Source organism: Emys orbicularis, chromosome 14 (assembly GCF_028017835.1).
Source record: "Emys orbicularis isolate rEmyOrb1 chromosome 14, rEmyOrb1.hap1, whole genome shotgun sequence".
NCBI lineage: Eukaryota > Metazoa > Chordata > Testudines > Emydidae > Emys > Emys orbicularis.
Window position 1 is genome coordinate 7,506,383 of NC_088696.1, and position 144,179 is coordinate 7,650,561.

At 43.9% G+C, this 144,179-nt stretch overlaps 4 protein-coding genes across 4 annotated transcripts; 3 read left to right on the forward strand and 1 right to left on the reverse strand.

Annotated features, from left to right (window-relative positions):
* Positions 1-62,946: 62,946 nt before the first annotated feature.
* On the forward strand, positions 62,947-67,266 carry FOXF1 (forkhead box F1). Its single transcript, XM_065416682.1, has 2 exons — positions 62,947-63,982; positions 67,106-67,266. Exons 1-2 carry the CDS (start codon positions 62,947-62,949, stop codon positions 67,264-67,266), a joined length of 1,197 nt encoding a protein of 398 aa, XP_065272754.1.
* Positions 67,267-86,726: 19,460 nt separating this feature from the next.
* Positions 86,727-106,696, reverse strand: MTHFSD (methenyltetrahydrofolate synthetase domain containing). Its single transcript, XM_065416721.1, has 8 exons — positions 106,613-106,696; positions 105,884-105,987; positions 104,069-104,182; positions 103,168-103,281; positions 99,329-99,419; positions 98,521-98,633; positions 97,674-97,799; positions 86,727-87,254 (listed from the first exon to the last, which is right to left on the reverse strand). Exons 1-8 carry the CDS (start codon positions 106,638-106,640, stop codon positions 86,727-86,729), a joined length of 1,218 nt encoding a protein of 405 aa, XP_065272793.1. The 5' UTR covers positions 106,641-106,696.
* A 9,173-nt stretch (positions 106,697-115,869) lies between these two features.
* On the forward strand, positions 115,870-117,276 carry FOXC2 (forkhead box C2). Its single transcript, XM_065416644.1, has one exon. The coding sequence runs from the start codon at positions 115,870-115,872 to the stop codon at positions 117,274-117,276; it is 1,407 nt and encodes a 468-aa protein (XP_065272716.1).
* Positions 117,277-127,316: 10,040 nt separating this feature from the next.
* On the forward strand, positions 127,317-128,570 carry FOXL1 (forkhead box L1). The gene has a single exon (XM_065416757.1). It carries the CDS (start codon positions 127,317-127,319, stop codon positions 128,568-128,570), a length of 1,254 nt encoding a protein of 417 aa, XP_065272829.1.
* The last annotated feature ends 15,609 nt before the right edge of the window (positions 128,571-144,179 follow it).

A 144,179-nucleotide genomic window follows, 5' to 3' on the forward strand; every position in this document is an offset into this window, starting at 1 on the left:
CTCACCCACCGGGCAACTTCTTGGCCTGCTTCTGTTTTTTAAAAAGGCTCACTGAGCTTGCGGTCCTTGAAGGGATTAGAGTAGAAATTTCCAAGAAAAATAATTAAGCTCTTACAGTAAAAGCTGAGCTCTACGTGAAGAGTCAAAGAGGGATTTTAAATTCAACACTGAAAGAAGATAGAGTTATAGAGTTTAGGGCCACATGGGTCCGGCAGATCATCTAGTCTGAAATCCTGAATGTCACAGGCCACCCGGCACCACCCACTAAGCCCAACGACCCAAGTATGACAGCCCAGTGGAGACGTAACGGTTGCATGCCACATGCAAAGAAAGGTAGGGACTGAGGTGCACCAGTGCTCACAAAGGCAGTGATCAAAATCTGATCTTGCAGCCCTCTCTGCTATGGGCTTGATCCAACTGTCGTTCAAATCAATGGGAATTTTTCCACTGAGTTGGATGAGGCCCTACATTGATAGCTGTCTTGAAATGAATGGGAATCCTTCTTCAAATAAGGACGACCCTTTTATTGAAGGTTTGGAGGACTGGGCCTGAGCACAAGAAGTTTAAAAACCAACCTATTTTCCCCCAAGCATCTCCCCATCCAGCTGTCTCCAGGCCAATTAATGGAACACAAGAGCAAGCTAGAACACCAGCTGCAGGTCCCTGAAGTTCACGCGTGTTTTGGTGTATGTTGAACAATGCTCCCATTTGGTGCTTTTGTATTGGGTTCAAATTGTGTTTTTCTTTTTGTAGCAAAAGGGCATCAGCAGGTGCTCAGCACCATGCCAGCCTGGGCCCTTGCTGAGCCCAGCTAAACTGCAGAATCTCTCCAAGGGTTAAGACAAAAGGAGACGGGACACCACGAATGATGGAAAATCAGTGAGCGCTGATGGTTTTTTTTTAAAAAGCGTGATGAAGAAGAGTCACAACAGGACTTGCCTAGCAACCAGTATCCGGGGCACAGTGTCTGAAGCTGAACGGAATAGAGTAGGCTTGCTCATTTTGCTGGGAAAGCTGTCAAATTATTCTTGGTGAGATGGCGCTGCACTGAACGCCTCCAATGTGTTTAACGACCTAATATGTTAGGGTCAGATTCTGCCCTCAAACACACGGACATAATCTCATTGTCTTCAATGGAAATGTAGATCTCAGGCCTTAATTCTTTAGGGTGTGATTTTCAAAAGCACACAGCATTGACCTAATTTGACTCCCAGTCAAGCCAGTTTGTACCACTGGCTTCAATGGGAGTTGAGCGAGACCAATTCTGAGTGCTTCTGAAGATCCAACGCCAGGGCCCTGATCCTGCAAACCTGCACTCGCATGTTTAACATTACTACCGTGAATAGTTCCACTGAGTAAGTATTTGCAGGATTGGGGTTTCAGACTACTTTTTTTTTGGTCAAAAATGTGTGCACTTATTTTTGTAAGTTCAAATTGGGACACCATGAAAACATAAAAGCTCAGAATTCAAAGGTTTCCTGTTATAAATTATCTTTTATCCCTCAGGCACAGGAGGGGAAAATATAGCCAAGATTAGATTTAAAAGATTTTTTTTATGTACAGAAACCTAAAAATAATCTGTCTGTGGGACGTACAGTTATAAGGTATTAATTGCAGATCATGTTGTTTCAGAATGCATTTATTATTATAGAATATTTTTTTCTTTTAAAATATATATTCTTCAACCTGTGGAGATCCTGAGTTTACTAGGGATGCTATGTCTGAAATCGAGGATGATCAAGACTCACTGAAAAATTGAGATATATACATTACTTTTAAAAAAATCACCTACCAAACAATTCTTAGTAGTTTAAAGAACTACATGCATGGTATGGATCAATAAGGGATACAAGGACTTTCCGTGTGTGTGTGTGTGTGAATTTAATTGAACATTACATTTTTATATCCTGAATGGTATTTTACCTGAGAAGTTTTATTTTATTACAGTGCATTCCTCTTTGGGAGATGTGTGGAGAGAACACTAATATGTATTGTCACATTGGCTTGTGCGCATGTGAATTTCATAGTAGGTTACTAGTTTGTCCCAGGAGGTTGTCTTCAAGTCTTTCACCTTCTCGGTCCGTTCAGTATTTATGGGGCGGTTCTTCCCTTTAATCCCTTCCCTCCTAATTGTTTTGCTCTGTGGTGGGTTTGTGGCGTGGATAACTGGGTGAAAGGAACTCTGTGCTAGTAACTTAAGCTCAGAATTCAGAGTTGAGATACCTTGGTTTTAGCCCTGGCTCTGCCAAAGACGTGCTGGCTTTGGGCAAGTGGCTTCACCTCCATTTCCCCATCTGTAAAATGAAGGTAATAATACCTGCAACATCCTAGTGAAAGAAGGAAGTAAAGATGAATCAGTAATATTTGTAAAGCACTTTGAACATGTGAAGTACTCAACAGTGTTATATTCGAAAAAAAAATACATGTGGCGGGTGGGAGGTGTATTGATAGATGCCAATAACATTGGAAGATTAAGTGAGAGAATGGAGAGAGGCTTTTTCCGACCAATGTTCTTCAGTAGCTTTCTTCAGAAATATTCCATACAAAAATTACCTTAGAACACCTTAATACCTAAGGGATTGACCTAACTACTTCTCCAGCGTCAAGGGGCATGAGAGAACCACAGAAAACATCTCTGTGACATTGGTCCTATTGAATGTCATGTGCTACTCACGCAGGAGGACTGGAATTGCAGGTAATTATGATCGCTTCCTGGGTCTTAGGAAAAAATGCAAACAAGAAAGCTGGCAGTTAGCTAGAGTGGACAGTCTTCCCTTCTTGGGCCTTGGAATTCAGTGACTGGATCATCCCTCATCACCTATACAGAATATTGAAAGAGAAGTTAGAGGCTCATATAGCTGCATCCAGAAGGGTAGTTGGAGATATCACATGCTCTGAACGTATGGGAGTGTCTTGAACTCTTAGATAACGCCTGGGACCTCTGCACAGGTATTCCACTCATCGGAGAAAATAATAGTCTTTTCTCTGAGGCTGGAAGTGCAGTCCAGTAATTTTAGATTATGGCCAAAACTTACTGGTTGAACCTTAATTTAGCCTTTCCATAATGAACCTTGTAGTGGATATTTATTAAGGGAAGAAAACAAAGGCACTATCTTGACAATGAGCAATACCAAATCTCTTCAAAATGCATTATACCTGCATCAGCCATTACTGGACCTTTTGGGTGAGCTTCCAGTTAATACCAAGAGGGAATGTAAAATACCCGTTATCTATCTGAGAATACACCTTGGTGTGAAAACGTTTAATCAATGCATGAAGAAAGGAGAAGTGTTTCCATTTATTAAAGCCATTTCACAGAGCAACAGTAAAATCCACACAATATCAGAGCCCCAATGCTTTATTATTTAGGAAGGGAGATGTATCACTCCATGGCAAAGAGGATACGGTGCTCGATAGCATTCTACAGGTGGTTCGTGTCAAAAACATTCTTGAACTTGTAAGGTTAGTGATTTCCTGCCATTTTGGGATGAACATTCTTCCAGGCAGCTTGACTGTACTGCCATGCCTTATAAGACATGTTGAGATAGCAAGAGGAAAAAAGAGATTAGCTGTGCAAACTACCAGAAGGAGGATATAATTGGAGGAGATATTTGTGCACTATAAAGTTTGTATAACATAAAAGGTCTAAAACAGTTGAGCTCCCACAAAGAGTAGATGTTGAGAACAACTGCTGAACCTTTTGAACTACATGAGAGGCACTGTGGCTTGTAGCTAGGGGCCCAGATTAGGCCACAAGAGGACTCCGGGTTCTATATCTGGCTTGGTCATTGATCTGCTGTGTGACCATGGGCAAGTTGCTTTGCCTTTGTTTCCACTCTTACCCCTAGTCTAGAGTGTAAGTACTTTGAGGAAGAGACTGTCTCTCACAATGTGTCTTTAGCCTAAAGGCTCTCTAGGGGCTACTATAAAAGTAGTACTACTGATAACTTTTAAAGAGTCAACCTGGCTCACAGGATGGTGGCTAGATCTGGTCACTCATTGCAGTAGAGATTGAAATCCTACTCCAGCATTGACTGTAATAAGGAATTGTCTCACAAGGTGTTGCAAGAAGTAGTATCTGAGAGCCTTCCATTTCCCATATTTATCATTTAGCACAGGTTGCCGATTAACAACCTCCTACTCCTTAATCATCATGACAGACCTCAGGTCTGATATTCTTCTCCACCTAGCATGCAAGGGTTCTGTGCATCTAAGAGAGCAGAAGATGAGTGTAGAGATGCACGATATGGAAGTAAGATGATCCGGATGCCTTTGGCTGACATTTTCAAAGCCATCTAAGGTATTAGAAGACAATTCTCATTAAAATCCCTTAGGGGTTTTTGAATATACTTAGGGTACGTCTATACTTACCTCCGGGTCCGGCGATAAGCAATCGATCTTTTGGGATCGATTTATCGCGTCTTGTCTAGACGCGATAAATCGATCCCGGATCGATCCCGGAAGTGCTCGCCGTCAACGCCGGTACTCCTGCTCCGCGAGAGGAGTACGCGGAGTCGACGGGGAGCCTGCCTGCCGCGTGTGGACCCGCGGTAAGTTCGAACTAACATACTTCGACTTCAGCTACGTTATTCACATAGCTGAAGTTGCGTATCTTAGTTCGAAGTGGGGGGTTAGTGTGGACCAGCCCTTAGCCTTAGTGTCTATATAGACTTGAGAGGTGATGCCATATAGAGATGACATTGGAGTCATTGCTTAGGGACATTATCATAGTCCGAGTTTTATCTGCAGTATGATTGTTGCCAAGTGATTTTTTTTAATGGAGTTGAGCCCCATCATGTTGGGTCTCCATGGAGAATTGCACCCTTAGACTTTTTTGGACAACCCCCAAAACATTTTCTGTACAATCATGTTTCTGTTTTGCTTCCAAATTTTATATAACTGTAGTTCATATAAACTAATCTTTCTCTTCAGTCTGGAGCCGTTCATGCCTAGCAATTACATAAAGATCAAGAAAAACACACACATGGGATCAAATCCTGCTCTTCTTTACACCAAAGCAAACCTGAAGCTAATTGAATTTCAGCAGAATTGGGCCCACCTAAAAGTAACATGGGTGCAGAGAGTTTTCTGTAAATTTATTCGGTCAAATTCTCTGCAAGTGTAAATGGATGCAGTTACCCCAGAAGAATGTTTGTCACCTCAGTTTTTTTCTCAAGTTCATATATGTTTAAGGAATAATAGCTTGAAATAATTTTATGAAGTTCTTTTACAGTGAACATATAGAAAATATTAAGTTGTTCTATACCAGTTTTGGTTGGAATTAATTATATTTTTGATACTAACTGTAAAAAAACCTCTACTTGGCAGAATTCATTACTGTAACTTTATTTTACTGTAATGCATGCAGTGGTAATGCTGTTAAAAGGTACTCCCACTGAGTTATTATGTGATCACATATGTTACTGACAGTGGCCAGAGCAAACCATTCAGTATAACTATTAACAATCATGAATAATGACAATATCAGACTAACACTCTGATATGTGAATATCAGAATATGCAACGTGTAAACTCAGTCTTATCACCGTAAAAAATTCAGGCTTCACACACACGCATATGGTTTCATAATGTACCCTGGATTGCAAAGAACAAATGGAATTTAGGAATGATTTGGTTTACAGTTCCCTTAAGTAACATTATCTTGTTAAAGACATTAACCTCAGGCCTTTACTGTTATATATTTGCTTTTATTGTTTTCATCCTGGGGAGCAACCTGTAGGAGAGACACTCAACAGGAAAAGAGGGTTCAAAGGTCATCAAAACATTGATTTTCAAGATGGCTGAACCGCTGTCTTGGGAGCACTGTGCAATTATGAAAAACAGACATCTCTGTTTAACCTTCCTTTTTTATTCAAAATCTGTGTGTGCCCTTTAAGTGCTAATAACTGGTTTTGGATTTAGCTCAGAATGGTAGATTGTGATAAATATGTTCCAATACTTTCTGCTACGTAAAATTTAACTAGTTGAAATATGTTCTCCTGTGCGCCATATAAAACTGCTAGCTAGCAGATGGAGTGAAAAGGATTCAAAGATATCCTTCTGAAAAGTTGCTTCCTCTACCCCTAGATTAAAATGTGCTACTTGTGATTTTAAAATGAATTTGTGCTTTGCTAAAAAATAATTCTGTTTACCCTTGGGGCTTTTACACAAGGTTCATTTGCTGTGGGTTCATGGGTGAGAGATGTCCAAATTTACAAATCGTGAAATAAATATTAGGAATAACATTTCTATTTAAATTACTTGACAAGTCTTTTTTTAAACCACATGGAAAGTTTCTGCACACGCTCACCAGAATCCATTTTCTTTCTTTCTTTCTTAAAATCACTATCGGTAGAAGTCTTCCTTTTATATGATAAGGTCTTTGGGGCTCTTTGATATGTGTTGGTATAGGGTCTAGCAAAACTGGGCCTTGATCCCTGATTGGTGCCCTTACCTGCTACTGCAATACATGTAAATAATAATAAAAATAATAATTGACTTAGGTCCTTGGGCTGGCTTCCTCTCAGTGGGGCTCAGATGATCTTCTGGACTCTGCTAGGTTCCTTGCATTTAGCACCTCCTTGACCTGAGTAAGAAATAAGTAGTGGTACTCTCTCCCAAGTGCTAACTACCCATGGTACCAAAGGTTACATCTATACTGCAATAAAAGACCCATGGCTGTCCTGGGTCAGCTAGGTCGAGCTGCAGGGGCTAAAAATTGCTGTGTGGACATTCAGGTTTGGGCTGGATCTGAGACCCTCCCCCTTACAGGGTTTCAGAGTCCAGGCTCCAGCCCAAACCCGAGCATCTACACTACAATTTATAGCTCTGGGGGCTCAAGTCAATAGACCCAGATTATGAGACTCGGTGCTGTGGGGTTTTTTTTTAGTGCTGTGTAGCTGTATCTAAAGTGAGCTGTCGCTTATAACAGGTTGTGCTGATCTTCAGAATACAATTGTCCCTTGCCTATCTTACTTGGATGCTTGGACCATCAATGAAATAGTTAACAATGTGGAATTTAAATTATCGTTTGAATTAACACTTTGAACTTCCCCACTCAGTAGAGCAGGGGTCGGCAACCTTTCAGAAGTGGTGTGCCGAGTCTTCATTTATTCACTCTAATTTAAGGTTTCGCATGCAGTAATACATGTTAACGTTTTTAGAAGGTCTCTTTCTATAAGTCTATAATATATAACTAGACTATTGTTGTATGTAAAGTAAATAAGGTTTTTAAAATGTTTAAGAAGCTTCATTTAAAATTAAATTAAAATGCAGATCTTATCAGTTTAGTGTGATCCTTGCCCTTGCTGAGTTTTCCAGTGCCTGGCACATATTTAGATACTTTAAGCTGCACGCAGGCTTCTGAGTGATCAGTTGTTAACCGGCTCCGAGAGGGACAGAGGACAGATTTCATGTGTGAAAATACCTGTTCACACAGGTATGTGGATCCAAATGCTGAAAGCATTGGCAACGCAATTTTCTTCAGACAGTTAAATTTCACTGGCAGGGACGTCCAGCAGGTCAGAATAGAGGGCCCATGATCTCTCTCGGTAGCTTCAAGTGCGCTCCGCGGATCTCCATACTTTGATGCCCACAATTCTGAGCTTTTTAACTGAATGAGCTGCATTTCGAAATCTTCAACACCCATCCACGGAAATACTGACAAATCCAAGTCGCTTTTGTTAAACTTTTCAGGTTTAATTAGAAAAGCAAGCATTGGGCCAAATCGCTGGAAATCTTGAAATCTGTCAGAAAATTCTGATTCCTGTTCTTGCATGTACATTCTAATCTCAACGTCAAACGCAGTGCGCTGTTCCACGTGGCGTGATAGTGATTGAAGCAGCAAATCAGGACTTAAAAATATCCCAGCACAGTGGCACTGGAACAATTTTTAAGGTGGGGGTGCTGAGGCCTGGGGTCAGCTGCAGAGCCCCGGGCCGGCGGCTGGGACCCCAGGCCGGCAGCAGAGCCCCCTGGACCTGTGGCCGGGACCTGGGGCTGGCAGCGGGCTGTGTGGGGCCGGCAGATGGAACCCCGGCTGGCAAGGGGCCGGTGGCAGGTACCCCAGGCCAGCAGTGGAGCCCCCGGGACCGGTGGCCAGGACCCGGGCAGTGTGAGTGCCACTGAAAATCAGCTCGTGTGCCACCTTTGGCACGCATGCCATAGGTTGCCTACCCCTGCAGTAGAGCAAACTTCTTTGAGTCATTGCTTCAGTCTCTCTGCAGACTTCACTGCACTACTTACAGTTGGTTCATATTTTGAAGCCCCCCCCCCCACACACACACACAACCATAAGGGCTAGACACTTACTTCCTATTTTATTTTTTAAAGTAAGTTTGGATTCTGGAGCAAATGATAGCATCTCAGAAGACGTGGTGTTATATCATACCACTCTGTGTTGCCCCAATTTGAGCCCAAGATGAAAATTAGGAGGAAACTCAGTAAGGTTTTCCTCTAAGTTTCCTGGTCACTCTATCACCCTCCAAAGCATTTTGGTGTGGCCCAAGACCTATTTATTATTTTGCGTTTGCATGGATGGCGTGGGATGAGAATTTAAACCTTCTTTACCAATGGAGTCTGGACACTGGAGTTCTTTATTCCCTAAAATATTATAGCCACTTTTTATAAATTGCAATATGTTTATAACACATCTTGTAGTAATTGATTAGGAAAGGATTCATTTGTGTCAATTACATATTAATTATGAATGGAGGGGGTGGTTCCCAAAGGTACAAAGGGGACTTAGGCATTAAGGCAGTGTGGCCTACTGGATGGAGCCCAGGATGGGGACTCAGGAGATCTGGGTTCTATACCTGGCCTAGCCACTGGACTGCTGGTTGACCTTGGGCAAGTCACTTCCCTCCCTGTGCCTCAGTTTCTCCATCTGTAAAATGGAGATGATGACATTGATTTCCTTTGTAGGGCGCTGTGAGACTATTGATGAAAAAGCACTATATAAGAGCTAGGTGTTATTATCTAACTGCCATTTATGCCTCACTCAAAGTACTTAAAAGATGCTACCTTCAAAAATGTTGAATTGAAATTAGTCAGTGAATGATAGAGGGTAATAATTCATATTAAGAGACAGGAAACTTACTGTGTTAACTATGCATATGAATGCCTAGGAAACCTCGCGTTTGAGTGCTGGAGAGCAAAGTTCTCAGAAAACCTTTCTTCTCATCGTTGTCCAGCACATTTATGTAACTTTCTCCAGTGTATTTTATGAAGCTGTGGGACTAGGTTCTTGATTCTGATTGGTAGAAAACTGATCATTTAAATTCCAGGAAATGCCTGATTTTTTCCCCATTACAGCTGGTTTCTAATTAGAGAGGGATCCAGCTGCTCAGACAAGCTGTGGAATTATGAAATGTTTAAAAATTACTGGAAAAAAACAATTAACAGTTATAATAACATTATCGGCAGACACTCAAAACTTCTAGGACCCGAGCCTGCAAACACTTACTGCTCGGATTAGTCCTCACTGCCACGAACACTCTCGTTGAAGTTACAAATGACAAGAAAACAGCTTGTTCCTTAACTGTTTTGAGGTCAGCCTAAAGTCATTATTCCCATTGACTTCAATGACCAAGAACTGTCTGGCTGGATCTTCAGCTGGTATACATCAATGGAGCTCTATTAACTTCAGTGGAGCTACGACAGAGTACAGAGCCTGAGGATCTGACTAGTTGACTTCAATGGAACCAGGAAGATTTATACGATATGATTCTGTAAACCGTTCAACGGGACCGTTTGTGTAATGATTTACAGAACTGAGCCATCAGCCCTTAATGCTTGAGCTGACCATTTTGGGGACACAATTGTGGAAACACTCCAGGGGCGTAGAGTTTACTACAATGAGTAGCCCCACTGAAGTCGATGAAACACAGCTAACCGTATCAAGCCCAACCCAACCCAAGAGCGGTGAACACACTGCTCGCTGCTCACGTGCAGCAGGCAGCATGGAAGAATGTTACCTTATTCATTTGACAAAAAATTAATGATCCTGTATGGTTCGAAACAATTAAAAGTTTGTACTTCCCTCTGGGGTTCATACAAATCTGGGACTGATTTGCATCAAACTGAAAAAGTTGATTTAAACACTCACAGTAGGCTCTAATTAGTAGCAAATTAGTATGTTTAGCCAACTTTGCATTCTTTTCAAAGCTCTGGAATATGGCACATAAATGCTTACATACTCAAGGGCCAGGCCTTTGAGGTCCTGGGCATGCTTAGTTCCTACTGTCTTGATAAAGGGGTATTTAAGGATATTTGCAATAATACAATTCAAGTATTAAAACATAAGACTCCAACGTAGTGAAAAAGCTCCCATGTTATTTGGAGAGTCTAGACATCTGAGGATGTGTTAGAACTGGAAACAGCTGGTGGAGATTAGATTTCTGTGCCAGCATGTAGACAAGAAGCAGCCAAAGAACTCAGGAGACAACCTTTATTGTGTGCGTGCAGAACTGAGAGGTGTCAGGTGTGGAATGCTTCTGAGCCAAACCAGGGATGCTTGGGTGGGTCATGAAAGGGAAGGAGACACATGGATATCACAGCCAAATGTTAATACTAAGGCCTGGTCTACACTGGGGGGTGGGGGGGGGTCGATGTAAGATACGCAACTTCAGCTACGGGAATAGCGTAGCTGAAGTCGACGTATCTTATTTCGACTTACCTCCCGTCCTCACGGCGCGGGATCGATGGCCGCGGCTCCCCCGTCGACTCCACTTCCGCCGCTCACCCTGGTGGAGTTCCGGAATCGACGGGAGCATGTTTGGGGATCGATATATCGCGTCTAGACGAGACGCGATATATCGATCCCCGATAGATAGATCGCTACCCGCCGATCCGGTGGGTAGTCTGGACATACCCTAAGAGTGTTAGATCTTAGTTGCAGGGAGGGCCAATCCAACAACTTGGATCCGACTTCCCTTATCCAGATCCAAATTCATGGGCTTGATTCTGTTCTCACTTGTACCAGTGTCAATCAGGAATAACTCCCTTAATGTCCGTGGAATTTACACTTTTGTAAAACCAGAGTGAGTGATCATGTATCTCCGTAATGGATTGATCCAAACATCACTGAACTTGGTGTTTTGACATCCAGATCCAAACTATATTACTGTCCATGACCCCAAGGAACTATTCCAGCAGGCAGGGATTCCTGGGGTGCAGTGAGGCCCTGTCATGCCACGTTTCTCTTGAGAACTTCCTGTAGCATGGGGCCAAGCGGTGGGTAGCAAAGAACTGCTCTGCTGACACCCTGCCACTGAAATAGGAGAATCCTTGAGGGAGGTGGGAAAACTGACTTTCCAGCTGCTTTTGCTGTGCAAGAATAGCACAAAGCTGGCTGAGTAGTGCCAAGAATCAGGCACCTGGTATTTAGATTTGGCCCATTCTAAAGAGGTTTGAGCTGAGAACTGGCATCCAAACCTGGATGTGAATCTGGGCTCAGATCTGGTGATTTTGGTTCAGGCCTCTCTATACTTCTGGTATGAGACAAATGATTGAGTACTAAGCTGTGGGGGTGTATTTGTAGTGAATATGTGTGGCTCTGGATAGGAAGATGAGTCACTATGGAGAGGTGGCACCTAACAATTACTGGAACTCTATGAAGTAGTTGAAAATGTTTCCAAACGATGAGTGGCCAAAGGCTTGTTCAAGGATTTAAAGGCGAAAAGTTAAATTTCAAGAAAACGAGAAGAGTCCAGCAGCTCTACCCCTTCAGAAAGACAGACACAATGACCTGGCACAGATAAAGGTACAGAAATGGAGCAGCTATGGACTTCAATATCCTTCTTGTGTAGTACATTTGACACCAACCGGGAGAACAACATGCAAATAACTGTTGTTGATTGGAGAGCAAACAAATTCAGATAGATGCTGTACCTCCAACCTCAGGGATTTTAAAGGCCTATGAATTCATAGTTGAAATTGACAGTTTCCTACCCACAATGTTCCAAACTGCAGCTGGGAATGCCCCCGTGTGTTCGTCGCTTTTGAGGATTTCAGGCTGGTATCGCCATGAAAAGACAAACATGTTCTGGATGAGGCTTGGCAAGAGTACACTGTGCTTTGCAAATCCTATATCCCCAGGAGTTTGCACATCATATTCCCTTGCAAGAGGGAAGGTCAGCAGCCAATCAGAATCCCCATCAGAGTCTGTCTCTGTTTGCAGAGGGGGGGGGGGCATTCTTCCGTTGGCAGGAGTTGGATCTAATAGCTCTTTTCCATCTCTCATTTCTATGATTTACATAGGTTGAGCATATTACCAATGTTATCCTTGTAAATGATTATATTTACAGAGCGAAACCCCAGGTATCTTTCATATGACTGTTTCTACAACGTATTATAGGTAGATAATGTGTACAGCAGCCATTGTGGCATAATGTGGAATTTGTTATAGGCAATTGGTAGCCTGAGGTACAATATCTGACCACAGTACTTAATGTTGACACTGATTTTATGTATGTGTTTCTATATGTTGAGATCCTGCTGCGTCAGGGCTTTAGAGGACTGATTTTCAGAGTTTTTTCAGCAACACGTGCGCCTACTAAGGCCAAAGGGTTATGAAAATCCACCCATAAATCTGCTCTAGGGCCAAGTCGCAAAGATGGGATTGCAATGAAGTTACAACTAAAAAAGAACATCTTTCTCCAGAGCAGATTTCCCCCCCCCACACACTTTGGATTTCCAAACTTGGAACATAGGTTAAAATATGGAACATGACATTACGCACAGCCTGTCAACGCAGCCTTACAGAACCCAGGACAGTTAGCCAAAGCAAACTGGCCTCTCTAATTACAGGTGAAAAAATATTTGTAACAAGCCTTTAAAAAGAATTAAAATTACACATGCATCAGAAGACAAGGTTTTCCTTTGTGTGCTATCAGCAGTGCTTCCAGTTTGCACAGGCCCTGTGATGTCAATGTGTCAGCTGGGATAATGTATTTTTATTCTCGGGCATCATATAAATAAGTATCTTGTACCTTACCAGAGTCTGTCTCGGTCTCCGTAAAGGAGGCGCACAATAAACAGAAACATGAGCTATAAAAATTATAGGGCCAGATCCTCAGCTGGGGTGAATGGCATATGTTATTGATTTCAGTGGAGCTATTCTGATTGACCTGAGCTGTGAATCGGGTCCATACTGTGCTGGAACAGATATTCTTTTTTTCAAGGATAATAAAGTTGAAAGAATCATAATATTCAAAAATATTTCTTTCAAGTCGGTGCAAGCTCCGAAAATCACATCAGAGCTCCTGGAAAAACAAGCTTCTGGAGAACTAGGAGGAAATGCAGGCTCCTTGCCTGTTTCATTCTGAAAAGTCTGCACTTGCTTTTTATACCATCTGTGACGAAGTGGGGGATCTTCTTGTTTTTTCCCTGTTTTTCCAATGGTTTGCATGCAGAGGGAGTGGGACTCAGTTTCCCTGGGTGTTACTGGTTTAATGAGGTGAGGGGAGAGGGAGTTAGTTGTTACAGAGGACCGGAGAGGGAACTTGGGACCCCAACCAATGGCCTGGAGAATGGACACCCCAGCGACTGGTGACTCGGCGACCTGGTGACCCGGAGGCCCAGCTCAGGAGTCACAGCCGGTTCTGGCCAGTGGGAGGACAATGGGCTGCGAAGAGAGGACCCTGGTGACCTAACGAGCCGGTTCCAGCCAGAGGAGGACAGAAGAGAGGAGAGGAGGCTCAGGCGACCCTGTTTACCTGGAGAGAAGATAAGGGACAGAGGCGGGGTTTGGGGCCAGTGATACCAGATGCCCAGCTGGGAAGCAGGGGGTCTCGGGACTGGAGAGGGGGAGCAGGCAGCGCCCACCTGGATGCAGGGGAGACTTGGATGTGCTGTGCTGAGAGAGGCCAGGCCTGAGGCCCTGAGAGTTTCCTGTGCTGTGTTCAACGCTCAATAAACCCTCCTGTTTTACGCTGGCTGAGAGTCACTCCAGTCTAGAGAACAGGGTTGCATCATCCCCTTTGGGGGGGGTGGAGGCCCCGGGGGGCCAGAGCGAGTGAACTCCCTGAGGTGGCCCACGGCGAGAAACAGGTGTGCTAAGGCTCAGAGAGGTGCGGCTCCAGGAGGTGGAGGGGTTTAACCCCGAGAAAGAGTGGACTCCCGGGAGAAGGGCTGTCGCACTGAAAGGGGCACCCCCCATGGACCACATGGGGCCAAGAGTGTCAGCGGGCTTGGGCTATGGAGCTCTTTAATTGTGGTGCAGATGTTCAGGCTTGGGCTGGAGCCCGAGCTGTGGGAGCCTGCAAGGGACAGATACTGGATCCTAAATGTCCCTACTGAGGATTTCCCTTGTATAGGTGAATCCTCTAGTACAGTGTTTCCCAAACTTGGGATGCCGCTTGTGTAGGGAAAGCCCTTGGCGGGCCAGGCTGGTTTGTTTACCTGCCACATCCGCAGGTCCAGCTGATCGCGGCTCCCACTGGCCGTGGTTCACTGCTCCAGGCCAATGGGAGCTGCTGGAAGCGGCAAACAGTACATCCCTCAGCCCGTGCCACTTCCCGCAGCTCCCATTGGCCTGGAGCAGCGAACCGCGGCCAGTGGGAGCCACGGTCAGCTGGACCTGTGGACGCGGCAGGTAAACAAACCGGCCCGGCCTGCCAGGGGCTTTCCCTACACAAGTGGCATCCCAAGTTTGGGAAACAGTGCTCTAGTAGGATAATACTAGCATAGCCTTCCACCACTCTGTTTCACAGCTTAGGCCAGGGGTCGGCAACGTTTGGCACACGGCTCGCCAGGGTAAGCACCCTAGCGGGCCGGGCCAGTTTATTTACCTGCTGACGCGGCAGGTTTGGCCGATCGCGGCCCCCACTGGCATCCCTCGCCCGCACCGCTTCTCGCCGCCCCCATTGGCCCGGGATGGCGAACCGCGGCCAGTGGGGGCCGCGATCGGCCGAACCTGCCGCATCAGCAGGTAAATAAAGTGGCCCGGCCCGCCAGGGTGCTTACCCTGGCGAGCCGCGTGCCAAACGTTGCCGACCCCTGGCCTAGGCATTCATCAGCTGCCAGAACTGCCTCTTGTCACCTGTTGTAGCCAGGCATAACCTAGAGTAGCCCTTAGGCTGCACCAACCTCCTGTTGGCCCCAGGATCAAGAGAGTAGTGAAGGTGGCTCATGTATCTAGTGAAGCTCAGCTGAATCAAGGGACTGGGTCCCAAGATTTGTCAGTCTCCAAACGTGGGTCTAGGATCAAAACCCTGGGACCTTCCACACAAGGACCTGTAAGAACGGTATCCAGGGACCATTTATTGTTACTGGGGGAATGAATTGTTTTGTTAAATGCTTTTTGACCAGAACTTGCAATTTGAGATGTCAGTGGAAAGGCAGCATCTTTGACAGTTAATGATTATTCCTGGAAAACCCCGACACAGCAATCTTTCATCCCCTGGAGAATGCAGTGCCCACCCAGCTAGCCCTATTGTTGAGTGATTTTGGCACTACCAAGTTAAAAACTAATAGCACTGGCAAGAATCAGGCTTCTGCAGACAGTGTGTTTTAATACAGAACTATATGTAATGCACTTCAGTTCAGTTCTGCTGTTATATGGCTGGGCTACACCCAGTAGATTCCCAAGATCCAAGAAGATGTGGAGGACCTTCCAAAAGCCCCCTGTGTGGAAACCTTCTGTCTCTGCACTGACTCTGGGAACTCCCTAAAAACTCCTTCTGGCTCCCTGGTCTGTGAATGTCCCTGGACTTCCCACTCTCATGAATGGGGCTCTGCAGGAAAGGTAATAGAATTGCAAGCTTTCCTGCAAGCAGGAGGGATAATACTCATTTCACTGCCAACACATGGATCTTGTATCCCACGGGGTCTCAAAAAAAGGGGATGGTGTTGAAGAGATGGCTGAATTCCCCCTTCCATGCAGTCAACAGGCAGATTGTTTGTCCCAAAGGTCCCTGTGGACATGGATTGATAAGAATGATTGGGTCCAGCTTGTAAGTGATTTGGGGCAATCTTTTTGTTTTGTGTTTGTACAGCACCTAGCACAATGGAGTCCTGGTACGTAACTGGGGCTCCTAGGCACGATGGCAATACAAATAAATAATGAAGATACACATTAGAGCTGGGTGGGAAATTATTTGACAGCATTTTTCTGATGGAAAATGTCAGTAAATTTTTTCCATTTTCCAGCCAGACCTAGTACCCATGCTGTAAACGAGAGCTGGTCAGAAAATGGGGGAAGGGAGGTAGGGATGTTTTCCTGTGGATGTTTTTGACAATTTTAAAAAAATAACTTTCATCAAAATATTTTGCACAAAGCTTTAATTTTTGTATTTAAAAAAAGTTAAACTCTTTAGCCTCAAAAGTTTGGGTTTTCAGATTTTGGGGTTTTCCATGACAAGTTGTAGTTTTTGCAGGAAGCAAACAAGAAGATTAATTTCAACAAAGAATTTTCGACCAGAACTACTGCAAACCTTAACTTAAACCTCCTCTGATCCTTTGTATCCTGCACTTGGCTTTGCATATTGGATCCTCTTTCTCTTGCTGTTTACACCAGAAAGCATCTTTAATTTTTTTTTGAAAGCTCTGATTCTCAAAAATGCTAAGTGTGCAAAAGGCTCCTAGTGAAATGTAAAGGGATCTCTGGGTTCCCTGCACTTCTAAAAGCCAAGATGTTAATAATTAATCAAATGTTTAATCAAATTTTATTAAGCAAGTGCATAATTAGTCTGTGGAACAAGATATCACGGAGGCCAAACAGCTTATGGGATTCAAAAATGGATCGTACATTTCTATGGATAATGAGAACATGAGATTATTTTACAAAAACAAATCCAAGCCACTAAAGTTTGGAAGGAATATAAACCCTCATGTTTCAGGGCATAATCCAAATTCCAGCTGAGGAGTCAGGAAGAAATACCTCTATGATAGGTTATTACATAATTGGCCACTCCAGGATGTCTGGTACCTTCCTCTGAGGCATCTGGCATTGGCCACTCTTGGAGCCAGAATACTGGAGTAGTAGGACAACTGGTCAGATTCAGGAGGGCAAATTGGTATAGAATAGAATTCCTGTGCTATTGGTTGAAGATAAAAACAACAAGGAGTTCGGTGGCACCTTAAAGACTAAGGGATTTATTTGGGCATAAGCTTTCGTGGGTAAAAAACCTCACTTCTTCAGATGCATGGAGTGAAAATTACAGATGCAGGCATTATATAATGACTGTATAGTTGAGGATAGGCAACTCATTGGCCTGATCATCAGTCCATCAGGCAAAAATAGGTGTTTTGCTAATGCTTTACCTATCAGCATCTCCCCTGATCAAGCTGTGCCATCTACTTCAACTTGAACTTGACCATGAGTCAACAAAAGGTCTTGATTTTTTTTTCTTTAAAAGCCAGTTTCCTTCAACAGGTGTTTGCTGTGTCTGAGGTTACTTTGTTTATATAACCCTTGTTCCATTTGGAAGGATGAAAAATATCACTCCATTTTATTGTAAACAGACTTAGGTTCTATTAAACACTAAAAGGAAAGGTTACAGGATTAGTCATACTCTCTCCCATTCCCTCATTTTTTTAAAAAAATGCATAGGGGCCAACAAATATTCTTTCCTCGGATGTAATTTGAGGGGCGGGGGAAGAGAAAGATGATCTTAAGGCTGCTAAAAGAGGGGGTAAAACCTCCATTTTAACTATAGTGGTGAGCCGGGTGATGTCTACAAAGAGCTGTTTGCAATGTGTGGGGTCCTTGCGTGCTGGCTATCAGTTTTCAAATATGAGCTTGGAATCCTGTCCAGGTTTTATCTACTGTTCATTGCCAACAATTTCCATTTTGATTTTTTTTTTAAACTTTCTTGACAAACAGCCATGAGTGGAAGCTTGATCATGGAAAGACAATCTTTTATAATGACAGAAGCAGAGCCAGGAATCCATGTCAAAGGGCCAAGATGCTTTAAAAAAAGGACAGGGCTGAGATGCACGCGGGGGATGGAGAGGGAGGGATTGTAGCAGGGCCGGGCCTAGATACAACAAGGGTGGGCAACAGGTGAGCTGTTATTAATAGGAGAGCAAGACATATAGTAAGTGATGCTACACTCAGTGCAAGATACTAACCTTCTTTTCCATTAGTCTCCCTCTCACAGAGCTTGCATGTGTCCTGCCTTCCCCCGCCTGCCCCCCCCCTTAACTCAACCTTGCTTAAGCCCCACTCCTAGCATTTCAAGCTGGCATGTTGTAAACTAAGTGAAGTGTATAAATGGGCTCCCTTCAAAGTGTGTGCCTCAGTCCTAGCAATGGGGCATAGCAACTGACAAGGCCCCTAACATAATGCATCTGTGCAAAAGCAGCGTTATGAATCATTTGCTGGTTTAAACTGAGCTATTAAGAATCCAGAGTCAGAGCAAATTCCATCATTGCTCTGGGAGTAGGGAAAGCAGGTGTTTTTTTCCATAAACTGTCCTTAGCACTAAAGTTAACTGCAATAAATTGAACAGAGGAGGAGAACAGCAGATGTTAGTACAGGAATCCATGTGCTGTGTCTGAAAAATTAAGCTAAATATAGATTTTTTTTTAATTAAAAACAAAATAAAAAACAATCACCTTTTTCCTTTCTGGGGTAACAATTTTATCCCTTGTTTTTAGTTCCAAGATATGCACTTTTCATCCTTCATTAAAGAATTATTAATGGCTTTCCTCTGCCCAAGCAAATTAAAGCTGACAGCTCATGGTTCACTCATGCATCTTGTCAGCGTAGGTCTTATCTGCTATGTACGCTCCACTCACAGCCAGGCCTGCGTGTAGGTTTTTGCTGCTTAGCCTTCTTTGCCAAGGACGGTGTGAAGGGAGTCTTCTGAGTGTATGTTACTGGAGATTATTCACAGGCTTCTCTAATAAATAATTCCTCCCAACGTAACCCACAATCAGGACACACAGGAAACTGATTTTCTCTAATTGTTTGTGTGCTTCCCTAAAAACCCGTTAGATCTTTAAGGATTTTTTAATTACCAGCTCCTAAATGCAGGATGGGTAAATGTCAAACCTGGACTTTGCCAAATGCAGCTTAATAATAATAATTCTTGAGTGTAAATTGTTTAAAATTAGAGGAGAATGGAGTCTAATGCTTCAATTTCTTGAACAGTATCAACAGTTCCCTTATAGTTGCTTATTAAGGCTTCAGAGGGAGATTAATTTGCAAGAGTTTGAGGCTCAAGTTAGCTGAAACAATACCTCTGGGGTATCAGGAGTGTTTCAGAAAATTGTTTGTGGGAGGTACACAACTGCCTGAGTGTACTAAGGGACAGACAACCTGCATCCATTGAAGACAAATGAAGGATCAGCCCATGATCTCTTGTTGTTGATGTTAGATATTTGCATCCCAGCAAAGAGCCCATCTGATTGCGTGCTTGTACGCCTACCAGCTCCCTGAAAGGTCACCTTTCCCAATGCACAACAACATCCTCATTTCCCACAACCGCCATGGACCGCCCTCTGATTTCTCCTAACCTCAGACCTGGAAAGCCTTTCCAACTGATTATTCTGCCAGTAATAGATACCACCCAGGAGATAGTGTGCTCACACACACACACGCTCACACACACTTCTGTTGCAGCTGTTACCAGGCTCGTGCAAGGAGAGCTGGGGGGAGGGTCATGACAGGCTGTTTGTGGATTTGTGGGGGAATGGGGGGGGGCTTCCTTCCCCCACCCCCCAAATCAATACAAGGAAAAAATGAGTGAGAAATTGACTAGACTGCATTGATAGCTGACTTTTAAGGAGGAAAAAAAACAAATGTACCTAGATGTCTTTATCTCTAATTCCCTCAGCCTCTAGTATTTTCATTTTTTCCCCTACACATGTAAAAAGCCACAATAGAAAAGTTCACCCCTGGATTCTGTTGCTTTACAGTGTTAGCGTCAGCAGAATATGAACTAAAATTGCCCATACGTGTGGAGAAGAAGGGGCAAAGTGGGAGGAGATATTTCTAAGACAGACACGAACACACACACTACAGTAGTCTAATACACCTCAATCTAGAGGGAGAGGTAATGAACATTTTTTCTTTCTTCCCTCTCTTCTTTTCCTGACCTGGAGAAAACTTGTAGACTTGAAAAGCTGAAGCTGCCAGACCTAGTCATCCATTTCCATCCCTTCTCCCTCCCCCAGTTTACCTAACAGACTGTATAAACACAGGAAACGTGGTTATTTTCCAGATATTGATGTACAACTGTTTTGTAAGCTATGTTCCCTCGAAAAAGACAAGGTTTAAGGGAGAAGGAACCAAATTCCATGACTTAACAGGCTCAGGATCAGGTCTTGTACCAGTGGTGGTGCCATTCTGAAAGTCTAGAGATGAGATATTGAAAAAATTGTTTATTATTTTGCTTCTGATTAAAAAAAACAATCTCTGTGCGGGTGGGAGGAGGTTGTCACCGATCGTCTCATATTCTATCTTTCAATATCTTATCAGATACTGAAAACTTTTCCAAGTCAGGTGTTTCCATGGGGCCTTTTTGTTGTTTTCTTCAATTACATGACAAGAGAAGAAAATAGGTTGGGAGATAAGAATAGTTTCATGTTCAGAGCCAGCACTGCCTGACTGGTTGTATGTTTGCTAACCTCGGAGGAGAAATATTGTATTGGCCTTCCTAGCTAAGTCAACACCATTTTAAAAAGATGGTAGAGTTAAGGTTTTGTTTGGAGATCAGAGCTGTGCCAGTCTTTATGTTGCAAAGCTGAATTGTTCTTAACTGTAAATAGGGCTTCTAGGCGTTTTTTTGGGGGGGGGGGGTGGATGGGATTCACTTAATTTTGGAAGATTTATTTTTAGCAATTTTAAAGCTTTATGTAGATGTCCAAAAACTGGTGGGGTTGGAGGATCTCTCTTTTTATATACTATAATGAGTATACTCTTTGTGAAAGTGCACAAGGGAACGTTACATAGTACTGTTTCAAACACCACTGTGGTAAAGCACACTAGGGAAGCTTTACTGCACACCAGAAGGGTTTATAGGAACCAGATAAGGCACAACACCTTAATGCGCTTTAGAAATCACATCCTGGAGTCTGAATGAGTGCTCCATGTAGACAAGCCCTTGGCTACAAGTAACCACTCCCGGTGTTTATTGGATAAACACCAATTTCATTTTTATGGGGTTTAAAACCAAATATCAGAAGCCCTAACTATCAATCAGAGGTTCTCAACATTATCCATGCCCAGCCCCCATGATATATCAGGAAAAAAGTTCTGGGAACTCTTCCTTCTATAATTTCAGAATCCCCCTCCTATCTAGCTATAAAGAAAACCAAGATGGTCACCACCCCAGGCTGGAAAACCATGTCCTCAGAGTCCTGAAAAGTCTAAAATTGTGGAGTTGATGTTGAAGGTGGCTCTTTGTATGGGCCTGGTCCAACTTCCATTGAAGTCCATGGGAGTGTTTCCATTGTCTTCAATTGGAGATATGGATACTACATAAACTCGGTAACTGGCCAGATCCCTACTCAGGCAAAACTCCCATTGAAGTCTAATGAGGACTGTAATTTAGGGCCCCACACACCTGTTTCCTTGTTACTATATAAAAATAAAATAAGAACTTTGGGTCCTGAGCATCTCCCAGTCTATTTAAATCAGCCTGCTTCTGAGAGCCTCTACCTGGTCCTCAGTCCACAAAGCTGGCATTGCTGCCTTCATTAGAGGGTTTGTGTTTTTCTTTGCAAGCATATAGGTTTGCTAGTGTGTCCACTGTTGCAAGTAATGCGAATAGGCCTTTGCAATTGTAGAGCCTCAGAGGATCTCAAACGTGCTTAACCAACGTGTATGAATTTAGCTCAAAATAGCTCTCTTAACTCTCCATTTTATAGGTGGGGAAACTGAGGCACGGAAAGGTTAGTTCACAAAGCAAGTCTAATTCCGATTTCCCTAATCCCAGTCCTGTGCTTTAACCACAAGATCATGCTTCCCGGCATTTAACGGTTTGCGACGCAAAATCCTTCACGAGTAACTTTCTTCACTGAGCATTATTTGCAATTGACTGAAAAGGTGGATAGGCAGAGATACATTTTAATGGCTCTATCGTTATGCAGATGGCACGTTGTCAAGCAACCAAACCAAATCCTGCCAAGAGCCACATCTAGGCACAGTATTATTTATGTTGCGTGTTAACTTGCTTTCTGTCCTGCTTTTAGATCAGTTTCTGCGAGCAAGCTTTGGATGAAATCCAGGCTTTTCCCCGATCTGATTATTTGCAACTCAGATGAGAGCCAATCACATTATTATTAAACACAAATAACACTCATGCAATGCTGCATGACAGTTTCTAGAAGACTGAAGTCACTGGAGATTGTAACCGTCGGTTATTTCGGGTTATCAGAGGTACATTTCTGTGGATGCGCCTCTGATCTGAACTGCTTCGACGTTAAGTCGCGAAGCTTCAAAATTAAAAGTCACTCCTCCTCCTGCATTGCAGCAACTATTCTGATTTAAATCCTGCACCAAACTTTGCTCCACAGATTCGCTCTCCTTCCTGCTAGTCCAGCTACTCGCTTCAGTTCCAGTTTGTAGGATACTCCAAAACTCTCTCGATGGAGAATGTTTCCGGTTCCGAACTGGGAAGGCGGATAGGCAGCCTGGGAAGATACATTTGAAATGGGTTAACACTGCAACTGAGTTTGATTCTTGGTCAGATTCTGCTGGAATTAGCAAGGGGCGTATTAATGTGGGCTCCCTAAGACACGTGTGTTCTTATTGCTTTCAGGAGACATTCAATCATAGGAAACCGACTACTCCACTCAATCGTCCAACTCACTGGGCTCAGGAAAAAACCTGGGGGTAAATTGAAGCCATTAGTAGCCTCAACGTGATGACAGGGCAATAAATTACTAATTAACCTTTCAGAACAGGTCAACACCTTGGGGATGAGTGTGAAAACATGAAGTAGTCGCCTGACAAAGCCCTTAGAAAACCAGCCCCTTCGCTCGAGTAAGGGGTCGCCTATAACCCTTGGAGAGGTCCCAGAAACAATGCGCTCCCCACTAGGGTGACCAGATAGCAACTGTGAAAAAACGGGACAGGGGGTGGGAGGTAATAGGTGCCTATATAAGAAAAAGTCCTAAAAAACGGGACTGTCGCTTTAAAAGCGGGACATCTGGGCACCCTACTCCCCACCCCTAAGTCACCCTGTAGCTTTATTAAAAGGTGGTGGGTTACCACTCCGGGAAGTTTTAAAAACCCAATCCTTGTGCAACTGTTCATGAGTGATGCGCCCTTGTGTTCGGCTTCTAACATCTAAACTGTATTGTTAGATTTATCTCTTCACCTACATGTGGGTTATTGCCGATTACATACTCTATGTATCCTGTGACTTTTAAACACTAACTTTATATTTGTGGCTAATCTAAGCACTGTACTCCGCTGCACAGACACGCTTTCCCCAACCTCTGTATTATATCTTTTTTTTTTTTTTTAAACATTAGCTTTGATCACTTTTTGAATTCTCTCCCGGCTTCCCAATACGGCAGGCTAAAGCGCATGACCAAAACCACGCTTTGTTTGCCTTGCGCGTTGTTGGTACTTCGGTAAGTTTATAAAGCGACTTAATTTGTATTGGCAGGATGGCAATAAAGGCCAATATTGTTAGGGTTGGACTTCTCCCAGCCCTCGGTGGTGGCCAGCTAAAAACACTGCTGGGTCTCTGTCTTGCTACGTCTTTCTCTGTGTCTGATCGGAGAGAGACCGCGGCGAACTCTGGGGTTGGATTCCCCTGGCAGTCCCCAAGGAGCAGGGAGCGCTGCTGGGTTTTTCCAACCCACTACGCATCCGCGGAGCAGCTTTATGGAAGCACCACCTCTCCAAAGACGCCTCAGAAATCTGTCCTGCGAGTTAAGAGGCGGGTCGGGTCGGGTCTCTCTTCTTCCTGGGCAGCCGAACGAGATGCCTAGGTTTCCAGGCTGGTTGCATCTATCTCATTGTGCTTCCCACTTAAACTAAGCTGGCAGCGATTTGGGACTAATGTCAATCCCAGGTAGTAGGGTGGGGTGATGCTGTAGCCTCCCGTCATCCAGGGTTGCTTTTTTAACTCTGGCTTTTGAGGTGGCTTCCAAAGCTTTTTCGGTGACCCATGGCAAGCCTGGGCTGAGCTGTAGCCGTGATTTGCAGTGGGCTCCAGTCACCCAGAAGCAAAATCTTGGTGGCATGCACTAAATGCGTTTTTTTTTTTTCTCTCTCTCTCTCTCATTGGGGCGCGTGTAGAGCAGCTTTCTCATCCTGCAGTGACTTCCAAACTTAATGCAAAGGACTGCAAAGACCACAGGGGCACCCAGTTTAGTTTGCGGCTTCCTACAGACAACAGCTAATAATTAACGCACCGAGGGCCCTGACTCGCTTGATGCTGATGGAGTCAGTTGCCCGCGCAGGGGTTTCATCACAACAATGTTTGCAGTAATTAACGCTCTGCTATTCCGGCCTGATTAGGGCAATCCGCCTCATTAGGAGAGACAATCCGATATTTAAAAAGAATCGCAGCTTTTAAAAAAATAATCTCTGTAACCTAACGTGAGCCCAATCCCCAGACTTTGTAGCGTGTGGAAGAAGGGGGAAAATGCAACTGCGACCACCCATGAAGTTCACAGCGAGTTTAGAAACGTGACACGTCTCATTTTCAGGGAACAGCTTCCCGTGGGCTCTATTTTATTGATCATTTCCACAGCATGCGCCTTGCATTTGCTGCAGATCTCTCTGGCGAATGTTGTATATTTCTTGAATTGATTCCATAGGGCCAGAGGTATGGTCAAAAGCAATCCATGTGAGAAGGAAAACTACACGGGATTACAACTTGAGGTGTAGGCTTTTCTCAGGCAGATTTGTTCGGAATTACATTGATCAGACGCATGCAAAAAAAAAAAAAAAAAAACCCTGGAAACTAAAAACAAGCACTTTGCTCTCGTGTATATATTTGCTGCCTCTGTTACGGCAAAAGCTGCTATATGCTCAGTACCGAGAAGACGACTACAACCAATATTACAAGAAGCGGTGCTTCCTGTTAAGTTTGTACATCCCAGAACCGGACAACAACAAAAAATTGTACCATCAAGAGCTGGGGGGGGGGGGGGGGGGATAGGTTCCTGGTGTTTGGGGATGTATTTGCAATTGGCATTCCTCAATATATTGCTGGTGATCAAGCAGGAGGCTTTGCCAATAGTATCGGCATCAAAGGCTTTTCAATTTTAATGGTGTATGACATTTCTGAGACCAGATAGGGCTCAGCAAATCATATTTTAATAGCCCTACCTTTAAAAATGGGCTGGCTTGGCGTGTACCCCGTCATATTTTAATTTCTCAGCTCTGATGAGCATAATTCCAAGCAGGTATTCAGTTTCTACATTTATAAATCTTGCTCCCAGATGTTAAATGCCACAGGACTAGAGAGAACAACTACACAAATATAATATTTAATACCAAATGTCAGCTAGGGTGTTCCACTCAATTTCCTGGAAAGATTTTTAAACTCTTCTTATTTAGGTTGAATGCCCAATCAATTCCATATACAAGTCCTAGCCCAGTTGCTATACAATTCCACATAACTAAGTTCTCTAATTTCTGAAATGCAAATGTAGAGCAGATGTAGGTGGTAGCGAGGGAGGGAAGGTTTCTTCATTTTTTAGCAGCACTAGTTATTAGTGTGCTCCCAATGGCGGGGGGGGGGGGGGGGAGGCTAGAGAGCAAACCCATTGACTACTAGAGGGAGCTTGTACATTTGGGACTTGATCCAAAGTCCATTGAAGTTAGTGGGAGTCTGTCCACTGATTTCAATGGACTTTGGCCCTGGCCCTTATCGGATGGATGCATAGGCTGGCTTTTCAATAGCAAATCATATATATATGTAACCTTGTGCCTCTATCAGGGCTGGTAAAGGCATAAACAACCCAGAAGCTGGTTAACTTCCAGAAACTCTTACAGTAACTCAAGAGGCTGATGAATTGGATGAATCAGAGGAAACAGTTTTTCACCTGTAGCCCATCAGTTGGAATAACTCAGCTCAGGTTAGTACTGACCAAACCTGGTGGCCAGTTAATAGCTGTTTGGTGGCTATATGAGATGAGTAGGTGGCCCCACTCCAGTTTGCAGTGAACCAGAGTTTATAGCGTTAATCAAAACACACCATCATGCAAATTAGACCACTGCCTATCATGTCTCATTGTTTGCTGGTATTCCCCATACACCTGTCTGTATCCGTCCGTTGTCTCTTGTCTTATACTTGGGTTGTACACTCTTTGGGGTAGGGACCATCTAATTCAAACCAATGGGCAAATATATAGTTGACTTTGTATAGAAACATTGTAGCAAAGTGCCAAAGAATTCAAGAACTTGACAGTGTGAAAATCCACCTAGTCCTAGATCTACAAGTGTTATAATTATTATTCTTATGCTATATTACATCTATTTCTGTTCCAGCTTCATTGAGCCTTACACAACCACAATATATTTCCATATTTCACTAGGGAAGGAACAGATTTACCCCTTATTATTCCATAAAGACACTACTCAATCATTCAGGGTATGCCTTACTCCTGGGGCAATTCTGCGCCAAAAAAATAAAAATGCTGCACCAAAAAATTAAAAATGCTGCGCACAGTGTTTTAAAATTCTGCATATTTTATTTGTCAGAATAACACTATATAATCATGCCAGTTTCAATTATTTTGGTAATTTATTCAAAGTACTGTCAGCAAGTATGTCTGTAATAATACAGACACACACACAAATTCCCCCAGGAGTAGAGAGTTAAAGAAACCCCTATGACAGCCTAGTTCCTGTTTCTCTGCTCCCCCCAGAGCCCAGCCGGGGAGCCAGAAACACACATCGCCTCCCCTCCAGAGCCCAGCTATGCCCCCCACCCTGCAGCCCAGACACTCACATCCCTTCTCCCCAGAGCCCAGCTGCAGGCTTCCCCCTGGCCCAGACACTTACAACCCCTGCCCTCCTAGAACCCAGGGATCCAGAGGGAGAAACAGTCTGATGCTGGGTCCTGGGCTTGCATGGAGTTTCCTGTACACCACCTCCTTCCTTCACGGGGTGATGGGAACTGCAACTGTGGGAACCCTCCAGTTCCTTCCCCCTCCCCCTGGCCTGTCTTCTGTTTGTGAGCTGGGCTCTGCCGGGTCCAACGGCCCCTAGTGGTGGCCAACAGCACTGCAGCCCATTTCTGTGTGGTGGAGGAAGGGAATTGTTCATTTCTGCAAAATTCTGCATTGTGCAGTGGCGCAAAATTCCCCCCAGGAGTAATGCCTACAATGCAAGGGAAAGTATGTAGTGTGGGTAGCTACATCTAGCTAACATGGAAGTGTAGATGTGTCAGCACAGACTTCAGCATGCACTATCAGCCTGAGTACACACCCAGGCTCCTCAGCAGGCTTGTACTCAAGATGCTAGCCCATAATTAAAGCTAGCATGGGTATACCTATCTGTGCTACAATCACACCTTCGTTTGCAGCATAGACATACCCTAAGTGTGCCATAAGACCTCATTTAGTTTTCAAATGTTAATTGTGGAGGGGAAAAAACTACCCTGAAATGTCTTTCTTTCTACAAAACTTGTTCTAAATTTCAGATCAAAGAAAATATTTTAAACGTTTCAAAAGTAAGAATTAGCATTTACAAAAATAAGTTTTTTGTGGAACATGTGTTTTGTGGAACATGTACTTGCTTTGGTTGATTTCTTTATGGCTTTGGGGATCTGATCCCTTTGCTCTGATCATTTTTCTCATAGGGCTGGAATAAGGCAATCTGAAGCTCTAGGTATGCTGTAAACTAACACACAGCACAACACCCCAGGACTCTGCTCCTGTCCCTTGGCCCCTTCTCCCATTCAGAATGGTATCAAGCAGCTCCTCTCCCTTCCCAGAGATGCATGGGGCTAGCCCCCTTCTCTCAGCCCTCAGCCCCCACCCAGAGGTGACAGCATGGCCTATCTCCTGTGGGGAGTTTAAGGGGCAGTATCAAGGGTCAGTGTTCTTTTTCCCCATGGAGAGGTAGAGGAGGCAGTGTGATGTCACTGCCAGTATTTTCCCCAGCAGCTGAGGCACATCAACTCAGATGGGCCCACCAGTCTTCTCCTCTTGCCATACCCAGAGTCCTCTTATGAGTGTGATCCTGACAGGGGCCCTCAGAGCTGTGGGTCTGAGAGATAATACCCCTGTGGATAGGCATAGTAGAATTCCATTTTTATTTGTTATGATTTTGATGGGTAATAGCAATGTTTATTTTTAAGCATTATTTTATATGTTTATCCATTTCAGTGTTCACAGTTGCAGGAAATTATGGGAGAAAGGGTCAGACAATTATTTAATGACAGTACACATGGCGATTCAAAAAAGTTAAAGCTTCATAAACCATTCAGACACACACTCTCAACATCACAAGTCCAGATATACAAAGTCAATGTCTTTAAATCAACCAACCGTAGATGTTTTTACTGTTAATTCCTAGTCCGTTTGTAACAAGCCTAATTTAAAAGTCTAAATCACTGGATTTAGACTCTAATGAATAAGTCCTGAAGCAGCGTTTTTCTTACTTTGCCTATCTGTACATTTTTATTATCATCAATGGAAATATTTGTTGTCAGTTGTGGGAGTTCGGTGACATCGACGTTTACCAATTAAAAATCTAATTCTTCCAAGCCTACCTATGGAGATTCCCGGTACAGTTTATAGCTCTCAAACTATTGTTCTAGCAGACTCAGGAAGAAAGTCTTGCATAAGTTACTCCTGATGCATATTTTCAAGCTTTTCTTTGCAACCGAGAGGGCTAGAAAATTACTTACAAGCTGAGTTTCTGATGTACTCTCCAGGAACTGGGGCCTTAGACACTGTCCCATTGTGCATATACCATAATCCAGCTTCATATGTTGTGTATATTGTGTTCTTCTCTTCCACACTTTCTGTGTTGTCTATTTAAATTGCGAGCTGTTCAGGGCAGCGATTGTCTCTTACTCTGGCTAGGTCTACACTGCAGCGGGGGTCCGACCTAAGATACGCAACTTCAGCTACGTGAATACCGTAGCTGAAGTTGCGTATTTTAGGTCGGCTTACCTGGCGGTGAGGACGCGGGAAAGTCGACCGCTGCCGCGCTGCCGCCGACTCCGCTGCCGCCTCCTGCCGAGGTGGATTTCCGGAGTCGACGGCAGAGCGATCAGGGATCGATTTTACCGCGGCTTCACTAGACGCGGTAAGTCGATCCCCGAAAAACCGATTGCTACCCGCCGGATCGGCGGTAGTGAAGACAAAGCCTAAGTGTTTGTACAGCACCTAGCACAGTGAGGCTTTGATTCCAATGGAAGCCTGTCAATGCTATCGTTATGCAAACAATATTCAATAATAGTTGGCCAGGAGGTGGACTGGATAATCTAATAGACTTTTTTCACTCCTAATGTCCGTTATTTTAGAGTTGCTTTTTTTGCTTGTTTGCAGTCAGATATTGCACTGGTACTTCTTGAAGGTGCATTCAGTCCTAAAGGGATATGTATATTATCTTCTAATGCAAGTATTCATAAACCTACCCCCCCATCTTCATGCATTATAAAGGACCTAAGTTTAACTTACTTATTATCTGAGACGGGGGGAATATATGCCTTTATATTGAGTCTCAGTATTGTTACTCACAAACTTTTTTTCAAAAAACCTCTTTTTTTTTTCAATGGAAAACCTACTTTTGTATTCTGCCACATGAAAGTAGTTTTGCCTTCATTAGTGGCTGCGCTGATTACAAAGACTAGAAGATCTTTAAATTGGTTGGGTTTTGTGTATTTCTTTCAAAGAAAACCATCAAAATAGCATTTGTGACTCATTATGATTATAACAGTAATGTTATCATACTTGTCTTATTACTTTTCTCATTTTGATCAAAACTCTGTATGCCAGGCATACCTTTAACTTCTAGGGTCTCTGTGCAATCCTCTTTTGAGACATACAGAGAATACTATATGGTATAAAGATTGCAGATGCTGAGAAGTAACTGAGCTTAGACTCACTTAAAGAATACAGGACACATTCCCAGCTAGTGTAAATCAATTATCGCTCCAATAAAGTCAAAGGAAGTGTGCCAGTTTACACCAGCCATAGATCTGGCCCAATATGCCAAACTCCAGTGGAGTTACACCAAGGATGGATGTGGCCCAAAGGGCATTATCAATAACTTAGAGCTGGATTCTACTCTCAATGAAGTTAATAGCAAAACTGCCAAAGGCGTCACTGGGAGAAGTGTCAGACCCTTAGCAACTCTGGAATCCTTGTCCAGCACATAGTGTGACATCCGTGACATAAGATACTTAGGAATTCTTTTCAGAAGGGTTCAGTTTGAGGGTTTTTTCTCCTACTACGGAAACTTAGCAACCGTTTTTCTCCTTATTTTTGCTTTAAAGGAAGTTTATGGTAACTTTCTTCACTATTTTCCTATAAATAGGCTAGATAGTGTCCAGAATTACAGAACTTCCAGCTCCCACAGAGTTAAGAATCATTTATATTGGCGTTCTTGTAACTGAAAAACGTCACAACTCACATTTGTTTCATATTCACAATAAAAAGAAAATGGGTGTGTGTGTGACTTCACTGGGACCAAGATTTTTCCCCAGAAGTTTAGAGTTTTGTAAGTGCCTACAAAGTGGATATGTTTCCTGGAGGGCCACTGCATGGAATTAATACACTTGTAACTTACAGTCATCTCTTGCTAAAAATTGTCCTCCACAAGACACTAAAGCCCTGATATTCTTCAGAGGTGCTGACTTTAACTGCAGCTTCAAGTGGTCAGGATTTCTGCAAATCCAGCCCAAACTGTAGTTTCAGGTAGAGCAATTGGATGAAATGACTGCATATGCCTTCACTTCACTTGGGATCATTATACCCTGGTTGCGTGCATTACCATGCCTAACTATTCCAGATTTGTGTTCTTCCACAACGTTCCATTATGTCATTGTGCTCAGGCTCTTTAAAAAAGGGACGGGAATCTCTCTGCAGCAGGATATAAAGTAACTAGTAATAAATAATGCCACAATAGCCCTGGGCAAAGGATGACCTAAGCATTAAAAAGCTTTTTTGGACAGATGAATTCCATTGAAAATTGTCGGTTTAGAGATTTGGTTTGGTGCCACTGCAGGGAGCAATCCATCCCACACAGCTGTGGTGGAGACCTAGTCCCAAAGGAATGAGACCAACCCTTCATTTCAGATAAGTGTCATTTGTTCTTCACAGAAGGCTTGATCCTGAGCAGCGCTGAATCTCTCCAGCAGTCATTGAAATCAAATGGAGTTGCAGGTTGCCAGTGCCTCTTAGGATCAGGAACAGAGGCTCAGATCTTAGAGGTATTTAAGCACCTAATTCCCATTGACATCAATGGAAATTAGGCACCGACATACCTTTGAGGATCTGGGCCAGACCTTATCACAGGCTCTGTGCTGGTCTGTGTGATTGACTCAACACATTAGTGTCTTTACAAGTTCTTTAAACTTTTCATACGTTTTAAGAACCATCCAGCCCTTTCTGAAAGAATGGGAAGGAAGGACAGTTCTGTGGTTACATCCCCAGGGGCTTGAGGAGCAGGAGATCTTGTTTTTAGTCTCAGCTGTAACACTTCTCTATGTGCCTCAGCTTCTCTCTCTGTAAAATAGGGATGATATTTACCTACAAATACAATTGTTGTATTCACCTACAGGTCCCAGCTGAGAACACGGTACTATTGAGTTAAGCATTGTACAAACACATAGTGAAAAATAGACCCTTCCCTCAAAAGCTTATAAACTAGACAAGAGAGAGATGAGAAGTGACCTCCCTAAGGTCACCGACAGGGACTAGAGGCAGGTCTCCTAAGTCCCAGTCCAGATTCTCTCCCTGCTACAAATCAATGCGAACTGGATGGAGGGTGTTATACAAGTATAAAGTCTTCATAGTCTTTTGTAAACGATTGAGGATATACTAAGCGATTTTGTACTTGTCCTTATTCAGATTCCCCACTGTGATTCCTATTCAGCTCCTGCCTTGAAACTTACTCTCTTTCTGACTTCTTTGTGTGGGTGGGGTGGAGGAATGTCTACCAACCAACCAACCGACACTTCCCTTCTCTACCACTGTTTTCACTTATTAAAACTTTTTTTAAAAAAAAGTCTTGTTGCTGATTCTGTCCTTTTGATGATTATATTGATTTTAATTGTCATGTGTTTCCTTGTATTAAGTTTCTGATATTCAAGGAAATCCAGGCTGGATAACAAGTGACATGTGGGCACAATCAGTCTCAGACAATTTAGTTTTACCACCGTGTGTAAACACTGTGCTGAAATTGTCACTCTGATTTAGGAGGTGTCAAATTTTTCTGCAGGTCTTTCCCTCTCCCCACTTTTTTTTTTTTTTCATTTTTCCTTCCTTTCTTTCAGCCCTCAGCCCTCTCAGTTGTGAGCTGCTTTCACAAAGGACTTCACCAGCTAAGCAACACGCACATTCGGTTTGCCCAAAGTCTTTGCGCTAACCTCCAGATGCATTCTTGGATGCTGTTAGAAGTATAGGCAGTTGCAAAACTCAGATCTTTTTTTCTTCTCGCTCTTGCCTGGAATTGGGAACCATTTTGTGCACCAAAAATAGAAGTATCAGTAAGCGGCTCAAAGGGACTTAATCCCCTAGATGCAGATGAAATCAATTAAAAAATTTGGAACTGGCAGCCTCTTATATTTTAATTGCACAGTGCGGTGATATTCTGCCGAAAGCAATTACATTGTAGATCTTCCCACACACAGACAGCCCCAGTTGTGCTCCATGAAGACTAGTGGTTAAGTGTATCAGGAATCACGTCTGCGTTTCAAAAATCCGTTTTCATTCCGGCTTTGAAATAAAGTTTCAGCATTTTTGGACAGAAGGGGGGTTGTGGGATTTATTTATTTTTTTGGACTAGCACAATGAAAATGCCCATGTGCCCGGAGGATAATATTGGTTTCATTCCTATTAATTAATCCATTGCTTTTGCTGCAAGGACGCTCTTCTGCCTCTTTGACTATTTTTGAACAGGCAACTGTCGGAAAAGATACCCCTGCTCAGCATCAAATGAACGATTCCACTCAAAAGAAAAATATTTCCTCAGGTTGAACAGGCCTTGAAGCCCAGTCTTCCAAATTGTGGTTGAAGTGCTCAGATCCAGTTCATGCTAGTGATATCCCTTGCCCTCCCTTCAAAATTAGCCCATATGAATGGACCCTTTTGTAGCAGAGAAAGAAACAGACAGGGATCACAATGATCTCTTTCTAGCCAGGCCTTCTGTAGCTACTAGTGAGTCAACAAGCCTGCCTGCTCCTGTAGGAGAAGGAAAACAGCAATTTCTTAGTGGTTTCCTTGGCATGTTGGAAATTGCAGCAACTCTCCTGTTACTCTCCTGTTGGACTTCTGGCCTGCTTCCTACCATTAGCCGCCTTCCATCCAATACTGGTGTTAAAGTTCATGAATAATAGCATTTCATAGCAAAGAGCTAGGACCCATGTATGTGAGCAGAGTTAATACCAATAGGATTCATTGTCAGCCTCCAGGTAGGGGAGAGTACACTTGCCCTCCCCCTCCAAAACCTTCCAAGGCAGCAAACTGAGAGAAGAGGGGATGATTACTTAGTACCACCATTAGCATGACCCCAGTCATTCATGTTTCTCATGCGTGCTTCACGAGCAATATCGTAACACTCAGTGTAAAGTTATTCTTCTTTCCTGTTATTCTAAAACTAAGTACTTTGCACATTTGGGAAGTATTATTAAATAATAGTCTGACTGATGGTCTGCGGTTGGAGTTAATTTCTTCCCATTTTCAGAGCATCTAGTTACACTTTCCTCAATCGTAACTGTCATAATTGCTTAGCACGTGTCAATGTCAATTGTAACAAAACATTCAGCTCATCCCTCAAGAGTGAAGATCTGACACAAGAGGCTGCACCCAACACGTCTTTGAAACAGACTTGTAAACTGCATTTATATTTCTCTTTGGGTATTCCCCTAGGGATAAGAAACAAAGGGCTGGTGATGTGAAGCTGCATACCCCCATTTAAGCTGCCCCAGTTCACATCAGCTGAAGAGCTGGCCACACATTCTAAGGGCTGGTCGACATGAGAGCCTTGGAGCCTTGTCGATATAATGAAAATGGTGCAAACTCCTGTGTGGACACTCTTATTTCCGTTTAGGAGCACTTAGGACAGTGGTCTGCTGGTCTGCCACTTGTTCAGGGAAAGCCCCTGGCGGGCTGGGCCGATTTGTTTACCTGCTGCGTCCGCAGGTTCGGCCGATCACGGCTCACATCGGCTGCAGTTCGCCGCTCCAGGCCAATGGGGGCTGCGGGAAGTGGCGGCCAGCACATCCCTTGGCCTGCGCCGCTTCCTGCAGCCCCCATTGGCCTGGAGCGGTGAACCGCGGCCAGTGGGAGCCGCGATCGGCCAAACCTGCAGACGCGGCAGGTAAACAAACTGGCCCGGCCTGCCAGGGGCTTTCCCTGAACAAGCGATGGACCGGCTTTGAGAACCACTGACTTAGGAGACCTGGGTACTATTTCTGGCTCTGCCACCGGCTTGCTGGGTGACCTTGGGCAAGTCACTTTGCTGCTCTCTCCCTCAGTTTTCCCATCTGTAAAATGGGGGTGATGATACTGACCTCCTCTGTAAAGCACTTTGAGAGCTACAGATGAAAAGTGCTAGTCAGAGTTAGGTGTTAGTTTGATTTAACTTAAACCTGTTCCTAGTCAACTTAAATTAAACCAAAAAATGGCACTCTTCTACCAGCATAAGAGTGGCCATATGAGGGTTTCACCATATTACATTTGCACTGTAAATTATACCACTGCAACTATTTCATACAGATATGCCTTTTGTCAGATAGAATGCATCCTTTGGAAGAATATTTCTACGTATTTCCTCCAGGCATTTTTATTAAAATAACACACTATGCAGTTGATTTTTTTTTAAAGTAGATTTAATTTTTAAGGGAGTTTTACTGTTGGTGAAGAGTGTCAGGTGGGAAGACTGAAGGCCTGGAGTAATTTGTAGAGCTACTAGTGGCAATGCTCCAGGGAAAAATATGGACAAATTGAAGACAGTCCCACGGAAAGCAACAAACATGAAAAAAAGGTTTAGAAATCCTAACCTATGAGGAAAGATGGAAAAATCTGGGCATGTTTTAGTCTTGAGAGAGACTGGGGAGGGACCTGATAAGTCTTCAAATATGTTAAGGACTAAATATGTTATAAAGAGGACTGTGATCAATTTTTCTCCATGTCCACTGAAGGTAGAACAAGAAGTTATGGGCTTAATCTACAGCAAGGAAGATTTAGGTTAGATATTAGGGGAAATGTCCTAATTATAATGGTAGTTAAGATCTGGAATAGGCTTCCAAGAGAGGTTGTGGAATCCCCATTATTGGAGGTATTTTAGGAACAGGCTGGACAAACACCTGTTGGGATGGTCTAGGTCACCTTGGTCTTGCCTCAGGATGGGGGGCTGGACTTGATAACTGCTCCAGGTCCCTTCCAGCCCTACACTTCTATAATTCTATGCAAACTTCCTTGCCTGTGTGTCCACCACTCTATGCTAGAAGAGCCCATAGGAATGCCAGGATAACTCCAGCTTCATACCCCTTCAGTCACTGGTCTCTCTATTGGGACTTACAACTAGGCTGACAATTGCCATAGTCATTCTTGTGGTGTCGACTTCTTTCCACTGGGAACTGGAATGAGACACACCCACTCAACTCATTTCACACAGGTCACCAACAATATTCATATATTCAGTGACTTTTGGTCACTGCTGACTTGGGCCAGTCAGAACAGGGAGCTAGTGCTTATAAGGTCTGTGTCCCACTATCAGACCACACAGGGCCCCCATTTTTTGTTGGGAAAGATCCAGAAGAATTGACTAGCTGGCCTTCTAGAAATCCCTTCTGGCTCAAGGGAATGTGTTTTTGCTTTATTTTGGCTTGGTGTGTTTGTGTGCTAGAATTTGATATTTTAGGCTGATGCTCTTGTTTGTGAGGTGATGGGCACATTTTCATTTGAATGGTGGACTGCAGAAGTAGACATGGTATCATCCAAGACTTTGTGAGCTAAGATTGTGATTTATTTTTCTTTCCTGGGATTTGTGACTGCATCAGGTGGAGAGAGGAAACGAAGGTTTGTTCTTTCTAAAGATTTATTTCAATACATCTGCAACAAGTCAAGGAGAGAACAGAGTAGAAAGACTTTTGGGTTTGGGCCTGAAACAAAGCACAGTTCCTTGAGATAAACAAATGGGAAAAAAGGAATTATCAAAGAAAGAGCTAGCCACAGACCATATTATGAACTGTACTTTAATCAGGTGGGTAACTTTGGTAACTTAAACCAAACTGAAGTCAGATCAACCTCTGCTGAGTAAAAGTCCTAAAGACCTGCAGAATATCAGTGCACCTAGGGCCAAAAATCTTCCAAAAGTCATCATCCATCTTCCAGATCTCTAATATGTGGCACTACTTTTCAGCCTTGATATGGAAGATATACCCAAGGTGTAGATCTTCAAAGGTGATGATCTTCAAATTAGAACCCCAGTCTTATTCCTTGGTTCTATTCCTAACTCTGCCACTGACTTTTTTTTAGCCATGGGAAAGTTATTTAATACATCTGCCCCTTAGTTTATCCATCTATATAAAGAGCTAATGACATTTACATACCTGTAATTGATGTTCATAAAAGGCCTTGAGATGCGTGAATGAAAAAAAACTATGTAAATGAAAAGCATAATTATATACATGCATGAGACCATCTCTCAGTCCCTTTCTCCCCATTCACCATGAGTGCAACATTTCAGGTATATAACTCGAGGCCATTTTTTGTTTTAAATGTGGCCTTTAATGTCTGCACCTCAGTTTTCTCATTTATAAACTGATTATGCTAATTCTCACCTAACCCGTTAATGGTCATGGCAACAAATTTGAAAAATCTCCGAGACATGGAATTTGATTAAATCATGGAGTTTATTTCCACAGGCACTGAAAGGAAAAAGTAGTTAAGCATTCAGTACAACAAGATTAAACTAACAAAGAGCAAATGCCAGAGTACATACAAGAGGTCTATTAGGAGCCTAGCAGAAATAAATATTGAATTGTTTCTTTATCACTCCTGCATATTGTTTTGCAAAAACTCAGTCTAGCAGTTTCTCCAGACAACTGAGAACAGGGAGGATGTCAGTGCATATAGGTGACCCCAGGCCCTCCATACTCACAGATCTCTGAGAAGAAAAATGGTTGCAACTTAGCATTACAATTAGTGAGGCTCATCTCATTATCAGCCTGATACAATCAATATACACTAGGAGTTAGGAAGAGAAACGTACAACATTTTGTTATACAGATATTCCAACAGAAGTGTAGTGGATTAAGGGGCAACCATCCCACTCCCACTAGTGAGGGGATGACCCATTATTTGTGATCTGTCCTCGTTGATGAGAATGCATTAAAAAGGCTGGGTTGGTCTGCCCAGCAATCAAAAGAGGCCTAGTTAGTACTCCAGAATCCCCACAAGTCCACCCTAAATGTGCACCACTGAGGTGATGAGATTGCTATCCCTACCAGTAGCTCAAGCCCAGTATAAACTACTGAAACCAGGAGAGCCACACTGAGGTAAAACTGGAGTCATGCAATGGTAAATGAAACTGACACTTGTGTCCCACAGTTACACAGAGAAAATAGGGAAACCTATATATGTAGTTCAGCTACCGTTTGACAACCACCATTGGCTGAAGCTAAAAGTTGTGCATTTTGAATATTCTTTGGGCAGCGTATCATACGATCATTCTCTCTCTATTACTATACTGTAGAAGATCTTCAGAGAAAGATTATATACAAAGCATGCTTGCAAATTCAAAGCCCCATGCACGAAAATTCCTCAGAGTAGGTCAAGATGGCTGGCCAAAAACCTGTAAAGAAGAGAGGGGAAAAAACTGTTTGTGGCAGAATTACGAAAGTACAAGAAGAGAAAAGGGCAGCTTGTTTCAATGTCTTTCTGTCTGGGATTGTGTTAACTTTTCCTTCCCTAATGCACAGCAGAGCTGAAACTGAGTTTAGTGGAGGATGACCATTAATGCTTCACATTCAGTGAGTGGGGACAATTACAGATGTTTTTGCTAAAATGTGACATGAAACCATTGCTGGCTTTCTGTTTTTATGGAGACAATTTGTTTTATCCTTTTTTTATATTATGCATCACTGAAATGAATAACTAAATCACAGCAAACCCTGTGTAACTATATTACCTCATGCAATAATCAAGTAGCTAACAAGAACCATAGCTAAATGAACTTAAAGTAATGACATAAGCATGGCTCCATGCAACCGATATTAGCGCGCTGAATATTTCTTGAGCTATGTAAGGCAAGAAATTGTCTTAAGCTAAAGTTTTCAAACTTGGGTGCCTAACTTAAGACACCAAAAGTAACATTTTCAAATGACTTAGAAGCCTGCCCCATTTTCAAAAGTGACGGAGGGCCAGAATTTTAAAGGTATTTAGGCACCTAAAGACGTACATAGGCAACTGGTGGGATTTTCAGAAGTGCAATGGGAATGCCCTTAAAAATCTGGCCCGTAGGCACTTTTGAACCTAAGTCCCATTGACTTTCACTTCTAAAAATGGAGCAGGTTCCTAAGTCACATTTGCTTTTGAAAATTTTACACCTAAATCCATATTTAGGTATTGTCTCCCATTCATTTCATTAGCCGTGGTGGGTGCCCAGCACCTCTAAATGATGGCCTGATTTTCAGATGCCTAAATCTGGATGTAGGTGCCTTATTTTAGAACTCACAAACTAGGGGGTAAGGAGGAGGGAATTGCCGATAGGGCCTAATCTAATGTTCATTGAAATCAAAGGAAAGATTCCTAGTGACTTCAGGTGGGCATTCGATCAGGGTCTTGATGCATTTAGCGGAGAAGAACACCTGTAGAAGGGCAACACATCATCTTCAGCAGGAAGGCTCATTCTTGCAAATAGAATTCCACTGGTACAATTGTTCATGGGAAGTGAATAAATAATAATGCCTAGCTTTTATATAGTGCTTTTCATCAATAGACCTCAAAGGAGGTCTGCATCATTTATCCCCATTTTAGGGATGGGAAACTGAGGCACAGAGCAGCGAAGTGTCTTGCCCCAGGTCATCCAGCAGACCAGTGGCAGAGACATGAATAGAATTCAAGTCTGAGTCCCAGTCTAGTGGTCTGTCTAGCAGGCAACACTGCCGATCACAAAGGCCGCTGGAATTAACTTGTGGGTTTCATTCAAAATTTTGTAAATGTTTTTTGCAGTATTCCCCCTTATCCACAATATGACCTAAACCTGCATTCACTGAAGACAAGAGACGTTTTGCATTGTCTTTTGCAAGTGCAAGATCTGGTCTTTAAGCCCTGTGAAAATAAAGGAAAACTAGGTGTGGGGGAAAAAAAGACTTGACAAATATACTGAGGTGGTAATAATAATTCAGGATGCCTATAGAAAGTGCTTCAGTAGGTCTTCATCTCTGCTCTTTTTTTCTTAAATTTTATACTAATTTCAACAACATCTTAAGAACTAAGATTTGAATCAGTATATTTAGCATGAGCCTAAGTTTAGACCTCATCATCCTTATTAGTACGTATTGTTTATATTGTGGCTGTGGTTTTGAGACCTAATGGTGCAGGGAACATAAAAACCTAGTAAATGACAGCCCCTGCTCCAACCAGTTTAGAATACTCTACAGTGAGGTACCAAAAATTTCAACATGCTTTTCAAACATTCATTCATTAAGCCTTTCAACACACTTGCAAGGTAGATATTAATACTTCACTTTACAGATGAGGAAATTTCATGGACTCGCAGGGACCGTGAAGTGTTTTGTCCCAGAGCCAGAGCAAAGAATGGAAATGAGAATGCCTGACTCCCAGTTCTATAGTCTTGCTATTGAAGTACACTTGTAAAATGCACATTGACAATGCACTGCAGATAATTAGTGCCATGGGGTAATCAAAAATGGACCCTAGTGAGGGACTCTTTGTAGCTTGACCATATGGAATATATTCATAATACAGTGAAGAAATTGTTCGAGAGCAATTAATTGTTGCCCCAGAAAATATTGCCCCAGTTCCAGGGGTGCTGGAACAGCTTTTATAATGGGGGGGGGCTGAGAGCCATTGAACCAAACTGTAAACGCTGCAGATAATGGAAACCTCTTCAAGCCAGGGGGTGCGGCAGCACCCCTAGGTCCAGCACCTATGCCCAGTGCTGCTGCTGAGATCAATGAGAACATAATTTATCAGCCACATAAGTGCTGGGAGACTGCCCCGGAGGCTATTACAACTTGTGGAATAATAATAATAAAAACATTTTCCAAACAGCTGTAATGTAGGTGTAGATACAGGGTCTGTCACTGCAACCCATTATATGCAGGCATTGAGATCATGTTCATTGATCTCTGATGCCGATATTTCTTGAACAAGGCATGTTATTTGGCCCTTCCATGCCAGTTAAAACAAACATTTCTCAGAGAAACTTCACATCAAATTATTTTTGACTGACTCTCAGTGCGCCCAGTTTCCATGCTATAATGAAAATGGTTTGTATGGGTTCATGCATTGGACTGTAACTGTTCATTGCATGGGGAATAGTTTTCAGCAATCCACATTCTAACAGAACTCGAGCCAGCTCAGTAAGACAAGTGACACCAAGAAATACACCATGATCTTATATTCGGAGAGAGCGCATTGTACAGCTTTATACCTATGCCCACTCTGTACTCAACTTCCTTTCCTTCCGAGAAAGATATTTTTCCTCCCATATTAAAAGACTTCAATATAATTAGTATACAGAGCTCCTCTGGCAATTGTAATACCCAGATTGCTTCCCTGAAATCCCTGTGTAGAAGCAGCCACAGCTGTCTCCACGGGACTTCTGCCCCACCCCCCATCACCCTCAGGCCTTATGCAAGTTTCTCTGCAGGTTCAGGGTTCAGTCCTGGGGCAACGAAAGGGGGTGGGTGGGTGGGCTGGGAACAGGACAGGGACACTCAGATCATCTCCTTCACAGCATCACCGGATAAGATAATACAGCCCCAGGCCTGGATTTACGCCAGGGAAACCGAGTGCAGAATTTGGCCATAAAATTCTGCATGTTCCCTGAAAGAGCAGTCAGTAAAATTTTGTGGAATAAAAACCTTTCCATCTGTCAATGGTTCCCTTTAAAAAATAAATATATATAACCACCACTCTGCTCTGGACCACAAACTATCACTTGCAGTCTCCAACCCAAACTCAGTGAATTTAAAAGCCCTAGCTAGTTTGTTTCTACTTTAGTTAACCTTGGGCCAAATCCTACTGGTTTTGCAATAGTCTCATTGACCTCAGTAGGATTACTTGGCTAAGTAAGACAGAGATTTGGTTCCCCTGTAGGCATCAATACAGTACTTCTAACTTTGTATCCCATTAATGTCATGGCTTGCAGTAAGCATGGCTTGTGTTCCCACCCCAGGTGCCTGTGGTGCAGAAAAAGTAATATAGCCGGGGGGCTGTACTATCTCTCCACGGAGAATTCAGCTGGGCCATTGGGTGAGGGGATGATGTGTCTTCCCACTACCCTGTCCTGCCCACTCCTCACCCAGCCTAGTCCTTCCACATGACCCACAGAGTCATACTGTGAATGACAGCCCTAGGCTGCACTTACTGTGCTGGCCACATCCTGGTACCACAGCCTACACGTCTGATCACCCATCCAGTGAAGGAAGAGGTGATCCATGCGAGGAGGCTTTCCGGCCCTCTCCCCGGCTGCCACGTCCCCTCTGATGTACAGATCTCTGGAACATAACAGAGGCCTAAAGTTAAGAAATGTTGTAGATATGTGGCCACGTCTGCACTACAAAATTATGTCGACCTAACTGACGCCGGCATACAGCCACCATTATCAAACCACTTGTGTGTGTGCAGGTGGCTCCTTGTGCTGGCGGTGCGCGTCCTCACCGGAAGCACTTGTATCGGTTGTATTGTCAGCGTGGGGCATTGTGCAATGGCTCCTGAAAGTCAGTAACAGTCGACGCAGCGTCTGCTCTGGCACTGCAGTGACCTCATTACATTGACCGTGACGCCACGCTGCTCAGGGAGGGGACGTTACTAACTCCGCCTAGAGAGGCACTTATGTCGGTGGGAGCCAAATTTAAGTGATGACGTTTCCACAACTAGGTCGATGCAAAGCCGCTTCCCTCGACCTCACCGTGTCGTAGAGACCAATATTTGCTGCACGAATGTGGTGGCTATGTGGTTGTGTTGTGAAGAAAGCTGAGGAGCAGGAACAACTCAACCACATTTGTCATAACAAAGACAGATGTTTACAGAAACACCGCCACACTTGCCATAAAGATAGAGCCACAGTTAACCTTTGTGATTCGCCATAGAAGACCCTGCACTTGCTCCCACTGAAATCCAGAGTAAAGTGCCCACTGACTTCAATCTTCTTAGAAAGATGTGCAACATGCCTCAGGTGGCACGTAACCAGGATTCACCACTGAATTTGGTCTGTTGGTGGATCATTAGCTTCCTTGGCCCCGGGCCGGGTACTAACAGGGAGTGTGACAATGCGGATCCATACCTCCCACTGACTTCAATGAGGGCTAGGATCTAGGGGTCGTCTTATGTGTCCATTTACACAAGCAGGTCAGACTGTTACTCTGTGGCACTAGCACAGCTATATATCTTGGAGTCGGTCTATGGCCTAACAGCATAATCTAGGAAGCTCTTTAAGAACATTGTTTAGGTGAGTGCTAATTAATAGTTTGAGAGAAAGAAAAATCCAGATTAGTTTGGATTAGTATAGAGGCATGATTCCATATTTGAGGTTGCATTGAGACTTGCATTTAAACTAGGATTTAATTTCTTGAGTATACATTAAAACTTCACTGAGCACAAAAACGGAATTGACAGAGTTCTGAATACCTTGTCCTATATTTTATTCTTCAAGCCCTGCTCTGGAGAAAAAATGCACAGTTCCCATAATAAATAAATAATTCAGCCATTTTCCTTCATTTTGTCAACACAATGAGGGCAAGCCCCCCCCCCCCTTAAAACCTATCTTAGAAAAATCATTTAAATAAATCAGATAACAAAATAGAAAACATACCATTTAATCAACAGTGTGCAATTATGGGATCTCCCTCAGACACAACAATGGAGCCATTGTATCCACCCATCAGAGCAGTCAGCAAATTGTGGTAGTACAAGGCTGTAATGAATTAAAGGCTTTTCTGCAGCAGATAGGATTGCTGTTTGTTACTAAAAAAAGCACGTCCTCTGAAATCCTCTCCAGTCTGCTGCATGCTAAATTCATGTTAGTGTTTCTAGCACAGAGTAAAAACTTAAAAACCAGAACCAGGGGGATGAGGCTGGGGAAATTGCCAGACTGGAGTGACTTAATGTTATGCTGATTTTTCTCATTTTGCATGCTAGTGATTTTCTGCAAGTGATTGATAGGAGTGCTTATTGGTAGATTGCTTGCACCTCCCTCTGAAGCATTGGGACTGGCTGCTGTTAGAGAGGATACTGGAGTAGATGGGCTGGGCTGATCCAGTATGACAATTCCTATGTGGCTGTGATAATGACTGTAGTAACCATTTTGATTCTCTCAGTAAACACACATACATTTATGCTGACAAAATAATTGCTCTCCAGGCAGCATGGCTTAGAGGAGCGGGTACTGAACTGGGAGTCAAGAGAGCTAATTTCTATTCCCATCTCTGCCAATGACCTGCTGCATGATTGGTCAAATCACCCGGGCCTGGATCCTCAAAGGTATTTAGGCAACTAGCATCCATTGATTTCAATGGCAAGTTATGAGTCTACAGACCTTTGCGGATCTGGGCCTTAGTCTCTCTTTGCCTTGATTTTTCCCTACAACCTATTGTCCGACTGGTCTATTTTGAATCCTAACATATCATTTGGAAAGTAAACGTATATTATTTAGAGAGAATTATATTACAATATTGCAGTTAGTGTTGCGATAAATCTTTTGATAGGCCTAAGTAATCCAGAGCAATTATTTTGTTACAATTTGTAGAAATGCTGGGCTGGAAAGGTCCTCAAATCATCTAGTCCAGCCCCCTGCACTGAGCAAGTAAACGTAGACCATCCCTGATGGGTGTCTGTCCAACCTGTTCTTCAAAACCTCTAATGATGGGGATTCCACAACCTCCCTTGGAAGCCTATTCCAGAGTTTACCTATCCTGATATCTAACCAGAGTTTTTTTCCTGATATCTAACCTAAATCTTCCTTGCTGCAGATTAATCCAGTTACTTCTTGTCCTAACTTCAGGGAACATGGAGAACAACTGATCACTGTCCTCTTTATTACAGCCCTTAATATATTTGAAGACTGTTACCAGGTCCCCTTGCTCCCAGTCTTCTTTTCTCAAGACTAAAAGCACGCCCAGTTTTGTCATCTTTTCTCAGCGGTTATGACAAAACAGATGCATTGCTTGGGTTTTAAAATGCCAGTAATTGTTTTAATTGCGAACAGTTACCTTGAATCATTGAAATTGACTTTGGCCCTCATCCAGTAGCCATTGGAGTAAACAGGAGATTGTCCATTGACTTAACTGGGAGCAAGCTCAGGACGACAGTACATCAGGATGCCGAGAATTGCGTAGTAACTTTTCTCCTCTCTCCCCCGTTCCCGCCACACACCCACAGCATGTGTCACATTGAAACTAGACGCACCTGCTAGTGAAGTTGTGTGGGGGCAGAGATTATACACGGTTATAAATCCCCAGCCTATCAACAGCCTTTGGTAAACATTTGGACAATCCTTCCTACCTGTCTTTCGTCCAAATATTTGCACCGTGCAGGGCTGCGAGTCGTTTCCTGACATGGCCTCAGACTGCAGGTCGAATCCAGAACAGGTGGATTAATCGTCTTATTTTATAAAATAATTGCTTGGAAAATAGTCGCTCCGTCTACCCACAGGAAATTCAGGTGAAGACGTGAACTTGCCGCTAGGGATTGTATTTTATTGGATGCGTGGATTTGGGCTTTTCGGATCTGATCCAAAGCTCTAAGAGTGAATGATCCAAAACCTTAGAAAACGTGCCTGGAAACATTCCCCCGTGACTCCCCTGTCTCTTAGCGATCCCGTAGAGAGACCACTTTAAAAGATGCTGTTCCCTTGTCGCTGAGCAAAGGATCCGAGAAATGCAGCGCCAACCTCGTCTTTTAAAAACGAGCAGCTGTCCTGGATGCTAAAGCCAAACGTGTCAAATTAATCCTCACAAACTGAGGCATTTTCCAGATAAGTTGCAACAGGAGGTTGCTACGAGGTAAAGTGTTTAAAAAGTACGTGTGAACCGTTTAACGTAAGCAAAGGTTGCCAAGGCGAAATAAAACAATCGGTTTGTTGCAAGAGTAAAGCGCTCTGGATTCAGTTTTCGTAGTTAATAGGGCTGCCTACATGTAAAAACCAGTGTTTAAGATTACTGTGCTAAATCCCAGAGCTGGCAAGATTGCATCCTACAAACACAATAATTTTAATCCTCGAGTCCATACAACCAGTATTTTATGGCTAAATATACACTATAATAAGACGGTGGAATTTCTGATAGCGTAGCGAAGAAAATATTTGACCTTAAGTTTAATTGTGGGATAAAATTGCTTCGGGTACAATGTGTTCTCCCTAGCTCAGGCTTTGGTCGGGATCTTTTACTTGAACTTGGCTATAAAATCCACGCAGGGTAAAGGGAACATAACTTTAGGCTGTATGATCTTCGGGGCAGAAACTGCTTCAGTTAGGAGTATTGTCCAAACGCTGTCGGCACCAAGTAAGCACATAAGGTCAGAACAAATAACAACAGCCTGTGGAATCAGCCACTGGTATTTGGAATTTGAGCATCAGCAAACTAGATATCCATTTAAAATGGAACCCAGACCATTCTTAGGAAATTGACCAGGTAGGGGTCACCAGTTAGTGCGCCTAAGTATTGCGCGTTTTATTTAAAGCCTTGTTTACTATGGGCTGTAGCTCAGCTAGGCAATATATAGGCATCGATCCCTTATACAAAAAGAGAGAGATCCTTGCAAAAAGAGAAGGCTGTGATGAAGCTCTGTGTTGCCAAATTTGTGAAAGCAGCATGTAAATTGCAGGCAGGTAATCCCCCATTGTTTCTCAAACATTTCCTCCCTGAGCCATGACTTCCTTTCAGGAGAACCAAAGCATCCCCTGCACAGACTAAACAATAACTTGAAAGTTTTCTTTAAAAAAAAAAACACACACCGTTCAAGAGGAGAAAGTCATTGTCCCCATCTAAGCGAGCTGATTGGGGAGGGGAGAGGCAAGGATGTGGCAGAAGCATAAAGCACCTGTTGAAGGCTATTTACGGATTAGCCAAGTGTTGACAGACAAATTGGCAAGATTAATAAGAGCAATCAAGGCTGTGTGGGCTAGAGTTGTTGGCTGACATTAATGTGACATCACTTTCATCTGCTTTTGCCTCACGTTGCACAGCGGGTATACAGAATCACTAGTGCTGCTGGAAGCTGGAACTAGAATGCAGTATGGTCAGATACTGGTGCTAGGAAGGGTGTGTGTGTGGGGGGGGGTCACTTATTAGATCTCAATATGTCTGCTTAGCGCTTTTATTATTAACAGGAAACCTCCCAGCCCAATTGTACTGCGCACACGGTTAAACACACTTTGAAATAAACCCGCTCAGGAAAACCAGAAGAGGATTGAAACACTACAAGTTTAAAGGAGAATTCGTTCTCCGATCCTTTAACTCTTTCTAGATGCCGGCGGAATGGTGGTTTGGGGTTTAACTGATACATTCTTGATTTACGTGGAGGAATTATTACTCCGACGTAACTGGAGAAATTGCAGGTTTCACGAGAAAATACTTCTCCGTTTTTTTAAATAGCAAAACTAAAAGGAAGTCAGGTAAAGTCACTTGAAAACGTGGGCTAAGTCAGCCGAGGTGATTCAGGTTTGGGGGAAATTAGGCCCATGTGTCTATAATGTATTTTTGGCTGATTTCTGCATCTTTCAAAACAGGCGATCTTGTATTGGTTTCTCTATCCTTAAAAAGAAAAATCTTAATACATTAGGCATAGTCTATATTTATAACGTATTGCTCAGGCACTAAACCTTAGCGCGATATGCCTGAAAGAACGGGCTGGACCAGGTATAGATCACACAAATGAAGCATCCAGCGAGGAGCACCGTTGGCACCAAGTGAAGTTAGAAACCCCCTTTAGGGTAAACTCTTAAGGAATACAAGATAACAGCTAAAAACGCCGTTGTCATGATTGGGTCTAACTCCTTGGGCTTTTAACAAGTTCACTACCTCAAGAAGGCATCGCTTTCATCTCTGCCACCAAACCCAATGCAGAAGTTCTACAAGCAACTTTAATTCGGGTTTCTTGCATGCGGAGGTTATTGTTTAGATGTTTTTGTTTTTCCTTGTTCTGTTACATTCTGGCCTGCGAACGTTTCACTCTCATTCCTGAACTTTTGGTAATATCCTCTTCAAACGGGACTTGTTTACACTTCGTTTTTCCTTTGTAGTTTAGTCCATGAGGAAACACAACCGTAATAAAACATATGACTCTAAAACTGCTCTGACCCAGCCCTGCTTTCCTTTAACAATGTCCTCTTGTCGAGAACTTTTTACGCACAAAAGGAAAGTAGGAAACCAGCGAAGGAGACACATACCTATATGGAAAAGGCTGACGTAATTTGTGGGCATTGAATTAATTTTTTACCTAAAGATGAGGACAGGGGAAGTTTGTAAAAATCCTATTTATTAAAAGTAATCTGCCCGCAAGAGATTCCATCAAATGCATTGGTTCGAGCGCATGTACCAGTATCCCAAAGAAACATTCGAATTCGGTGCAGTCCCTGTGATCCTAAATGTTTAGGGATGGTGATTGATTGAAAAGTCCGCTAGACTCGACAGCCTGATCCTGCAGTTAGGGTAAAAACCCCTTCTGGGGTCAGTGGGAGCTGTGTCTGGCTAAGGACCTCAGAATCGGGCCCTTTGCCTGCCATTGTGATTTAAAGGGAGTGGGCAAACGATTTGGCCATCGAAGTTGGGGAAATCATGGGGTATGCGAGGCCACTGATTTTTGAGCAGATGATAATCTTTGGGAGGGTCTGCTTGAAATAGTCCTGGAAAGATCTTGTATTTATCAACCGCATGGCTTCTACAGTTATTACTATTTCAGGTGTGATCATCAAAGACCACGTGCCAATATGTGTTAGCCATGATCATGGAAAACTGGGAACTCTGTAGGGGGAGCCTCTTGAGGAGTGTTTAAATGCCCGATCCTGCCCTGCCTACTCCACGGGACGAAGCAGAATCGGGCCCTTTGATACTGTACCAAACATGCTGCAAACCTGAGTGCTTTTCATACATCTTTCGTGTGCACTTTCAGTTATTTTCCAAATCCAATCCCAGCACCAAAGCAAGTCTGTCCTTGTCTCGACTGTGTCTTTCTTAGGAGCTGATGGAAAACATATTATACAGCTTGGAGCAAGACAAAAGCAGCAATAACCACACACAGAAAATCTCCCCAAATAATGCAAATGTGTTTCTGCGAAAACTACAACAATCATATTTGCTCACAGAAACTGATTACTTATACAATTTACCAATCCAGCAGCAAAATTCAGGGCATTCAGTGGTCTGTTTGTAATCTCATCCTTTTTTATTAACATAAACACTACTCAACAAAAATATACATGGCCACCTACTAAGCCAGTAAAGTGAATGTAGAGACCATCTCATTGCTTTCAGCGAGCATATTAGCTTGCCTTTAGTGTGTGAATGAATATGTGTGTACATGTCTCTCTCTTTCTCAATACTTCTGACTTATATAGATTTACAAGTATTTTAAAATATATAGAGACATTCAATCAATGTCTCTATATACTAAAATACGTACATTATATAGATAGATAGATATACCCCACAATTGATCCCCCACCTCCAAAAATCTATTTTGGTGTTTTTTACTTTTCTCAAGGAAAAAAAATATATATCCATTGACATTCACACACAGCCACACTATCCCTATACAACAAAACTTTGGTAGGTTAATTAAAAAAAAATCTTTGTTCTCAGTCTCTTTCCGTTCTTGTCCCTCAACTTCAGACAATATCTAAGGTTCTGGGTTCAACACTGTATGCAGAATTCAAGCTCTTGGTGACAGTTCCTTTGGGTTAGGTAGGTTGCTCTGCTTTTACTACTGGCTCTGGGGAGAGAAACAGAGAAGGAACAACTGAAACTGCTCCTTCTGAAGTGAGGTGATCGGTATTTATTTGGTTGTTTTACATACGGGGGCTTTTTTTTTTTTGCTCGCTCTCGGTCTCTTTTCTCCTTCCCCCTTTACAGTTTCGGAGGGAAATTTACCTGTGCCCCTACGTGTTTCATCTATCTACCTGCACACGCTATTATTCATCGGAACTTGGAAATACTGTTGTTTTCTTCAAACAGATGAATCAAACACTTTACAGTTGCAAGGTGACCTTGGAGAACATTCCAGAGAAATGGCTTCTTTCAATTAAGTGAAATCTGTGCAAATCAAACACATGGCTTCTCTTACAGCTTTGCAGTCTGGAACGCTTTCCCTCTGTTATAACCCTCCTTTCTGACACTAATTTCACAACACACGTATATTTGTTTTAATCAAAGCACTTGATACTGCTTTAACATCCATCAGGGGAGTTTAATGCCTCTGTGAATATGACACAATCTCTCCCCAGATGCCATCGCTATATAGACAACGGCTTGGATGCGGTTTAAGTGCTTAGCATTTTACCCTCCTGTTGGTTTTGCAATAAATACATACAGAAGTGTCTGCTGCAATTTGCCTTCTTGTGATTTCTGTTCTCACTATGGGGCAGTTCTGAGCAACTATTTCTCGCTCAAGGCTGTTCAGAATCAGCCCTTTTCGTCGCGCGGAACAGGGCTCGGTTCTGCTCTGACTCGCGCGCTTCAATAGAGTGCGCTGGTTCCTCCACCGCGTAATATAACGTTGTAGCCTTAAACAAGACTCCAAAGCGAAGAGGCAAATAGCAGCGGCCGGGAGCCGGGTGCTGATTCTGATTTACATCCATGATCTGTCCATCTCTGATGGCTGGGGGGAGCTCTGTTCGGTAGAGACCAGGAACCCAGGCCGCCTTGCAATCACTTTCTGCCTTATCTCTCAGACTGGCGTTGGAAGTTTCAGAATGATTGGGGCGGTTGGGAGTAGATAGGTAAAGAGGAGGGATCTCGCCCTCCATGGTCGCTCGAAATACAAGCTGCAGACTATGGGATAGAAAAGAAGGCGGCACTCGTTTGAGCCTCGGCGGAGAAAAAGCTCTCTCAATGCTCGGGGTGATTTTAAACCCGGTGAATCGAGGTGATATAACCTCCCTGCACACAGATAATATAGTCGCTTTAACAACTGTGTCTGGAAACGAATGCGACAATTGAGAGCTACATTCATAAACCTTCCGCTCGGAGATGCCTAAAATCATTTTAAAACAACTCCCAGCAGATATTTTAGGACAACAATTTCATCCAGGACCTCCCTGCTCAAAGGATACATTTCCTGATCGTCGACGATGCTTTAAATTAATGATTTGTAACATTCAAATAATATCACTCTCCGGGGGGGCGGGGGGGGGAATGTTCAGGATTTTTGTTTTTAACCGTAGAATACCCAGAATGTCAGAAAAATAAACAGTGTAAAACACGGTTAATGTATCATTCATTCAGTGTTCTTATTCCTTTAAGATATAAATCCCGTTGTTTAAGGCAGTGCTGTCTGAGACAGACAAAACAATACAACTAAACTTCTGTCGCGATCTCTCTTTGATTTGCCGATTTTAATTGGATTAGCTGCAAACTGATATTTTTGAGGCATATTTTAAGAACTGGAGATGCAGTTGATGTGGAGATTAGCTGTCAGGACCTGAGTGTTTTGCCCTCCAACCACTGAGATATTTTAAAAATTAACGTGTGACTAAGGAGAAAGCAATAGAATGTAAGGGTTGGTATTTTGCATTTTCAATAAATTTCTACAAAGTTGCCTGGCGCGGACGGAGGAACACACGAAATATAAACGTAGAATGGGAAAACGTAATCTATCAGACCCTATAATTAGATGGACTCATGGAGAAAACAACTGCTTTATTGCAGAGCACAAGTCACTCCAGAAACAAATACCAGTCTTTTGCAGAGACTCGTGTATCTGCTTTCCTATATTTCATGTTTCCATTTGAATTAAGCCCAATCAAATCCTTTGAGGATTTTTTTTTCTGGAGTGTAATTTCTTAGAGTGTTCTTTTGTGTTAATCAAAAACAATGCATATATACTTAGCCTGAAACCGATTCTTAAAAGGAGATTAACCGTTTCAATGATTATTTTTATAGGAAATGAGCGATATGATTGTCCAAACTGTTGTATTTCTAACAAGCACTGCCGCTCTAGTTCGATACAGACTGAGGTTATGTGCTTATAATATACTTGTGTTTGTTAGTATAGTGGGGACTCCATAACATTAATTATAATTATAATTAAACGCTAAAACTATTATAATTAAATGCTAAAACTGTGGTGAAAAACGCCACCAGACCAATCGTTTAAAGCAGGAAGCTTTCGCCCATTCAGATTAAATGAAGAACGACAAATGGGAATCAATTCTTGACCTAAAAGAAAAAGTTAAAGGTTTAAAAAAAGGCCAGTTTGAAGATAATTTCTGCGTTAAGGCACTGGGATAGATTCCACCAAAAACAATTGCTTAGCCTTAAAGGAGGGGGAGAAGAGAAAATTGTATTTTCCTGCCTAGGGAGGATATGTCAAAATTCGTTTTGCATCGTTTACACAGCAGATAGGCGTCCAGAGCTTTCCTCCTCTGCCTTAATTTCTGTATATAGTTTAAATTTGAGATTTATTATGGAAACAAGAAGGTAAAAATCACGTCTCCTCAGACGTTAATTGGCGGTATAATCTATAATCGGTGAACCTAACTATCGGTGGGTGCGGAGTAATATTATCCAACTCTGTGTATGGACCTACGCCCACTATACATACACTGGTGACATCCTGGCTCAACTGAAATCAATGGGAGTTTTGCCATGGATTTGAATGGGGCCCTGGTTTCACTCACTGTCAGAGAGAGACTAGGTTGAGGGAGAGGGCCCAATCCTGCATCCCAGGGGGAAGCAGACCTCTCACTAAACTCAACAGAAATTCTGCCTAGCTGAGCTTTGCAGGATCAGCATCAGGTGGAAGCTAATTCTAATATTGAAAAGTATTTCTACCTGCATTTCTGATTACAGTTATTAAAGGGGGCGGGGTTAAATGGAGTCTTGACAAAGTGACCATTTACTGATCCTTCCAAACATATCCAACTTTACTGTAGCAAAAGAATAGTGAATAATCCCTAGTGCTTTAAATTACCCCAGCTCTGCACAGCTAACTAACTAGTTTATCCTAGGGAGAGGGTTTGCCATTCCCATTTTGCAGACGGAGAAAGTGTGGGCATCATAGTGGCGTTCAGGATGGGGTCCAGAGAGAGGTTTATTATGTGCTTTGCCCCTAACCCTCTGGCCTATTTAAAGGAATCTTTAAAACAAGGTGTTATTCTGGTGTCCTTTCGCCAATGGACACAGTAAGGCAGGGGGGAAAGAACATGCTTTGAAGGAGAAACGAAGTGTGAGGGGATCCAGCCCACACCACGGATGTCAATGATTCTCTTACTCAGAGGGCTAACCTTTACCCCGCCTCCTAATCCGGTTGGCACCAAAGGGAGCAGAATCTGGCCTCTGGATTGCCACTGATACGTATGTGGATACACGGTCTCAGCACCCAGCCCTGCAACTCCTCACTGAAAGGAATAGCAGATGGAGTACAGGCTATTCCCCCTGTGCGGGGATTTGCAACACAGGACCCTGCCATCCTTGTCTATGATCTTCATTTTCTATTGTTCTATTTATTTCTTCATATTCTAATCACTGGCAATGCCACCACGTCAAAGAGGCATCGTTTTAGCACGGCACTCGATGATAAATGTTCCTTATATGATGAATATTTACATACGCTTTCCCCGCAATTAGTGTGACATTACCAGGGCTGGATCAGTTGGAAAATTGAGGCTTAAGCCTTCACAAATCAGACTGCAAAAGAATTGCAGAACCTCCTTATTGCCACCAGACAATAAAGATGCATGCATGTCGCTATCTAAGCGGTTATCATTCTGCCTAGAGAGCTGGAGAACTATGGACAGTTTGCTAGAGAGCTGCCTGGAGCTGTGTTTAGCACCTACAAGGCGAGAGGGGAGGGGGAGAATCCGTTAGTTCTCTGGAAGTTAAATCATGGATTAATTTATAGGAGCCTTCTCTTAGCAGGTGGCTAAGTCACCCGGATGCCTTGCTTGCTGATAATTGTGTACAGTGGGAATTTCAGATGGAGATCTTTCCTTAAGGCAGTTATAAACAATGTGCATCTGTATTAGCCTGGTTTATAGAAAAGGACATTGAGGGTAAAGTTTGCACTGAAATGTATTTTGATTGATCATTTTGTCGAAAATCTCCTCCTGCTTTTACTCCATAGATATGTGAGCCCAAAAGCTCACTATACATAGCAGATCTATAGCATGCATTTGTTTACATGTGCGTTTGGGAGTGGCTTTTTTTGAAATGCCATAATCCTCTATTGATGACTGCTACCTATAGTTCATACAAAGGCTTCCTATCTGAAGATATTCTTTGGTTTCGTAGTGGATGAAGTATGTCCGAACTCTTCGGTTATCTCTTGGGATTTGTCTTAAAATGTTGGTATTTGTGCGAGATTAATTTATTACAGTTCAATACACGCTACTATCCTTAGCTAGTCAAGAGAGGTGATTGTATCCGCTTATTGAAGAGGTATAATTCTGTATCAACCCACGCACATCTTTGGGTTAAGGATACTAAACTCTTTCTACATTACACTCTAGTTGGTAACCGCCGGAAGGGGAAGTGGAGGATGGAATATTTGTTTGTAGGCTTTGAATTCTAGTATGGAAAGGGGTTTAAATAAGATTTCAGGGGAGTTTGTCTCATTCCATTCCGCACGGAAATGTTGTCAGCCAAGGGACACAACTGACACTTTTTTGGTATTAACAAACCTCTTGGCTAGAAATAGTTTCTGTCAGCCTGTGAGTGTGGAGTGAAAGGGGCTTTCTGCTGTGTTCCAGGTAACTGGAGAGCTTTGATTGGACACAATGCGTGGAAAGGTTCTTTGGCTGTTGTTGGAGGGACCAGACTGGACTTCCCCATCCATATTAGCAGCTGAGAGAGTTCAACGTTTGCTGTAATGTATTCCCCAAAAGAGTCCCCGCGGCTTCCTTCTAAAAGTCCAGGGACCCCAAGTCGTTCGCTAGGAACATCTCTTCCCTAGGATGCCAGGCTTCGGAGGAGATTCATCGACATTCATGGGACATATGGACCCAACATCCTGCTTCTAACGTAGCTCTAGTCTCTTCCACTGACCTCTCTGACTCTACACAAGAGGAGGGCGCTTGGCTCAAAAGCCTGTTAGAAAGCTCTAACGAAAGGATTGCAGGCGGGATAAGGTTTCACAATAATGCACGGATTGTGCCTGCCAAATAGTCGATACTCACCCCACCTCTGCCGGAGAAACAGTTAATGAAGTCCCTATTGTCTTGCATGTAATGGTGCCGCCTTGTTCTAAACATGTACATTCGGGTATGTTCTCTAGGTATGGACAATCAGCACACAGTTGATCTCATAAGATGATTTGGTGATTTATATTTCTACTTGGAACCAACGCCTCAACTATCAGAAACTCGGATCTATTTTTCGGCTCATATAACTCCTTATCTTCTTTAACTTTTCAAAGTCATATTGATATTTCCGTATGATTGTACCAACACATTGTGCTTCTGGACAACAATACGTAACTTATTGAGAGAACTAATTTGGATATTAATCAGTTAGGCATTAAAAAATTAGGAAGACTCTTAATGTCAAAGAGAGCAATTAGAGTACATGTAAATTAACTTCTGTAACCTATTTGGTTATTTTATATTTTTTGCATCCCATTGTGCTATTTATTTAGTAGAAAAACTAATACGCTCACTTGTCCCTTATATAGAATGGAAATATACTGTATTAATTCTTTTCACTCTGCATATTAGAAAAGCTTTTCCTCCCTTCGCTTAACTGTGAATAAATATAAAACAGTATTTTCTTTTCGGTCCCAAACTCTAACTATAGAGCAGGACTTTTTAAACCACAAAATGGTGTAAGCTTTGCAAAGGGGGAAACAAAAGTTTCTTGCAACATCACAACAATTAAAACTATTTCCCTTGTCCACAAACAACAAATACAGCTATTTCCCCAAGTCACCTAAAATCAAAATCCTCTGTCTTTGATGCATGTTGTCGTTTACTTTTGCGCCATTCCAACCACCTGAAATTTGGATTAGGGCATTTCAAATGCATTTTGATTATAAAGGCAAAAATTGAAAATAAATTCAAGCATAATTCGGGGGCGGGAAGATACAGTTTATAAAACCTTGTTCTCAAAGGATTAAAGTTGTTCATGCTACAAGAATAATTGTCCTTCTAACGACTCTGTTGCTGTTTTATCTTCATTCAGCAAACCAGTTTAGTTCCTTCAGAATTATTTTCCTTCGGCGCACATAGGAAAGTAAAAGAGATTACTTATCTGAAACATTCGTGGTACCTAAACATTTCTCCTGGACAACAAGTTACTCAGAGCAAGACTATTGTATGGTTAATAACACTCGTTGGGGTTAGAAACGCGTCTTGCCTTAGAAATAAGCTTATTGGTGTGCTACGTTGATCTATATACCCATTTATTTTTCCCAAAGGATACTTTAACCCTATTTTTTGTCAACGTATTCCTCTCTCTTTAAATAATACTGCACTTTTCATGCAGCAGCTTATTCTGAAAATAGCGTCAAAAATCCTAGGAAATAATGAATGTATTGAAGGGATTCTTGGGTTGGTTCAATAGCGGATTTGCTGACATGGCCCAGAGCGGCGTCACCTTGCAAGAGGTGAAACAGGCAAGATCCTGCTCTCTGGTTTAACTAAAGGAAAGCCCAGCCTGAGCAGAAAATGATCGCGGGAAGGGAGGGTTATCAAACAAAACAAGCTGGGGACTGGTGAGATAACAGACAAGAGTCAAGACAGGCTCACTGGGAACTAAAGGATTGCAAGATCCGACCTAAAATAGCTTTCCTCCAAATACCTGACCATAAGAATACCCTGTCCACGACTGTCGCAGGAATCAGACGTTTGGGTTCAGTTTAATCTCCTTTTCTATATAAGAGTATTTACAGCTCTTTGTTTTTTCTTGCATCCAACTACCTGATACACCCGCAAAGGCATCGAAGCGATAAAGCCCCTTTCACTCCAGAATCAGAGGCTACTGCCCCAGTCTGGACAAAGCTTCTTTTGAATCTAACGATGGTTAGGCCAGATCTACCGAAAGTACAGTGTATGGAGGCTAGGGGAGACTAACACGTTTTTATCAGAAAGCAACAGCTTCTGTCTCAAGGCAGGGCCCGATCCCGACCGCACTGAATTTCAGTGAGGGCAGAATTGCCTGGGAGAATGTCACCTAAAGGTGAAATCCTGCTGCTCTCCTTTACTTCAGTGGGGCTAAGATTTCCCGTTGGGTGCGGGGATTGGCTCTGGGCTTTGCAACAAGTTGAGGCTTTTTTTTTTTTTTTTTTTTTTTTTGCCCATATATAGCGAAGCAACCTTAGCCACTTCGCAGTTTAGCAATTCAGTAACATCTTGGCAGGCTGCGGAGTTCGCCTTCTGAATCTCTCTCTCTCTCCCTCCCCTCTCTATTTATGCCGTGGTAGGCTACGCAAATCTGAGTTCCAGCGAGAAAATGCTCAAAGGAAAGCATTCTAGTTACCCACCCGTAAGCGAAGCTATAAATACACGGAGACATTTTAAAGATCTCCTCTGTGGGAAGCGATTGTGTCTTGGAGCTAAATAGTAACGTTTGAAGGTTAATATCTCTGGAACTGGTTTCTGTTTGAGGGACTGTTCCTGCCAGCAAACTCCCCAAAAATCTTGCGCTAAAGAGGGCTGTAAATTCCTGCGCTGTGATGTTGTCAAATATTTCATTGAAGAACGTCATGGAAACTGTGTGCTTTGGGGCAACCTCGGGACCAGGCAGCTAAAAAGCACAATCCTTTTTTCTGACCAAGGCTTGAACTTCTTCCTAGCATACAGCTGCCAGGAGGCCTTAAGTGCTGCATTTATGCTCCAATAGACCCAACAGCAGCTGGATTCGACAATTGAGTAGCGGTAATTTGTGCAAAGTCGCCCCAAAACTCGGGGTCCAGCTTCACGCTCCCCTAAACCCCTATGGATTTCACTCAGTCCCAACTCGGAACCTACGCTTGTGAGATCCCACTGATGTGTGTGTAGATATAGGATAATATCCTACTGAGGCCGTCTACTTTTGTTCATGAAAACCATATTTATACATTCATAACATATAGATTCATAGATTCTAGGACTGGAAGGGACCTCGAGAGGTCATCGAGTCCAGTCCCCTGCCCGCATGGCAGGACCAAATACTGTCAGGGCGCAGATGTATACACCCGTGTGTGCAGACCTATATATGCATAGGTATATGTTGTGTGATAGGAAACACACATTCTAGATGAATGAATAAAAAGATCAATTATGGAGTCAAAGATTCCGATCAGGGCTGATTTGAAACCAATAAGAGTTATGGGAGGGATGAAAGTAGGCCCTGATTTTGGGGTGACTTTCCACAAGCAGAAATGGACCAGGGAATGGCTTATGTATGCCTAGGTGCAGGGATGCTGCATTGTGTGGCTAGTTATATCCTGGCTGCACTCTCATGGCATGGACCTGCATCTGAATCCTGTTCCGCCCAATAGCCTGCTACCCTCTGCCTTTAACCTCTTGTGGCCAAGACTGGGTTGCTAAAGCTGGCTCTCTTGCCTTGCTGGTCTCCAGGGAAATCAGCGGCGCTCCGGGAAAGCTTGTCTTTTCCGCCACATATTTCCTGCATGAACTCACTTACGGTGCTTTTAGCGATGGTGGGTTTTTGTTTTGTTTTGTTTTTTTTCCCTACCCGGAGAAGCTACAACGCGGATGGTGCGTGAGACCCAAAACTGCGCCGGTACGAACGTTAATAATAGCAACAGACAGCGGATGCGAGAACTGCCCTGAGGCTCTGCATTCCCCCCAGCCTTGTCCAGACCTTTGCTGGTTAATCTGCTTTGCACACGTGCAGTTGGGCTCTTAAAGGTGGGATGGGAAGCAAGCGTCTCCCGGGCTTTTCTCCCTGGAGGAGCCTCTTCTGGACAGCTTATTATAGAGAGGAGATGCCAAGGAGCTGCCCGAAACGCCCCCCCAAATAGTGCCCCCTCCTGTCAACACCTTTTAGGCTGGAATATTTACAAATTAACAAAATGCCCTCCTCCCTCCGTCTGTAACCCGCTGGTTGAATCAGCCCCCATCGCTCCCTCCCCTCCTACCTTATGTAAACGTTTAGGCATCAGTTTGCACTGGGCTAAAGCACGGAGTTTGGGCGATCGCCTCCAGAAAGCGAAGTAGGGGGGCGGGCTTCTCCAACTGAAGTCCCTGGTGTTAATGAAAAGCAGGGGCAGTGGAGAGGGGGGCGCACGCGTGCCTCTGCCCTCTCCATGGGTGGTCTGCGCTCGGATAAACACATGGGCCTCTTAGCAAAGCAGCACCCAACTGCACAGTCTTCTTACAACAATACTACCTATATACATTTCCATACTCGGATTACAGGCTGGCTTGTTGCAGAGTCTAGTTCACTTAAGCAATTAGCTAGTAAAAATACCTTCAGTGCAGGAAAAGGAAGAAAGCTCAGATTTGTCTATTTTTACACAAAGCACTGCAGATTAAAAAAAAAGGAGAAAAAATGTCTTTTGGAAATTAATTTGAAAACAGAGGGTTATTTTTAAAAAAAAAGGAAACATTACAGGCCCACTGGGCTGATTTTTAGCCCAACCGTCTGATGTGAAATCTGCATCAAAGTAGCAACATATTTTAAAAAACAATAATTGCTCCAAATTATATTTTCCCCATCTAGTTTATTTTGCTGACGGGGCCACAGATGTGGAGGGGGGATCTTATATTTTATTTTGTTTGTTTTATACAGGGAAATATCTATCTACATGAATCACCAGCCTGACATTTTTCTAGAGCAGGAATTTAAGACATATCCTATTTGCCCTTTAAGAATCCGGTCTTGACCATATTTTGAATAATTTTGACGTTTTATAACCAACAAACCACTGAAGATAACAAGTTACCTAACAACATGGTCCTCTCAGTCTATAATAAGAGTGACACTGAGGGTTAATTTATTGTAAAATAAAATCCCTGTGCTATATACAATAAATCATGTCTTGGCCTTTATTCCCAAAATCTGTTATTTACTAAATACACGGGTTAGTTTACTACATAAAACGATGTAATATTTCTTCCTTTCCCACAGCTAGGCCTATGAAATACGGAGTAGATTATATGGGGTTTTTTTTTTAAGTTTACCAGATAAATACGTCGGAAAAAAATCTTCACACTCCCAAAAGTCACTGGGGGAAACAAAGAAAACAATTAAGCAAAAGATTGTTTTATTTTTTAGAAAATCGTTTCGTTAAGACCACTGAAACAAGCGTCATGTTTGCTCCAGCTGATTGTTGTTGTTTTTTTCCTGATACAATAGTGGAGATACTTCCTCATGTAAATTACCACCAACATTTTAACTTGAACTGCAATGCAAGCTGTAAAGCCAGAATTTTATTTTTAATCTGTCCTTATCAGCACCCCAGAAACAATTGCAAAAGATCTTAATACCTTGCATCCCTTGTTTAGAATTCTGGAATTGACATATATAATCTGGGTTCTGAATTGTTTAATTTCCAAATTCATTCTTTATATTTCTTTCAAGCAAAGTGGGGGGAGGGAGGGAGGGAGAGGGAGGAAAGTATCTACAATGCGATTTCATATTTTAAAGAAATCAAGACAAATAATAATTTGAGCTATAACATAATAGCTGCAATGGAGAAAAATAGGTTAGACATGCTCACAAGAAAATTAAAGGCTGATTTAAGAAGGTTATTTTGCCTTATAAATTTGGGATCTGTAAACAGAGAAAGCATATGCTCACTTACTAAAGAAGAGCTGGGGAAATGTCTGATTTTTTTTTTAACTAAGCAACAACACACGATACACTCACTATTTGTTATCCCCGTTTGCTCTATGCTTTTTCTGGCATAGAATGGTATTTTAAACCATGTGTCTTCCTGCTTTGAGATGGAGATGTGGGACGGGATTTTCTGCGCTGGGGGATGGTCCCTCCTCCGTATAATATCAATTTATGAGAACATTTCACCGTATTTCTATAGCCGGGGGAGTGGGGAGAAGGCCATATAGAAACAGAGAGCCCCCTGACACATTGCAGTTATATGTGGATTATCCTGCAACCCAGGCCCTGAATCCAGGCTATTTACTAGAGAGCTTTCTTTCTCGCTCGCAGCTTAGGCCATTTGACGGGCTGTGAAATACCAAACAGAAAATCATTCTCTGCAGTGGATACGTGACATCGATGCTTCACTTTTCTGTATTGTTAGCATGTTTAAGGGCCAGTTACACACAACTCTATACCGAGGCACACTAACAGATCTGAACTGAGCTGCAAAAGTCCCGAAATGCGCTTGTTTCCCGTGGAAACACACGTTCTGCTCCCCCTTGCAAACGCTGGAGATTGCTTCTGAGTGTTGCAAGGGGAAAAGAAGAAGAAGAAGAAAAAAAAAATCCTGATGTGAAATCCCTGTTGGTGGTATCACAGATGTGTCAGGCGCCCTAGAGGCTAGTAACGACTGGCTGCAAATAACGTTAACAGGGATTTTGGAAACCCGATCAGTATCTATCTTTCTTTTAAAAGGTATTAAATTATCATAAAACCCTTAAAAGCGAATCTGGGCAGAAGGGGGAATTAAAGCAGGAAGGAGAGAAGGCGGAGGGGGTTTCAGCCTTTCACTCGGTTAAGATACTTTGCAGAGCCGAGAGCAGGCAGCAGCAGCACAAACTCAGTTGGATTTTTTTCGTACTATCTGGCCTTTGCTCCCCCCCCCCCATCTTGACAAGAAAGAAAACGGCAACAGCCAGCACATCTGCTCAGTTTCTAGCGATGAACTGTGAAAGCCAACCCCCCCCCCCCCCGCCCTCCGCACAAGCCCCTCTCACAGCTTAATTGTGCAAAAGTTACCACGCGCGCCTGGTAAGAAGGTGACAAAAGTTTAAAGTGACTTACCTTGATTAGTGAGTGACAGCTTTACTGATGAAAAGATGGTCAGACTTTTTGGGGGTGGGGGTCTGAGGAAGGCTTTGCCCTCCTTTTCCTCCCCGCCCCCCCATGTGGTGTGTGTGTGTGTGTGTGTGTGTGTGAGAGAGAGAGAGAGAGAGAGAGAGAGAGAGAGAGAGACATTACTTCTGAGGATCAAAGTCTGGACATAGCTGAAAAAATCAACACATATTTATATCACAACAACAACAACAAACAACAACAAAAGTCTAACCCGGCAGCAAATCAGGCGACGGGCGCTATTTTATATGGCGCAGCAAGGGGCTCTATGCGAACTACCAGGGACTTTTCTTTCTGATTTCTTTTTATTAAAGAACCCCTGAGAAGATGTTTACATTTCGCTGTATAAACATCCTGCCCATGTTCCTGTCTATCTTCAAAAGAAATAAGAAACTGGGTTTTTAAGTGGGCGAGCTTCACTCCTGCTACATTTCAAATTAGATTCGCACTCGAGGGCGAGCCGCATTTCCCCTTTTTCATAGTTGTGTACAAACAGCCCTCGTGGCTTTCAGAGCCAGCAAACAGCTGTTTTTCTCGGGCTGTACGCGAGTCGCCCGGGAACTTTAACCTGCTGCTACTTGGATTTTTGTCTCTTTTAAATCCTGCAGGCGCGTTGACTCTTCCTCCCCCCCCCCCCGCCCCGCTCCGTTGCGATCTCTATTATGATTTAAGAATAGAGACGGTAAGAGCAAAGATCTCAGAAAACTGCCTCGTTTAGAGCAACTTTGTCTTCACCATCCTCAACTGGGCTTTGGAAAGATGGGGCTGACAATCAGAGAAGTCCAGGAGAAAATTTTAGTGACTTAAAAATGTTGCTACCTGCGAGGCAAAATAAAGACAATAAAACGCCCTCTCTCCCGGCCCCCCCTCTCCCAAATCACCCCCACAGACCGCCTCGGGGGGGCCGTATTGAAAAGGGATTGACGCCCAATACGAGAAGGAGCCGCCTGTGAGTCAGTTGCAAAGCAGTTGGCCGGAGTGTAAAGGTCCCTTTAAGTGCCCACCAGAGCTGAGCTTGAGCGAAGGGGTGGGGGTGGGGGGAGAAAAGGGGAGGTGGGGGAGTTGGTTGGGGCGGGGAACTCCTCTTGCTTCTTACGTCTGACTGTCAAGATCCGACAGACGCCGCTGACACGAGATAAAGTTAAAGGCGATCGGCTCGGCTGGGGGCAGAACCAGCCCGACTGAGATGAAAAGCAACTCCCAGCAGCAGCAGCCGAGCTGAGAGCCAGGAGGCGGCGTTGGGGGAGACCAGCCTCTTGCAAAACAACGTAGGGGAAAAAAAAAAAAAAACAATTCCAGGGGGCTTCTCTGCTCCGCACCCGAACCCGGACAGCGGCCCCGTCCCTTCGCCTCTGGCTCAGCCTTGCCGCGGGGCTCGGATTTAGGGGCAGGGTGGAGGGGTCACTTGCGTTTGTTTATTCAAAGGGGGTGCAGGCTCCTGGTGGAAAGACCCCCTGCACCTAGAGAGGGGGGGCAAATAACAACCCCCAGCAGCGCGGCCGGGGCAGGGGGGGGGAGGGCCGAGCAGAGGGGGGCCGGAGCTGGTTTGGGGACGCCGCTGTCGATGACTGCAGAGGTGCAGCAGGCTCCTTCCTCTCAGCCCCCTCCTCCCGCGGCGCACGGCGGCTGCAGCCTCATGTCCTCCGCGCTGGAGAAGCAGCAGCAGCAGCAGGGCTCGGCCATGGAGTCCGCCTCCTCCGCCGCCAGCAGCACCCCCGCGGGCGGCGGCAAAGCCAAGAAGAGCAACGCCGGGATCCGGCGGCCGGAGAAGCCCCCTTACTCCTACATCGCCCTGATCGTCATGGCCATCCAGAGCTCGCCGTCCAAGCGCCTGACGCTGAGCGAGATCTACCAGTTCCTGCAGAGCCGCTTTCCCTTCTTCCGCGGCTCCTACCAGGGCTGGAAGAACTCCGTGCGCCACAACCTCTCGCTCAACGAGTGCTTCATCAAGCTGCCCAAGGGGCTGGGCCGCCCGGGCAAGGGCCACTACTGGACCATCGACCCGGCCAGCGAGTTCATGTTCGAGGAAGGCTCCTTCCGCAGGAGGCCCCGCGGCTTCAGGAGGAAATGCCAAGCTCTCAAGCCCATGTACAGCATGATGAACAGCCTGGGCTTCAACCACCTCTCCCCGGAGAGCTACAGCTTCCAGGGCACGGCCGGGGGCCTCTCCTGCGGCCCCAACAGCCTCGGCCTGGATGGGGGCCTGGGCATGATGAACGGGCACTTGCCCAGCAACGTGGACAGCATGGGCCTGGGGGGACACTCCGTGCCCCACCTGCCTGCCAACGGCGGGCACTCCTACATGGGCAGCTGCACCGGCTCCTCCGGGGGCGACTACCCGCACCACGAGAGCTCCGTGCCGGCCTCCCCGCTGCTGGCCAGCGGCGGGGTGATGGAGCCCCACTCGGTCTACTCCAGCTCGGCCTCGCCGTGGGCCCCTTCGGCCTCGGCCGCCTTGAACAGCGGGGCGCCCTACATCAAGCAGCAGTCCTTGTCCCCCTGCAACCCCGCGGCCAACCCGCTCTCCTCCGGCCTCTCCACGCACTCCCTGGACCAGTCCTACCTGCACCAGAACAGCCACAACGCCGCAGAGCTGCAAGGTAACAGGGGAGGTGGGGGGCCGGTGCCCGGCGGCCTGGGGAAAGCGGGGGCCTTCCCAGGTGTACTGCTGAGGAGCAGGCCATAGAGCATGCATGCAACGTAGGCGCAACATCCATGCAAGTGATCTCACGCGAGCCATGCAATAGATCCATGCAAGTGACCGTACGAACACTTCCTGCAAGTGTTTGTATGCTCAGGCATCACACACACACATACACTTACATGGATGGACATGCACGCGCGCACACTTAAACATATACACACGCATATAGAGGCGCGGGGCCCCGGCCTCTGCCTCTTTTCTCCCACGGCTGTTGTGCAAGTTTTGTGACACCATTTTCGCGTCCTTTAGGAAAAGATTTTAAATCTGTCATGTCTAAATGTGAAAAATAGGCAGATAAATACAAGTGTGTGTGTGATATTTTAGTTATCTATCTTTCTGATTTCAAATTCCATTGAGGAATTCAGGCCCCAAATCTGATATCACTCCTCCCACCTTTTTCGGTGCACTCTGGTTTACATTGGATTCCTCCAATTTGGGGTTATTTCTCTGCAGTCTCTTCGCAGCCTATATAACAAACAAGAGTAATTGCTGCCTTGGTACATTAACGATCGCTTCCTACCTCTGCAAAGCAGATCGGTAGAGCTGACGAGCTATATATACACCTAAGCACTCACATTAGAGCCGTGAAATGCCGTCGATTTTGCAAACAGAGTTAAAGCTGCAGTAGTTTAGGGGGGAATTTGGCTAGGGACAGGAGGATGTCCCGATAGATGACCCCAAAGTAAAGTAATCTAGAGTTCTGTATCCCGCGCCTTAGGTTAGACTCTTCCCAGCCAGGGATCATGTTTTTTTCCTTGCCAGGGTGAATTAAACCAACGCACCTACTCCCCTTGTGCTGGGGAGACCAGCTATTATTTGCAGGGAGGGAAATATCCCGCGAGGTGCGATTTCACCTGGGGAGGGGGGTGCGGTTTCTAGGAGCCAGGAGATGTTGTGGCCAGGGGCTGAGCCACTCCCGGACAGGGCTTGATTCAAGGAAACACGCCAGTGGCGAGGCGAGGGTTTAGGAAGGCAGCGGCCGGCGGGAGCGGCAAGCTCCGGGAAGAGGTTATCTCGGGCCCAGCAGCCTGCGGCTCTTCTGGGGATTCCCATTGCCTGCGGTGGGGACCGTCCCACGCTGCGCTGTTTGCACCATCCCATTGCAGGGGATCTAGGGTGAAATCCCGGCTCCATTGCAGGCCGGGGGGGTTTGTCCAGAGGCCAGGATTTCGGGATTTCACCTCTGTCATGCATGGCGTTGAAACCAGTTCCGCCGGGCTGTTTTTCCAGGCATGTTTTTCTGCGCGGAGGTTGGTGCTTTCGTGTCCCCTGTGCACTTTCGTCCTAGGCCCTGTGCTATTGAGAAGGGAGCGGGGGTGACTGTGGGACCCGAAGAGGAGGAAATGTTCCGATATATTTTCACCCGATCTGAATTAATCGATTAGATCGGGCACTAAAAGCGTCGAACCAAAAATGAATCCAGATCTCTGGATCTACTCTGACCTCAGTGGCAATTCTGTTCGATCGGGTCCTTGTATCGATACGCTGTAGACACGATGAACTGGATTAGTGGCCCGCTCGATCATATTTTCTGTTGGAGTAGCAGGGCTCGCAGTAAGAATAGAAACGAAGTGATCGCAAAGCAGGAAAGTTTTAGAACTGCCACACAGAGTTGCTGTTTTTCAATAGGGCTAAACCCAGGGTTTCTCCGTGGCCTGACTTTTGTGTTGAAACCTGACAATTAACTTCAGCAGCCTTTTAAAAAAATCGCTGCCTCTTTCCCTCTATTTCGCTCGCCATTTTAATCGAGTGCTATTTGAGGGAACTGTATTTTTAACACATCTCCTGGGGGGCCCATCTGGGCTGTGAAATGCGGGCCTGCTGGAGAAACGTACAGTCCGGCGTGTAAACGGAGTCCCATAAAATAAGGGTGAACCGGAATAGCGGCCATGGAACAGCAAGAGTGAACACTGCGGTGTCGCCCTTGGCAGATCTCTTTTCCCACCTATCCGATGGCAGGTGGAACGCTCAGCCCCTCATGTAAACATACTGTTAAGGGAACTAAACTGCAGAGCCTGGAGTAATCCAGATTAATAATTTCAGATCAACTGCGAAAATATAATTGGAATAGACCGGATGAATCATTTCAGATTAGCTGCAAAATTCTATGGGACTAGTCCGGATTAATTATTCGAAATTAACTGCAAACTATCATTTATTCCGAATCGGAGAGACACACTACGGGGTTTTTAATACAAGATTTTAAACACCAAGCGTGTAACAATGGCAGCAACATGGGAGCACTTGGGTTTGGTTTACAAAGATCGGTTAGATAGAAGGAAACGTTTCAGAGTTGATTGATTTTGTGCTGGAAACCATGAATAATTCGGAAGGCTCTAGGCACCCTTGCGCTTACTAGTAGTATTATTCTTGTTCCCACTGCCGTGGGTTGCTTTAATATAGCATTGCTTTGCTTTGGGTGTCACTGGGGAAAATCTCTTGGAGGTTTCACTTTGATTTCGATGGGAGTTCTGCTTTAAAACCCCAGGCTCTCTGGGCTCCTTCCATTTGACCCCCACGTTTGCTAACTCTTCTTCTTTTCGTTGTCAGAGCTCAAGGGTAGGGGGCGCAGGGAGGGGTAAGCAGTCAAAGCCCGGTAGGTCCCGTTGACTCCCACGGAAGGAGCATCAGGCCCTCAATCTGTACATCAAGGACGCAGAATGTAAACACACATCTTCGAAATGCTTCTGCTTCCTTAGCCAGCCAGGAAATATACCGCCCCATCCTGCAATTCGCATTCGGGCAAAACTCCCATTAAAGTCAATGGGAATTTCCTCTGAGTAAGGACTGCCATGACAGCACCTGTTTGTGCGCAACAAAAACCCCTGGGATGATAAAGCAGAACTGGCGTGTTCCTTTCCGTGCAGTGAAAACCCTCCTCCCAAATGCCCCCCGGCCAGCACGGGGTGATGGTAGGGAACCCCCAAGCGTCTTCATTTGATTTAGGCCTCTCTATAGGATTACTGATCTAGCCACTAGCTAAAGCGTCATTTTAATTCTGATCCCCGATTTCTTCCAGGAATCCCTCGGTATCATTCCCAGTCTCCAAGCATGTGTGACAGGAAAGAATTTGTCTTCTCTTTCAACGCGATGGCCTCTTCCTCGATGCATTCAGCAGGGAGTGGATCTTACTATCATCAGCAAGTGACATACCAAGACATCAAGCCGTGTGTTATGTGATAACAGGCAAATAAGCCAACTTTTGGGGACCCCCCCAATCACGACACAAAGGAAACTTTCTATGTGGAAGGGACCTCCCAAAAGACCCTCTGTGCTAAAGGGACATCCAAATAACTAGACTGATTTTACTCTGGAGGTATATAAGCCATCCGCAGAAGCCTGGCGTTTGGGAACATTTTGAAATGAATTAACACTAAGCTAAAGAAGCAGGGATGCACGTGCCTTTTTGGAAAGGGTAAAGTGAACACGGGGTGCTGTCTCTTTCCTTCGTGTGTAGCATCGCTCGGGGGCTGTGAGCTGAGTTTCCAAGAATCACGTGTCTGTTTCATTGCTAATACGAGCTCTTATTTTTTATTGATGGGGTGGGAAAAAAATCCAAAATTGTATTTTTTTTTAAAAAAAAACATGAGTGTTAAAAAAAAAAGAAAAGAAAGGAAAAAAAAAAACCATCCGGAAAATATGGGATGAAAGCGATCGCGAAGGGTTTGCTTGGACCAGAACTCTAGGCGCGATGAGCTTTAAAAGGAGAATGGAAATCTTTTGGAAATGGTCTGGTTGAGATGTGTAACTGAAGGGTTAAAGGAATTGCTTGGAATCTTCTTCAGAACACAGATGGGATTTCTGGCCAAGGGTTCTTCCAATCCCTCACTGTCTTAAAAAAAGAAAAGAAAAGAAAAGGGAAAATAATTCCTCTATGTGCCTGTGTTATTCCCTATCAGCTCTTTACTGGTGTGTGTGGGGCTTTCCTGCACCATCCAAGTCTATGGGTGTGGGGCTATTAACTTCCCTGAGAGCAGAAAAGAACTCCACATACCCTCTTTTCATGTGATTGTGCATTTGTAGCCTATTCTCCAAATTCTGCAGTATATTTTGTGGTCTCCCTCTCCCTGTTGGGTTAGGGAATGTGTGAATCAGCGCTATACACTAAGGACTAAACATTGGCTCACGAGGAAGTGCGGGGGTTTGGCGTCTCAATAAGGGCAACAAAACGACAAACCCCCTCCCATTGGCTTTATCCTAGTCTCCATTCTAGCCCCTGCTTTAGAGACGTACTTTTTTTTTTTTTTTTTTTTTTTTGCCTGCAACCCCGCATTAGGTAAAATCTCCCAAAGGGAGTTATTTGCCTGCCTCAGACTGCAGGATCAGACCCTATGCAGAGAGAATAAGGCACTTTGAGAAAAAAATAGCCAGGCTCATCCTGTTATTTATTCTACATTTTTGTTGTTGCTAATACTCGAGACACCAGTAGCCTCAGTTGATCAGTATTAAAGTGGTGTAACTTTGTTGGCAATATTTGCCATATAGATTTTTTTTTTTAGCTAGCCATTGTACATTTTTTAAAATGTCTGATCTGCGTGTAAAGACAATCCGCCCCGTGTTTTATATAAATATATATATAATGAAGGATTATTTCCTCCTCCCGTCCCCCCCCCTTTTTTTGTCCCGCCTTTGTACAGTTCGGTGACACCTATTTTAATTTTCTTCTGCACTGTATTAAATGGTAATTATGATTTTTTTGCCCCCTTTGTGTGTTTGTCCTTTAAAAAAAAAACCGAACCAAAAATAAAACATGTATGTTATTTGTACATGGTCTTCACAATTGTATGAACAGCAAATAAAATAGCATGCGGTGTAATACATGGTAAGAGTGTGCGACACCTCTATGGGGGACATAGGGCCCCCGATCCAAAGTCTGTGGGAATCTTTCCATTGGCAGCATTAGGCTTTGGATCAGCCCATAGAGGGCCCAACTGTGCATTATTTGGTTCCCAACTCCCTTTGCGGTGCCAATGGGATGGTAGGGTGAGCAAGGAAGGCATAATAGGACCCTATATTTACAACGAGATCTTCCCCCTCTCCAAACGGCCATAGCACGTATCCCTGCAGTCCAGGATAATTTACTTGAATATCTTCACTTTTTTTTTTAACAATGTCATATTTCAGTGCAAACTTGAAAGGAGCTGCTATTGTTCTTGGCTTCTGCTTCCAAGAAATCCTTTATCCCAGTCTAAATTCAATCCCCTTGTTTTAAAGAAATCTTTAAAATAATAATAGTAATAATGTTAAAAATACCCGGAGGCGATTTTTGCAAGGAGAATATGATTTTTGACAGTTTTTTGGGGGGTCGAAGGAATTTCGTGCTGATGAAGATAAATATAATTCAAGTCTTCCTTTCTCTTTTCTTCCTACCCATTATACAGTGGGATTTTTATCTGCCAACACTGCAGTCTGCTTTTCCTATTATAAGGAACTAATATGGTGTGTTTTTAAAACGTATGTTGGGATTAGCTGAAGCTAATGGAGGAGCGAAATAGCCAGATATATTTCAGGGACAGCGGTGTCCTAAATCAAATGTTCTGTTTTTCTTGCTTAGGACCAGATCCACAGCCAACTGATTTAATGGGGTTGGGATCAAGCCCTTAATGAATGACTTGAAATTAACTAGCTTTACTTTGATGACACTTCTTTTCCTCTTTGGGCTGATCTCTGGACTGGACCCACCGCAGCTTCATTCGCTCCTGAAACTGGTTCTTTTCAAACTTGACATTTTGGACGTGGGGGGTAATTTATTTGGGGCTCGGTTACATAGAAATTACCGATAAACTCGACGAGCGCAATTGATGGCACAAGCTGCTGTCTCTAAAGAGAAGGCAGACTGGTTAAAGCCAGGGACTCAGTCTCTTTTTGGTAATTCGGGGTGAAGCCAATAAAGCGACATTCACTTCACCTGAAGGGGCTTTTATTTCGGAGTAAAGACCAAATAAACCCCCTTTCTCTCCCCTCCCCCGCATTAGAAACAATAGAATGAAATGCGAAAAGAAATAGTGGAGAAATAAAGAGAAAAATCAGATCAATGGGCAGAGAAAACGCCTTAAAAAACAAAATACTCAGCCCTCCTCTCCGCCATAACCACCCCCCCAAAACAAAACTTACCCTCAAACCCAGCAATAGCAAAACAAACAGCAAAAACAGCCACTACTCAGGAAAATTGCAGGTTTATTGCCCGAAGGAATAAACACTAAACAGCAGTAAAAGGACAGATCTTCTGCGTTGCAACCGCGCTATCAAAAGTCTGTTTGCTTTGCATCCCCACCTCCCTGTTTCTTTTCCTATCTGCTTTGGGGTGCATGGCTCGTTATGACGTCTCATTAACGTTTGCATTGTTCTTTCCTCCTGCTGCTAGTGAGACTTTCAGGCATTTTTATAAACTGTAAATTACCAGGTATTTTATGGACTGTTTTTTTTAAGACACTAACAGAATTAAAAGACCCCCTCCCTCTCTTAAATCAGCTTTGCTAAAAGCACCAAGCGCCCCACATGCCTTGGCTACGTGATTTCGAAAACAACCTAAAGAATTGTCTGCAAGAGGCCAGATTTTTCAGTTTCAGGAAAGCTCTGGGTGGGACCGGACGGGCATCTGAGGGCTGAAGCAGAAGGCGGCTAGCAGTTAGAAAGGAACGGTGCTGCCGCTTTTCTCCGCTCCTTAGCCAGGGAATGTAGGTGTTTGCAGGACAATTCGGAGCTAAATAAAAGTGGTTTACGTTTTGCTTCTCAATTCCCCAAGAAACCGGTCTTATCTACCGCTGTATAGCGCACATAGGTCGCTAGATCTGATCTATCTAGCTGATAGTGATGTTATCAATCCAATTATACAGAGAATCGGGCCAATCTTACGATCTCGAAAGATTTTGCTACAATAACTTGCTACCCACTCTCCAAAGCCCCCCCCGAAGGAAGGCTTTGCTGTGAGGCGCCCGATGCTGGGCAGGGTCAGTGGGAAGGAATTTGACCCACACCAGCCTTCACGTTCCCAGCGTATCCGCTTGGCCTTGCGGTTGGGGACCTTTCTGACTGCACCATCCCTCCCATAGGCAGGGACACTGCGGCAGGCTGAGCCTGTTACCTTCGGAGCTGGAGCTGTTGTCTTTAAAGCCAACCCTCCCCCCGGGGGACCAGGGCCGGAGCCTGCCACCTGAAGGATCTGGTTGAAGGGACAAAGCAGCCCAGTGTCTGAGATCCACCCTAACTGGGCTGCATGTGCGGCTGTGCTGGGGGGAGGAGGAATCTAGCTGAATCTAACACGAGTTTACCAATCTTAATCGTGACTAATGGCTCATATTAAACACCAGGGCTCAGTGGAGAATAACACCAAGGGCTGTGATCTCTTCCTGATCTACTTACAACCCCACACAGCGTTACGGAAGCCAGAAATTGTATCGCTAGCTAGAGATAGGCATGCACCTATGTATAGGACGCGGGTAGTACTCGCTAAATAGCGAGAGAGCACGGGAAAGGTATTGCGGCAATAGATATAGACAGCCATTATCCATAGGTAAATAGCCATATAGGTAGATTAGCAGTATATAGACACCTACATTTCTACTTCTGTATAAATATACATACCTATATGGCGCTGTAATTCATTTCTCTCTGTCTCTCGCTCTTTGTAGGTATAAATATAGTATATAAATTAGATATAGTTAATATACTGCTTATGCAGAAACTAGAAGTATATACATGTATTTTGATATGGACCTGTCAATTAATCTGTGGATAGATAGATAAATAGATGAGAGAGAGAGAGAGAGAAAGTGTGTGTGTGAGAGAGAGTGTTTCTGCATTAGAGGTATATGTATTATTATCTTCAACTTTCTGCATTAAAGAGAGAGAGAATGCAGAAAGTAGAGGCTATAATACATATACCTCAAATGCAGAAAGTAGAGGTGTATAGCACAGTCTAAACAGGCAGGCAGCACTCTGTCTCATACACCTAGAGCCAGGGAGGGGGAAAAAACAACCCCCTGGAGGCTGCTATATCTCTGGGCCAGGCCTTTCTCTTGTGTGAGTTCCTCCCGTCATAGTAAAAGCTTGTCTTGATAATAACTATGCCCTTTCTGAAACCTGTCTTTATGGGACTTATTTGAACTCAGCTGATCATGTGTGCACACACACACATACACACGATTGTGATGTTATCAATCCAATTATAAGTGGAATAAGTGTACACACACACACACACACACACTTAATCCACAGGTCTACATGCAGGCATAGCTCTAATATCTGCATACCTTAAATCTCTCTAGTCTGTTTTTTTACTGCTGCTAAAATCCACAAAGATTCATAAGAAATCTCAGCCCTAAATAGATACAGCTATTTATCCATGGCATTTCACTGAGTAGCCCTGCTAGAACTGGGCCATGTAACATAGAATCCAGGGTCAGGGATTTTGCTTCCGAAGCAAATATCTTTACTAGGTGCGTCCGAGATAAAGGTCCTGAGGTTAGAAGTTCAAACGCCACCAAGTGGTTCTTTTCCTTGAAGTCTCCTTATCTTTCCCAAGATTCATTTTCAGCCTTCAGCTTCATTTCAGGCTTGCCTTTTGTGTATACAATAAATCCCTGGAAAGTCTGGTCTCAGGGTGGGGTGGAGGGAGAGAGAACGCACCTTGCAGGCTGCAGGCCGAGTCTCCCAGAGTCCTGAACTCCATTCCACAGGAAAGTTTTGCACGGTTAATTTTTTTTTAAACCTGGAAAAACAGAACCACCACATACCATGGACGCCACATATTCCTCAAGTCGGTGAGCGCAGTCTAAACAGACAGGCAGCACTCCATCTCATACACGTACAGCCAGGGAGAAAAAGATAAACCCCTGGAGGCTCCTACATCTCTGGGCCCTTCTCCTGCATCAGGACAGCCATTTCCCCTGTATGAGTTGCCCCAGAAGATAGAAGACGACTTGATAATAACTATGCCCTTTATGGGACCTATAGGTGTGCACGCATGATGAACTGTGTCCAAATATGAGCAGACACCAAATACACAAAGGCCCAGATGCTCAAATCTATTTAGACTCAACTCCCACAGATTTCACTAGGAGCCTATACCAATACTTTTGAGGATCCAGGCCTAACTGCTTGGCCATAGTCTCTGGCTCAGGTGTCTCCCAGGTAGTGGGAGTCAGATGCCCGGCTAAGGGGCAAGGATTTCCCCTAGCTATGGTTTTCACCCAGCAAAAGTCCTGCCTAATGAGTCGGTTTATAGCTTTTTGAAGGCGCGCCCATGACTTGGAAGCCAAGAATATTCTCTAGCAGGTCAGGCCCAGCTTTTCGCAGGTTGGGGATACACTTCTCCAGCTAAGTCCCCAGCTGTGCAGCAGAGAAACGACTACTGGGGAATCACTGCCCCTTAGGAAAAAGTAAGATCAGCCACTCCCTGGTTTCATAGCGGGGTTGAGTTTGAACAGGGGCATGTTCCCCGGGAGGATGGAGCCAGCGTTAAAGCTCTAGTGAAGCCAAGCTCCTATTAAACAGGGTAGGAAAGAGGAGCAAAATGCCACCTTGACCTCAGGTCTTGGGCTGTTGGTCTGTATTTTAGCCCCCCCCCCTTGTTGCATGGCCTCGTGCCTGAAAGAGCAAGTCTGATCACTGTATTTCAAGCCAGTCCTCGGCTTTGTAGGCCCCTTGAAAAGGAGGCGGGGGGCTGCGGTCTTTTGTAAATTAGGAAAACAAAGCAGCGCATGATTTCAAAGGACTTGGTGGGGCTTAGAGGGGTATGGCTTCCGGGAACCCCCCTCCCCCCAAGAGAAAAGAGGCGCAGCAGAGCTAAAAGCGACTAGGGACTGTAACCTTTCTAGGAGCAGAAATACTCGGCGGCAACGCAAGGGTTAAGAGGCCTTCCAGCAGAGCCCTTTAACACGGCGCTAGCGCCACCTGCCGTCCGCTCGGGGTGCGGTTCTTCAGGGCTAGGGCCATGCGGGGCAGGACCTGTGGCTGGGACTGCCTGCGTGTCGTAGCGTGTTTCCCCCTCCGTCACACTGTCTCGCGAACACGGCTCCCCTGGCCCGAAAGCCCAACACACAACCCAGTAAAGGGCCAGAAGAACAAGCGCGGAGAGTAGGCGGAATAGTGCAAAATAAAGCCTCCGGGAAGGTCCATTCAGATAAAACCGTGGCTTTGTGTCAGTGGCGGCTGTTAGTCTTTCAGGCTGTGTCTACAGCCAGCTTCAGCAGGGGTAGCAATATCACCAGGGCAGTTCCTGGGGGCGTTAAACGCTTGTTCAGACTCCTATGCAGCGTTGCTGTAGCCCTGCTGCTGGTCCCAGGATATTAGCGACACAAGGTGGGCAAAGGGACTATCTTTTATTGGACCAACTTCTGTTGGTGAGAGAGAAAGTTGGCTGGGATGATTTAGTTGGCGTTGGTCCTGCTTTGAGCAGGGGGTTGGACTAGATGACCTCCCAAGGTCCCTTCCAACCCTGATATTCTAAGAAAGTTGGTCCAGTAAAAGATATTCCCTCACCCACCTTGTCTCTTCTCAGACTCGGCAGGTAAGTCATCTCCTTGTCAGGAATTTTTATTTTTTCCCACCATTTTCTCCATCAATAATGCATTTTCATTAAAAGCAAATTGTTCTGCAAAAATCTGTTCAATTTTGATGACACTTTCAATTTTTCCACCCCACCTCCCCCCACAAAAATCCCAAACAAACCAGAAATGCAATTCACATTGCTCAGTTTAGTTTTTGGCTTGAAACATTTGTCTCAGTTTGGTGTCCAATAACCAAAATATGTGTGTGTGTGTGTGTGCATTTCAGTTTTGTCATTAAAAAAAAGCCCTTAAAATTTGTGTGGAAAAAAAAATCTCAAATGAAACCGGTTCATTTGAAATGTTTTACAGAAATACAATTGGTTCTTTTTCACTGGCCCTAGTATGTTGTCTAGAACCTGCCATTGTCACTACCAGTGGAGCTACAATGGGGTTATCCATAGTGGGAAATTTTAGACATGAGGTAAAATTTTAAAAAGCCTCTAAGAGACAAGCCTAAGTTCCATTTTCAGAAGTGATTTAGGTGCGTAGAAGCCTACATTTCATTGACCATCAATGAGAGTTAGGCTCTTGTTACTTTTGAAAATGGCATGGAGGCTCCTAAGTCACATAGGCCCAGTTGCACAGGGGTACCAATGAAATCAATGAGAGTTAGGCACCTGAATACCTTTGAGGTGTTGGATGATAGGTGCTTTTGAAAAATGTTGCCTGAAGTGTCTTTCTTCCATGCATATTTTTGTTGGCAAAAATGTTTGCAGAAAGAGAATGTGCTACAATGCTCAGGCAAATATGTATTTGAACAGCAGAAATGTTTGCATAGTCGTGGTAAAAACTCTGTGGATTAGGGAGTCATCATCAGGGACCAGAAACAATAATATGGGCATTAGGTGGCCATTCATAGAGCATGGATAATGACTTACAAGTAGCAAATGCTCAGAGCATTAGTGATGGTTAATAATTCATGAAATTTGTATATAATAATATTAGTTATGGTTAATAATTTGTTCACATAAACCATTCATTGGATAGACTTGAGGAATGAATAAATGAATGAAATTCAAATGCTCTTCACTATTTGTGATCAGAAGAGGAGGCCTTTATTTATTGGTTGATTATTTTAAAATTTACTGGCCACTCCAAATAGTTCACCCAGGTCTATAAGAAAGTATAAGGGTCAGAATATTCTCCATTAGGGAGGCAGCTAATAATAAAGACTATTATCATTATTTGTATTGTTGTCTCATGTAGTGATCCCAATCAGGTTCAAGACCCCATTGGGCTGGACATTGTACCAACACACAGCAAGTGACAATCCCAGCCCCAAATTAGTTTTAACTTGATCTTGGAACAATAAAGCATGGGCCTGAAAGAACTAGACACTAAAGGCCTGATTCTGATCTCATAGTTTCATAGGGTATGTGTACACTGCAATGTAAACCCAGGGTTAGTAGAACTCAAGTTAGCAGATCCTGGGTTTGTTAAACTAGGGCTTGAGCATCCGCTATACTCATTTGTAATCCCAGGTTAGGAATTGTTCATCCCTGGGTCTCCAGTGTCTACACTACATTCTGAGGGCCTGAGTCCAACCACCCATATGCCATACTTCCTAGCGCCATCCCAAAATATGGCTGCCCTAAATCCTTTGTTTGAAGTGCGGTGTGGGAAACCTTGATTGTAAACTGAACTTGACTATATGGGGGACAAAGAAAATTGGCCCATGGGATTGTGGGATACTTTTGGCAGATTCCCAGAGCACGAGTCCAGTGGGGCTGCATCTACACTGCAGAGCAAAAGGGCTGGAACCCTGGGTCCTGGCTTGTCTGAGGCTCAGACCCTCCACCTAGGAGGTCCCAGGACCCTTGGTCCAAGTCCTGGGTTAGCAAGATTTGTGTGTAGACCCAAGGGGGCTTAGGCTTGAGCCTGAGTTGGGCTACATTGCAATGTAGACACACCCATAGAGATTTTAATCCAGAAGGGACCATTAGAATAGCTACTCTGACCACCTGTATATCACAGGCCATTACATTTCACCAAAATACCACTGCGCTGAGCCCAATCTTTCGTAAACCACTTTTACATTGGTGTGATGTCATGGACATCTATGGTGTTATTTCCTTATTTATACCTTTGTTAATGAGATCAGAATTAGGCCCAGAGAATGTAGAAATAGATACAACCATACTTTAGCAGAAGCTGAAATTTCACTGCACCGCATGGCTTCATGCTAATTACTGAAAAAATAAGCAAACATACCTGGGAAAGCAAGATGTCAAGGAGCCTGGGAAGTTTGGAAGGAACCTGTAGTGCCAGGAGTTCATGCATAATAAGAATTGCTCCTACAATTGTATTTATGTATGCTTGTAAAGAAATGACCCCATATATCAACTGCCTGAGTAATCACTTCCTGCAGCAGATGAAAACATTACTTTCTGGAGCCTAAACAGCACAAATTACTGGAAGCCCTCTGAAAATGTGATCCTCAATTTAAAATGTGAGAGTTAATCTCCTTTAAAAGATTAAGCTAATCATCCTAGCAGACTGTTCAAAATCACTGTGAAGTGACAGCAAAGGATTTTTGAACATTAATGAACAGCAATACAGATGTTTTTGCAAGTTTGTTTAGTGACTGCATCTTTCCTCTTGGGCTTTCTCATGCCACATTCTTAGAGAAGGCTAGTCTTTGCTGTACAGGTAAGGGAGGTCATAGTATCAATAACTGCGGTTCTCCAGCCATGGAGGATGATGGTCTTCCATGTGGTCAAACAACTGGTAAATAGGGATCCTTGCAGCTAAAAGTAGCCCAGTTCAGGACTATTTAGGGTTTCTAGAAGCCATTTGGACCATCTGAACTCTGTATCCTATGCAGCTACTCTTAGTCTGGCTTTGTTGCATGTTTCTTTGGGGAAAATTCAACTGCACTCAAATTTGCTGATGACACAAGAATTGGAAGGGGGCACAAACACAGAGAAGGGTAGAGCCAAGCTACCAAATGACCTGGCAACGTCAGAGCTATGGGGTTGCAGACAGTGAGGTGAGGTTTGAATCTGTTCAGTGAAAAACCCTGCACTTAGGAACAGGAAATAAAACAGCTCAATATACAAAATGGAGTGAAGAAACCAAGCTACTGCAGCCATCATATTGAAGTGAACTTATTACCCCCGTGTCCTTAAAGCTCTCCTAATATTCCTTAGTCGTATAACCAAGACTATCGTTTGAGCAGGAAAGCCATTAGCTCAGGACTGAGCAGTTAGGATCCAAGCGCAAAAGCGCAAAGACCAGGGCGCTACATTTTTTTAGTGAGAGGTTCACTGAAATGATGACGCTCTTACTTTGACAAAGCCACTTTCATACCTGCTAGATTACAAAGTACATTGTGTAGGTTACCAATTGCACCAGCAAATTTCTTTGCCCAGCCTTGAGGCACTGCCATCTGCAAGGCAGAAGGGGGTGACTGGTTAATAGCATTATATAATCAGATAGGCCAGGATGAGAAGAATACTGTATGCAAAGAATATGTAATATCACCCAAATGGAAATCTGGTTAGAAGCCTGGAGATAAGCCCTTACCCTTATAAAGTGAGCCAGAAGCTTGATTTTTTTTGACCGAAGATACCTGGAACATCAAACAAAATAATAACTAACTCTTATATAGTATTTGTCATCAGTAGATCTCAAAGCGCTTCACAAGGAAAAGCAACATAACATTTTTCTTCATTGTGGCAGGCATCAACCAAATCAGATCATATAGCTTTTTAAAGGAAGGATTGTAGGGCATTTTATGATTTTAAGTGCTAAAAATATTCCAAATACAGTTTGACAAATAACTGAAACAGACTCCTGAACAGGTACTGATGAGAACCGATAAATAATTGAGAGAAAAAGACGTGACCTATGGTATTAACACTGGGCTGAGAACGAAGAACTGGCTGATTCACTGCTCTTCCAAAGCATTGGCTAAGTCACTTAAGCTCTCAGGCTCCTAAATAACCTTGAGGATCTAGGCCTTAGTGCTTCAATTCCCCCGTCTGTAAAATGCAGATAATATGCACAGGCTTTAAGGCCAGAAGCGACCATTATGCTCATCTAGTTTGACCTCTTGCACATTTTAGGCCACAGAATCTCACTCACTCACTTGTGTAATAGGCCCATAACTTCTGGCTGAGTTACTGAAGTCCTCAACACTTGGATTCTCTGTAAACTGAAGTCTTTAAATCATTTATTCTAGTTCAAACCAGAAAGTGACCTGTGGCCCATGTGGCAAGAGGAAGGTGAAAATCCCCTCGCATCTTTGCCAATCTGACCTGGAGGAAGATTCATTCCTGATCCCAAATACGACAATCAGTTAGACCCTGAGCATGTGGGCAAGAATTCTCTGTACTGACTCAGAGCTCTCCCCATCTACTGTCCCATCTCCCATCTTCATGGAGCTCTGTGAAGATTAATTAGGTAGGACCATATCCTGCAATCATTTCTCCTATTTACTTCAGTGGGATGTCCATGCATAGAACAATGACAGGATACATCACTCTAAACATTTTTGAAGTGCTTTGAAGATTGAAAAATTAGAAGGACTGATTTTTTTACCTATATAAGGATGGGAAAGAAATAGGGACTTGTGTTATTTATAATAGACAGCAAGAACAATATAGATGAAAAGATGGGAAGCAGCTCATTTTTCTGTTGAGACAATTATCTTCTGCAGGTGGCAATGAGGAAATAAAATCTTTCAGAGCATAAGTGTTGCAGAGGGCTGTATATGCTTTACTAACTAGCAGAGGTTTCAGATGCCCAGAGACACAGATGTTTCCTTCACTGAAACTGATCTGAGACTGGTCTTGGTCAAGAACTTGAATTAGAGAAATCACCGAGAAAACCAAAACCCTCACAAAAGAGCTCTCTCCCTGCTGTGGTTTTCAGTTCAAAACTCTGGAGATTTTGATTACAAAAATTAACAGGCTGTTTTTCCCTACCAGCAATATAAACCTGTTCAATGGTTTTCAAGAATTTAATTTTTGCTGACAAATTTTTCGCCAAACATTTCTTATAATAAATTGTTGCCCCTTTTTTGACAAGCTGTGGTAACCGGAGCCTGCAAGCTGCTTTTCAGGGCCAGATCCAGGAGTAATCTCAATGAAGTCAGAGGGGGTGCTGCCTGGAGGTCTGCCTGTATGGAAAAGGATCAGGGCTTACATGGCTTCCCAATTTATGAGGAGGCTGTTTTGTTTCTGGTTGTTGTGTTTGTGTGTGTGTGTGTGTGTGTGGTCTCTGGAAACAATCTCTAATGCTTGCATCTGTCATTCAGTTACTGAAGTCTTCACAGCAATAGATCATGTTGACTCACTGTTCCTTTTTGATTGAAACTGTGTGGCCAGAGACGGCTCTAGGAAAACTTTCATGATCATATCGTTTCGGCACTGAATGGCAGCTAGCCACCTCACTTTGACTGTTAGCAGATTACAACGCTGCCTCATATTATAGTGCCACACATTGTGCTCTGACTAATATCATTTAACAAAAGAAAACCAACTCCAGAGTGCCAGCGTTCTAATGCCTCGTGTCCTTGGTAGCATCTCAGTTCTTTTGCTACTATGCTTCCATCATGGCTTGTCTACACTGAGAAGTTAATTCAGATTAAGGGAGGGTGTGAATTTAAAGCCAAATAGCTATTTCCGATTAACTCCTTGTGTGGACACCCGGATTCTGGTATAAGAGTGCCTTATTCTGTATTAAATTCACTTCTAAAGTTGATTAACTCCCTGTGTGGATGTTCTTATTGTTGAATAAGAGTGCCTTATTCTGAATTAATCCATCAGGAATAGCTATTCTGGACTAATTCCCCATGGAGACAACCCTCAGCATCTCTCCCACCAATATGGATAAATCTGGGGGGAGGGGGGGTTCATTCTTGAAAACGATTCATTTACTATAACACCTAGGGTGGTTGCTTGCATATTCAGAGCCTGACCCTGCTTTGCTCTATGCACCTTCAGCTGTCATTAAGGTCAAGGTGATTTGATAGCACTCAGCAGCTCCAGGAGTTGCTCAGCGTCTTGCAGGATTGAGCCCTCAATGACAGCATGCAATAGTAAGGCTCTGATTTGTTTGTGCCATGAAAGTAGCTGGAAAGAATGCACCAACTACATGACAATCAAGGACACAATGGAGACATCAGGCTGCAGAAAGACCTCATTTTAAATTGCTGCTAAACAATGCTGGCTTCAGCTCTGGTCCGTCTCAGTCTGTTGTTGAACTTTTCCCCTCATTGCGTAACAAAGTGAGTTGCATTCTGTTGTGCGGTTGTGAGTGAAACAGACATGAAAATTGCATGTTAATGACATGCACTGATCACGTATGGAGATCATCCATATTATATCTATCTCAGGTACATAAGTGGTCCTCCATTATTGTAGTAGTTGAACGCCTCACCATCTTTGATGCCTTTATCCTCACAACACCCATGTGAGGTAGGGAAATACTGTCTGAAACCTGCTGTCTCCCCAAGTAGGGGGTGGCTGTTATGAAGGGGAGGACTACACCAGGAAGGATGAGAAATGGGGGCCGACTTACAGATGTGCATATGGAGCTGGGTTGCCTTAATTCAGCCCTGTTCTTTGGGTTATTTAAATAAACAGTAGTTACTACGTCTTGCATTTGGATTTCTGCTTTAGCTGAAAGATGTGCAAAACCACAGACTGCATCCTAGACCCTGACCCCCTGGATCTCAATGGCAAAACTCCCACTGACTTCAAGAATGCAGAATCAAGCTCCTGTTGAATATTTAATTGAAGAGGCTTGTGTGTGACATGTATTTCAGCAAGCGTATGACATACTCTGCACTTGTAAAATGTGGTCCTGAGTGGATAGAGTGGTGGTATCTTGAGGAAATCTCTTATTCTGGCCAAACCACTCCTTATTTGCGTGATCTTACAGCAACAATCCATGAGAGATGCCTGACCTAATACACTGTGGGGGCTTGTCTTCAGTATGAAACAAAGTTGTGTATTTAACTCAAGTTAGCTGACAAGTGGTGAAGACAAGGCGGTTTATAATTTTCACATGAGTTAGCAGATCAAGTTAAAGAGTAGGGACCTGCTAACTCATGTGAAAACTATACTTTGCCTTGTCCTCTTTAGGATTTTACCTCGTGTTACCAACCAAATGTTAGCAAAGTAGGGTTCAGAACACACCTTCTTCCTAGTGGAGACAAGGCCTAGTAGATGGATCACGTATCCACAGCTGAGATCAGGAGTGAGTACATGGGTGGAAGGATAGCAACACAATACCATTGACTCCAATGCTAACAAATAATGCTTATTCTTAGCTAAAACTGTTGGGTCCTGATATTTCAGCTAAGGTTGTTTATTTTTCTCATGGTGCTAACCACAGGTCTAATGTCATGTCTGGTAGATCAATCTCCAAGAAGGCTCTTCTGAACTGGCCAGCGAATCACTGACTGGGTTAACCACTACTGCAATCTCTGCTTTAGCAATACCTATTATAGAACAAAGTAACAGACGTAGAGACACCTAAATGAAGATCCATCTTTTTAAGAATGGATTTAAAATAGGGCATAGATATGGGTTAAACATGGAGCACAGTTGCATGGATATGGAAACCCAATCGACAGGAAGATCTATGTACACCTCGACGAAACAAAAAAGAGCCCCATATTGTAGCTAGTGTGCTGCTATCACACCATACAGAGATACAGCTATCTTTTTGTATTATGGGCTTTATACTAACAGAGGGCATAATAACAAGCCCTACGTTTATTGTTCTATTTCACTATGTTCTGAATATAGCTGACCATAAATCAAGTCTTATGGTTTCCATCAATTTTTTGAAAAATATGGATTTGCTCAATTATGAATGAAAGTGTTAAAAATGAGCTTTAATTGCAAGACAACTTTCAAGTGCAGTTATATATAAATACAAAGTACTCCACATATACACATTTACCTAGGCAGAACTGCTATGATAAACGTATTGAAAATCTCAGCAATGGTTATTCTTAATAGTAATTTATTAACTTCAAATTTTAGGAAAATGAGGTAGAGCAGGGGTCGGCAACGTTCAGCACGCGGCTCGCCAGGGTAAGCACCCTGGCGGGCCGGGCCAGTTTATTTACCTGCTGATGTGGCAGGTTCGGCCAATCGCGGCCCCCACTCGCCGCGGTTCGCCGTCCCGGGCCAATGGGGGCGGCGGGAAGCCGCGGCCAGCACATCCCTCGCCCGCGCTGCTTCTCGCCGCCCCCATTGGCCCGGGACGGCGAACCGCGGCCAGTGGGGGCCGCGATCGGCCGAACCTGCCACGTCAGCAGGTAAATAAAACTGGCCCGGGCCGCCAGGGTGCTTACCCTGGCGAGCCGCGTGCCGAACGTTGCCGACCCCTGAGGTAGAGTGAGGAGTAACCATGACTTACTTTTCAAATACTAATCAGGTCAGGTGTGTGGGGCAAAATTAGCTCCCAGTTCAAAGATTCACAGATTGCAAGGCCAAAAGGGACCATTATGATCATCTAGTCTGACTCCTATATAGCACAGCCCATGGAACTTCCCCCAAATAATTCCTAGAGCAGACCTTTGAGAAAAACATCCAGTCTTGATTTAAAGATTGTCAGTGATGGAGAATCCACCACAATCCTTGGTAAATTGTTACCCCTTATTTCTAATCTGAATTCATCTAGCTTCATCTTCCAGCCATTTGATCACGTTATACTTTTCACTGCCAGACGGAAGAGCTCATTATTAAAGATTTGTTCTCCATGTAGATACTTACAGACTGTAATCAAGTCACCCCTTAACCATCTCTCTGTTAAGCTAAATAGATTGAGCTTTTAAATCTATCACTATACTACCAAATTAAGTCCATTTTGATCAATTTCATGGTCATAGGATTTTAAAAAATCGTAAATTTCATGATTTCAGCTATTTAAATCTGAAATTTCAGTGTTGTAATTGTAGGGCTCCTGACCCAAAAAGGAGTGGGGGGGGGGTGTCACAAGGTTATTGTAGGGGGGGTTGCAGCACCACTCCCCTTACTTCTGCACTGCTGGTGGCGACACTGCCTTCACAGCTCAGCAGCTGGAGAGCAGTGGCTGCTGGCCAGAAGCCCAGCTTTGAAGGCAGGGCTGCTACCACCAGCAGCGCAGAAGTAAGGAGGGCCTGGTATGGTATGGCCACCCCTACCTCTGCGCTGCTGCCTGCAGAGCTGGGCCCTCAGTCAGCAGCCACCACTTTCCGGACACCCAGCTCTGAAGGCACCAGCACAAAGTAAGCATGGCCTGGTATGGTATCGCCACCCCTACTTCTGTGCTGCTGGGGGGGTGCTACTTTCAGAGCTAGGCGCCCAGCCAACAGTCGCTGCTCTCTGGCCGCCTAGCTCTGAAGGCAGTGAAGTAAGCGTTGCAGTACTGCGACCCCCTAAAATAACCTTGCAACCCCCCTGCAACTCCCTTTTCGGTCAGGACCCCGAATTTGAGAAACTCCAGTCTCCCCTGTGAAATCTGTATAGAATAGGGTAAAAGCAGACAAAAGACCAGATTTCACGGCATTTTTCATGGCCACGAATTTAGTAGGGCTTTTTTTCTAATCCTTTAATCGTTCTTGTGGATTTTCTCTGAAACCTCTCCAATGTATCAACATCCTTCTTGAACTGTGGGCACCAGAACTGGACATCAGCGGTTGCACCAGTGCCAAATATAAAGGGGAAATAATCTCGATTCCTACTTGAGATTCCTCCCGTTTCTGCATCTCAGGATGGAATTAGCGCTTCTGGCCAGTGTGACACTTGGAACTCAGATTCATATGATTATCCACCACAACTCCCAAATCTTTTTCAGAATCACTGCTTCCCAAGATAAAGTCCCCCTACATTCTTTGTTCCTAGATGTATATATTTATAGTTAGCCATATCAAAATATATTATTTGCTTGCACCCAGTTTAACAAACAATCCAACTCGCTTTTTAAAAAAAAGCCATCAAGTTACTTTGACTGGGTCTATTTTCCATAAACCCTCCTTGATTTGCTTTAATTACATTATCCTCATTTAATTCTTTATTAATTGAGTCTCATATCAGCCACTCCATTATTTTGCATGGGAACAATATCAGACCGACGGGCCTGTAATTACCCAGGTCATCTCATTACCTTTGTTTACACCTGTACATCTTCACTGATGCCAACGGGGTTATAGGAGTCTAAAAAGAGCATAATTAGATAGATCATCACATAATTGCCAGTGATTTTGGAAAAAAGTGATACTGGATTATTTTTAGTTTGCTTTTCAGATCTTCTTTTAAGTGATTATGCAATGAACATGTTTGCAATTTGTTACACAGCCCCCCTACCCATATATTTTAAATGTTTTGCTTGCATGGCCAGTTGGGCAAAGATAAGTGCTTTGCAGCGTTTTAGCTTTAATTCACCCTGAGGAGCATTGACAATAATTCTGAGTTTGAGGAACAGTCATCACTCGAGAGCATAATTTTATTTCTTCAGAAGTCTCTCCTTTGTTTGCCCTGCAAAAAGTTAAAGCAATGCTTTCTTTGAGCTCTTATGCAGACAGCTTTGAGAACGTTTTCTTTAATACTGCATGAAAGGTCTTCCCCACTTGAAGCATAATAATGTGCTTAAAATATACTTAGTAATACCCTCTGGCTAAGAAAAATGTTTCCAACTCCTATACTTAAAAAAAGAAAATATCCATTTAGAAGCTTATTTTGACTTTTTGCCCAGGATCAATTGCAAAGTGCTTCTGTTTAGAAAGGATAGTTCAGCCAAAATTCAACTTGTTTTTCAGGACTAAGGAACTTACAAAAAATAAAAGCCATACTAAATAAATCAGAATTCTGCTTTATTCCGTAAAAGCATGTGTGTGTGTGCGTGTACAAGCTAGCACCTCCCGGTCAGGAAAATTTTCCTGTAGCACTCCGTACTCGAACCCATATCTGGCATCATGGTTACAAAGGAAGATTGCAATGCTGTAATAAGAAGGCACAGAATGAATACGCTGTGCTGATACCTTGGTAACTTTTCAAATAACTTTATGCCTAATCAGTTTCCACCAGTATTTGCAGTAGAGGCCCTGAATCTTCTCTCCCTTACATCAGTTTTACACTAATATAACTCCATTCATGTCAGAGTTGTGCTTAATTTACATCAGCAGCAGTGAGAGAAGAATCAGGCCCACTGGTCTTGAAAATAATCACATACTACATACCAATCTACCCATGAAAAAGGCACCTAAAATAGCCGGAAAGAAAAGCAATATTCATCTCATTTCCCAGACCAGAAGAAAATGTACAAAATGGAGAGAGAGTTAAGAGAGTGACCCTGTGGGGTGCTCAGTACGGTTAGTTTCAGATGAAGTCGACAGATGCTGAGGATGCTCAGTACCAGAGATGGTAAAAAAAAAAAAAAACCAACCACCACACAAACAAACCCCTCCCCCACGAATCACAATCCAGCCAATGGCATTGAAAAATTGCTTTTCAACAAAACATTTCGGTGAATTTTTTTCCATTTCTCACAAAATATTGTTGCAAACCTCAAAAAGCCTTTTTTGGGAGAGTGTGTGTGGGGGTACGGGGGCAGTTTTCCTAGCCAGCTGTCCTTTGCACCTCACAGGATCGGGTCCTGTCTGGCAAGTGTTGCATCCCACAGACTAGATTTTTCAAAAGCTCACCTCTAAATGTGTGTGCACAGCTGTGCAGGTACATTTCCCTGCCAGCACCGATGACAGAATATAGGCATCTGGCTAGAATTGTGGGTACATAGATTCCTTGGGGCAGTTTTCCAAACAGGGCATGTGTGCAAACGAATGTGTATGTGTGTACAATGACACACCTATCTAGTGCACCACAACTACTGGCAACTGAAGACATAAACTGAGTAACTGTATGCCGAAAGGGCCAATTTGTCATCTGCATAGGCAAATACTTGATTTGCATGAACATTTGTAGAAACAGTCAGCAAATCAGCTGTGCAACTGCATGCCTAATCTGCTAGAAAAGCTGGCTTTTAATTTCTATTGTTGGATACTGTTTAGTCCACAAAGTTAGAGACTGTGCTGAGATCCTTGAAAAACTAGGTTGGATTCTTGATGAGCAATGAAGATATACCTATTGTTTTCTATTCATACTTGTTTCTCTGTCCATTGATTTCTACTTGCCCTTTGTTTCTCTGGTTCTTGGCCATCTCAACTCGCAAAGTCTGACCCCTGAGGCTTAAGCCTTTCAAAGAGGATACAACACTCTCAGCAGTCATTTTATCCGTGTAATCAAGAAAAGCCCAGCCCTGTGCTCCCTGCCAACTGAGCCGCAACGGGGATGCATGGAATTCTCGTAAAGCACTTTTTAACTCACTCACTCTTGTGCCTGGAGGTATATTACCTACATAGACAGTGGTGAGTGCACCATGTGTCTCTGATTTGGTACTTAAAGAATCATTTCCAACATGATGCTGTCCAATTTGGGCCGAGGTGGACTCAGTTTGCAGTTTTGTATTTCCAGTCTTGGCATTTTCATCGGAGTCTGCTGGTTTCCTGGCGTTTGGAAAGTCTGGATGTTCGTCTTTCAGGATAACATCTTTGCCTCCCTGCTTCTCTCTATAGCGAAGATTCTTTAGGATTGGGATTCTTTCCAGCATCTCGTAGCTGATCTAAAAAATTAACAGAAACAAGTTTGAGGGTGGGTTTTTTTAATTAACCCAACATATAAGGTCAGATCAGACTCTGATCTCGTTTTGTCATCATTCTTCAAAGTGCCCAGAGCATTCAACAAACTTTACTAACTGTGTGGCTGACTTCTGAAGTTACTCCATAAACATACGTGGCAGGGCAACAAAAAACACTAGTCACTATGCAGGCTGCACAATGCAGATCCAGCAGAAAATAACCAACCAACCCAGAGCTACTGGACTTTGGAATTTGCTGACTTGTGCATGCTCGGATTTGCAACCTTAATGTTGCATCAATACAAGATTCTGCATATGACGTATATTATGTGTGTTAAAAATCTAACACGGACTGCATCCCCCATGCTTCCCTCATGGAAATTGGCCGAAACTGTGTTAACGTTTTTCTTTGACAAGTCGCCTGGCCCTGCCCCCAAAATTTCCCTTCCATCATTTCTCCCCATCACAGGCACAGCCCCCTTTCTGTTGCACTCTGAGTGGCCTCGCGTGTTTTCCTCTCCCGATCCCTCTCAAAGTCAGTGGGGTGGGGATGGTCTTCTCCTTCCCTGCCAGGATCTTTAGGGGCAGCTGGGCTTTAGAAAGAGGCCTGCTCTCTCTCCATCATGCCCCAGTTATCATAAGCCTCATCAGCAGAGGTCCAGGAAAGACTCCTATTCTCACTGCTGAATGCTACCAGTCTGGGCCATGAAAGGGCCTAGGCTGCAGCCCACGACTTATAGGAAACTCAAGAACTCCCTAGTTACTGTAGAACATGGCTGGGCTCTCAGCCTCTGAACTGTAGCAAAGCCATTGCAGTAGCTGGAAGGAAAAGGGGCATTGCTTGCTTGGCTGTTGATGAGGTTGCGGACAAGCAAGATGTTTACCTTCCAGGAGATCTGCCCCCCGAAATTAGTGGGGTGCCAGGGCACCTTGTTGACTCCACCTCAGCGAACTTCAAGGGAAAAAGGGCCAGCCAGCTGCCAAGAAGTTGCTGGTGGTAGATGAGAGCAGGTGGGGCACCAAGGCCCGACTAGGGTATAGGGGAGGCAATTCAGCAGAGGTTTCGCCAGTGTTTGCACATGCCTCCGCAGGATTTCAGGTTTGTGAACCTCAAAGAGTTTTACTTTCAGGCTCAGGCCAAAAGTCAGGCCTGGTTTCCTCTTGTTTCGGCCTAATAGTTCATATATGACCCAGTGATAGAATGAGAACAATTAGTTTAAAACCGAGGCTGCCTCCATTCTGGCCCCACATGGGTCGGGAGTAAAAGGTGCTGGAATTGGGCCCTGTAGCGGGGCAGTTACCCCGCTCTGGTGGACAAGGCTAGGCTGATTGGGGAAGCAGCCACAGCTGGGGCCACGCCCAATCAGTCCACAGCTGGCCCTATAAAGGGGCTGTGAGCCAGGAGCTGACAGTCTCTCTCCAGCCTTGGAGGGAGAAGGATCTAGCTGCCTGGGAGAAAAGGGTACCTGAAGTGGAGCAGGGCTGGGGAAAGGCAAGAGGCGCTCCAGCCTGGCAACTCCCCAGGCTGCAGGTCTTGTTAAAGGCCCAAGGCAGCTACTGGGGCTAAAGAGGTGTAACGCGGGGATGGGCAGAGGAAGCTGGTCCAACCCCCTTGCTGATGGTGAGTGGCCATTATGGACTGCAGTTTGCCCCAGTGAGAGGGGGCTAGCTGACAATTGGCAGTAGACACTGAGGCAAAGTGGGCTTAGGGGATGGGGGTTCCCCAGGGAGGGGAGACCCAGAGTGTGGGGGTACTGCTGGGGCAGAACCCCAAGGTAAAGGGCACTGGGGTCTGAGGGGGACATGGGGGCTTGAGGCAGGCCAGTAGAGGGCGCTCTGAGGCTGGAAAAGAGCTAATTCCCAGATGACCAGCAAGAGGCGCCGCGCCGGTGAGTCTCGACCTTGCTACAGGCCCTTAACAAGTAAACTTTTTTTTTTTTACTGTACTGTAATTCTTCTAGAAGCTAACACAAGCTGGCAGTTCAGAGATGTACATGTTTCCATGGGAGCCTTAGCACTCTGAAAGGTACATGCCATTTTCATATTTTGATGAGTTATGACTGCTGATTCTTGGAGAGATGCATTTTTCTCCACCAAATACTTTCAGATTGCTGAAACGGACAGCAGCTTCCCCTGAGCCGGGCAATATGACATTAGACTAATGGCTGAAACCATCTTACTATGTTTTTCCTGGCCAACAATTAGGAACATTTGTTGTCCTCTGTCAAGTTTCCATGTGAAATGCAAGCTCTATGCTAGTTAAACCAAACAGGAAAAACATTTTTCTACACTCATATAACTAATCGCTCCTGTACCCAGAAACAAGCCCAGCCAATTACGAACCAACTGTACAGTTTTTCACCCTAAAATCAAACTTAGCTCAAAACATACATCCAGAAGCTTTATTTAGAAAGATCAACACTACCAAGGGCAAACCTTCACCTCTTCACACAACCTGCGTACATGGGATGGGCACTGGGATGGGCAAAGAATTCCCAGGCCCTTCAGGACACTCTGTGAACAAGACCAAATTAAAGCAATCCAGAGCCATGGGGATACCCCCCAAAGGGGACATCCCCGCCGGCTGCCAGGACCAACCCCCAGCTCTGACATGTCCCTAGCTCTCCTTGGGGGTGGGGGGAGGCAACAGGTTTCAGAGTTAAAATTAAATGGGGCAGTTCATATCTCTTGGCTGACTGCAAACTCCGGAGGCACCAGTTACAGTCGGGTGAGGTTTTCAAGCTTCTCTTTGTTTCCATGAGGGAAACTTTCTTTTTCAAATGAACCCTGGGATTCTGAATTCATCATGTGACTGGGCTGTAGTACTCATACCTTAGTACAATGGACACTATAGAGTATTCCCTACAGCTTCCCCCTTGCACCAGTAGATCTCACACTGAGATCTCCTAGATGAGCTTATCACCAGTGTAAGTGAGACAAGTGCTCATAGCTGAAAATCCACCCTGTCCTGCCCCCCAACCACCCTTCCTACTGGTGATGTATACCTAACAACGGCTCCCCATATCCTACTACCCCTCCACCCCTGCCCATGCCAAAGAACCACCCTCGTTCCGCTGCCCATTTCATGCCCATGATGGGAGCAGGGCAACACAATCTGCCCAACGGATGTAGTCCTAATCCTATGGGAGTCTTGCTGGTCACTTCAGGGGGAGTGCAACCAAAATTTCTAACTCCTCCACCAAAAAAAAAAAAAAAGAAAAGAAAAAGAGGCAGTTTGGGGTTTCAGTGTATGCATCCAACAAACCCATTTGTGGAGCGGCTGGGCAGCTAGGGAGGAGAAGGGAAATAAGCTGTTTGCTCTGTTGTAAAATACCAAAGAAGTAGGACGTGTTGCTAATTATAATCATGCAAAAGCTGCTTTTGTCTCGAGGGCTGTAGTGATTTGTTTGGAAGTGGAGGGAATCCAAGTACAGTCTCCTCCTCCATGCTGTCCATTTCCTGGTTTGACACGTGCAGGAACTTCCCAGCCTCATCTAGTGGTTAAAGCACAGAACTGAGACTTGGGTTCTACTTGGATGGTCACTGGCTCGGTAGGTGGTCTGGGTAAGTCATTGAATCTCCCTCTGTAAAATGGTGATAATTTATTCACCTGAGATCTCTCTGCATCATGGGCGTGCAAAAAAGGGGGCAAGCAGGGTCCCAGTCACCCCCTCCAGTCGGGGGGGGGGGCACAGAACTGTTCCGGGGCAAGGAGAGCGAACTCCTCGGGCCAGGGCGGGAGATGCCAGCTCCTCTGGCCCTGGGCCCGTGGGGGCGGATTCAGCTCTTCCAGCTGCTGGGGGAAAGTGAGCGCCACCAGCTGCAGGGGGAGGGGGAAGAAGGGGAACCAGCTCCTCCGGCCCCGGGGCCGTGGTGTTCAGAAGGACTAGTGAGGGGACAGACTGGAACGGGGGCTGAATGGGAGTGAGGGTGCAGAGACATGGGGATGGGGGGTAGTGAATGCAGGGCCATATGGGAACAGGGGGCAGGGGAAGCAGGACCACATGGGGATGGGGACGGCTGAGTGGGGTGCAGGGCCACATGGGGACAGGAGCAGATGTGCCTGACTGATTGACCCCTAGCCTCTCCCAGGGTCTGCATGAGGGAGGCTCCCCATCCCCTAACAATCCCTCCCCACCCCCCATCCCCAAAAACCTGTTCCATATTTCTCCCACTCTCACCCAACAACCCTCCACTTTCACTTTCCAGCAATTACTTCTCTCTCCCTCAGCTCTTCCGTTACCCTTGACTCCCCCAAGCCTTTGCACTGCTTCCGAGGGGTGCAGGAAATACATTTTTATATTGTAGCTTAAATGATTTCTTACTCAAAGTTCTGTATAAATATGCCTAGTAAGGAATCTATTTGTCAAAAAACATTTCCTCAATCTTTTTTGTTGTCTGTATTGTTACAAACATTCTTGTGGACAGATATTTTGAAATTAATTACGAAAATAATTGAAACTGGCATAATTACATTGTGTTATTTTGACAAATAAAAGATGCAGAATTTTAAAATATTGTGTGCAGAATTTAATTTTTTGGCACAGAATTCCCCCAGCAGTAAATTTTGCTAAGGGACAGATTTACAAAGTAATTAGGTGCCTAAGGATGCAGCTAAGTGCCTATTAAATGTGTTGGTGCCAAACTCCCACTGAACTCCAATGGGAGTTAAGTGTTTAATGGAATTTTCAGAAGCACCTAATACGATTAGATTCCTATCTGGAATTTTAGGCACCTAAATACCTTTGTAGATCTGGCCCTAACTGCCCAAACAGATTCCTCTGAAGGTACTAGAAAATGGAAAGAATAACATTGCACCAAGCAATGCCCCACCCCTTCCCCTTTTGGAGGTCGCAAAACCTGCTAACATCTAGCAGTGGAAAAAAGGAAGCAAAGGTGGCTGATGCATAGAAACCTATACAACTGATAGCTGTGGATGCGATTCCAAAATACACTCAGCAAAGGAGATCAGTGAACCACACAGCAATTGTAGCAGGGTAAGTAGCAGTTTCTAGCCATTTCATTGGTTCAACAAGGTACCTAAGTGTTGTCCAAAGCCTTACGCATTAAGTCCTTCAATTAGAGTCTGATCTCATTTAGGTTCCATCCTACACCACTGTAGCAAATGGCAAAACGCTCATTGACTTTAGTGGTGCAGGATCAGACCTTTACATTGGTGCTGACGGAGTTACACCAGTGCACATTGGGATCAGAATCTGGCCCACATCCTTTATAGCATAGCTTCCCAGTGATAGGAGGGTGGTGGGGAGACGACTTCCTACAATGTGCCCATTTGACATTACTGTTTACTTCTGATTCAGAAGCAGGCTGTCCCATATCATAGGGCTATTTCTGCCCTCAGTTACATTCCCTCTCGCCCCCAACCTTATACCAAGTTCCCCCTCCCCAACCCCACAATTTGTTTCTTTAGCAGGAACCCTTTTGCTGTTTCTGTCAGGCTTTGTCTACACTGGAACTTCGTCGGCAAAACTTTTGTCTTCAGGAGTGTTAAAAAAAAACACACCCCCGAAGGACAAAAGTTTTACTGACGAAAAGCACTTTGTCGGCAGGAGCGCTCTCCTGCTGACAAAGCTGCCACCGCTTGTTGAGGGTGGAAGTTTTTTGTCGGCGGGAGAGCTCTCTCCCGCCGACAAACAGCGGCTACACTGCGTGCTTTTTAGCAGCACAGCTGTGTTGCTAAAAAGTGTGTAGCGTAGACACAGGTTCTCTCTCAAACTCTCAACAACAGAAGCATAAATACGTTCTAAATCTTTTCTGTTTTTAAAAAAGCCGAATGAAATTGCTGTTCTTTTGCGCTAACTATTCTCATCTCCCCCTCCACTACCCCAAATATATATAATTATATTAATTACTATGGTTATTTTGTGCTTTTTTTTTTTTTTTTTAAAGTAAAATGCAAAGAACTATGACAAAAACTGACAAATACCTAGTCACAGATCCCAGCTGCCACCAGAAAAAGCATGTTACCTCATGCATTTAGGGTTCTCCTTAGAGACACGGGGCTAGATTTTCAAAAGAGCTAACAGCTCCCATTGTGGCATTTAAATAAGTTGCCAGGTTTTCAAGAGGGATCAGCTCCCATGTCAGCACCTGAATCACATGGCTAAACTTCTCAGCTCCTAGCAGCTTCCATTGTTTTCCAAAGGGCCTGTGTATAAAGATAGAGCTAGACAAGAAGTTACTGCTGACTCAGCATTTCTAGAGCACTTAGCACTAGAGACAGGACAGTGTAGGGCTGATTCTGTTTACACTTACACTGGTGTAAGTCAGAAGTGGCTTCTTTGAAGTGAATAATGCTACATTAGTGTTAAACTGGTGTAAGTGGAGGAGAATTGAGCCATATTGTACCTACTGTATACCGTCAGGCACTACTAAAGGATCCAAAAGTCTTTCAAAGACATTGAATGATCATTTCTGTGATACCAATCCCAGCATTTCGTTATGTTTTCCTTGCATGCAACACATTTCTTTTCATTACAACAAATATCTTGGCCACAACCACAAACCATGTTGCAGAACGCAGGCTGTGATGAAAATCTGTTGGGCCAGGTATTCAGCTGGTATAAATTGGTATCATTCATGGAGCAATGCCAATTTACAGCAGGTGAGGCTCTGAATCATTACTTTTTCCTCCACTTTTCCAATAATCAAAGTGGTAAGAAACCCTGAAACCTGTTTGAGCATTGCATTTAACTTTAATATTTGTGGTGTGCATTGTTTGACGCATACGTTTCTCATCCTGCCTCTCAATTTTAAAAGCACGCACAGTGTATGAATGCTGAAAACAGAGGTGTTTGCTAACAGCTACTCGCCTAACAGCTTCTCACCAAATTAAGGACATCTCCCAGGGCAATGCTTAGCTGTAGCCTAGTGTTTGCAAGCAGGAATACCCTACTTTATATAAACCCTTAAGCCATTGTTGTCTTTGCTTGAGCAAGCCACGTTTCTGAAGGGTGAACTTTTGTTACAAGGCAATTTACACATCTCACAGACATCCCTTACTAAATACACAAACTACATTCCATTGACAAAACATCCTGTTTAGAAGATGAGTCTTTTATCCACTACCTCTTGGCTAATTTATTTTTGCTCAGAGATACAGGAATGCAATGGCAAAGCCAGGATTTGAAGGAGGAGAAAAGGATGTAGGATTGGGAGTCATGAGCTTATGGACAAACTCTTAAATAACCACAACAAAATCCTGTAGTTTTAAGACCTGCAGATTAACTAGACCTCCCAGCTCTGAGACACTGTGTGTAGCAGTTATTCACAGGGAAACACCCATAATGACAAGGTGACAAAAACAAGTACACATGTTACTTTGTTCCCAATGAATTAACAACCTGGAAATCTGTTGTCCTTTTAATTCTTTAGCTGTACCAGAAACATGGATGATTTCTGTTCCTCAGCGTGGTAACAATCTAAATATTCCTCTCCCCTCTCTGGATCTTGGTTCTCATTCATGTCTTAATAGCGCAGTACTGATGATGTGTTAGGGAAGGGTAATATTACCACCACTGAATCGTAGGTGGTACAACTATACAAGCAGTAGCATTTGGGTACAGTATGTCTTCAATATCTTCCAAGTCCCTTCTTGTCCCACCATCCCCATGTCCAATGCAATCTTTTCCTGTGTCATTTCAAGTCCATCTGACCTCAGTTGTTAGCACTTCAGGACAGGGACTCCGGTCAAAACTATCAAGGTTGGGTCCTTATTACAATTTAGGTTCCTAAACAAGGGCTGGCTCCTGCAAGATGCTGAGCGCTCCTGGGAGGTGGGGAGTCAATGGGAGAAGGATGTTCAGTATCCTGAGAAAGTGAGCCTTAAAAATGGCCTGATTTTCAGAGAAAATGAGCACTCCAAAATCTCTCTGAAATCCATGTGAGCTGTGGGAGCTCAACACCTTTGAAAATCAGGTCACCTTTATTTAGGTGCCCAAATATGGACAAGAAGCCTAAATTCAAGCACCAGCTTAGAAAATTTCGGCCCACGTCTTTTCTGTTTTGCCTCAAAAACAACAAACCTCTATGACACAGCATACATAAGAGTTCTGTGTGTGTGTGTGTGTGTGAGAATGAGAGTGAGAGAGAGAGAGAGAGAGACACTAAAACTCCCCCCTCACCCCTTCTTCTAGCTCTTCGGTTATGAATAAACAGGAAAAAAAAAAATTGGTAGAATTAGGGCCTGATCCAAAGCCAACTGACGTCAATGAGAGTCAGTTCCACTGACTTCCTTGGGCTTTGCATCAGGCACTAATTGCCGTTCTACTGAAAACATTCCTAATAGATGTATGTTAATATGTGGTGAAAACTATACAGTCCATGCTTAACACATGAGAGAAGAGACACAAACAGTAATAATACAGTCAAATCAAGCAATGATCATAGAATATCAGGGTTGGAAGGGACCTCAGGAGGTCATCTAGTCCAACCCCCTGCGCAAAGCAGGACCAATCCCCAACTAAATCAATTATGGGAAAACAGGTAAGCACATCCAAGTGTGAACACCACCATTGAAAAGAAAATGGTTTCTGACACAGCATAGAAGTAGTATGGTTTGGTAAAATATGTCTGAGCAAGTTACAAATGTGAACAGATGGAAGTGCCTTAAGTGCTGGTAAGCCTTTGTCCCAAGTGCTGTTATATGGCTGGTCTTTAATCTCTCTCTGATAAGTGAAGAAAAGAGAAGAAATGAAAAGACCACATCCATTTTGATACACAGGTTAGCTAGAGACTAACCTCGTCTGTGAGAGTGTCAAAAGCAGCACAAAGATTAAAGGACTTTTCAAGAGATTTTGTCTTCTCCAGACCTTTGCAGATTTAGCTGGCGAAGGGAAGTGGAGAGAAATGTTAGCAAGGTAATTTATTGAGGCTGAATTCCGACATGAAGGGAGAACGTGATCAAAGCCATGCTGGCAAGATGGATGGGGCACAAGAGCTGGGACTTCAAACAATTCCGTTAAATGAGCTTGAGTATAAGAAAATCTCCACGTGAAATATTTCAATTATGAAACGCACTAACACAAAAGGAGCTTTCGTTAACTCACCCACAACCAGGTTAGAATACTCCTCCGTGATAGAAAAATAAAGAGAGTGGGTGGAGTTATTTATTGCAGATAAGTTACTTTACAAGTTTAGCCCTTTTTTTGGTTTGCAAAGTGTTTGCCAACTGATCCTGGCTTCTACCAAAGTACTAATTTCTTACAAGTATTTCCTGGATAGTTTATGCAAACAACAATTTGCTATTCATTATCTGTCGTGTGCAAATTGTCACTTAAGGCATATGGTGTTGTTTCTGCTGACTTGAGAAAGACAAGATGGGTGAGGTAATCTCTTTTATTGGACCAACTTCTGGTGGTGAGAGAAGCAAGCTTTCAAGGTGACACAGAGCTCTTCTCCAGGTCAGAGGACTTAAGACTTTTAAAGAGGAAAACAATAAAAATCAGATTATAAATAAAGCCCTTTCCAATATGAACTTTCAGACAAAATCATTCGTGTGAACATTTGTGAAACTGTTTGGATTTGTGAACATCTCTGTGAAAAAAGTGGTGATCATCCAAATTAGCAACCAACCAAAATAACTCCAGCAGCGTGGATTCATCATGTTGATGCACGAAAGTATTTAGAAATCCCTTTCTGCACTATTCAACAAGCTCGATCTATATATTATTTTAAAAATAAATCCCACACTTAACCACTAGCAGCAATGCAAAAACCAACGTCCCTACCACTAATTCATAAAACACACACTTATTTTTCCTGCGAAGATGGACTGGCAGACACTCCACTCTGGATTTATGGCATGAAGCTCTCCCTGCTGCATTGTCTCATGAAAAGGAACAGAATCCACTTCAACAAGTATTCATGAGGCAAGCCGTACTCTGTGGGGCAGATCCTCGGATGCTGTCAGTCGTCATAGCTTTACTGACTTCAGCAGATCTATGACAATTTAAGCCATCCGAGAATCTGTCCCCATATGACGCAACCTGAAATCTACACGATAGGACACCTCACCTGCAAACGCATGTCTCGTTTTTGCCACTATCATTTACAACAACCACACAGACACCTGAAAACAAAGTGTCTTTGCTCATTTCCATTTTCCAAACATGTCCCTCACCTTCCTAGTGTTTCTAATACAACAGACGGCAACCTGATTCCACTTTCTTTACTTGTTTTTATTTCATCACCACCATCGGGAGGCCACGGGAATGTTCACACTGGCTATATACAGTGTTTGTTAGTTGGAGATGCAGTTTTCATAGATATTCAGAGGATACACATTCCAGAAGGATTAATGATGTACAGAAGGAGAAGGTACATCATTAGTTTCAGAAGCAAGCATTTGGTACCAATAAATCATCGTCAGCGGAAGTAGCCTACCTTATGCCATATTATTCCTTGTGGTTTTGGTCGTTTGCAGCCTGTTTTAATGGTTCTTGTTGGAGTGAGGATGTAATCCACAGTTAAATCATGGTCATCAAGCAGCTCTTCTGCAATGTCAACCACCTACAACCAGAGGGAAGAGAAATTTGGTAAGTAATTAAAACAACCCCACCAGAACTGTGACTTCGCATGGAAAGTTTCATTCCAGACAGCTTCCCAGATACCAAAAATCTCTCACTTAAGATGACAAGATAAGCAGATTACACTGAAACAACCCCAGATCTAGACCCAAGTCAGTCCTGCTCTGCAACTACTTAACTGTTACAACTGGAACTGAGTGACTACTTGATTTTTTTTCAGTTCAGGGGCTGAACTGAAAAATTTGTTTGGGGTTGATCCAAAGCTTACATTTTTGGGGATTTCCTCGCTGAAATAAGAAACTGAAAAAATATTGTTTCATTCGAACTGAAATAGTATTTTTGTTTTGGTTTATTGCTTTGTTTTGGGGTGCCTTTTACCTTATTTTAATTTTCTAAAGGCATCAAGCTAGATTTCTGAAACAAAATGTTGGTTTGAAATGAAAAGTTGAAATGTCTCCTTCTGAAGAGGTCGAAACGAAGCGTTTTGACTTTGACTCCTCCCTCCCCCACCCACTGCTTCATTTTTTATTCAGACGAATTTGACCTCAATTTCCAAATAGTTTCACTCATCCTGAAACGGCATTTTGGGGCAAATAATTTGTCCCAAAAATTCCATCCAGTTCTAATCTCAGCTGCTCAATACACGCCTATAATGCAAGGTACTGAATGGTTGTAGATGCGCCTTCAGAGGTTCTTCAGCTCACCTGGCAGTCATGCACGATAGTAACTACCGGGGTGTCCTCTCTGATGGCTCCCATTGACATCATCATTGCGTATTCCATATCTGCAAAACCTTCCCCTTTCCCAATTCTCCAACCTAAAATGTACCAATAAAAAGCAAGCTAGTTAATTAACACTGGAGGGCAACAGAGTGCAAGAGATGGCAATAATTAAGTAGAATGCTTGTAAAAAGGCAACAGATGTCCGGCATGAACCGATTCTGAGAGCCCATCTGCACCAGGCTGGATTCAGGAGTCGGTACCGGTTAACCCAAGTCTGAAGAAGACAGCTTAGGCTTCAGAAAGAGAGAACTGTCTTTTTTTTTGCAAGTGAATGTAATGCTGATGAAAGGTCTTGCATGTACAGCTGCCATACCGAGGTCACCCCCCAAATAGGTGGAGAATGGGCAGCTGCAGTGCAAGACCTTTATGCTGCCCCCCTCACCCAACAAGCTTCTGCTTTGTCCTGGAGGAACCATCTCTACAGGCAGAGAAGATCCGCCCTCGTGACCGTTCAACTGAAAACACAATGCACCCAGAAGAACCCTGTTAAAGATGCACTGTGCACATACAACACATTGGCTGGTGTAACTCCACTATTAAACTCCCAGCAGAGGGAACAAATAGTGATGGCATCTTTGTAATGTAGACACCAGCCTTCAGAAACTGGAGTGAGACTACCAACGCTTCACATGGAAAGGGATTACCCTTAAATATAAGACAGAGAAATTGATATCCTGCTATCCCCCAAAACCTCCCCAACTCTAACATGTCTAACAACCTTTACCCCTACCTTTTTCAGAAACAGCGACCGATCCTACAACAACCAGGTCCACTTGGACTTTTGCATCCAGACCTATAGGCACACTGTAATCCTTTACCCCCTAAGAAGAAAAACATGATTTTAAGGATGTTTCACTTCCAATTCAGTAAAACATAATCATCATTAAAAATAATCAAGCCTCTTTTGCTCAAACCAAATAAATAACCAAGCTCTGAAATGTCCCTTCCCATACACAGCCAATTATCAGAAGTCTTAGAAGTTATTCTCCAAGCATCCAGCGAGTTAGAATTCTGCAATATATTTTCTGCTAAAATGTTGACACTTTTGGCATATTTCAATAGAAGCTGTGGCTTTTCAGCACTTCTGAAAACCAAGCTAGTTATTGAGCAGCCTAAATTTGTATTTGAAACCTAACATCAGGCTCCTATTTTTGAAAATCTTGGCAGATGGCACGTAAGAGTAATGCATCGCTCCAGTCACAGAAGGATCACAAAGTGCGTTAACAATTGTTAACAAATTAATCCTCACAATACATCTGTGAAATAGGGAAGTGTTAACTTCGGCTTACAAATGGGACAGCTGAAGTTTAGAGACATTACAGGCTTGTCTACATGGGGATTTAGTCCCGATTAATTGTGGGTGCAGATGTAGAAGTGGCTTTAACTAAGGTGGAATAATGCAGTCTTATTTGGAATAAGGATGTCCACACACATAGGGCATGTCTACACTACAGCGGCACAATTATGGTGCTGCACCTATGCTCTGGCACCATAGCATGGACACGTCCTCTGTGGACAGAAGGAAGTTTTCAGTCAACGCAGTTAATCCATCAATAGCTAGGTCAACAGAACAATTCTTCCGCCGTCGGGGATTAGGTCCACATAACTACAGCTCTCAGGATTGAAACTGTTCACAGCCCTGAATGACAAAGCCAGGTCAATCTAATTTTTAAGTGTAAAGTAGGCCAGAGTTAATCAGGAATAGATAATTCGCTATCAATTCACACATTACCTTATTCTGGATTAACTTTTATGTGTAGACAAACTCTAAACTATTTTTCCCAGGTCATACAAGAAGCCTGTCTGTAGCAGAGCCAAGGATAGAATCTGGAACACCTGGCTACCTGTCTTATGCATTAGCCACTAGCCAGACTGTCTCTACACACCTCAATGCATGCTCCAGTATGACCCACATATTCTCCTGAACTTTTCTTCCTTGTCACATTTTGATGTCTATGAGTCAATAGTGTGCCCTTGTTGCCAAGAAGGCTAACGGCATTTTGGGCTGTATAAGTAGGGGCATTGCCAGCAGATCGAGGGACGTGATCATTCCCCTCTATTCGACATTGGTGAGGCCTCATCTGGAGTATTGTGTCCAGTTTTGGGCCCCACACTACAAGAATGATGTGGAAAATTTGGAAAGAATCCAGTGGAGGGCAACAAAAATGATTAGGGGTCTGGAGCACATGACTTATGAGGAGAGGCTGAGGGAACTGGGATTGTTTAGTCTGCAGGAGAAAAGAATGAGGGGGGATTCGATAGCTGCTTTCAACTACCTGAAAGGGGGTTCCAAAGAGGATGGATCTAGACTGTTCTCAGTGGTAGCAGATGACAGAACAAGGAGTAATGGTCTCAAGTTGCAGTGGCGGAGGTTTAAGGTGGATATTAGGAAAAACTTTTTCACTAGGAGGGTGGTGAAGCACTGGAATGGGTTACCTAGGGAGGTGGTGAAATCTTCTTCCTTAAAGGTTTTTAAGGTCAGGCTTGACAAAGCCCTGGCTGGGATGATTTAGTTGGGGATTGGTCCTGCTTTGAGCAGGGGGTTGGACTAGATGACCTCCCGGGGTCCCTTCCAAACCTGATATTCTATGATCTCTGATGTAATTATGTCAAGCTGAAATACCTGAAGCAAGCCCTTCTACTTCAGAGGCTAGGGTATGGAGGTACATGTCACTGCCAAATGTAATGAACAGTTCCCCCCCCCCCCCACCACCTCCTCTCTACAGCATTTGTTCAAGACAGATTTCTGGAGCTGTAGATACTCAGCACCTCTGAAAATCAGATCCAACGTGTCTCAACCTGGACACCCAAAAATGGGAGGCACTCAAAATGGGAGGGTTTCACTTCTTTAGTTTTGTCTTTGTTAGATATTTTTACTTTGAGATTAACTCAAGGTAATTCACATGTTTGTAAAGGATAAGGCAGACACTTGTCACACATCTGATCCAGGTGAGAAACTTTTGTTCTTTGACACCCACAATAAAAAACAAATGTTTAAAGCCTAGAATAAAAAAAGGCCAGTGAAGAACAACTCTTGGCTGAGTTTCTCCATCTGTAAAATGGAGAGAATAATATTTACTTGCCTATCCCCCAGAGGTGTGCTGACGATTGTTTGTATTGTATTCTGTGAATGCAAGGTGCATGAGACACATTACGACTTTATTCACTAGCACCTGTCAGCCTGAAAAATAGCACTGATGTGATAGAAAGGTCATAGGTCAGATATGAGACCGGGCAGCAGGTCAAGAGAAAGTTATCTTTTGAATGATATATAGTACAACTTCCAACTCTTACCAGTTTTAATAAAATAACAGTCTTAAGAGAACTCTTAACAGAGACGCTCACTTTAGAGTTTCACACATTTTCAGTCCCTCAATTATATGTAGGAGTCTGTGTTTGGATTGAGGTCTTAAAATTTAAAAAATTTAAAATTATTGGCCAATTAATTGAAAAATGCTATATTTTTGTTTTAAATTCTAGAAATAGGTAAAATAATACAGGATTCTGTGGCATACTCACTCAGCTATGGAATATGACATTTGTACACTAGGGGGCAGCAAAGCACCACTTTACAGTTTACAACAAAAAAAGATCCACTCAGAATTGTTTTTTTTCCCCACACATCAACTGAGTGACAGAAATTAGTTAATTTGGATGCTTTTTGTTCATTTCCTTAAGAGTCAAAAGGGTAAAAGATCTGCCTTTAACCTCGCCCTCCCTCCCCCCAAAAAAGTATGAACCACCATAAACATTTTATTACCCAGATTAAGCAACCAGTTTTAAACATTAAATACTCTCCCCTCTAGGTTTTCTAAGCACAAAAGTTCAACTGTGCAAGAGAAGGCAGAAACACTATGTCAGACTCTGAGGTTTTTAAGTGTGTAAATACAGCCTCTGAAACTTTCTTGCGGTGATCCAGGTAAATAAAGCCATTGAGAATGAATATTTCTGCACTGAAAATCCAAAACAACAAAGAGCAAAGCGATGGTGCATCTCTAAATAGTTGTATGGTTCAGATGAATATGCAAAAAGTTGATGCTTATCCACACTTTTTGGGGAGGCAAAGCAAGGGCCGAAATCCTGTGAGCACCAGCTATTTGGTAACAGGCCTGAAACGTCCTGCTTCTGGTTAGGCTGGCATTACCGTGAGTATAGTCTTCTGTGTGTTAGTCCCAGGCCCAAACAGGGAGTGGAGGAGTGCATGAAAGTGAAAAATAACAAGGATAAAAACGTTCACTATACTTTTCTGAATCTCAACAATACATTTTGGTTCGCCTTTTCTCTTATTTGTGCTATGGTTGTGTCTGGAGATTGGGGCCCAACTGCGCTCATTACACATTCATCTAGCAAGAGCTAGCCCATCGCTGAGCAATTTACAATCTAAAGACACAAGACAGAAATGAAATAGTATCATCTCTGTTCTTACAGAGCGGGAGCAGAGGCACGCAAAGATGAAATGGTTTGTCCAAGGCTACACAGTGAAGATCTCCCTAGCCTCAGTCCAGAATCATAACTGTAAGGCCACTGCTCTGCTCTTTTGACATAGTTCCCCCCACTTCTGATACCTACTTGAGAGGTTGCACATATTCTCAGGATCTCTTTAGTTGCTCCTGGTGGTGGGACAATCTTATTAAACAGCCCAGTTCTCAGTCGCGGTGTTGGAACCAACAAAGTTTTCCTTGCCTGTGATAACAGAAACCATCAACAGTTACACGCCAGAATTAGGGGACAGGCTTATTTTTCTTTAAATATATAGAAAAAAAAATCCTTTACTGCCATGTGTTTGAGCACAAAGACCAATGCTCCTCTGGGCAAAAATACAGAATTACCATTTGTACAAATAAATAATTCTTAATACTTGCAAATGAATCCTATCTAATAAGCAAGACAATGAAATCAGAGAAGATTATTTATTTCAAAGATGAACAAGACATTGGATGAACTAATCTAAATGTAAGATCATTCTCAACAACAACAGTGGAAGAATCTAGTTTCCGTCACGTGCTGATCCAGACAGTCAATGTGAAATGGGGCATATTGAGAGATGTTACATTAATGTTATGGATGCAATTCAACCTGGATTTATTTAAGCGTTTGCAAGTCTGTATCACGACATGACACAAAGCCATGGGGGCTTTATGAGAGGCATTTTTATCCCACAGCTATTGTAGTAGCTGTACCCTGAAGACTTACAGCTATACAGAGAATACTGAAAAGTGAAAAGTGTCATGTACCAGCTAGTGTATACAGGAGGGAAAGTATCTAATGGTGAGAGCAGAGGGCTGGTTTTCCTGAGTTCTATTCCAAACTCTCCCACTGACTTGCCAGGTGCCTCAGTTTCTCCATTTGTAACACTTATTTGTAAAGCTCTCATGTGGCTGGTGCCATATAAATGCCAAGAACCTTGGACAACGTGGTCTGCTCAAGCACTTGGGGTTGCATCACCCTCATTCAGGGGAGGTTCAATTACCTGTAAGGTCACTAGCCGAACTCCTTCTAGTGGTTTGTCAGGGTCCACTTTAATCTCACTTGTTCTTTTGAACACGTCAAGCTCTCGGACAGCATGGCAAGCCTGGTGAGACCCCTGCATCAATGGAACAGCCATTAAAAAGGAAAAGGAATACCGGCACTTACTTCCAGGGTTAGAAAGCGAGCAGTCTTCTGCGGAGCATCAGGGTTTATTTTAATGGTCTTGGCAGTTTTGAATTCCTGTAAACCTGGGAGCCTACTTGCAGCATGCGAAGCACCCTGTTTTCATAAGACAGCAGCATGTCATCAGACTGCTCACAACCTTCCAAATCCGAGAGAGTCAACTCCCACCTTCCATCAAGCAATGCAATTTAATTCCCTACTTCTAATGCTGACCCGCTGGACCAAGAATTTCTTGCTAAATTGGTGATGTCTCAAATACTCATAACCACCCAGACTAAAATCCAAGTGCCTCATGGGACTCGTTGGGTACCTGCAACTCTTGCTCCCATTGATAATCACTAGCGGGTACTCAACTGGCACCTTGTAGTCCACCCCAAGTAAGGGCTAGCGCCAGCGATGCTACCCCAGAAGCAGAGCAGGGACTTAATTGTGCCTCAGTCCCCTTGTTTCAGGAGGAAGTAAAGCCACACCAGCCCTCTTCTTGGGGAAGTTGCTTCCCCCCTGCACCAACTCAACTGCACAGGCTGGTGCTTTGGGTTCATTCCCTGCCCACTCATTCTCCATCCACCTGCATGGGAGGGGAAGCAGTGGCTTGGTGGCAGCCATTCTCCCCCCTTGTACTGCTACCCATGATACTGATAGTCCATGCGAGGAAGCCCGGGGGCTCATTACACCTACTTATTCCCCTGAGCAAAACTGTAGCCAGAGTTGTAACACAGCTCTTAATGTTTAGTGGCCAAATCCACTGTGCGGGTGCACTAGAGAATGGAAAGAGCTTCCTCTCACTCAGTATACCAACACTGGAAGCAGACGCAATGCTACAGCCACCGCTTCCTGAGAATGACTGCACATCAAAACAACAAGTCACTGGGCAGGCTGATAGAACGGCCATGGCCCCACGCCCTTGTGCATTTTGACGCTAGTGCTGGACATGCTAGATTTTATAGGTACATTAAGTGCCACTTCTGACCACACTCTCGTTTCTCCCTGCCCAGTGACCTGGGGGCATTAAGGCTGCAGCTTTCCTATGCAGAAAATATGGCTCAGCCACCACTGCCCAGTTACCTCTACATACCTCTGGCTGCCATTATTTACACAACTCTATTTCAGCAGCACATTATAGACTGTGTGGCCTAGGGGAGAGAGCACAGGACTAGGATTCGGGGGACCTGGAATCTATTCTTGTCCCCACCACTGGCTTGCTGGAGGACCTGGGGCAGGGCATCTCGGTGCCTCAGTTTCCCCAGCTGTAAAATGGGGTCATGATACTGACCTCCTTTGTAAAGTGTTTTGAAATCTACTGATAAAAAGCATTATTTAAGAGCAAGATATTATTATCCCATTCAGTATTTAGGAATAAGAACTGTACAAAACCCCTCCAGTTTTTCAGTTATATTTGCCAATCTGATGTTTTTCCCCCCCAATCCATCCCAGGTGCTATGGTTATTCACTAATTGTGCAGACTGTTGGGATGCATGATGGACAAACAATTACTGATATACACCAGAATAACCCATTTGTATTTCATAAATGCAACATACCCACTTCATTTTTAAGGGTTTCCAGCCAAGAGAATGTTTCGTTTTGCTTATGACAGGAATGTATATTGTTCATTTCTGAAAAACCACAATACCTTGAAATTGGGGATCCGGTGATGCACTGGTCTTGGGAAATCAGCCAGGTTATTTGCTTCCATGTAGTCCCAGATCTTCGTCCGGATATCCCATTTGGAGACACCTTACAAAAGGCAATAAGGAGCAGCAGCAGAATCAAGGCAAGGATGAATTAATATAATATACAGCAGAGTGCCAGGCCAGTGAGATAAAGGTTAGAGTTTCACCGTAACAGAGTGTTGGGGACACACTGGACAGCCACCGTGAAAGTTGCCCTTGCGTATCTCAGCTACTTCAGTTATTTCCACAGGGAAGGAAAATTGCTGAATTGCACAAAGTGCTCTATGCATTAGACAGGTTTCAGAGGGGTAGCCGTGTTAGCCTGTATCAGCAAAAACAACGAGGAGTCCTTGTGGCACCTAAGACTACCAAATTTATTTGGACATAAGCTTTCGTGGGTTAGAACCCAGTGCATCTGATGAAGTGGGTTCTAGCCCACAAAAACTTATGCCCAAATAAATTTGTTCGTCTCTAAGGTGCCACAAGGACTCCTCGTTGTCTATGCATTAGGGTACTGAGAAGCTTTGCACCCCCTGGTCTGACCTCCACGATCAATGTGGGGACGGAGCCCCTGCACAATTCCCTCCCCTTCAATACGGGGGCACCCATTTCCCCTTTGTCTAGTCTCCCTCGCCCTGGGGCTATCACCCCCCGAAAGCCCCTCCCCGGGGACTCCCGGCAGTTCCCACCAGCGCTCAGCCGCACCCCCGCCTCCATGTCCCCTGAGCAGCGGGAAGCGCCGTGTGTGTCTGCCCGGTACCGCCCTCCTGTACCCATCAGCTGGCGGCCCCACGTGTCTGCAGGGACTACGGCGGCCGGGAGCGGACGAGAACCCTCAGCCCGACGGACCGACCCGCAGGGGGTGGGGCTGGCTTGGCTCTCCAGCGAAGCGCCCCGCCCATAACCAACCCGACTGCTGGTTGCAGTGACGCCTGGAAGCCCCCCAGCGCGCGGCGCTGCACAACCCCCCGGGAGAGCCAGCCCCCGCCCCGCAGAGCTCACAGGCTGGGTGGGAGGCGAACCCCCGCTGAAGGGACTTGCACAAGGGCAGGGAATAGACGCTTCGTCTTCTCACTCCCACTTCTGCTCAAGCCACTGGCCCAAGGGTGTCTCCAGGGGAGCTGGGACAATGTGTATAGTGGGGAGGCTGAGAGCCACTGAACCAAACTGTAAACCCTGTATATGATGGAATCCACTTCAAGCCAGGGGGTTTGTCACTGCAGCACCCTAGTTCCGGGCCGGCGCCTATGGGTGTCTCCAAGAGGGCCAAAATGTCCTTGCCAAAAGCTGGGCATTTGCGAGGTGCCCAATGGCAAGAGCATCACACGGAGCTCTTAGCAACACTAAACCCGGGCAAGGAATCCACTCCCAAGCAGTTGTGGTAAAGACAAATAGAGACACTCTCTATACATCCCCTGCAGCGGATGAAACCTGGGCGTCAGCAATACCCAGGGCGGGGATAGTGAAACAAAAAGAGAAGCTGGCATCACCCATTGCCATTGACCAAGATGAGAGCAAATAATTGGATTTTAAAAGTTCTTTCACTCTTGGTTCGCCTAGGACTCTAACCCGGCTTCCGGCAATGAGCTCTCTGAGGAAGGAAGCGTTATTATCCCCATTTCACAGATGGGGAAGTGAACAATGGGGAGATTAAAACCCCGACACTGCAGTTGTCCTCTGAATATTAAGTACATGCTTGTAAGAGTGGGAAGTGGTTTACCCAATGTCACCCAGGAAATCTGTGGCAAAGCCAGGAATCAAATCCAGCTCTCCTGCTTCCGAGCCCAGCACCTCAACCACAAGGTTTTCCTTCCTCTCTTATTTCTGGCCCCTGTGAAGTAACAGCAATTTCACATTCAGCACTCAGCTGCAAAACTGCCTTCACAGCAGCAAATGATAGCAGGTGGGGAAAGGGTCTGGGCTCGAATCCTTGGTGGGAGAAGAGTAGGCATGTTCTTACACTCCATAAAATTAAATTGCAATTACCCCAGTGCAACTAAAGTGCACAGGGGATAAAATGTATCTAGCTGCATGATTTCTTTACACAGCATTGTACTTATTTATGCATCTGATAAAAATACTAATTTCTGAGCCTGATCTTGACGTTTTTACTCAGGTTTACTTCTTCACACAACGCACAGTCAACCTGTGGAACTCGTTATCAGGGAATGTTGTGAAGGCCAAAATAGAACTAGATACATTCATGGAGAATGGCTATTAGCCAAGATGGTAAGTAATGTCATCCCATGCTCTGTTTGTCCCTAGCCTCTGATTGCCAGATGCTGGGATTGGACAACAGGGGATGGATCACTTGATGGTTGCCTATTTTGTTCCTTCCTTCGGAAGTACCTGTCATTGGCCACTGTTGGAAGACAGGGTACTGGGCTAGATGGATCATTGGTCTGAGTCAGTATGTTTGTTCTTCCAGTCAATGGGATTTTGTTCTAATTAAGGATTGCAGGATGGGATCCTGTGCTATAAAGGACATTTTGTTAATTGGGGTACTTCCCTGTCATGCATATATCCATCAGCCAAATTCTACTGTATATGCAGTTCTCAAAACCAGCAGGATTACTGAGCCTTCAAGTTTTGGGGCAGTGGAGTGTTGTTATAGAATTCTGCCCTATTCCAAATAAGGAGCCTTAGTGGAATGTTTGATTTAAATTAAGTATCCTCTTGTGAGTTTCTGGGTATGATATTCTTGGCTCCACTTTCTTTTTTTGAAATGTCCTCATTGGTGGGCAACTGTTATGTTATAATCCAGCAGTCTGCAGCTGGGGATTACAAGGTGTCTTTTAGCTCAGTTTTAATAAGAACAATATAAATGATTGCATGGCCCAAATTCATGAACAATGGCGATATTCTTCCTGAAATTAAATATACAAAGGGACATGCTGTGCCATAAATTTTAAAGTGGAAATCAGTGGGGAATTGTGCTTAAAAACTGAGAACACAGTGTAGTCCAAAAAGTTTATAGAAATATCTTGGTCTTTCTTTTGATTGCGTGCTATATTTGGAAAAAACACATTAATAAAAAAAGCCCCACAACCAATTACAGTTTCATTTAAATCCAGTAGTTTATGAACGAACAATGTAAAATCTTTACACTGAATTTCACTTCCCTATGCTATTCAAAACAGCATTTTTCTCTCTTAAATTTAATGGGATATTAAATTACAGTATTTATTATTATTTATAGAATTCAAATATTCAAAAAATGACTCAGGGAAGACAGAGTTTCAAGAATCTGAACATTCCTGTATCAAGTGGAATACAGGGTCATGGGAACAATGAAGCCTAGGTTTATTTTAAAGGGTGGTGGTGGGAGAAGGCTTATGAATTTAGGTTCTAATCTGCTTGGGTTGGATGCTACTGCTATACATCCACAGTCAGAACTGACTGTTACTGTGCCAACCAGAAAGCAGAACAAATTAGGATGCTCCTTTCTGAATAGTTACAGATGTATTGCTGGGCAGATACAAATGCGTTCTCTCTTCGCTACGGCAGTTGATTGCATAAGTGTTTTCTCTGACAAATCTGTATAAATAAATGTAAAAGAAGTCAGGGCTTTAGGAAACCTTTTCTGCTCGGTGACAGGTTTCAGAGTGGTAGCCGTGTTAGTCTGTATCAGCAAAAACAACAAGGAGTCCTTGTGGCACCTTAGAGACCAACAAATTTATTTGGGCATAAGCTTTCGTGGGCTAAAACCCACTTCATCAGATGCATGAAGTGAAAAATACAGGAGCAGGTATAAATACATGAAAGGATGGGGGTTGCTTGACCAAGTGTGAGGTCAGTGTAACGAGATAAATCAATTAAACTTCAAAAACAGACTCCAACATGAAGCTGCAGAACTGGAATTAATTTGCAAACTGGATATCATCAGATTAGGCCTGAATAAAGACGGAGTGGTTGGGTCATTACAAAACCTAAACTTAATTTCCCCAATACTAATTTCTCCCTACTGTTACTCACACCTTCTTGTCAACTGTCTGTAATGGGCCACTCTCTTACCACTTCCAAAGTTATTTTTCCTCCCTTGATATCCTGCTGTTAATTGATTTATCTCGTTACACTGACCTCACACTTGGTAAAGCAACCCCCATCCTTTCATGTATTTATACCTGCTTCTGTATTTTTCACTTCATGCATCCAGTGAAGTGGGTTCTAGCCCACAAAAGCTTATGCCCAAATAAATGTGTTAGTCTCTAAGGTACCACAAGGACTCCTCGTTGTCTTTTCCGCTCGAAGTTCACCGTGCATTTTTGGACATTGATTAATATGAACATGTTTGGTTAAATGCAGAACAGTCCCAATAACCCTGGAGCCTGATGCTGTTTCTCTTGAAGTCCATGGTGAGACTCACCCTGATTTCAATACAAGCGATTAGGGCCATGGGCCATGGGATCCATCCAGGAAGACTGGTACACCAAAACCGAGTGCCGTTGAAGTTAATGGTTCCCCATCCAGACATAACAGACCATCCATGTGAATCAGATGTTTGAGGATTTGGAGGCCAATCCTTCACTTTCGATTCATGCAAAACTCCCAACAACATTGATGGATCATTTATTTGTCTTTGTAGGGAGTTCAGGATTGGGCCCTTGATGAGCTATTTACAACCTCTCTTTAATTCAGGGTAATTATGATACCCTCAATCTGATGAAGCAGAATCTTTGGAAGGATAATTACTCTGTGTGGACTGAAGTGCCTATAATTATCTCCTTCCCCTTTAGAAATCATCTACTGTATATCAGAGAAGAAGGATGGTCCCATGGGCCAGCCTAGGATTTGGGAGGTCTGTGTCTCAGGTCCACCACAGACTTCCTGTGTGACCTTAGGCAAGTTAGTTAGCAGCTTAATGCCTCAGTTTACCACCTATAAAATGGGGGCTGATAGTACTTTCCTATCTCACAGTGGTGGTGTGAAGATAAATACATTAAAGATTATGGGACACTCAGATTGGAGGCCATATAATTATCTAAGATAGATAGATTTCATTATCTATCAATCTTAAGAAGCCAGCAAAAAAAAAAAAAAAAAAAAAATAGTTGCTTGAAAGAGTTGGTCTTCCAGGGGAAGCAGAACTGGACTTGATACATTTAGGAATATTTGGGGATGGGTTCTTAAATTAGCAACTTGCCTAACAATTGAGGCCTCTTTTACAGGTTTCGTGTATCAGCTATTGTTTGATCCCATAAGACTGAAATCCCATTTGCTCAAAATCACTTTTCTAAGATCTCTTTTCTTACTGTCATACATATATTGCCAGCTCGAGCTTTAGCACTAATGGCCCAACCCAGCTCCCACTAAAGTCGATGGAAAGTCTCTCCTTGGTGTCAACAGAAGTTGGATCAGTCCCTAAATATCCCTAATAAAAGTGAGTATTCTAGTCTATTCTACTATATTTCCTGCATTGCACATTTCACTGTGGTATCTGAGTACCTACTAATTTTGCTTTAAAAATTGAAAATATTATAGAGAAAGATAGACAAGGTGGGTGAGGTAATATCTTTTCCTGGGCTAACTTCTGTTGGTGAGAGATACAAGCTTTCAAGCTTACACTGAGCTCTTCAAACTCAAAAACTTGTCTCTCTCATCAACAGAAGTTGGTCCAGTAAAAGATATCCTCACTCACCTTGTCTCTCTAATCTCCTGGTATCCAGGAGGCTACAACACTGCTTACAAAAATAGTGAAAGATAAACCATTGTCTTATAAGAACTATTAATAGTCAAGCATTTGATTTAGAAGGGAAAATGTGAAAATCTTTCTTGAAGTGTTTTATGGTTTTAGAAGAAGAAGAAAACCAAGGAATGCTTCTAAAAGCCTGGATTCCAAATCCTCTTTGTATTTTTCTGGTGCTCTCCACAATCCTTGCAAGCGCCTTTTATTGCAAATCCTTTCCAACCTCAGAAATTGACACATTAAGGACAGCAATAAAAGAAAGCTTGCAAATTTCCTGAAAATTAAAGTTGAAAAATATGCGCAGATGCATTTCTGTGCTTTATTTTCTGTCCTGGAGATGAAACGAATACAGTAAGGTAATTGCTTGTAATGCTTTGGTTTGAAGAATTATTAATCAAATAATTATTATCATAGGCAGTACTATACAAAATACAAATAAAGACAACTCTAGAATCTCAATATCATTTGGTGAAGAGAAAAACTAAATTGCAAAAAGCAAACAAACAAAAAATCAATACAGAGCTATGTTGCTTCATTTTGCCGAAATTGTGTTAGATCTGGCTTGTTATGAAACAAGTTTCTATTTGCTAGTAAACTCTGTACGGTTGGATAACCTTTTGCACAGGAAACAATAAAACAACGGAGGCTCCTCAAGGTAGTCAGGGTTGAAACTAACCAACCTGCTTTGAGTCAGACACATTTGGATTTTCATTTGCTGCTATGAACTGATTCTCTGTGTGTGTATTTGGGTCATTTTCCCATACCCATTTTCAGATGTCGCTACCTCTGGTGGGTTAGTCCCTGATCCTGCAAAGACGTATGCGTATGCTTAGAGTTAAGGCAATTATGCGCATATAGTTTTGCAGGAAAAATGTGGTCACAGGAACAGCTGAGCTTCGTTTTTCATTGCCTGTGCAAAGCTTGTTTCTTCTTTGGAATAAACTCTTGCCTCCCATTTCTGGCACTTACTGACACACATTCGTAGGACAATACCCCCCAAAATGAATATACAAAGCTCGTGTCTGACATCTGATCAATTTTTTATACTACGACTGCTCTGCCAGGATAAGTCCATAAGGTGTCAGCACCAACATTTTTACCATTAAATTGCACTGAACATTTGCACAGAAAAATATTTAAATTCTCCTATGTATCCCCTAGAGGGCACCAAAACCCACAAAGTGAGCAAACTGGACTCTCAGTGGGAGAGTTCAGGTGATGTTGGAGGAGAGCTTCACTTGGCTTCCAGAGCAACTGATTCTGTTGTTGCCTTTGTAGAAAAACAATGGGACAAATCTCCTGTCTGATTATTTCAGTCTTTGCAACCGGGTCTTTGCAATTTTCTTGTTTCTCCTAATAACATTCTCCAAGATTGCAAGGACATTTCAAAGGGGGGGATCTGGTAGTGGAAAGGTTCAGGGGACTGTTTTATAGTGTCCACCAAGGGTAAATAAAAAAATTCAAGACAAAACCTCTAGACACGTAGAAGCTGTTGTTCAAATAACTCAAACAAACATTGCTCCCGGGAGTCCTAAAGGGGAAAACAAAAAGAGCCGGAGCATTCCAAGGAAAAGAGAATATTTCTTGTCCACCTTTGCGCTCTTGGTTGAAAGGATCTCTCTAGTTCGCTCTCATTTGGGGCTGAAACTATTTTTTCTTGTAGCTGAACTTTATGCTATTAAGAGTCTTTGGATTTAGACGCCATAGATTTTCCAAATGCGTGATGCGGGGACACAGGGCGTCTTTTCGATTTCTTTAGAAACTTACGCTCGGTAAAGTTTTGAGAGTGGTGAACTGATGGGAGGTAAGGGTTTAATAACAAGGCTATTTGTTGAGACAAAACGTAAACCTTTAGGAAATAGCAGGTCAAAGAGCTATAACCCGCCAGTGTTTCAGTTTGGCGTTTACAACTTTTTGAACTTGTATATGATTTTTTTTAAAGTCCCCATGTGCTTATTGTGTGCTTTAAAACAATTAGGGCTGATCAGAAGTGTTGTACTGAAAGCTGAAGTTTAAAAATGTGAAGTCGTTCTAAAACCTGTTAAATAAACCGCGTTTCTCCGTTAATACGTTTAAATGAAACAGCAGCAACTCTAAAATAATTTGCGTTTTTATTCTCGTGCGAAAATCACCCGGGCATTTATTCTACATAAAGAAATCGATGCGCATCATTTGAATTTATTGCCATCAAAACGAAGGTGAAAGTTTTCAAGAAATCGACAATCAATTTGCATTACAGGTTTTTGGTGGATTTTAAAGTATTGGGTAAAAAAACTTTCCCTTTTGTATTAAGACATTCACAGATAGCTTTTGTGATCTCAGTAGTTCTCAGGCAGGAGCATTAGCCCTGCAATGCCTACCCTATTTGGATCCCTGATAGTTATGTACTGAGTGCATTTGTTAAGATAAATAAGGAGACATCTCTCTCTCTCTCACACACACACACACACACGAAATTCACTTTTTGTTAAATGTGTCCCTGTCTGAAGCTTTACCGATTCCCGAAGACTGAATTTTGCTCTGCACATGTTGTTAGATGATCTTTTAAAAAGTCACATGAAGTAAATTACAGACGGAGGGCCTTATTTCAAAAGGCAGCGGACACAGACTGGGTCTGTAGCTATTTTATTCCGTTTTAATTTAAATTCGCCTTTCAGAAATTTGGATCCAAAGGGAGGTGGTTTGGGGTTGGTTTTTTTTTTTTTTTTTTTTTGCTTTTTCTTTTCCTTGGGGGCGGGAGGAGAGGTTGTTTCTTTCTTCATCTGTCTGCTTTTGAGATAAACGTTATCCACAATCAATGCAGTGCAGTCCACAGCAGCTTTGCAAATACAGGAATTTACACTCCGCTAGCATGCGTCCCTAATTAACCGAATCTGATTGCCTGTAATGAAATCATTAGGGAAAGCAGGAGGGGCGGGTTTCACAAACCCAAGAAAACTCATCTCGATATGGGTCTTTTTCTCCTGGGTCTTTTATTATTTTATTTTTATTTGCTCAATTCTTTTGAAAGTGTTAGAGGAATCTGCAAATGTGCTACCCCCCAAAGATCCCAGTGTCGGCTATTTGATCTGATATCAGCCTATGCTATGAAACGTGATGTGTGCCATCCCATAGCTTTCAGGGCTAATGCTTTTATAGGTAGCGAGGCTACAAGTACCGTGTAAGAAAGAACCCAAGAAAATGAGCAGCCCCTTCTGAATATCCACTCGAGGACTGGAGGGTGATTTGATTTAAAAATAAAATGTATTTTAAATGGGAAGCTCTGTGTTTGTACAGCATTCCAGGTTTCCTCCGTTAAAAACCCGGAGGAATAATACAGCACTCGGGAACACGTTTTCAGTTGATCGCTGATCATTGCGATCAGCTCGTCATAAAACTGGCAGGGTTTACTGCTAAAAATCCGTTCCGTTCATTTATTACATTTCATGTCATTTAAAGTTCTACTGCGAGCAAACAAAAGTCACTAATGAGCCGCGTTGGATGCTCGTTACCTTCCAACGCCTTCAAAAAAAATACAACCCCTCTGAGTTTACCTTGGTCCTAACACCGCTGTTCCGCCGCGGCCTCTCTCTCTCTGCCCATTGATTGGACAAAGCCATCCCCAAGTGCACTGCGATTGGCTCAAAGTCGAGGGCAGAGGCGTGGCCAGCGAGGAGTAAAAACTCGCCTTCGGCAAGAAAAGTTTTGAAACTTTCCCAAACCCTATAAGGGGAGTTTGCATTTGCGGGGCTCGCCGGTGGCTCTGCGCACACACACTCTCACACACACACACTCACACTGGACTCACACGCTCCTCCACAGCCCTAGCGTTTATTTTGATTCTGAGTTCACAAGAAGTTTTGGTGGTTTCCCTCCCAGAAGAATTTTTTGTTGTTGTTGTTGCAAGAATTATATTTTTCCCCTCAAGACTTTTCTTTGCCTGCGAGAATTATTCCCTGCTTCTGCCTCCCTTTTAGCAGCAGCTTTTGCCACCTCTGAAAAAAAAAACACCCAGAGAGATCACTAGATATCCGCACTGCACGCTCCTCCTGGCGACTCTGAAGGATGCTGCTGATTTACTGCTGCTAAGGACGCTTTTGGATTTGGGCAGCTTGTGTTTGAGACTCTCTCTCTCTCTCTCCCCTTCCTCCCTCACCCTCCTCCTCTGCAGAGGAATCCCGTTGGGGTGAGCCCCTCTCCCCCAAAACCCCTACCCTCTTCGTGTCCCCTCCCCCGGACCCCGGTAATTCCGTCGCCTTGCGATTTGGGGGAGCCCCATCCATGATGCAGGCTCGCTACTCCGTCTCCGACCCCAACGCCTTGGGAGTGGTGCCCTACTTGAGCGAGCAGAACTACTACCGGACCGCGGGGACTTACAGCAACATGGCCAGCCCCATGAGCGTCTATTCGGGCCACCCTGAGCAGTACGCCGCCGGCATGGGCCGCTCCTATGGGCCTTACCATCACCACCAGCCGGCGGCCCCCAAGGACCTGGTGAAGCCTCCCTACAGCTACATCGCTCTCATCACCATGGCCATCCAGAATGCCCCGGACAAGAAGATCACCCTGAATGGGATTTACCAGTTCATCATGGACCGGTTCCCCTTCTACAGGGAGAACAAGCAGGGCTGGCAGAACAGCATACGCCACAACCTCTCCCTCAACGAGTGCTTCGTCAAGGTGCCGCGGGACGACAAGAAGCCCGGCAAGGGCAGCTACTGGACCCTGGACCCGGACTCCTACAACATGTTCGAGAACGGCAGCTTCCTGCGCCGCCGCCGGCGCTTCAAGAAGAAAGACGTGCCCAAGGAGAAGGAGGAGAGGCAGCCCAAGGAGCAGCCCAAGGCGCCGGGCGTCTCCAGCCCGGACATCGCCAAGGAGGCCTCCGAGAAGAAGGTGGTCATCAAGAGCGAGGCCTCCTCGCCAGACCTGCCGGTCATCACCAAGGTGGAGACGCTGAGCCCGGGCAGCGGCAGCCCCCGGAGTGTGGCCTCCACCCCGTCGGTGTCCACCGAGAGCTCCCTCCCGGAGCACCACCCGGCCGGCAACGGGCTGTCGGGCTTCAGCGTGGAGAACATCATGACCCTGCGGACTTCTCCCCCGGGGGAGCTGAGCCCCGGGAGCGCCGCCTCCGGCCGGACAGGGGCAGGGCTGGTGGCTTCGCTGCCGCTGGGCTACCCCCAGGCGCAGCCCTCCATCTACAGCCAGGCGTGCGGCCAGAGCATGGACACGAGCGGGAGCTACCAATGCAGCATGCGGGCCATGAGCCTGTACACCGGGGACAGGGCGGGCCACATGTGCGTCCCCACCACGCTGGAAGAAGCCATCTCGGAGCATCCCAACGGCACCTCTTCGCCTCTGGCCACCATGAACCTGGCCTCCAGCCAGGAGAGCGCGCTGACCCCCAGCCACCCGCATCCCAGCGGCGGGCCCGGGCAGCCGGCAGCCTCCTGGTACCTCAACCACAGCAGCGAGCTCAACCACCTCTCCGGGCACACGTTCGGCTCCCAGCAGCAGACTTTTCCGACCGTCCGGGACATGTTCAACTCTCACCGGCTGGGGATTGAGAGCTCGACCCTCAACGAGCATCAGGTGAGCGGCAACACAAGCTGTCAGATCCCCTATAGATCCACGCCCTCCATATACCGCCACGCCACCCCCTATTCCTATGACTGCACTAAGTATTGATTAGCATTGACTCTCCTGGGTAGGCCAATTAAACAAACACTTAAGACTGCCTAAGGAAATCCTTTTACAACCTGTAAGCGGACCTGGGAACCAAAGAGTTTATAGACCCTTATTCCTCTTCCATCATCTTTAAATTCCAGACAAGTAAATTCTACTTGAAAAGGGATGTCTTTAAAATATATAGAGAGCTATCTAAACAAAGTGGCAAATTTATATGCTAAAGTATAGGAGGTCTCCGAAAATAAGTTATGGACCAATAGCACAGCGATCATTATGCGATTAAAAAGAAAATTATATATTATATATATAAAAATATATGTCCGGGGTATTTTAAGTTCTCTTATTGTGCTATAAAATGTGTGGATTTCTAATCAGGCTAATTTTCAGAGCCGTTAATATAATATTTAAAGTTGAGTTCACTGGATTATTTTGTTTATGTTGCCCAACAATTCCTAACAGTCCAATTAATTACAAGTGAGTTCTTCTTCCTTTTTGTGTGTGTGTACAATTATGCAAGAGAATTTCTTCCTCTTTAGAGCTGTTCTTTTTACAAGACGAGGAAATAATTTATTGTTGTTGGTGGATTTTGGGGAAAAAAAGACAAAGTATCGGGTGCGTTTTTTTTTTTTAATTTACGACAGTGTGATGTTTTGTATCATAGTCTCCACCCTGACCATTCCTGAGAACTATTTGGTTTTATTCTACTTCACGCTTGTTTGTCTTATGTGGTCTTAATCGTTGTACTTACCTTAAAATAAATCCATGTTGTTTTCTTCTGCTCAAAGTCTGGCGCATGTATGTGTGTGTGTGTGTTTTTGCCATTTTTCCGATCCCATTTTTCAGGCAGAAAACGTGGAACACGTTGATGTTAAAACCAAGTAGATTTCCTGGAGACTAAAGGTTTATTACTCTTTTTTTATTATTATTATTTATTTAACAAAGGCTCAGTTCACATGACGAAATCGCATAGCTGAAATGAAAACATGTAGGCGTTCCTGGGTTAGTTTAAAGGGGCTTCCCAGGATCTGAAGATTTGCAGAACCCTTTGCAAATCCAGGACAATTGGCCAATTTGAAACTGGAGTGAGATTCTCCAATCCGCAAATGATGTGAGTGAAAGACTCCTCACCGGGATAGGTTCTGATTAATCACTCTTATTTTAATTTTTTCTTGACAGTTTTATTTACCTACTGAGATGTAGGCCTTATGAGGCGCTTTGAATGTAGTCAGTTACCTCTCATATACTACAGGCAGTTGCCCCGAAAGAACAACAGTGTATAGGAAGAATAAACTAATAACATCCTGTGAGGATAATAAGAAATATCATTTGATCTGGATCTCATTACGAAGTCCTAAGAACTATCCCAGCAAGTTCATATTAGGATGGTTTTACAGCCCTGTCTGAACGCATTCTGTTTTTATTCGTTTCTTGTACAAAAGATCTATCTTCATCTGACTTCATCTTCTGCTTCCTATACCCAATTTGAGCTCTCATTATAAATGCCTGGGGCTGACAGCGGATATGTTAAAGCTGCCAACCATCTCTTCCTTCTGATCTCTTCTAAGCAACTTTAACATGCTTCAGAAATGCAGTGGCTCATTGTCGCTTAGTCAGAATAAAAAAAATACCATCACAGGATTGTCTAGCACGTTGGTAAAGAATAAAGCAGATAAAAATGGCCTTGGAAGCCGTTTTCAAATGCAGCTTGTTTCTGTCAAGTTAACTTTAATTGGAATAACATAATTCCCCAACGAATGTAGGTGCTAGCTGCAAAGATTGTCAATAAATGTGGATGTTAACATATGGAATCGCAGAATATAAATGCAGCACAATAAACATTGCTGAGGAGGCAAATCTCCAGATCGCCTCCCATAAAAAAACAAATCAAAACCACGAAACACCTATTAGAACGAAAAGGTGACTAGATGGACGGAGGAGATATACTGTAGGTCATGGTAGACCTGTTACCTGAATTGATTCTGATCTGGCACATACCATATGCTGCCGAATTCTGGCAGCGTGCGTTGAAACGCTTGGTTTAAATGAAACATGGCCCATAAGAATAATTTGTGCTGTATTTCAGCAGCCTTCCTATAAAACCCGAGCTACTTTTGCCAAGTTCTCGAGGTTTTTTGTCTATTAATAAAAGAGCGCAAGGCGGGGAGAAAGGAGGAAAAATAGAGGAGCAAATACACTCTCCTTCCCCACCTATCTCCCCAAATCCTCCCTCCTTCTTAAAATTAAGTCGGGGAGATTAGTCGCTTAATAGATTTTTTTCCCCCCAGCTCACAGTGAAGCAGCAGCCTTATAACGTTGTTCTGTACCTTTATCAGCAGTGAGCTGAAAATCAGGTGCTTGAGGTTGGATTTTCAAGCTGCTGCTGCTCCTTTTTTTGATGGGGAGAGGGTGGGCTGTGTGTGAGAAGTGTGTGTGGGAGATAGGGAGACAGAGGAATATTCGTGGCCACTAACATTAAACTTGCCACTTCTCCTCCTTAACAGGTTCCTTGCTTGAGCCAGAGTTACCAGTGGCAGATTCTCTCTACAACATAGGGCCTCCGGGGCGGAGAATGGGGATGCAGGCACAGGTGATCTGCTGCTGTCCTTAAATTGTCCAGATAATTCGGCCTTGAGCCTTTTCCTTGCTTGTCTAACGGGCAGTAGGCCCTGGCTGGGGGTTCAGCAGAGAGTGGGGTTTGAATAACCCAGTACCACTCCGGGGATTCTCAGACTGGCATAGTGTAGACGCATGATGTGCCAACATGCGGTCCAAGCTCGCCGCACCATATTATCTTATTGCGGTCGCATTTTAGTCATAGCTGCTGGGAAAAAGCAGTTCCCCGTGGCAGATACCGACCTCCTGAAGCTGCTGCCAGAGCCAGGTGCGTGAGCTTTTCCCCGAAAGGGCAGCCACTTGCTGCTGCCGCCACTCCCTTCCCTCAGCTGGCATTTCACACGCCTGCTGCGGCTCTCCGGAGAGTTGCTCTTTTGCTGGACAGTTCCAGAGGGACATTGGACACTGGACCGTGCAGAGGCTGCGTTCAGCCGTGTCTGCGGGCAGCAGCCTCTTGTTTGCGTTTCCAAGTTTTCATTTTCGCTGAGGCTCGAGCTGTTTTCCAGACCCAGTATCGAGTCCTACCCGCCTGATCTCGGCGATACGATAAAACCAAACCAAGCCCCCAAAGGAGAATTAGTCATAATAATCAAAAAGGCATTTTAATGATTTTGATTCGATTTCCACTCAAAGTGAATCATCTCAGGTAGGTCAAATGCATCCTTGTCTCTGTCTCTTGAAGTTCCCCCTTCTCCGGGTGGCTGACTTCCTGCAAGACCCTGTCATATTAAACAATACAATAAAAATCCCCAGGAAAAGAAAGCACTTAAATGTCTCTCTCACAGGGCTCCCTGCTCCTTGTCCCCAAGCTGCAATGATCTGGCCCTAAAAAATGGCAGGTTTCAGCAGCTAGCTAATTTCCTATTAGTTGGTGGCAGCATTTTGGGCCCAGAAATGTGTTTCCCGTATAAAGTTTGTGAGATTGGACCGTCGATCTCACACCCGATTGCATGCCTTGGGGCAGGGGTAGCACTCCGAGCTGTGCTCTCTTTTTAAACCTTATTTTATCGTGCATAATACAGGCACGCTCAATTTTGATTCCTTATTTGTTTTTTTTATTATTAAAAAAGGAAAACCCAACAGAATACTAACACCTAGCAAACACTTACAATCAAAGCATTTTTTCCATTTACCAGATTAAGACATTCCAAGTAGGTATATTATTTTCCATTGCAGCGGACAAGAGTAACTCTGAGCTATGCCGAAAAACACCAAGAGTTAAATCTATCCCTGGGCATCTTTTGGTGCTAAGCATGTAACATTTTAGGTTTAAATACTTATATTTCCCCTTATAACGATCAGCTTTCATCCTTATCTCCCTTTGGAAACAGCTGTCGCGTTTTTACCTTTGCCTTTCCCTCTGCATTGTAGTCGAAAATCTTCAAAGAGAAAACAGACTCCAGCATCTCCTCGTAGATTTTTTCCCGGCAAGGAGAGTTCTCCATCACAGTCACGTTAGGGGAACCATTCGTGAACTATTATTTAAATCTGTAGACAGAGACTTTTTTGAAAGAGAACAAGAACTTCCCGGGAAGTCGTTTTTCTCGGTTTCTTTCCATGTGAAATCGTTCCCTGATCGTTTCTGAAAGCAATGGGCGTGTTCTCCCGAATCTTGTCTGAAAGGCTTGCTGTAAAAGCGAATTTAATCACTAGTTTGTTCAGATTTGGTGAGGTGGTTGTTTTATTTTTTTTGAAAGGTCGCTTCTTGCAAAAAAAAAAAAAAAAAAAAAAAGGGGGGGTGGGGTTTAACCCGATCTGGATTATTGTCCCCCAGGTGGTTTAAACCAGCCAGGGGAATTAGAGCCGTGCTAAAAATAACACAGTTAAAATCTTTAAACTGTCCAGTCACATTGTCTGGACTCTTGCTTTGCAAGAGTAATCAAGGAACAGCAAATACCCCAGGTATCCCAACCTAGAGTCCTCACAGCAATAGTGCGGGACACAGTCATTCTTTCCAACACGATTGACTCCCTGGCTTTATTGGGGGGGAGGGGGGCTGGATCCAGCCCTACTGAAGTCAATGAGAGTTTTGTCATTGGTTTCGATGGAAGCGGAATCGGTGTGTGTTTGTTTGTGTGTTTGTGTTTAGAGCATTTAAAGTAGTCACGTCCATTGCAAACGTTGCTGCTGATCTCAGAATTCTGCCAGCCAAAATACATCCCCATCCCTACTCATGTTATGGTGTGACGCCACCTTCACCTGTAAGTCTCATTAAGGGACAGCTTCAGCACCTGGCAGGATCGGGCCCTACAGTGTACTTGCTTACAGGTGAGGGACCAACATAAATCCCAGTGCACCATTAAGGAGCCGATCCTATTATAGCCTCTACTCAGGCACAACACTCCAAATACTTCAATGGGGAGTTGTGCTCAAGTACAAACTAACCGGGCCAAGATCAGCTTCTCTCAGGGAAGTCGCTGTACTGTAGAGTTCACCTCGGCTGGACCCAGCCTTGTTTGGGGTTTATTTTGGCTAATGAGGTTGGTGGGTGGACACTTAGCACTATCAATACATTGTAATGCCAAAATTGCTTGGGACTTCAAATCTGCTGCCTAGTTAACTGATCCCTCCCCCACTTCTCAGGACCTTTAATTCATCAGAACGGCCACATTGGGTCAGTCCATCTAGCCCAGCATCCTGTCTTCCCAGAGTGGCCAGTGCCTGATACTTCAAAGGGAATGAACAGAACAAGGCAATTTATCGAGTGATCCATCCCCAGACTCTGTCAGTCAGCGGTTTAGGGACACCCAGAGCATGGGGTTGACTCTCTGACCACCTTGGCTAATAGCCATTGATGGACCTGTCCTCCATGAACTTTTCTAGTTTTTTTTTTTAACCCAGTTATGGTTTTGGCCTCACACCACCCCCTGGCAAAGAGTTCCACAGGTTGGCTATGAGTTGTGATCAGAAAAGTATGTGTTCAAAAACCAACAGCTCTTTATACCACCATGTATTTCTGTTCCAGCTCTGCCAATCCAAAGCAACAAACGAGAATTCCCTTTGTGCTACAGGACTCAAAGGCAGTCCAGTTAGGAACTCCCCAAAATATAACCTACCCAGACCAATTAAGATCACATTCTAGTTACCTGCCAGGTTTGCACAAATATATCAACACCCCATTTAGCATCGCCTCCCTTGTAGCATCTTGTTGCAAGCCTCATGAGTATTTTATTTTTGTAGCTTTTTCCTTCTTGGGATAGATTCTAGAGAACTTGAAAGCCATGAGCAGGGCGTGGAAAAAGAGACGAAAAGGCGTTAGGTAGAAAGTGCCTCTGTGAGAGAGATTCGCAGCTGTAAAGCTGCCGCTAACATCCGTTTTGCATCATGCAAAGGGCAAACTGTTTTTAGTTCTAATTTGACACCGAGCACAAACTTGACTGCTGCTCCAGTGCGCTATGGACTCAGATGCAAAGCATTAGTTATAATGATGTCAAGGCCTAGAGAGCTGGGGAATAATAACGTGGGGGCGATATAGGTTAAAGTGGGCAAACTGGGGTGCCTAAAGCTAAACACCTTTAAACATCAGATCGTTTTTATTGGGGTGCCCTAACTTTAGGCCCCCAAGTCTGAACATTTTGGCTATGGACCATTTTTAATAACTTGCAGGGGGTACTGTCTGGGGGAGACGCTCCAGATATCACACCCCAGTCTCTGCTCCCTTCTCATGACCAGGAAAGCTACTAATCTGCGTACCCTCTATGCTGCCAAGTGCGTCTCTCTGCTAATGAGACTGCTGAGCTGGAATTGATATGCAAACTAGACACAATCAACTCAGGGCTAAATAGGGATTGGGAATGGCTGAGCCATTACAAACATTGAATCTATCTCCCCTTGTAAGTATTTTCACACTTGCTTCTTATCAAACTGTCTGTACTGAACCATCTTGATTATCACTTCAAAAGTTTTTTTTCTCTTACTTAATTGGCCTCTCAGAGTTGGTAAGACAACTCCCACCTGTTCATGCTCTCTGTATGTGTGTGTATATATATCTCCTCAATATATGGTTCACTCTTTATGCATCCGAAGAAGTGGGTTGTAGCCCACGAAAGCTTATGCTCTAATAAATTTGTTAGTCTCTAAGGTGCCACAAGTACTCCTGTTCTTTTTGCGGATACAGACTAACACGGCTGCTACTCTGAAATCTGCTAATGACAGTCTCCCTCTGTCCCGCTGCCTTTAAGGGACACGAGTCCCGGTTTTAGGGAAGCGAAAGTACATCCAGGAGTCTCTAAAGAGCCCGGGCCATTTATAGATTCCTGTGCCCAGCCTGCAGAAAGAAACTTCCCCACCTAGCTTCTCGACCACTCACTCCCAGCCCCGGACTGTGGCAATCAGAGTCATTAGAGCGGCTCGGATTACAGACACACCGATGGCTGCTCCCATACCGCTCATGTCAGGGGGTCAGGGCATCAGAAGAGGGTAACGCACCCAGGCAGCGAATGAGCTGTTAGGACACTCCGATTGGTGGGTTTCAAACCGAGACGAACGTCTCTGCTTTGCCTCCCGGGGGAATTTCTCGCAGCGATGTACAAAAAAAGGAGGCAACAAACCTCTTTGCCATGTGAGCCTGTGTCTGTATCCCGGGCCCACAGCCATCTACGGGGACTATTTATTATTTTAATATTTCTTGCTTGGATTTCTCAAGGAGACGCACTAGAGCCTGTGAGAATTTAAATAAAGCCTCCGGGGGGAAGGCGACGTTAAACGTTGATCTCCCGTTTAAAATCTCCACTGCGGATGTCGATAAGGTGTCAGATGAGTGAAAGCAGCTGGGCTCCAACACTGATCCACAGAGCCCCCTTTACAAGGAGGTTTTATGTGAAATAATGTTTAACGAAGAGATGCTTAGGAGAATTGATTTCTAAACTGAGCCAAGGGCCAGGGTTTTTTCGCACACGCTGGATGTGGACAATCAAACAGCCCCTGGGAGTGCAAGGCTCTTGCTTATATGGGTCGCCCCATGGAATGTGATAATTGATATCAAATAAAAGTGTTTGCAGTTTACTGACTCTCTGAAATGTGCCGTGTTAATAGGTTCGATTTATTTCCCTCTGGTTTAATGCTACGAAGTAATGCCTGAAATCAAAGAGTCACAATCCTATTAATAAGCAGACTCTGTGGAAGCGAGGTCCCAATCTAGAACAACAAATGAGAACATCAGAATTGAAATCCACTTAAAAAAAATAATTTGCAAATCCAAAGCAAGATTTCTTACTCCAGCTGTTAATCTGAACCCCTGCTGGATTCATCTGAAAATGCAGAAATCAAATCAGGTTTCTTCACCGCTTCTGATCTCCTGCTGGGCGCCTGGGGGATAACCCCATGGGAATTCCCAGCTAGCCTTTTTAAAAGTAGTGTGATGTTTATGATGCAATAAGGGCCCGATCCTGCACTCAGACAAAAGTCCCATTCGAGTCAATAGTTTTACCTAGGCAAGGTGTACAGAATCGGGACCCTGTTTTCTAACGGCACACTTAATTTTCCCGATTACTTTTAGAAGTTATCAGTGGAGGCCAAATCCTGCTTGCTCCACTCAAACGAGGGCTCGCATTAAAAGTTGATTGGCCCTCGGTATGGGCTCGATGCAAAGCCCAGGGAAGTCATTCGAGTTTGGATCAGACCCTACAGGAGACGTGGCCCGCGTTTCCTTCTGAGCACATTTTGCTCCCAGAAGAGGAGGCAGGCAAAGAGCCTCTAATCAGAACAGAAACTCGTGACTCAGATCTGCCTTTACACAGCTTCCTAAAAATGCCCCGGCTCGTATGTTAGTTTCCATGGGTCATCTCTTGCCATCGGTTTGTAGCAGATCCCCCCGCCCCACCACTGACTGCTTTAAAAACTGGGGACACACCAGGGCCCTAAGCATCTGTCCTTTTCACCCACAAAGAGAATAGTGAGCTGATTGTTAATATTTCACAACATTAGATGCCACGCTTAGTGGTGGTCTGTTCATCGGCCTCAATAAAAAGCTGACACCTCTTTCTGAATCCGACTCAGCCAGTACCTTTGATTCAAATCGTTACATCAGTCAATAAAAAAAAAAAAAACCCAACCTGAACGTTTATACAAAAAAGAGCATCACAAATGCCTAATGTAATCACCGGCCAGCTGTGTGCACTTGTAAAGTTGTTATAATCCCCCTCCTTGGTATAAACAGGAAAGTACATAATATAAAGCAACAGGCCTGCATTCACAAATACTAAACCTCCCCCTCATGCCTGCCAAGTTCGCCTTTTATGGAGCGCGGTTGCTCCTTGCAATCCCACTGTGACCCCCAAATAATAATCAAACTCCCCTTCGATTTTGGTTCCTCGAAAAAGAAGGATTGTTTAAGTCGCGTCCCCCTGCATGCACACTGCACTAGCCTCAGGCCTGAGGTCCGAAGACAGAATTCCCTCCTGCTGGATTTCACTAGCAATGGGGGGACTCTCCTCACCCTTGAGGCTAGAGAGACTATATTAGCATCACTCGGTACAAGCAGCCTGTTCAAATGGCAGCAGACACTACCAGCGCATACACCTGGTTGGATCGCTTCCCTAGTCTTTTGCTTCAACTGTCTTCAGACGTGCTTTACAATGTCCTTTCTACTGGACCGTTCATGCAAACCTCGTTGCTTGGATGTCTGTGCTGTGTCTCAGGAGCAATCACTGCAGGTTTGAAGGCAAAAAGCCAGATCCACAACGGGTGTAAATCAGTGGAGCTACGTTGATTTACACCAGTTGAGGATTCATCCCTGTTCTCCACTTGGAGAGAGAGACAGACCCCTAGGTTCTTCCTTGCAGCTCCATTCCATTGCCTGTTTTCCTCGGTATTGATACTTTCAAAACAACAAATTCTCCTTTACCCAGGAGTTTCTGCCCCTTCTCCCTCTGAGCTCCAGCCGTGTACATCCTGCTTTGCTGACTGTGTGCTTACAGCGTCAAAGGGTGGACGTGATATTTCAAACATCAGATCAGTGCGTTTATATATTGGGTGCCCGGAAATTTTTCCAAATAAACACAGCTTGATTCGACTTGGGTGGGCAGACTTATCAACAGACTAATGCTATAAACAAATGAAGGACAAACCCGGCGAACCATTGGCTGGTACCAGAGAGACACGTGGAGGGAGCTTGGAGTTGTGTAGCAATGATATTTTAATTAATGTGGGTGGGCTGAGCACACAAACGACTGTTTATCGGAGACAATTTATTTTCCAGTGCTAAGTCAACATATAAGAGCAAACTTACAACAATTATTTAACATTTTTTTTAAAAAAAAAAGAGCGATGAAGAAGCCGGGACCGAGGGAGAACAAACTCGTCGAGGCAGGGTTGGGGTCTGAGCTCACACCAATAGTTCCCCGGTGGACTCTTGGAGGGTTTCTTCCTTGTCCTTTCCCGTCTCTGAACTGCCAGGGGAAAGATCCGGAGCTAAAACCACATCCGCGATGAGCCATATTTTCAGCAGCCATCTACCTCCAATAAGCAGCCCGCTCAATGGCTCCTCCATGGTCTATCTGTACGGGGCAGATAGGGCTGGGCTGCCTGCTGCTTTAAGCTTCGCCTCCACCAGCGTGATCTCCAGGCAGGAACCTCCCCAGAAGCCTCCTTACAGCTACATCGCCCTCATTGCCATGGCCATCAAGGAGGCTCCAGACCAGAAGGTGACACTCAACGGCATCTACCAGTTCATCATGGAGCGGTTCCCTTTCTACCACGACAACAGGCAGGGCTGGCAGAATTCCATCCGGCACAATCTCTCCCTCAACGACTGCTTCATCAAGGTGCCCCGGGAGAAAGGCAGACCTGGCAAAGGCAGCTACTGGACCTTAGACCCCAGGTGCTTGGATATGTTTGAAAACGGGAACTACCGGCGGAGGAAAAGGAAGCCCAAAGCCTCAGGGTCCCAGGAGACGAGGGGCAAGGCAGAGGCAGAGGAGGGGAAGGACCAGCCCGCTGGCAACCGAGCTGATGGGCAACCGAAGAGATTCCGGGGGAGCCAGGCTGCATCCGCAGGAGAGGAGAACCTGGAGCCAGCCTGCGCCTCTAGGGATGCACTAGCTCCAGCAGAGGAAGGCGAGAACAAAGCGAGCTCTGTGAGATGCAATCGGGCAGCAGCAGATCCTCCTCAGTCAGAGGTGCCCCCTGCCCCTTGGGACCATCCCCATCCATCCAGGTGCGCAGCTCCTCAGGTCCCTGCGCCTGCCTCCAAGGAGGGAAGCATTCCCGAGGGGGAAAGGGTGGGGAGCTCTTCGGAGGGAGAGGCGCAGGAGACGGTGCTGGCAGAGGCCAGGGCATGTCAGCATATACCCACCTCTGGTGCACGCATGCTCTCCCCAAGTGCCAATCAGAGCCAGGTGGGCTCTGCAGCCGGGACAGATCAAATGCCTCCGAAAAGCTCAGAGAAGTCCAAAAGCTTCAGTATAGACAGCATCTTAGCTCATAAAACTCTCCAAAAGCCAGCCAAAGGGGACGCGCAGGCAGAGGGAGGCTGGGACCCGAGCGCCTCCAAGTTGGCTTTGGAAAGCCTGCCAGCTGGATACATCAGTGGGTCGCTGGCAGCTAATGCTAATGTCTGTCCAGCTTTCAGTGCTTCCCTGATGCTCGATTCCCAAGTTCAAGGTAGATTTTATCAGATCGGGATTCCCTTTCTCTCTTATTTTCCTCTTCACTTGTCCGAGACGGTATTTAATTTTCAGTAACAAAAAACCCCTATGCAATTTGATATCCAATTATATACACACACGGAATTGGATCGTGTATATAGATATATATATATTTAGATATAAAACCAAGAATTAATTACATGGGTTAAAAATATTAGGATTTTAGGGCATTTTCAACCGTTTCTTTCTCAGCAGATTTTTTGACTGATATTTTTTCTTCCAAATGTACTTTAAGGTAACTTTTTTTTTACGTTGGCTGTACAAAAATATTACAGAGGTTTTGCATTATGTTTGTCACAAACAGTACAGCAGCCTGATGGTTTATTCTTGCCATCCATCGTGCATTTAAGACCTGTTTTTGTCCAACTGCTTTGCTTTCACGTTAAAAAACAACCCCCCACGCACCCCAATTAATCATGTGTTTTTCTTGTGTGTGTGTGTGTGATTTTGCAGTTAATACATATATTTTCCCGCACACATATAAACAATTGCTGCGATGCTGCCTAATAAACCCCAGCCTGGTAATTTAAATAATTCGAATAGATAGATAAATGACATATAAGATGAGCTAAACATAATCACAAATGGAATTTCCTTCGGAACAATCCTGCTTGCTTGGAATCGGTACTGTATACAATTCATGGCGTGGTTTACTGCATAGTACTTGCGTTTTTATTGTATTTTGATAGTGTCTGTGTCACTGAAGCTGTTTACAGAGAACACCAGATTTTGAATGATGTGGAATGGAGAAACTGCAAATTTGTATAGATGGAATCCGATGCTCTAAACATAAAAGCACATTGATCAAATAATAAACGTTAATCTTGGAGTTACCTTGTTACAAACTGGACGTCTACCAAGAACAATCAACTAACCCCGTCCCCATAGGTTTTTATTTTCTCCTAGATGCATTATAACAGGAGCATTTTTTTTATTCTTTCAATAAATATTGAGGCTTTCTTTGTATATTAGTGGGCAAATGCCCTTTGGAAATCTTTTATATTATCAGCTTTCATTATGAAGCCGAACCTATATTCAATAAAGTATTTTGTTCAATGATATGGCTGATTATTTAAAAATCACTCTCAGTTCACGCTGCTGAAAGAAATGTGTTTTTTTGGGAGGGGGAGGGAGTGGCGGGGAGTGAAGAAAGGGAATAAAGCGCTGTAAAAACGCTAGAAGAGATGCATTTTTACAGTAATATTTATTACTATTAGTATTTAATTCTCAGAGGCTGCTTGAGAAGCAGCAGGAGCTCAGAGAGAATGTAATACTGTCCAGTGCATTACAAGATGCTGAAGAAGGGGTCAGTAAAATTGTTTTCGGACGACAGAGAGAACATCTCTCTCACACACAACCGAGTCTGTCTTTAAATAACCCCCTTGACCAGTGACTGCCGAGGAAGAGCGGGGCTTGTCGGCAAAGCTCTGATTCAGAATCATTTGCCCTTCCCCACAGCATGGTCTGGGGTTTTCTCTGAAATATTCTAGCAGCTCCTTACTTCGGGGCTATTTGCATTTAGACGTGGAGTTCAGGAGCTGAACATCCAGAATCTGCAAATAACTCTCAGCTTATCTGATGTGGGAAAGTACAAAAAGTCACAGAGCCGTGGGAGGTAGTGCTGACCTAGAGAGAGGCTTAACTACATTTTTAAACTAACATATACAATTAATGTACAAACCTTTTCTCTAAAAATAGCAAAACCACCACTGAAAAGTTTCTTTTTATGCCTGTCATTGAATTGCAAAAGGGATTTCAGGTAAGCATGACAACTTGTTTTTTTTTTTTTTTTTTTAAAAACCCTACCGAGTATGATGCCAACTGTAGATAAGCTGTTCCAAAAATTTATGGCACTATCTAATCCTGTAGTTCATAGGGGAGCCATTACAACTGTGAAGGAGTTACAGCCGCCTAACAGATCTGTAAAATTCAGACACAGTAGTGTAGCCAAGGATAAACGGTGTTTACTCTCTTCTCATTTGAGCAATATGGAGTTTAGTTGAGTTTACCCACTTCTTTTTAACCACTTCAGCCTGGAGTTAACTAAGGTTAGCTTGCCCACTTCTTTTTAACCATAACAGCCCCACAGTATTTTACTCTGATCCCTTGAGACTGAAAGGGTTAATATTTTTACTTTCCCACTTATTGGTCTGACTTGCTGTTCACATGTGTAACTTGATACAGGTATTACAGCAAACTAAATACATGGCCGCCTTGTGAAGGAGGCTTCATTAGTGTCAGGGATGGTGGATGACATCATGGAAGTCTTTTAGAGGTCAGGGTGGTGATGTCATTCTTAAGCAGTGGCACAAAAGAGCCAGGACGATGCCTGTATCAGTTAGGCCTCTCACAGTTCTGACTCAGCCATAGCTCCCACTGCAGTCAAAGGGAATTTTACATGTGTATGAACTGAAGAGGCATTCCGTTCCACCCATGGAAGTCAATGGGTGTTTTGCCTTTGGTTGAGATGGGAATAGGATCCATGGGAAAATAGGTATTGCCAGACCAGATCAGTGGCCCATCTAGTTCAATATCCTGTCTCCAGTGGTGTCCGGTACTAGATGCTTCAGAGGAAGGTGCAAGAAATTCTATGGTGGACAATTATGGAACAACCTTCCCATATGGTAATTTCCCCCCCTCCCAGTCCCCTCACTTAGTGGTTGGTTTATTCCCTGAATCATGAGAGTTTATATCTCTGAAAAAATCCAAACAACCAAACCAAACCAAAAACCTCTAGCCGCTGTAACTAACTGTTGATGTTCTTATTAACCCCATCAATGCTTAATCTGAAAGGTTCCCATCTTTTTTTATAGTGTGGGCCCCCTCTCAATAGAGAGATCCTCCAATGGACCCTCTCCTCCAAATCAGGCTGCACTTCAAGATTAGGCAACATCCCTCCTCTAGCAGCTACAGTAATTCTCGGGGGGAGTGATTGTTTTTGGTGTAGGACTGAGAATTGCCATGCACAGAAATACCCCACCCCACCCATTCTCACACAAACTAAACATCCCCACCAAAAATCAATTCAATTTCACTCACTTCTTGGGTTTTCAGTCCTATCCCTGCCCCTGTCTCCCAACCTACTCCCCTGGCCTTGTAGCTCTCTGGTTCTGAGGCTCCTCAGGACCCAACCTAGGCCCCAAGGTACCCACTTTTATCCCAGTTCCTTTCCCTCCAGCATATGGTGTATCTGGGTGTGACGGGGCAGGTGGCTTCTCTTTGGCTTCGAGAGAAGGAAACAGCAGCCCCTTTTATAAAAGAGCAGCCTCTAGTGGCAGATCCACCACCTTCCTTCCTTCTACAGGTGTCCTGGCTGGAGGTGGATCAGGGCTGTTGAGCCAGCAACCCAGCTCTTTGTGGAGAACAGAAAAAGATTTTGTGGCCCACTGCTTGTCCATGGACCACAAATTGGAAACTGCTAGGCAAATCCTTTGTCAAATCCAGCCAAGCTCTGGGCCCCACTGATATTTTTCGGAACGGAGTTCCACAAGTTAACTGTGAGTTCTGTAAAAGAGATTGCTTCCTTTCATTGTTTAAAATGATCTTTCGTCCAGTGCTGTTGGCTGTCCCTTGCCCTCGTATCACGAGAAAGAATTAAGAAATGTGGCTGAGTGACTTTCTCTGTGCCAGTGAGTACTTCAGGGCTGAGCCACAGTCAGGCGGCCATCTTAATGGCTGAAAATGAAACTAGAATTTAGCCCAGCATATACAGTAGGTGCCTTTTGTCCACAGGCAGATTTTTGGAGTATTGTTAATTTTTATATTTTGTGGAGGTATATTTTCTGGCGGGTGTGACCTCCACCCCCCTTTTTTTGGAAGGGTGGAATGTGGTCAATGCACTGCTGCTGTTTTTAAAAGCTACAGTGAGCTTAATTTTGATCACACCTACTCTGGTGATGCCAATAGACATACTGGTATGACACTAATTGGAGTGAAATCAGAATGAGTCTAATTATTTTGAGCGGCGATTTGGAATTAGCGCTGACAGTTGACTAATGTATGTGACAGGGAAAGAGTCTGTATAACAAAGCATGATGGGCTGATAGAATTATTTATTTGTACACTCCCTTTGTATGTCATCCATTTGTACACAAGATAAGAAAAACAATAATAAAATGAGAACTATGTAATATATGCAGACTCCAATGTGAGCCTATGCGCATATTCTCTCTCTCTCTCTCACACACACAAACAACTTGTATATAGTTGAACATGCTATTACTACTCCAATAAGAATTCATGTTTACAAATTTTACTGTTGTCCTAAAATGTCATACAAAGATGGGCACCTTGACGCACTCCCGGAATTTGTTGTCAAAAGTTTCACACCTGTTCTACAGGCAAAGGAGCAGCTGCCAATGCTGAAAACTACCACCCACTATTTGACACATCTGTGGAATCTTCAGCCCAGAGTTCTCAACCTGTCCGGCCTGGCAATAAATTTAAGTCTGAAATACTGGGAACAAAGTAGAAAATATTCGATGACACAGAAGAGAATACTCCTTCTGTGGGCAGTGTATGTGCCTTTCCATTCCACTGGATAGGAATGACCTATATCCCAACTCATCAAGGTTTCATGTCTCTGGAATTATGCAGCCACTTCTAACTTGCAGGAACACACAGAGTATACAGTGAAGTTATCTGGTTCACAGAACAACAATTTCAAGCACAGGTTTCCTATAGGGAACTACAATTTGCACATAGCAGTGCATTGCAACAATCCAGGAATTTCATTCCTTTTAAGTGGGGTTTCTCACACACACTGTGTGTGTTTTTGCTTAAAATTGGTCCCAGGGCATTTTATATATTTACATAAAAAGTAGATGTTGTTTTTGGGCACCTTCAATTAGCAAAGGGAATGGATGTCCAACCCTGGCTGCTTTCAAAGTGAGACAATAAAATAACAAATAATAGTAATAATAACAGATATTGTATCACACTTTCATTTGTTTACAATTTAAAATATTAGTTACTTCTTCTTTCCTTCCTATCCTAAGCAAGATCCTTGGTTTCATTACATAAGATGATGTCTCTTTTCAAACTGAAGGCCAGAAGTTTTCTGCTAATTGCTCCTTAGCTGTTTATAAAGGGCACAGGAACACAGATGTTAGAGGTGGGAAGGAGCTAGCAGATTACCAAATCCATACCTCTGCAAATTTAGGACGTAGTCCCCTGAGAGACAACATATCAGATATTAAAAAGACAGCACATTTGATCTTAGCCTAAAGATTGAGAAAAAGAGATCACAGAACTAGAGAATATGATATGCATCCGAAGAAGTGGGTTGTAGCCCACGAAAGCTTATGCTCTAATAAATTTGTTAGTCTCTAAGGTGCCACAAGTACTCCTGTTATTTTTGCGGATACAGACTAACACGGCTGCTACTCTGAGAACTAGAGAAGTTACAGATGGAAAAGGACTATTAGGTTATGTAATTCATCAGTCTGGCTATTGCATAATTGCTCCCTACACTTTATTTTTAGTGCTTTAGCCAGACAAGCCATGAAGTGCTTTCTTTATAATGGGCCAGACCCTTCAAGCTTTATACATGCTGAATTCCAGTGGACTTCAATATGAGTTTATTGCTTAGAGGGCTTTCAGAATGGGGCCCATTATATAATCGACGGCACACAGGACGTTTTGCTCGATTAAGGAGAGAACTGGCCCTATAGAAGATAAATGCAGGGTCTGATTCTGTATTCCTTAAAGGAATTCAGGATTGGGCCTTAAATCACATTTTCAGATTACATAAGATAAGACATTATTACTAATTTAGATATGAGCTTGCTCCAGAGTAAAACATTGTTAATGCTCATGAAAATGCTATTTGTTTTAAGCCAGCTTCAAAGCCAGTTCAGTAACGCATAAAGAATGTTTATTTAAAATATAGTGGCTGAATTTAGCATGAGCTCAGTCAGCTTAAATCTTAGTGACATTTTTAGATAGCACATTGCAAATCAGGAATGCACGGAGAAATAAATAAACTTTCCCACATTTTTTGAAATCAGGTCAGGATTTGCAAGTTATTTCTTGCATGAGTGACTTCTGCAGCTTGGACAACATTATGAATAATGCATGTTTCCCACTAAAAATAAATACACATTTCAAGAACAAAATGATAATTTTCATTATAATTTCATCACAACAATGTAATTTCAAGGACAAAACAACAACAACCACTAGAGCAGCAGCCAGCTATTGTTAAAAAATTATGCAAAATAATAACATATCATTAATTTTCATTATTCTTATTTGTTAAGCACTGAAACTGTGCATGACACTTTACAAGATATAAAGACCTAATAAAGTCTATGCCCTAAAAAGCTTACAGTCTTATGGAAGCAGAAAATGCAGGGCAGACCAGAGGAAGGAATACTAGAGCAGATTTTTTGGTTATGTTGGGTTTGCTTCACTTGTTGTGGGCATTATAACAACACGTATTATACTTCAAACCCAATTAAGTAAATTCCTTTGCTTGGAGAGATGTAAATTACACAAGTCTCAGATTCCCACATTGTATACTTATAGCAGGGCTAAGACAAGGGGTAAATTATATGACTTTTGAAAGGATATGCATTATCCAAATGAACATGGTTATGGGCCTGATCCAAAGCCAATTGTAGTCAATGGGAATTTTTCCATTGGCATCAATGGGTTTTGGATCAGGTCCTGTGTAATTCCCTTTAATGGTAATAGTGATGCTTTCACGCATCCCTGGTATTTTGATGGACGAATAAACTCCATGGGCCAGATCCCCAGCTGGTGTGAATCAGCATAACTCCATTGAAGTCAACAGAGCAACAGTGATTTACATCAGAGAATCTGCCCCTTTGCAATTTTTCTCTGTAGCAGTCAAAGTTCACCTGAAGGGGACAGGATCAGAAACTCACGGTAGTTCACGCCAGCTCTTGTTCACAATACTGGAACCACTAAATGCAGGTCAATCAGCTGTCCAAGGACTTAAATCACATTACAGTGATCTAATTCAGTTGTACAGTGATCAAAGTGCCAAACCAAGGTAACTTAACTGGAAATTACAACAGTCAATCCACGTAGACTAAAGACACCAATTATTTTTAATGCGCTGTCCCGCTTCTCTGCTCCCACCCCCCAGCATTGTTTTGCTGGGTATATTTTGAGATAAGTGGTGTGACTAGGCCATCCTTTTACTACATTGTATAATAGCTTGAAGAAACAAGCAAATGAGTTATAGAAAGAAAAACTAATTTGGGATTCTAGCATTTGAGTGCTCCTTCATTGGTGAAGATATCAGGACTTAGACATGTAAGATGTGGCTGTGTGACGTACCATGAATCTCTCTCTGTCTCTCTCTGTCTCTCTCTCTCTCACACACACACAGAATATTTAAGCCAATGTCACCTATCAATTAGGTGCCAGGAAATTTAAACACAGTTCATAAATTGGCAACATCCTGCCCTGTTTTGTACAAGTGGAAAAAGGCATAAGAAACCTCATCTCCCTCCCCAAATCTACCACACTGTATCCATGTGGGTAGGATAAACTCTTAGCACTGTTCTGATCTTGAGCAGGGAGGGGGCTGGCTAACATGCCTGAAGGGATTCCATAGCCTTAAAAGGGGCATAAACAGCCCACTTGAGGGCATGACCAAGATCTCCAGGCACCCTGGGTACATGTTGCAATCGGCAGCAGGTGCTAAGGTGGAGGGACATGCTGCTCCTTTTTAAAGGCGTGTTCAGAAGTTGCCCTCATCCCCGCTCCCTCCCCCAAGTTCATCCATTCTGCTGTGTAAAAGCAAGGTAATTCCTAGGCCCTCTACCTGGCAGTCTCCTTCACTCCCAGGGTCGCCCAGAGGATTCAGGGGGCCTGGGGGAAAGCAATTTCGGGGGTCCCTTCCATAAAAAAATGTTGTAATACTATAGAATACTATATTCTTGTGTCAAGTATCAGAGGGGTAGCCGTGTTAGTCTGAATCTGTAAAAAGCAACAGAGGGTCCTGTGGCACCTTTAAGACTAACAGAAGTATTGGGAGCATAAGCTTTCGTGGGTAAGAACCTCACTTGCATCTGAAGAAGTGAGGTTCTTACCCACGAAAGCTTATGCTCCCAATACTTCTGTTAGTCTTAAAGGTGCCACAGGACCCTCTGTTGCTATATTCTTGTGGGGGCTCCTGCGGGGCTGAGGGCCTGGGGCAAATTGCCCCACTTGCCCCCCTCCCCCCGGGTGGCCCTGTTCACTCCTTCCCAGGGAAAACTTGGCCAAGGTAGGGCAGAATTCTGCCCAATATAACAGCAACATGCGTTGTTATGATTCATTATCTGTTGTGCACTGACAGCAGTAGGTTGAAATTCCAATTCTGTTAACTAGTTATGGCTGCTATAGCACTCTGAGCAAGCAAAGGGTCTCTGCTAGCAGATAAAAGTATTGCTCATGAAAGGAGCTGAGATCTTCCCCATGTCCAGCTAAACCAACCAACTCAAGCTGGTGGAACATGGAGTGGTGCTCTAGATTTTCACCTGCTGAAGATGATTTAGCAGCTCACCAGTTGTTCTGCTTCCTTTTGTCACTCAAGAGCCATGCAGTGATCACAGACTTGTGACAACAACCCAAGTGCTTGCCCGCTTTTGGAGGCAGCGTCTTCCTCTCAGGAACCTTCTGTGATTTGCTAGAGCTGAGTCCTCTCCGGTGGACCTGAGCAGGCTGCCAGATTTGAATCCTCTGCATCAGGGCCTGCCAGGGAGCCTCAGGGGGCATGGATGTGGGGAAGCATAGGTGGAGGAAGAGCATACACAGCCACTCACCCTTCTCCTTGACTGCACTCGCTCCCTGGCCTCAGCAGTGGAGAACTGGGCCAGAGGGTAGAGTCAGCTGCTCTCTGAGGAAACTGGACAGTTCATCAGACAAGAGGAACTTTGTCAAAGAGACCCCCACTCAGTCCTGCTTCTCCCCACCCATTACTCCTCCCAGACAGTGCCCCCATGCTCTCCTACAGATTGCCTCCATCCTCATCCTGCATAGTCCCACTCCCCACCAGGCCCCCCAAACACATTCAGTTTTTAAAGTTGAAATGGATGTTTAGGTCTATCCACTCTGATAAACACTGACATCGAGGCCATAGGTATCCGTTAGTTGTTCAGGATGAGGGTGGAGATATCATAGAATCGTAGGACTGGAGGGACCTTGAGAGGTCATCTAGACCAGTCCCCTGCACTCATGGTAGGACTAAGTATTATCTAGACCATCCCTACAGGTATTTGTCTAACCTGGGCTCTGGGTGATGAAAAATCTGTTTTGGAAAAACACATCGGGCAAAGCCAGGCCAAGGGTTAGACTTTAGCTCAGTGGCTTAGTCACCATCATTGCCATGAGAAAGATCAGTCTAGTTTTGGAACTGCGTCCCCTCCAGTGACATCTGAGTGTCTTAGAAGGCTGGGAACCCAAGATTCAGGTTTGAGTCCCCCCCCCTCGGTCTCTTTCCTCAGCCATGACATGAGACGCTAAGGAGACTGCAAAATATTTAGTTAAGGAAGGACATTTAGGCTGATTTGGCAGGCTGGGAACCCAACAGCCAGCTTTGATTATCTGTCTTATGCTCTTTCTCACCCCTTAAGGGTGGCAGCTCAGCAGTGACAGGAGAAGCATTAATATAAAAAGAAAGTCCTGTTTTGCTCCCAGCATGGAAAGGGTAAAGGGCCTAATCCAAAACCCGCTGAGGTAAATGAAAAGCCTCCCATTGACTTCAATGGGCTTTGGATCCAGCCCAAAGTGAATGAACACACAAAATGAGGGAACATTGAATGAAATGTTGTGGGCTCTGTTGGATGTGGGGCTTCACCATCCACACAAAGGATCCTGTGAAGGCCAGTTCCAGTTAGCTCTTCTTTATAACAGCTGCATCAGTCAACGGAATACACAATCTGGTCTAAAGCACTGAACATTCACCACTAGCTAGAGGTTTCACTTTGTGTGTGCAGAGTGCTGTGTGTGTGGGCGTTTCCTTTTCTATTACATTTGAGTTTTGTCCAGATCTTCAGCTGAATGTTTGAAAACACACTGCACGAACACTCTAATTCCCGAATCCATGGGGAGGTGGCCACCTTAATTCTTGACTACATCTCTTAAACTGCTTACTAAGTCACTGTTTTCATTAGAAAAGCAATATGTAATAATAGTTGTTACAATAATTGTATTTCTGTTTTTACATCTGTAAAGATTAACTTAAACAGTATGAGGCCCATTAAACTATTTCATGTCATGCTGCCATAAATTTCCTTCATTCCCATTGCTACTATTATTCCAGAGTAAACTCTGAGATCAGGCAGGCTGCTGCCACAGAGAGTTATTTATAGGAGCTCATTCATCAATAAAAACTTCAAAAGAAATCTGTTACTCTTCTATTGGGAAGCCAAAGAAAACTAACATAAAGACAACCCAGTTAAGAAACAAAGCTAAGGAGACCACAAGACATTTAGTTAAGGAAAATCCTGATTTCTAACAAATACCATGTAAGCAACAACAACAAAAAAAGGTAATTGGCAATGTGAATCCATTTAAGTATCTCCATTCCCATTGGATGGTTAACATAAACTGTTAAACAGTTGTATTTATCTTGGCTCAGTCCCTCTCATTAGACTTCATGTATGTAATAGATTTGCAATCTTACAATGCTAAAGAACGCTTTTCATCTTTAGCAAATGCTAGCATTGTCTTTCTGCTTGTTTAGGCTTCTAATACTCACATTAATCATCACACTTTATTTCTATTTCTCAATATGCTAGTGGGACTAAATTGACAAACAATAGGGATTATCTCCCCCCCAAATTACATATAGTAATATAATGCTAGTATTTAATAACTATAATTTATTCTGTTCTATTCAGACTCTTGTCCTATATTCATCACTGTGGTATCTGAGGCCCAGACAAATGGAAATTGAAATCAATCAGAGTTAGGTGCCTAAATACTTTGGAAAAACACTTCAGGCTGAGGGTTAGGCTCTAGGCCAGTGGCCTAGTGACCATCACTATCATGAGAAATATCTGGTTAGTTTTTGTATTGTGTCCCTTACAGTGACATCTGGGTGTCTTAGAAAGCCGGGAACCCAAGATTCAGGTTTGATTCCTTCTCTCTCTGTCTTACCTCTTAAGTGTGGAGCTCAGCAATGATACAAGAAGTTAAGGAGACCAGGAGACATTTAGTTAAGGGGGATCTAGACCTGAGCAACTTCCAGTGTCTTTTTAAATGTATTTTAATTGAACAACAGAAAATGCCATATCATGTGGGAAAGAATTTTTTTTTCTTCTAAGGCTCTGATTCTGCAAAGAGCTCCATGTGCCTGGATCTCTCTTTACACATGGAATCCCTTACAGGATCAGGGCTTAAGTAATCAATAAGATTCTGTAATGATAACTGCATTCCTGAGACAAGTTGCTTGAAATGTCGCTCTCATTGGCCCTTATTCAACAAGGTAATGAAGCATGTACCTAACTTTAAGCATCTGAGTAGTCCCATTAACTTCAATGAGTGCTTAAAATTAGGCATGTGCTTGCTGAATTGGAGGCTATTATTATTAATTTGGTAGTGCCCAAAGGCCACAAGACCATCAGGGCCCAATTGTGCTACTAAACTATGTGCAAATGCAGTTCCTGCTCCAGAAAGCTTAGGGTCCAATTTGAAACAAGATGCAACAAGAAAGGGCTTCTTTATGTGGTTTTTGTACTGATTTGACTACACTGGTTTAGGAACTCATATTGTTATACTACTAAGGCAACCCCTAGTGTGGATGTAGCTAGGCCAGTATAAAGGTGGTCATTGGTATAAGCGAATCCACAGTGTTTAGATTGGTAATGATAGAAACGTTTTTTATATTGGCACAACTGACTCCACACCAGAGGTTGCACTGATGTAACTTGATAATTTTCTAAACCAGTATAGTCATATTGGTGCAAAAACTGCGTTTAGATGAGCCATAAGCGTAACAAACAAAAGGAGGGAGGAGGAGGAAGATAGCAGCCTTAAGCGCATGTGGATACAGAGATTAGCTAAATGCCCCACTAGATGGTTATAAATCATTAAAAGAAAACCCGGCATCTAGTCCCGACAGCTGCACAACCCAGCCCTCATTCATTGGCATTTCAGCAGAGGTGCATCCTGAAGTGTTTGAAGGGAGGGAGAGGAGTAGTGGTTCATTCAAGGAGGACATCCATTGTGCAAAGGGCAGCATGGAAGAAACAGACATTTGTGGGAGACATCTGTAAGGTCTCCCCTGAAGCCGCTCTTTGCCTGCAGAAGAGACCTCTCCTGCTGGCATAATTAAACCACCCCTACCGAGCGGTGGTAGCTACGTGGACAGGAGAGCGTCTCCCGATGAGATAGTGCCGTCGACACCAGCACTTTTGTCAGTGACACTTATGTCAGTCAGGGGTGTGGTTTTTTTCACATCCCTGACCAACAAAAACGTGACCGACAAAAGTGCTAGCCATAGGCCATGTCTACACTGCACTTCCGTCATTAAAACTTTTGTTGCTCAGGCGAGTGAAAAGAACACCCTCCCTCCCCCCCGAACGACAGAAGTTTTAACAACGAAACGTGCCGGTATGGACAGCGCTTTGTCGGTGGGAGCCGCTCTCCCATCGACGACGCTACCATCCCTCGTTGGGGGGGGGGTATTTTGTCACCAGGAGATCTCGCCGGTGACAAAGAGTGGCTGCACTGCAAGCCTTGCAATGGTGTGGCTGCAGCGGCACAGCCGCGACGTTGTAAGGTGTGCAGTGAAAGAGGGGGGTGATGCCTGCGGGCGAGAGCCACACGGAGCCGCTTGCGCACCTCTGCCTAGGAACCGGACCTGCTGCTGGCCACTTCCAGGGCACAGCGCGGTTTGCGGTGCCAGGACAGGCAGGAAGCCTGCCTTAGCACCCCCGCTGCTCCGCTGACTGGGAGCCGCCCAAGGTAAGCCGCTCTTTGCCTGCACCCCAACCCCGTGCCCCAATCCCCTGCCCCAGCCCTGAGCCCCCCCTTCTTGCACCCCAAGCCCCTCATCCCCAGTCCCACCCCAGAGCCTGCACCCCCAGCCCACAGCTCTGACCCCCTCCTGCACCAGTTCTGAGTCCCTCATTCCTGGCCCCACCCCGTAGCCCTCACCCCCGTACCCCAACCCTCTGCCCCAGCTCTGAGCCCCTCATCCCCAGCTCCGTTGGGTCATGGTCATCAACAATTTTCTTTAACTGGGTCGCCAGAAAAAAAGTTTGAAAACCACTGGTCTATTTCCATAGATATATTTCTATATTTAAAAGTTCTCATTTAAGCCTCTCTTCTGGCTTTAATCTTTTCCCTGCTTTACTCTCTCAGCCTCTAATGATTTAACCTTGTCTCTCTCTCGCTCTCTCTCTTTCACCAGTGATCTATTTACCCAATCAGCTATCATCACACTATTTTCTCCTTCTCATAGAAACACACACACACTATCCGCCCAGCCCTAATCCAGTTCAGAATGGGCGCTTGACACAGTAACCTCACTGAAAATAGTACTTCATAGGAAAACAGATTTTTTTTCCACCCAGGTGGCTCAGCGGCCTCAGTTCTGCATCAGGATTTTTGACTTGCTTGTCACTCTGAGCCTAATGATGAATGACAGCGACCTTATAACCTTCCAAGTTCACCAAAGTTCAAAACTCCAGCACACATCACATTACAGCTCAGCTAAACTCACTATAGTATCACTCCTCCAGATTTTTATACTAGGATATTAGCATCCAGCCTAGTAATGAGATATGCTATTTCCATAATTTATCTTCCTTGCATATTCTTGCTGCTTGCTTCAACCGATATCATCTTTCTCTCCAGTAAGAAAGCAAATATGTAAGGAAAAAAATCTGTACAAGGCTAAGAGTTAAAATTCAGCTTTGGGACTGTTCAGATACACAAGGGAACATTCATTAGTAGCTTTCAACTGTTTGGGATTTGACAAGTTTTTAAAAGTGAACCAAAACTAAAAGGAAATGCTTTAAGATTCAGATCGTTAATGCATTGGGTTGACATTTTTTAAATAAATGTATTTTAAAAAATAGATGAAAAGCAACCTGTCCTCTCCTTTCCTGATGAGATCAGAGCTGGGGCTCTGTGCTTTCCCTACCAAACTTTCTCATGTCATTAATGACTACGGGCAAATTCTACCCCTCTCTTTGGAGGTCATGAAGGAACCTGCATGCAGTTGAACTGCTGATTCATCTGTGTGTGTGTGTGTGTGCCCGGAGCAGAAGCTTCTGTCACCGTAGGGCAGTTTGTGGCAGGAAGTGTGGAAGAAATATGGCCTGTGCTGGGCGAATGGATCCATCATTACACAGATCCACTGAGGTGCATCGAGGATAAATTGGACGGTTTACAAACTCCACACCTTAAAGTGCATGCTCAGAACACATGGGGCCTGATCCAATACCCACTGAAGTAAAGGGGTGTCTTTCCATTGACTTCAGTGGTCTTTGGATGAGGCTCATGGTACATGTGGGCAAGTCCAAGATGCATGTGTAAAGTTACATGCACATGCAGATCTCTGACTTTAATGCATGCATTCGGGCTTTTGCATCTGCAGCTCCTGCATGTGCAACACAAACACATCTGCATATGGTGTTTAAAAATCTGGGGGGTTTGCCCCAGGGTCACTCAGGGTATGCCTATACAGCCAGTGGCTTGGAGGCTCGCTGTCACAGGCTGAGTCATTGCCAGGAAGGCTTCAAGTATAAACAGTCTGGGGCAAACTGCAGGCCTTTCTTTGTGTTTGTACAATGCCTGACCCAATGGGTTCCTGATTCAGGCTTTTGAGTGCCCTGGATGGCAATTTAAATAATAGTAACAATAATAATTAATAACAATAATACAAAACTCAGAACCCCAGCTTCTAGCTATGTGCCCTCTTGGTTGGACCACACTCACTTTGTTCTGCAAGAAAAGAAAAAAAATGTTATTTGTGGAAACGTATTTGACGACTTCTGGGTACGGACTTTCATGAATATGTTATGTGTTTTGAAACTCATTTTTAACAACTCTCATAGCTGTAATCTGTATAGACCTTAGATAAAGAAATATACTGAAGTGGTAACTAACAAGAACTGTTCCCAGTTGCACTCAGAGTTCTGAATTTCACAGCTGCGGTGAGACAGTATTTAAGATCTCAGAGACAGAAATGGCCCCGTGTAAAGCAGAAATTATATGTTTTGGCCTTGCCTCTAACCTTTGGAGATTTGCCCAGCTTCTGACAGTCTGTGATGATGCCTCCATGGAGGAAATCCTATGTTGAAGAAAAGCATGTTGCTTTCTTCCAAAGTTAGATTCTTTCTTTCATATCTTTCATTTGGTCACCATAAAATACATGTCATCATTTTGACAGATCACAAAGATTCTGTCTTAATATAAAGCGAAGCAGATACTAGACATAAAAATAGGATTTATTCACAAAGCTTATGTAAGGCCAGGAATATAAGAAACTTGAATGGAAATAATAATTAAACTCAACAAAAATTCACACTCTGGTACATGGTAATCCCAATGTTTTCACTTAGTTTTTTTTTTTCATTTGTGTTTTAGTCCTTTGCTAAGCTCTTTGAAAACAGTTCATATATCACCGGAAGAACTTCTGGGGGAACACAAATACCCTCGCAAAAAGAAAAGAAT

Excerpts from the sequence above, each read along its gene's own strand:
- FOXF1 (XM_065416682.1), top strand. The coding sequence starts at position 62,947 with ATGACTGCAGAGGTGCAGCAGGCTCCTTCCTCTCAGCCCCCTCCTCCC. Across the intron at positions 63,983-67,105 it reads CAACGCCGCAGAGCTGCAAG|GAATCCCTCGGTATCATTCC; the intron begins GTAACAGGGGAG and ends GATTTCTTCCAG.
- MTHFSD (XM_065416721.1), bottom strand. The coding sequence starts at position 106,640 with ATGGAGGCGGGGGTGCGGCTGAGCGCTG. Across the intron at positions 98,634-99,328 it reads GGTCGCTGTTTCTGAAAAAG|GTTGGAGAATTGGGAAAGGG; the intron begins GTAGGGGTAAAG and ends GGTACATTTTAG. Across the intron at positions 97,800-98,520 it reads CTATCGTGCATGACTGCCAG|GTGGTTGACATTGCAGAAGA; the intron begins GTGAGCTGAAGA and ends CTCTGGTTGTAG.
- FOXC2 (XM_065416644.1), top strand. The coding sequence starts at position 115,870 with ATGATGCAGGCTCGCTACTCCGTCTCCGACCCCAACGCCTTGGGAGTG.
- FOXL1 (XM_065416757.1), top strand. The coding sequence starts at position 127,317 with ATGAGCCATATTTTCAGCAGCCATCTACCTCCAATAAGCAGCCCGCTC.